The sequence below is a fragment of the Sarcophilus harrisii genome, chromosome 2 (assembly GCF_902635505.1).
Source record: "Sarcophilus harrisii chromosome 2, mSarHar1.11, whole genome shotgun sequence".
Lineage (NCBI taxonomy): Eukaryota > Metazoa > Chordata > Mammalia > Dasyuromorphia > Dasyuridae > Sarcophilus > Sarcophilus harrisii.
Window position 1 is genome coordinate 382,855,459 of NC_045427.1, and position 130,688 is coordinate 382,986,146.

The following is a 130,688-nucleotide window of genomic DNA, read 5'->3' on the forward strand; positions in this document are numbered from 1 at the left end:
ATACTGATTCATGCACAAAACAGAATCACCACAATAACACAAATGATTATCTAATCTTCAATCTATTCTCTTCCCTTTCTCACCAATAACATGCACCTTTGTAAGATTGTTGGTCAAGCTCAAAGCAAGGGAAAGAGAACAATTCGTTTATCCATTTGGGTGGCTGAGATTCAGTGCAGGCTGTTATTGGAGATCCTATGTATGACTTTTCTTTTACTTGTAACCATGCTTTAATACAGATAGATTTGTCAAATATGGCCTCAGATACTCACCAGCTGTGTCACCCTGGATATGTCACTTAGCCTGTTTACTTGAAATTTTCTTATCTGTAAAAAGGAGATAATAATAATAGTACCTCCTTCCAACGGTTGCTTTTAGGATCAAAGAGTTAATATTTATAAAAGAGCATAGCACATATCTGGCACATAGTAAGCACTATATAAATATTAGCTATTATTATCAGTAGAATGACTAATACAATAAAAGTATGGGTTCAAGTCCTAGCTCCAACTCTGTGATCTTTATATGAGCTTCAGTTACAGAACTGTATGGGGTCACACAGTATGGGCAGGTTTGGATGGGTTGTAAATTAGATTTAAGTGAGATAGAGTTGAAAGCTGTCAACTTTATTCTCTCTTTCTGAATCATCAAAGTCCAGTGGCAGGACAAAAGACAAGAGGTCTGGTGAAGGTCCATGATGCAGTAGATCAAAGACCTTGAATTCTTCTATGTCTGACCAAGCTCTAAGCATTCCACAATGTCTCTGTCAGCTGGCTTCCTGACTGATGGAACAAATTGTTCTGATCCACCCATTCTGCCAGGATAAGTTTTCATATACTTGAGGTAGACACCCCCTAACTCAACTCAGGGTTTGAGGCCTGTCATTTACCGTCACCCTGCTTTAGCCTATCTGCCAAGAAAGTTTATTTGGGAATTTTAGTTGGAGTGGGGAGGAGTTGGTGAGTGGTAATAGTGATGAGAAATAGGAGAAAAGAAAGAAAAGAGTGACAATGAAATATTTTTTAAAAAATAGAAAGGAGCAGAAAGAAATTAGAAAGGACAGAAAGAAATTCAAAAGGAGACTGAAAAGCAGGAATTTTATTCTTACTATGTTAAATTTAATATATAAACTATATAATAGTTCATACTTTCATATACAAACCTTTTTTCTTTGTATATTAAAATCTTGATGTTTTAGTTCATTATAAAGATACAAAATTTTAAAATTACTTTGCATTTACTTTGAGATACTTTACTTATGTGCACATACATCATTCCCTTTATAAAATGTAAACTTGAGTCCAAAAACTGGTTTTGAAAAAATATTATGTGTACCTCCTTTGCCTAACACAGTGCCTGGCACATGTTGGGAACTTAATACTTGTTGGTTGATTTGATTCTAAGTTTTTAAAAGAAAAATTGCAAAGTATAAATATTTGAAAACATGCTTCAAATCATTAGTGGTAAAAGAAATGTCAAATCATTTCTGAGATTTTACCTCACCTTATTACATTTGGGGGAGTCTTTTTTGCCAATCTCAGGAATGTAGAAATACTAAAAAGTTGTTGGAGCTATAAATTGGTCTAATCCTTCTGTTTATTAGTTTAGAATTATGCTAAGAAAGTAAACCATTTTTATCTTTTGGCCCACTACTCAGCATATAACTCAAAGAAATCAAAGACAAGCAAAAGTCCAAAATATAAAAAATAAGATTATAAGAAAACAGTACGCTTTGTAATAGCAAGGATTGGAAGCAAAATGGGGGCCTGTCAATTGAAGAATGACTGAAAAAAACCTTGACCATATGAAATGTAATAGAATGTTATTATACAATAAAAGCATTTAGTCTTTATAGTTTGCAAAGCATTTTACAAATATTAGCTTATTTTAGCCTTGGAATAAACCTGGGAGATAAGAGCTATTATTATCCTTATTTTGCAGATAAAGAAAATGAGGCAGTGAAATCACTTACCCAGGGTCACATAGTTAATAAGAAATGACAAGGAAAACAATATTGACAATGACTGAAACAATGTAAGTGGAAAGGCTACCCACCACAAAATAACTGAAACTAAATGTTGCAATAATATAAAGATTGGTCCCAAAGAAGAAATATCAAAAAAATAAAATAAAAATTTCCCCCACTCCTAGGGGGGAGAACTTTTGCAGAGCTTAGAATCCACAGATATATAGTATATATCTATACCTATAATGTCATATTTTAGAAATGTAGTTGATTGATGCTAATTTTTAAAATTATTCTAAGCAATAGGAAAATCATTGGAATCAATCACTCCACCCTTTATAGGCGATATAGTGAAGAAGGAAGGATTCTGAAAGAATTTAGAGAAACATGGGAAAATTTGTATAAACTGATATACTTAGAAGAAAAATGTAAGCATTGGGGCAGTAAGTAGTGCAGTGGATAGAACACCAGTCCTGACCTGAGTTCAAGTTTGATCTCAGACACTTAACGCTTTTTGGGTGACCCTGGGCAAGTCACAATTGGCAACCCCAATTGCTTCAGCAAAAAAAAAGATAAGAAAAGAAAAGAAATAAAGAAAAAAAGAAGAAAAAGAAAAAAAATGTAAGAAATGACTACAAAAATGCAAATGAAAAAATCATTAAAAGGGAGCAAAACCCCAGGTGATTACAAACCAGTGATGACCAAGATTTCATTTTTTTTTTTTTTATTTAATAGCCTTTTATTTACAGGATATATACATGGGTAACTTTACAGCATTAACAATTGCCAAACCTCTTGTTCCAATTTTTCACCTCTTACCCCCCCCCACCCCCTCCCCTAAATGGCAGGATGACCAGTAGATGTTAAATATATTAAAATATAACTTAGATACACAATAAGTATACATGACCAAAACATTATTTTGCTGTACAAAAAGAATCAGACTCTGAATTATTGTACAATTAGCTTGTGAAGGAAATCAGAAATGCATGTGTGCATAAATATAGGGATTGGGAATTTGATGTAATGGTTTTTAGTCATCTCCCATAGTTATTTTTCTGGGCATAGCTAGTTCAGTTCATTACTGCTCCATTAGAAATGATTTGGTTGATCTCGTTGCTGAGGATGGCCTGATCCATCAGAACTGGGATGACCAAGATTTCAGAGGAATATGTAAATCATCTCTTTTTCTCAGTGGGAGAGGAGAAGAGAAAGCAGGCTTTTTCTATAATAGAAAAAAAATTAACTATTATGATCCCCCAAAACAGATAATAAAACATAGCTTTGTCTTATGCATTTATTAAGTGCTTACTATTTGCCAGGTTGCAAAAGGGATAGGAAGAACTAGGACAAAATATTGGATGCAATATATTATATATTTTATATCTTCTTGGCCCTTTGAGGCTAAGATCATACCTAGTAGATCAAATGTATTCATTGTATTTAGGTGGTACAGTAGAAGTAGTGTTGAACTTATAGTGAAGAAGAGGAGTTCAAATCTTGTCTTAGATACAACTTTAGCTGCCTCAAGTTCCCTAATTATGTGCCCTGGGCTCTTAGATCCAGTCTCCTTATCTGTAAACTGGAGATAATAATAGTACTCAACTTGTGAAGATCAAATGAGATAACATGAATGTTGTTATTATTATCTGATATTTTTGCATAACTTTTTTTTTTTTTTTTTTTTTTTGTGCAATGGGAAATTTTCTTTTCCCCTCAATAATGAATGTGATGTGAAAACAAAAGGCGTTAAGAATCTCCATATTGAAGAAATCATGGATCCTTTTTTGGATCAACTGGCACAGTATACAGAACACCCAGTCTGGAGTCAGAAATACCTGAGTTCAAATTTGGCCGCAGACACTAGTTGTGTGACTGAATAAATCATCATTTATTTATTTATTTATTTATTTGCCTCAGTATGCTCATCTGTAAAATGGAGAAAATAATAGTACTACCTTCCAGGATGGTTCCCATGAATGAGACACTCTATCTTTTGGCTCCCGGCATTTTCTCTGACAATCCGCCTTGCATGGAATGTTTTCCTTCTTTATCTTGACCTGCTGTCTTCCCTAACTTCCTTTAAGTCTCAACTAAAATATTGTCTTCTGCAAGAAGCTTTTCTCAATCTCTCTTAATTATGGTGTCTTCTCTTTGTTAATTATTTCCTATTTATCCTATATATAACTTGTTGATATATATTTGTTTGTTTATCTCCTTTATTAGATTGTAAGCTCCCTGAGGGTTTGCTTTTTCTCAGAATTTCCTGGGTTTAGTATAGAGTGTGGCCTACAGCGAGCTCTTAATAAGTGTTTTTTTTTTTTGTTGTTGTTGTTGTTGTTGATTGTCAGATTGGCTATTTTGGTATTACATGCTGTTTAACTTCCCTCCCCCCCTACCATTTGTACAAATTTCTTACATGGTATGTTTATCTAAATAGAAAATGACAAAAAACCAGGAATGATAGTTTAAAATAGGATGACAGAGGTAGGATCCAAAGTGATCTGGATAGGCTAGAATAAAAGAAGGAAATAAGCATTTATCAAGCATTCACTATGTGTCAGGCACTGTCCTAAGCACTTTCATTTATTTATTAAAAATTTTTTTTCTGGTTATACATGTACATTCTTTTTTCTTTTTCTTTCTTTCTTTCTTTTTTTAAAAATGCATTTCCTTATGAATCATGTTGGGAAAGAAAAATCAGAACAAAAGCGAAAAACAACGAGAGAAAAAAACAGAAGAAACTGAATTTTGCTGTTACTATGTGCAATGTATTCCTGGTTTTGCTTGTTTTGCTAAGCAACAATTCATGCAAATCTTTCCAGGTCTTTCTAAATTTAAATTTAACATTTGTATAAACTGATATCTTAGAAGAAAGTTCTTTATTTTCTAACTAAAACTAACACTAACACTAACAAATTAAACATTTAAAACAATAATATTCCATTACTTTCACATACTATAACTTATTCAGCCATTTAGCTGCTAGAAACATTTTTGCACATGTGGGTCCTTTTCCCTCCTTTTTGATTTCTTTGGGATACAGACCCAGTAGTAACACTGCTGATTCCTAGGGTATGCCCAATTTGATAGCCCTTTGAGCATAGTTCCAAATTGTTCTCCAGAATGGTTGGATCATTTCACAACTCCACCAATAATGCATTAGTGTCCAAGTTCTTCCACATCCCCTCATTATCTTTTCCATTCATCTTATGCTAAGCACTTTTTACAGATATATCATTTGATCTTCTCAACAATCCTGAGAGATAGGTGTTAAATGATCCCCATTTTACAGTGGAGAAAACTGGAGGAGACAGAGGTGAAGTGATCTTGTCACATAGCTAGTTTAGTCTGAGGTCACATTTTAACTTCAGTTTTCCTGCTTCCAGGACCAGTAACTATCCATTACTTAACTGCAATTGAGTTGGGTTAAATTATGAAATATGCATGAATGTAGGTTTATTTTACCAGTACAACATATGAGAAACATGACTATAGAACAATTGATCTGAAAAAGACCTAGGGGTGGGGTCAGTATAGATCCACAATCTGATATAGTGGCCCACAAAACCAAAACAATCTTGGACTTCATTAGAGGAGGCTTGAAACCCAAAACTAGAGAGGAGATGCTCCTACTGTATAGTGGTCAGACTACATCTGACGTATTCTGTTCAGATAGATAATGACAAACTGAAGATCTTTCTGAGAAAGATAACCAAATAGTTGAAGGGTCTTTAGATCATGCCATAAAGTACCAAGAGAAGATAAAATAGGTGGAAGTGTGAGGTCTTAAATTTAATTCAAAAATATCAGTTTCTCAAATACAACATGGGGGAAGAGAAAACTTGAAGGGGAAATGATGCCTTTTACCAAGTATTTGAAGATCTATCATCTGGAAGATAGGAATTAGATTTCCTAAGCTCATCTCCAAAAGGCAGAATTAGGAGGAATGGGGAAAGATAATGGATTAGAGGCAAACTTCCTAACTACTAGAGTTCTCCCAAAGTGGGTAAGGCTTCAGGAAATGTGGGTTCAAATTGATTCATTTCAAAGAAATATCAAGTATGTACTTTTTGTCAGTAACTGAGGACACAAAGACAAGCTGGTCTTTTCCTTCAAGAAGTTTACATTTTAATGGGTGCCTTATAGAGATCTTCAAAGTCTGAGTGAGCACTTGCTGGATATGTTGTAGAGAGAATCCTTAAGGTATAAATTGGACTAGATGGCCTTTGAGGTCCCTTCCAATACTGACATTCTATAATTTGGTGCCTACTTTAAGAACTTATCGGTAATTTTTCTGATTAATAGAGTCAGAATCCCTTTAAAATAGTTTGTCTCTTAAGTAAGTTAAATATTTCCCTAACCTCGTTTGAACTATTAGTTCCTAGGTAGTCTTTTTCTTCTAAACCTATAATAGCATAAAGACAAACTTTAGTCCTGCCACCATTCTAATCAGCTAATGAGTAGGGTCTGAATTAATGAGGCATTACTGTATTAAGTAATAATACTAACTGCATTCCTTTTGCTTTGGGAATTCAAATAACTCATCTTTACCTTGTGAATGTCAAGAGGTAAGAGTTATACCTTAATATTAAGTCTAGAAGTCTGGAAAGGTGAGAAAAGAACAGATGGTGAAAGGCTTTGAATTCCAAGCAGATCATTTTGTATTTGTTGAAGAGAGACAAGAGGGAGTCCCTGAAGTGTATTGACTAGGGGGTGATATGGTCAGAGTGCACTTTAGGAATTTCATTTTATGAATGGAAGATGTATTGAAATAGGGAGTGACTTGAGGCAGGCAGATTCTCCAGCAGAGTCATTGCAATAGTGAAGGCAAATGGTGATGAAAGCTTACACCAGACTGGTCCCAGTGTCAGAGAAAAGGTTGATATTAAGGTGAAGTCAACAGGCCTTGGCAACTTATTAGAAGTGGAGGGTTGAGATTTTAGGAGGAATCAAGGATGACTTCTAGATTGGGAGTCTGAGAGATTGGGATGCTAGGGGTGCCCTTTACATTAATAGCGAAGGTAGGAGAGTCAGGGAAGGTTTAGACAGAAAGATAAGTTCTGTTTTAGATGTCTACTGGGCATCCATTTAAGATGTCTGAAAGGTAGTTGGAGATGTGAGATTGGAGGTCAGTGGAGAGTTTGGGGCAGGATAGACCAATTTAAGAATCATCAGTAGAGAAATGGTGATTAAAAGTGATGGAGATAAGATCACCAAGTGAAATAGTATAAAGGGAGAAAAGAAGAAGGCCCAAATCCTAAGGGACACTGTAGTTAGACAGTATCATCTGGAGAAGGATCCAGCAAAGAAAACTTAGAAGGAGCAATTAAATAAGTAGAATCAGAAGAGAATAGTGTCCTGAAAATCTACAGAGAAGAGAGTATCAAGGAAGAAAGTGTAATAAAACAGTGTGAAAGATCAAAGAAAGTCAAGGAGAATGAGGATTGAAAAAAAAAGATCATTGGATTTGGCAACTTGAGAGAGAGCAGTTTTGGTGGAATGGTCTAAGTCATTCTTTTTTTTTTTTTGTCATTCTTTTAGAGACATTTTTTTAAAGTTGCACACTGGACAGTCAAGTAACCTTGTTTTTTTTTTTTTTTTTTTTTTTTTTTTTTTTTTTATAGTAACTTTTTATTAACAGAATCCATGCCTGGGTAATTTTTTTTACAACATTATCCCTTGCACTCACTTCTGTTCCGATTTTTCCCTCCCACCCTCCCCTCCCCTAGATGGCAAGCAGTACTATATATGTTGAATATGTCCTAGTATATCCTAGATACAATGTATGTGTGCAGATCCAAACAGTTTTCTTGTTGCACAGGGAGAATTGGATTCAGAAGGTAGAAGTAACCCGGGAAGAAAAACAAAAATGCAAACAGTTTACATTCATTTCCCAGTGTTTTTTTTTTTTTCCCCTTTGGGTGTAGCTGCTTCTGTCCATCATTGATCAATTGAAATGTTTGTTTTTTTTTTAAAAAAGTCTTGCATGAATCTTGGATGTCATGACATGTCATTTATAACATTTTTGATCATTAAAAAATAGGATATTCTGAAAACATTCTTTTAATAACATGATCTAGCATTTAGCTTGGAATCAGTCAAATTGATGAGCCTCCAATTTGAACACTCCATTATCTTCTTTTTTAATTGAGATATTTGGCCTTCTTCAATTTTGTAGCTTCCTTCCTGTTCTTCAGAATTTTTTAAAAAATTACTGACAGCTTAGCAATCATGTTCCTCAGTACTTTCAGTACCCTTGGATATTTTTCTTTTGGCTTCTTTATCGTTTTTTTTTTTTCCTGTGAATTTCTGGATACCTTGCCTTCTATCTTTTCTATGTTGTTGCTGCTTGAGCACGGTGGATATACATGCACAAGCAATCTTCTTTCCCTTTCTTTTTCAGTTTAAAGTGTCCTTGCAGATAAGATAGAAGGATATGAACTGAGTGGTTACATAGTTAGATGGGTTCATAGATAGCTTAATGACTCTCCCTCCCTCCTAAAAGTGCTAATTAATTGCTGGAAATGTAGAGAGACGTTTCAGCTGGGAGCTATAGGATTCTGTGGTGACCTATTCAACATTTTTTTTTTTTTTTAATCAGGGACTGGAGAAATGATATGCTTATCAGATTTTCAGATAACAGGATCCTAGATTTAAATTTTGGAAGGGACCTTACAGGTACATTATTTAATCCAACTCTTCCCATATACCAGATGAAGAAACTGAGACAGAGAAATTAAGTGACTTGTCCAAGATCATACAGGTAGTAAATTCAATTTAATAAGCATGTATTAAACATCTATGTGCCAGTCTCTGTGCTAAGTGACAGAGATACAAAAAGAGGTAAAACAATTTCCCTGCCTTCAAGGACCTTCTAATCTAATGGGCAGCAGATTCAGAATTCAAATACAGTTGTCTAGTGACAACTCAAAATTGGGAAGGGTAATGAACACAGAAGGATGGCCGAGCTGGGATTGAAAATGATCTCAACAGACTGGAACAATAAAATGAAATTTAGAATATCGGAAATGGTAGAAACTTTGGAAGTCACAGATTCCAGCCCTTTCCTGATTTGTGGATCTCCCCGTACAATCCTTAACACTAATTGAAAGTTTATTGCATGCTGTATGGTGTTAGGCTCTTACCTACTCTGAGAGAGTGGGATCACCCATTCAATCACAGAAGGGTGAAAGTTCAAGAGACTGAATGTCATGTATCAGCTCACAACTACTTCACTGGAAAACTGATTGGAGAACTGGGCATGTTTAGTATTTATTTCTTATTCCATTTCTGAAGCACTGTCTCCAGACCGGAGAGAGGTGCCCGGAATCACACACGCATTTGGTGGAGTCTAGAACAGATTCCAGAAGCCGCCGATGCTGTGCATTTATTTTTGAGAGATGTTGCTCTGCTCTGGGCTGGGTCAGCTGCCACTCTGCTTTTCCCACCTTGGGCCAGTCCAACCGGGCTTCCTGTGAAAACCTTCCCTTTCTTTCCCTCCAGGCTTTTCCCTCGGTCTTTATATGCTAATTTCACCCTTTCTCTTGCACCTTTCCCTTGGGCTCTAACTTTCCCCTCTGCAGCCCTTCTATTTGCGGCTCCCACTCCATTTAAAAACCTTCCCTCCAACACTGGGACTAATGGTCTTTGTTCGACTTCATTCCCTGTGGATCCCCTTTCTGGCTTTTCCAGAACGGTCTTCCGCTGATAAGCTTGCTTTGACCCGAAATAACTTGTTCGTTTGCTAAAAACTCGGGTTGTCTTTTCCCGGGTCAGCGGTTACTCCGGCCCCAGCCTGTCCTTGGCCCCGGCCATCGCCCTGGTCCCACATCTGACAAGCGCCCCCCTCCCCCTTTCCCTCCCATGCTCCCCACCCCTTTACTCCCCTCCCCTCCCCAAATCCGCCCCCAGACAGGGGTCAAAGGCAGACCCGAGCATCACGTGTTCGCGCAGCACCACAAAACAGCGAAGAATCCGCCTTTGGAGTCAGAAAATCCGGTAGGAGATTCCGGAATCCTGCTGGGCCCGGGGTCGGAGCCTCCCTGCAGAATCGGGGCTGAAACCTCGGGAGACCCGCGGATCCGCCCGCGAGCCCAGAACCAGGGCGCGTTCGTGGCGAGGTAGGGGGGCTTTTCCGAGGGAAGGCGGGGAGAGTCTCCCGGCGCTCCGCGTGCGCCCCATTGTGTGTGAGAACCCCGAGGAGCTAGCCCCCCGGGACCGGCGGCCGCGGGACCCCGCCGTTCGAGCCCGGGAAAACTTCCCGGCCCCGCCAGGGGTGCCCTGCCGAGGGGCCGGGGCCGGGCACCGGGAAGGAGGAAGGAAGGAAGGAGGGCGGGCTGGAGGAGGCGGTGGCGGCGGCGCTGGCGCGGCGCTGTCGGGGAAGGGTTCCCCGCGGCGGGGGCGGGGGGCCTGGGCCCGGCCCAGGGCTCGGGCTCCAGCTGGGGTGTGCGCGGCCCCCGGCTCCTGAGGACGCGGCGCAGGGGCGCGGGGAGCAGCGGCCGCAGCTGTCTGCGTCCTCTCCCGGCGCGCCCGGAGCTCGCCACAGCAGCAGGTAAGACGCGAGCCGCAGCCGGGGGGCCCGGGTCGGGGGGCCCGGGGATCCCTCCCTTCTTCCGTTGGGCTGGAGAACCGTGCAGGCCGCGCAACCGGAGCGCCAGTCGACTCCGCCGGCCGGGAGCCCTGGGCTCCGGTGTGACCCAGCCGGGAGGGGCCCAATACCGGGCCCCGGGAGGGAGCGCCGGGCCTCGGGCGGGGAAAGGGGGAGGGGGGCTGGAGACAAAGGGGAGGGAGCCCCCCGGGAACGGAGCTCCCCCGGGAAGGGGGGGCGAGGGGGAGCGAGGTGCCGGGCCGGGGCAGCGGCAGCTGGAGGTCACAGATAATGTCACTTGCGAGGAATTTCCCCCCACCCCCCACCCCCCGGCCTCCCTCCCCTTACCCCCTCTCCGTCCCCCACTCCCACCCCCCCTTAGCCTCCTCTCCAGAACAGGGAAAACTTTTGTCTTGTGTGTCCCAGCTTCGTGGAAAGGGAATGGGCTCCTATGGCAATGCGGCCCAACCGGTTTTCCCCCCAATGGCCTTTTCCTCTTGGGAAGACAGTGTGCGTTCTGCTCCCCAATCTCCTCCTCCCTTCAGAACACTTGGGAAATGTATTCCCCTTTTATGAGAGCTGGGTTTTGTTTGCTTTTGGTTTGTTTTTTGGAAGTGAAGGTCGGGAAAGGAAAAAAGGTCCAGGCCTCATTGAACACCCTATTAGGCTTCAGTGACCCTTAACTAGGGGTCCGGGCGCCGGACTGTTTGCTCTTCGGCGTGGGGTTAAGAAGACCACTTGGAATGAATTTAGTTCAATTCCATAAGCATATATTAAGCGCCCACTAAGTGTAAAGCCTTATGTTCCTTGCTGGAGGTAAAGAGAAGAAATCAAACTTGGTCTCTGCCCCCAAGGATGAATGTTAAACTTAACAGCGTTTGACACCTTCACCATCTCCTTCTGTCTATCTCTTTCTCAGACTTTTGTGACACTGCTCTTCTTCTCCGGGTCTGACTACTCCTTTATTGGGCAGTCCTCTTCTTGTCTCCTAAGTGTGAGCACTCCTAAGGTTCTGTCCTGCAAGCCCTCCATATTTTCTCCTGTAGTGATCTCATCAGATCCCATGGATTTAAATGATCATCTCTATGCACATGACTCCTAAATTTGTATTATCCAATGGCCTTAATCTCCTTTTGCCTTGAGTTCTGCATCTCCAGCTGCTTTCTGGGTATCACCACCTGGATGCTCTGCTTGGCACATCAGTCTCAGCAAGTGGAAAACTCAACCCTTCATCATTTCCTCCTAAGGCTGCCCTAACTTCTAACATTGAGATTTATTTTGATGGCACCACCATTTTCCATTTATGGAAACTGGAAAAGCTGGTATTTCTTTGACCCTTCCTTGTCCCTCAGTCCAAATCAGTTGCCAAGTCCTTTACAGTGTTACCTTCTCCAAATCTCTTGAATTTGTCCTTTTTTTGCCACCTTTAATTAAGCTCTCATCAACTCTTTCTTGAACTATTGTAATAACTTTCTAACTGTCTCTAGTCCATCTTTTATACAATTGATAAAAATCTTTTTAATGTATAGATCTGATCTCATCATTTCTTGACTTGAACTTTCAGTGGCATCCTGTTGCCCTTAGGATAAAATATAGACTCCTTAGGTTGATACTTCAGGTCTTCCACTATCTGGTTTCAGCCTTCCTTTCCAGCCTGATTTCATGTTGCTCTCCATTACACACTCATCATTTTAGCTGAACTGGACTATTAGCTGCTCTTTGAACTTGATATGCCATCTTCTCCTCTGTATAATAATGCTGGCCATTCTCCATACCTGGAAGGTATTTCCTTAACTCTGAGAATCTGTCTCTTCCCTGAAGGCTCCATTCAAATGTCAACTCCTTTTTGAACTCTTCCTTGATTCTACTATCTCAAAGTATTTTCTTCCTCCTCAGAATTTCCTTCAGTGCTTTTCCAGAATTTTTTCTTTTAACTATTATGCCTTGCTTTGCATTATACTTTTGTCTGTAATTGGGCTGTAAGATCCTTGATGACAAGGGACTGTGTCATTTAAAAATCTTTGTAACCCCCAGGTTAGTATTGGGCTGAATCTAAGTTGGATCCAGAATAACAGTTCCCTTTGGAAGTGTTAGTAACAATTGTTCCTTTTTTGGGGGGGAAGAGGGCATTTTGCTTTTTGTCCTTATATGTATCTTATGCCAAATACTATATTCTTTCCATTTTCACATGAGGAACCTCCTCACAAACCTTATCTTCTTGTTTTATTTTGTCCCAGAGGTGACACTGAGTTCTCAAGCTCAAGCTCAGGAAATTCTACCAAGCTGGAGAGGCTCCCAGTATAGACCTGATGAAGGACTGATTTTGTCATCTGAATTAAGTTTGCATAGGATCTTCCCTGACAAGTTGACCATCATCAACCAAAATGTCTTTTGGTCCACTGTAACTCATGAAGATAGCTCTACTAAGGGCTGAGGAAATGGGGATATGGGAAGTGGAGGGAGTGCAGAGATATGTAATCTGTATCTGTGGAAAGACTATATCCTGTGGGAAACTGAGACTCTGACAATTGAGATGACTTGCTTGGGTGACTGGAACTTGTCTTTGTACTTTGAAAACAGGGTCATGTTGTTCAGAATTCCTTGTGGTGTCTCCTGTGTGGAGAAATAGCCAGGTGTCCTTTCCTACTCCTACTCCCTTCCATTATAGGAGCTTTGGCGAGGTTCAGTATATTCTTGGATCTTTGGAAAAGAGGATAAGGAAAGTATTTGAATACTTTGATTATCAGCGCAGTTAACAAAACAAACATTTGCAGAAATGTTAGGATGTAGTAAGAGTAAGTCAATCTGCATCTTCAGTGATCCAGATCCTTGGATAGCTAATGATTTTGTAAACAAGAGTTCTCCAGGTCATCTTTTTCTGAGGACACCTATCTTCCTATCTTCAGATTAGCAGCGAGCTGGAAGAGAGATATTACCTGACTCTTGGTTTGTAATTGTTACACCCATTTTGCTGCTGATAAAAGAGCCAGTTAAAGAATAGAAACTCTGCTTAGCCAAGAAAATAGATCAGCCACTTGTAGCTCAGAGACATATTCTAGCAACCTCAAACACCCCTGTTCTCTGAAGGGAGCTGCTTAAGGGGGCTGCATCCTTGTCAATGCCAATGTGAGCTCTTGGTCTATATAACAGTACCCGACCTTGGGTAAATCAGAACAAGGTGTTCTGTATTTGGGTTTCAGTTGCATGGTCTGTACAATAGATTAAATTAAATCTGCTCTTTCTAGCTTTAAAACTATATGCCAGGCTAAATGCTGTGCAAAAATTATCTCACTTGATCCTCTTGACACAAATTGGTGCTATTATTATCATCTTTATTTTATAGTTGAAGAAACTGAGGCAAGTATGCCCAGGTTCACACAGGGCTCTACCCATTGGAGTATCTATAGTTATGGGTTGGATATGGTCCTAGGATATGAATGTTCCACCTCAATTGAAAACCCATGTTTAAGGGTTGAAGTCGGCTGCTCTTTGAGGCAAAATTTTCCTTCTTAAGGTTGCTTAGCATTTAAAAGGTTGAAGATGAAGGGGGCTGAAAATGAAGGAATAAGCTCAGTTTTAAACTCACCACTAGGCTGCTAATTTAAGCCTTGATTGACACCAGCTCTCTCTGCCTCCTCTCCCCTCTGATTGGAGGGCTGGAGGGTGGAGTACTAAACTCCTCCCAATGCCTTCTTTTATAGAGTGCAGAAACTGGACTTCAGCTCCCTCCACTCGGCATCTGCTGCCCTTTCTGGTTTCTGCTGGAGCCAGATGCTCATTTCCCAGGATCTCTCCAGTGCCCCATCCTCACCCTCTTCCCTCTACCTCCTTTTGTGAGTTGTCTCCTTCTCCAGACTGTAACCTCACTGAGGACAGGGACTGGCTTTTTACTGACTGTATTTCCAGCTCTTAGCCAAGTTCCTGGCGCAGGATAGTGCTTACTAATTAAATATTGGATGGAATTGTTGGAAATCTTGTTGTAGGCTACACAGATTCTAGGTGGTCTTATGGACAGAACTCTGGACTTGAGACGTGGACTGCTCTCTGCTTCAGGTTCCTCATCGGTAAAATGAAAGTAATAATAGCACCGAGGATTGTTGGGAAGAAAAAATGAGTTACCACATGTAGAATACTTTCAGGACCTGGAAGTGCTATGTAAATGCTGGCTATTATTATTATTATTACGTTCTGGGAGGTAGAATAATTCCTTGCAGATTGTCGGTCTTTGGCCAGAGGGCCTTTTGGTATGTTCCTAGATGCCATAGGTAAAAGAAAAAGCAAAGCGAGAATAAGTGTGAGATGTCTAGTATGTCAGGTGTGGCTTTCAAGAGGCAGCATCTCAAGAGTAATAAGATCAAATGAGATAATATTTGTCAAGCACTTAGCATGGTGCTTGCCACATAGCAAATGCTTAATAAGTTCTGGTTCCCTAGTCTCCTCTGTCTCCTGCATTAGACTCTACCCTTTACACTTTTTTTTTTAAAATGAAATAAAACCTAGAATTTTCCTTCACTTTACAGATAAACAAAATGAGACCCCAGATAATAATAGTATAAAAAAAGATACATTTGAGATAGATGATATTGCAATAGAGAGAGTGCTGAGTCTGGAGTCAGGAAGACCTGAGTTCAAAATTGCCCTTAGATACTCATTAGCTCTTTGACCCTGTTAAGTCTTTGTTTGCCTCAATTTCCTCATCTGTAAAATGGGAAATATAACATCACTTACTTTATTGTGACTATCGAATGAAAAAATATTTGTAAAAGTGCTTAGTGTAGTGTATGGCATGTAATAGGTATCACATAAATGCTTACTCCTTTCCTCTTTTCCCATTTGAGACATAAAGGATCTTGCAATCAAACTTTCCCAAATGCCATCCAATCAGATGTCTCTTTCCTGTTTATAACTTGAACTGCTACTACATGTAGACAATAAGCTACTACTTTGGTCTGAGGATGAGGTATGATGGAAGGAGGTCTGGGCTTGGAATCAGAAATTAGTCACTTAGTCTTAGCTGAATTTTGGTGATTCCATGTGGAATTTTCTTGGCAAAGATATTGGAATGATTTGAATGATTTGCCATAAGGCACAAAGAGGTTAATTGACTAGTGAATCTCTAAGATTGAATTTGAACTCAGGTCTTCCTGACCTTGAGACCTAGTATTAAGCTTCTTTGGAATCAGGAAGACTTGACACACTTAAACAGAAAACCTGCATTCAAACTGATTGTCTCAATCCTACTTGAATGACCTTAGTCATGTAACTTTCCCGAATCTCAATTTCTTTATCTGTAAAATGAGGGGTTTGGATTAGATGATCCTGAAGGCTGCTCCTAGTTCTAAGTTTCAGTTCATAAGGATGAAAAAGGACATTCAGGGATACCCGAGTCTTCTCAGATCCCTTAAAATTCTAACTCTATGACCCTGTATCCTTGATAGGCTCCTCACTCCAGCATGAGCAGGGAAATATGGGTTTTTCATCCTCTCTGTTTGGAGTATAGTTGGTTAACCCTTCTTTTTTGCATTGGTTGTATTTTAGCACAGGCTCTGTAGAGTTCTAATCCTTGAGACAATTGGTCCAGTGCCGCCTGTGGTCAAGAACATTTGGAGTAGAGGTGTCAAATTTGGACCCTGCAAAACTCTAGAATGCTGCTGGAACCAGAAGAAATAGGATTGAGAAGTGTTTGACAAAGTAAAACTACAACATAAATAATGTTAATTCATGGTTTTCTAAATCTATATTGGCCTCCCCCCCCTTTTCAGTTTGACACCACTTGCAGTCAAATTGGGTAGAACGTTTTTTGCAAACATGTGGGTTGGAAAGACCTTTGTTTGCTGAAAGCCTTGTAATGTGTTTACAACAACAGTTCACATTTATATAAGTTTTAGTTTACAAGTAATTTCTTCAAGTATTTTGGGATAAGTTGTGTAAATTGTATTCTTCCCATTTTATAGATGAGGAAATTAAAGCAAGGGAGGTTAAAGAGATAATCTCCCAAGGTTCATACTGTTAGAGATGTCTGAGTCCAAGGTTTCAGATTCTGAATCTCTCTACTATATCACCGCTGTGCCCCTCATCTGACAGTGTTCATTCGTTGACCTGTAGGCCCTGTTTCTCCCCCTTAGGTTTCTCCCTCCTGGCAGATCATCTGAAAGTTATTTGTTAAATTCCTTTGTGTGCTCCCTAGGAATTGAATTGGGAAATAGAAGGCGTTATGGAAGAAGTGTTGGCTTGAGAGTTAGGAGACATGGCTTTTAGTCTTAATTGTGCCATTAATTCATTGTGTGACCTTAGGCAGCTCACTTCCTCTTTCTGGGGCTGTCTACTCATCTGTAAAATGAAAAAGGAGTGGACTGGGCACTTTCTAAGGAACTTTCCGTCTTCTTTTTTCCAGGCTCTGTTTAGCTCTGAGTTGGTCAAAATGTACATACACACACACACACACACACACACAATTTTTTTTTTTTGCTTGAATTTTTTTTTTAATTTTAATTTTTTTCACTTTACCTTTATGGGCCTCAGTCTCCTAACTTGTAAAATGAGGTTTTGACCAACTTCTAAAGCTTGCTTAAACTTTTAAATCTGTGATCTTCGCAACATGTGTCCATTCTCTTACTCAGAGATTTTAATAAAAGTGTTGTTGCTCATAGAATCAGATCCTATTCTTCCATTTGAGGGCCTCTTCGCTTGAATTCAGACCCTTTAAGGAACCCTATTACCTATGACTTATGTTTGTATATTCTACATTCCAGCCAAAGTGGGACAAATGCTTTGATTCTCCTATGCTTGATTCTCATGAAGCTCTTTCCTATCTATATTCTTTTTTTAAATAGTATTTTTTCCCCAAATACATACAAAGGTAGTTTTCAACATTCCCCTTTGCAAAACTTTGTGTTCCCAAATTTTTCTCCTTCCCTCCCTCAACTCTTCCCTTCCCAAGACAGCAAACAGTCCAATATAGATTAAACATGTGCAGCTCTTCCAAATGTACTTCCATGTTTGTCGTGCTGTGCAAGAAAAACTAGACCAAAAGGGAAAAAAGCAAGAGAAAGAAAAAAACCAAACAAACAAGAAAACAAACAACAAGGGAAAAATAAATACCATGCTTTGATCCACATTCAGTCTCCATAGTTCTTTCTCTGGATGTGGATGGCACCTTCTGTCTCAAGTCTATTGGGACTGCTTGAATCATTACATTGTTGAAAAGAGCCAAATCCATCACAGTTGCCCTGTCTATATTTCATTGTTTATATGTGGACTTTGTTCATATTTTTCAGTGTGTCCAATCCTTTGTGACCACATTTGGGGTTTTCTTGGCAAAAATACTGGAGAGTTTGCTATTTCTTTCTCCAGCTCATTTTACAGAGGAGGAAACTGAGACAGACAGGGTTAAATGACAGGCCCAACGTCACACATATAGTAGGTGTCAGAGGTCAACTTTGAACTCAGGAAGATAAGTCTTTACTCCAAGGTAAGTTCATCGCTAGTGCTATGTCTTCCATGATGACTCCCCTGATAACCCCCAATTATAAGAAATGACTCACTTAAACATATCATAGTACTGTGTTTGAATCTGCTCTTCTTTTATATATTAGAGCTGAGTATTTCTCTTATTCATATTTGTAATATTATAAGTTTCTTTTAAGAGTTTTTCATCTTTATGTCCTCATTGTCCAATATAATACATAGCATATAATAGGCATTTAATAAAATATTTGTTGTATTGAAATAAGATCTGATCTAGGTCCTGGGAACATGGAAAGGAGAAATGAAAAAGGACATTTTACAGATGGGGATGAATGTGGCTTTTTGGGAAAACACAGACTGGATTAGTTTAGATGAAGGAGAGGCTTGGTAAACACCTAGTTGTAGATGGAAATAAATTGAAACCTGACTGTGGAGAGCATCGAGTGCCAGGATAGAAAATTTTATTCTGTTGGCAGTAGGGCAGGGTTAAAGGTTTTTAAAGAAGGGAATAGCATACACAGTAATGTTAAATCAGGAGGTCTAATTCCTTTTGGTAGAGAGGCCCAGAAATATTCAATGAAATTACATAGCAAATACATGAGCGAATCTGCACTAGATTTCAAGCATCTTGTCGCTGAGGCCAGATTTCTTAGAAGAGAAAGAGAATGGAGAAGAATCTCTTGGTTGGGAGATCTTTGTGAAATGATGTTCAGTTTAGTAGCACTCTGAACAGACATCAGAAACTGATGTCGGTTCCTTTGAGATCATCCCTTAATTTTCTAGTGGAGGAGATTGAAGTCAGGAGGAAATGACTTGTCCCATTTCTGGCTTAAAGGAGAGCCAGGATTAGGACTCAGGTCTCTTGACTTCTGGTCTAATGTTTTTGTTTTTGTTTTTAATTAAAACTTTTTATTTACAAAACATGTGCATGGGTAATTTTTCTACATTGACCTTGGAAAACCTTCTGTTCCAAATTTTTCCCTCCTTCCCCTCACTCCCTCCCCCAGGTAGACCAATACATGCTAATGTTCTTTCTATGGCACTGAAAGCCACCTCTAAAAGAGACGTCCCCATTTACAATTCCCCCTTCTTTGCCCCTTTTATCCTTTTCTTGGGTCCTGGACATGTGGCTTTTAATGAGAACATGGGCTTGCTCAGTCATGGGACCCATTCAGAACTTGCCACTTGCCACTTCCAGATCAGGTGGCGTGGCCCTGCCCCGGGTGTATCTCACTTTGGGAGGAGCCCAAGTGAAAAGTGAGAGAGCCTGCTTGGTAACTTAGCCATGTTTTTTTCCTCCAGGCCCATGTGGGTTTCAGGTGTGGCATTTTTGACCCAGCAGTACCAGCTCCTCACCTGCTTAACTTGCTTCTTCTTGGACCTTGTGCCATTGGGCCCGAGGGGCCTTAGCTTGTATACACCCAGAAAATCAAGCCAGGAGCCACCTGAAGCAGCATTCCATGGCCGAGGCCCACAGCTGGCCATTTCCCAGTTCCCCTCCTGCCAGATTTTCAGGTCTCAGCCCTTGGCATCTGATCCCTCCAACCAGGTTATTTTTTTTCCTTTTAAAATTAGAGTTTGTCTTACCCTTGGTGATCTCTAAAGGCACTCTTAGCCCTGTTGCTTGTTTGTCACAGAACTGTGAGGTGCCAGGCTTCTGAGAACAGTCTACCATATAAGCCTGCAGACTGAAATCCATCCCCTTGAGTTTCCACTCTGTCTTTGGATTATTTCTTGACTTCTCCAGCCTAATGTGATTTTTCTTTTTCTGTGACATATGAGTGGCACCTAAGCTATCTCCTTTACATTTTTTTAAACATTCTTTTCAATCAATAAGCATTTGTTTTCTTACCAATCACTCCTATTGTAAATAAAAAAGAAAGAAATTCATATTGCACTGTCCAAAAAATGTACCTTCTTCTGAACCTTGAATCTGTCACCCTCTCACGTTCTCCATCACTGGTCCTCTGGAACCATGATTGGTTAGTATATTGTTCAGGGTTACCAAGTTTTTCAACATAGACTAACAGACTGTCTTCTACTGGATCATCAGTTATGGCCCTCTGATGGCATCCATTGTTGTCTTGAACTTTTCCTTGTCTTTCTATCTTGAAATAAATGATTAAGGCAATAAACCTTGATTCAGTACCCACTGTGTTCCAGGCACAGGGCTAATCTCTGTATGATGCTGTGGTTTCTTTATACAACTATAGCTTTTTAACCCAATCCTAGTCCAGAGGGCAGAGAACTTGTTTACAGGATTATTAGTCTTCTCCACAGTACCCTGGGCACAGAGTAAGTACTAAATAAAACTTTACTGGATTTGATTTGATTTGATTTGATGGATAAAGGAAGAATCTGCCCTGAGCTGGTGTCTGGGATGGTTGGGTGGGGTAAGTAATAAGGGTAGGGGGGAAAACAAATTCTAGCCTTTTTCTAAGGGTAGTTACTCCTAGAGGAGGAATAGCTGATATACCATCCTTTAAGTAATATCTGCCTAGATACAGTCATAGCTTTTGCCAGCTTCACAGAAATGAATCATGAAGGAAGAAAAAATAAGCCCTTGGCTGGAAGTCATGGGACTTGGAATCTCCTGGGATCCAGGGCCAACCTTGCTAGAAAAAAATGACTATATGACCTTTGACCAGTCACTTGAACCCTCTTTAGAGTTTTCATTTAAAAATGAAGGGACTAAATTAGATGAATCTCTGAAGACCTTTCCCGTCCCCCTCTTCCCCAGAGGTAATTGGAGTTAAGTGCCTTGGCCATAGTCATACACCTAGGAAGTATTGTCTGAGGCAGAATTTTAACACAGGGCCTGACTTCAGGGCCAGCCCTGCCCCCCCCCCCCTAAAGATTTTTCTAGGTCTAAGATTATCTTCTTTGTGTCTCAATTTTCTCTAAAATAAGGGGAGCTGGAATAAGTTATTTCTAAGGCTCATAATGTTCTATGCTCTAATAATATTTTCTAATGTTCTGTGCTCTGAGATTTTAAGACTTCCTGTGTTATGTACAAAGTTCATTAAGAATTTGAGGGCTTTGAATGTGACCTATATCAAATTGGTTGTTGAGGGGGCCAAGGAGGGGAGGGAGGGTGAGAATCTGGAGCTCAATAGTTTTAAAAAACAGATGTTAAAAATTGTTTTCACATGTAATTGAGAAAAAAACATTTTGGAAAATAGGGGGGAAAGAAGTTGACTGTTTCCTAGATACCTAGTACGTACTAAGCATTCTCAAATACCCAGAGCAATGATAAGACATGAAATTTGATGTTCTGTTAGTATGGTGGAGATGAGTCTAAAGTGATAAAATAGGACAGTATATGCTGTGAAAGTTCTGAAATGAATGGTACAGATCCTAAGTGCTATTGGAGAAGCTCAGAGAAGGGAATGAATGAGCACTGGGCTTAGAGAAAGACTTCTTGGAGGTGGGAGGGCTTCGGCTGAGCTTGGATGTACAGGCCTGGGAGCCAGGAAGGTCTGGGATCAAGGCTTGGATACATATGCACTAAATTACCCTGGGCAGGCATTGTGGTTAACATCACAGGTCCATTTCCCATTCCGGTGATTTGGAAGAAGGTTGAATGAAGTAGGTATTCTACATTGAGAGAATGCTTTGGAGCAACAATACAGAGTCGACGATGAACATAATTTGAGAGGCAGGTGAGAAAGGAGACAGGTGTGCCAGTTTGGAACAGAGAAAGTTGTTAATGAGCAGAGGAAAATAGAAAATAGCTTTCTGGAATGTTAACTTTGAAAGAAAATCATCTAGTATAATTTTTGAAAGATGGGGAAACTGAAGGAGAGTGATTTGCACAAAGTGAATTCTGAATCTTTCCCTTTTCTATGCCACTGGTCTCTGAGAAGAGAGAGACAGAGATAAAGAGACAGATAGACAGGGAGACAGAGAAAGAGGAGAGAGAGACTGAAAGAGAGAGAGGGAAAGAGACAGAGAGAAAGAAGAGAGAGGGGGGGAGAGAGAGGAAAAAGAAGAGAGAAAGCAGAGAGAGACTGAAAGAGAAAGGGAGAGAGACAGAGAGAGAAGAGACAGAGACAGAGAAAGGAGAGAGAGAAGACAGAGAGAGAAAGAAAAAGACAGAAAGGGAGAGAGAAAGAAAGAGAGAGAGAGAGAGAACGAGAGAGAGAGAGAGAGAGATTGCAAGGTTGTGTGAAGTGGGCTCATGTGGATATAAGCATGAGACTGCATTTGGTAGGACTTGACTCTTCTCTGATTTTGAGGAGTGGTCCACTATAATACTCTTAACAAGGACTGACAAGGATGGGGTGTGTGTCTGGAGACTGGGGTGCTGCTCTTCATTGTGTTAGGGAAAGGAGGAGCCTAAGTGGCTGCCAGCCAGATAAGGAAGGAGGAAAGACTGAGAAGGAGTCCAGTGCTGAAGGAAATCATGTATTTTCCGAGCTTTCTGAGGATACTGGAAACAATAGGGGAGTGGGGAGGAGGAACTATTAATGGGACCTGATAGTGGGGGGAGGGAGAAGGAAGGAGAGAGAGGGTGGGGAAGAAGGGAAACAGACTCTTGGACTTGGCTTCTGTTTCTTTGAAGGATGTTTATGTAATTTCCCTAGAACTATAGGGCATGATCTCCTGTGCCCCTGTAGGGCTATACTCACTGAACAGCTGTCCTGAGCCAGGACCTCCCCCCATTTCCCACTGAGTTCAGTTTTTCTTTGCTCAATCACTCTGCAGCCGTTGGGAGGGAAATTAATACAAGGCTAGGGAAAGCTGTCTACTTTTACAGAAGTCTGTAGAACAGAGCATGTTAAAGTAGATTGGACCTTAGAGTTCATCTAAATCCAAACTCCTCCATTTTCCAAATGGGGAAATTGAGGCCCAGAGAGATGTGATTTAAGAAATGATTTACCCAAGGTTGCTACCCAAGGTTACCCAAGGGGAGAGTTAGGAAAAGAACCCCAATATCCCAATTCCCATTCCAGTATTTTTTTTTAACCCCCTTCCCCATTAAATTAGTTCAGCAAGATGCACATGAGAGGAACTATATAGGGAAGCATTTTAAAGATGAGGTAGTGTGCTATCTCCTACACAAGACTTCTCTTGAAATTAACTTATTATTTTATCCATACTTTCTTTGTATTTACTTGTTTGCATGTTGTATCACCTCCCTCCCCCCCTTCCTCCCCCAGTGGAACATAAGCTTCTTGTGGGCAGGTGTTATTTTCCATTTGTATTTATAGCCCTGGTAACTTATTTTAAAATTGAGTGGAGAGGATATTAGAAAAGGCTTGAAAGAAATGATGAAGAACAAGCCTGGCTCAAAAGATGAGATGATAATATGTCCCCCTACCTTTTTGTAGCGGTGGAGGGTGCATTGAATTTATTTTGAGATTCTTTTGATGTTATGATCAATCATGCAGATTCCCCTCCCCCACTTTGTATTAAAAATACTCTTTGTTATGGGATGACTGTAACAAGGGGATGGAGGGGGAGATTATTAAAGGAAATTTGGTGTTTAAAAAAAACCCAAAATACATCAGTAGAAACTCATTTTTAAAAATAGGAAAGATTGGGAAGATAGAGAACAAGAGAAGAGGAGAGAGTTCAGTGACAGGCAGGCTTAGGAGATAGAGATCCTTTGGGTGGAAATTCTCCAGTGACTAGAGAGAAAGCACTTTAAATGCTGGGCTCTCCAGATCTTTTTTCAACTCCCTTCTCTGCTTCCACTTAGAAGGGTTCTGGAGGTGTCAAGTTAAGATTATGAACTCTGTGTCTTAGCCTTACCCTATTACCTAAACATTCAGTGTTAGGGAATACCACGGTTCTTTACCTGGTGCCTTATTTTTTTAAACTAAGTTTTTGTTGATATCTTTTATTTCTTAAATATTCCTCTCCCTGTATCTCCCAGAAAGCCATCCCATATTAAAAAAAAAAAAATAGTATATTTTAGAGAGAGAGAATTTGCACAATTTTAAAAAATCAATACATTAATAAATAAAATAAAATAATTTGAAAACATGTCACATCTATGGACTTTCTATTTCCAAGAAAGAGTAGGTTGGAGGGCATCTTCTCATTTCTTCGTTGGCATTTTGCTTGATCTTTATAATTTTGTTACATTTACTTTTGATTTATTGGTGTGTCATTGTTCTTCCCACTTACATTATAGTTACCGTGTTTATTGTTTTCTTGGCTTTGTTGCCTTCTGTCCACAGCAGTTGATATAGATCCCGTGTTTCTCTGTATTCATCACACACATCATTTCTTAAAGCCTAGTAATGTTCCATTTACATTCATGGGCCATAATTTGTTTAGCCATTCTTTGGTTTTGTTGAGAAGGAAATCTACCTGCCATGATTCAACTCAGGTACCACCTTTTAAAAATAATTACTATAATTGCTAGCACTTGTATAGTACTTTAAATTTTAGAAAGCACTTACTATAGGTTATCTCAATTGATCCTCACAACAGTCTTTTGAGGAAGGTGCTATTATGCTTACTGTTTTATAAATGGGGAGACTGATACTGAGCAAAGTTATATATAATTTACCAAGAGTCACATTGCTTGTTAATTGTCTGAGGCAGCATTTGAACTCAGGTCCTCCTCTCTGACACAATAGAATCCACAAGAGTTCTGTACTCTGTTCACTGTATTATCAAGCAGTCTTCTATTCGAGTTCTTCCCTGATATTCCCACTACCTTCTCCCTCAACTTTTATTTATTTTGTATATAGAGTTATTTACATGTTGTCTGCCCTGATAGGATGTAAAAGCTTTGAGGGCAGAGAAAGTTTCAGTTTCATTATTTATTCCCAGCGCTCATCACAGTACAGACTGTAGAAAATAGCCAGAGTGTTTTGTGGTATTCCATTAAATTCAGCAGCCATGTTTTAAAGTGTATAAGGGCATCCGTGTTATGTCCTGGAACCTGAAAGAGGTTCAGAGGCTAAAACCTCTCATTTTACAGATGAGGAAACTGAGACCCAGAGAGAGTCAGTGTTTTGGCCAAAGCATATAAGTAATAAGCATCAGAGGAAAGATCTGGATCTCTCTGACTTCAGGACCAATACCTTTTCCAGTGTACCCTGATGCTGCACTAGGGAGAGTAAAAAATGAGTGAGATGATCCCTGCTCTCATGGTCTTTACACCTTGAAGGGGAAATTCCATGAACTTAAGTAATTCCAGTGGTAAACAGAGCAGAATAAATGCCTCTGAATTACAAAATTCTTTGTGAAACTGGAAGACTGGCTCTGACTGTAAGAGTTGAACAGAGCTTCCTGGAGTGGAAGTGATGTTTGAGCTGGTGAAGAATGGGCACAATTAGGAGTTGCATTCCAGGTTGAGGGGCTTCTGTGAACCAAATCTCAGACATTTATGGAGCCAGTTCTAGGGAATACTATCATGAAATAAGGCTGGAAAGATAGAAGGCACGGACACTGTGGGAAGGGGTTTGGACTTGATTCAGTAAGCCAGAGAGTCATTAAAGATGTTGTAGTAGAGGAACAATGTGATGGAAGCTCTAGTTCAGTAAGATTTATCTGACACTTGGGCAGGATAGTTTGGGAAAAGGTAGGGGTGAAAGCCTGGAGTCTGTGAGACCAGTTGTAGTAGTCCAGGTGATTGGACTTTGATTTAGGGGAAAGACGGGGGAATAGAAGAAAGGGGACAGAGGTCAGAGATACTGCAAGGTGGAAATTTCCAGCCACTGTGGCCCCCCACATAGGGTTGGCAGTGGACCTACCTGTTATCATGAAAGGTTGGTTCCAGTGATGTTGTTTTAAACTCATGTGAGAGCAGTTGGGGAAGGAGGAGGGCCAGAAATGTATTTGCTTGTCCTTGTGGGAGTCCTTTGCTTTTCTGACCCCAGATGCTGAGGCTTCAGATACATTGCCTGTCATTTTCAGGGCAGCTGGGAGTTCTGAGTCACATCCAGTGGACTGGGAGAGCTGGAGCAACAGGGCTATTGTCTGTCATGAATTCCATTATTCTCTAGGTGTCTCTGCCCTCCCCCATTCCCAGTCTAGAAGAATCTGAAGAAAATAAACCAATACTAAATCATAAATCAGTGTGCATAAATAAGATGAAAGCTATTAGAATTCCTGCTTGTTGTTGTTTAGTTGTTTTTCAGTCGTCTTACACTTTGTGATCACATTTATTGTTTTCTGGGCAAAGACACTGAAGTATTTTTTCATTTTCTTCTCCAGTTCATTTTACAGTTGAGGAAACTGAGGCAAACAGGGTGAAGTGACTTGTGCAGGATTACACAGCTAGTAAGTCTCTGAGGCCAGATTTGAACTCAGGAAGGTGAGTTTTCCTGACTCCAGGACCATTAGATGCCCCACCTTTACACTTTCCAAAGTCATTTAGATGTTGTTTGATTGTCTTTTCTCTTTCCCATATCCTTCCCCAGGTTGTAGTTTGGGGAATTGGAGGCCTTTGGATATTTCTGAATTTTCACATCAGTTTGGGGGAGCAGGTCAGGGCTTGCTATCACACTTGAGGAGAAAGAAGCCTCAGGACTAATAGAGAGAGTATTAATCCTGCTCTGGGTAGGATTTTGAGTTTTGATTCTGCTGTCAAATTGCTCTATGATTCCAAGAAAGTCACTTTTTTCCTCTGGACCTCAGTTTCTTTTCCAGTGCAACAAGGAGGTTGAACTAGATGTTCTCTGTGATTCCACTTGGGCTCTGACAGCCTGTGTTCTCTGGCTGTCCTTTGAGTTATATGTCTGTGTTCTAAGATACTGTGGAACGCTGACATTTCGTGTCTTAGAGATCTTTGTAGCTCAGTTGATTTTTGATGAATCTTGGATGTGATAGGGAAGGGAGCCACATAATTTTTAAGGGCCTGAGTGCAGTCCCTTCCTGGTACTGCTTTGCAAATAGCTTTGTCACTGAAGCTTGGGTTATATAACCAGCTGATCCCGACCTGGCAGTGAGTAGAAGAAGATTTTTCTATTTCATTCTGTCTCAGGCAGTGGAGACTCCCCCAACTCTGCCTCTAAGCCTCTTTGGCAGTTGCCTTAGATAACTTGTTAGCTGGCCTTGGTGATGGAAATTGGACCCTAGCTATTCTGCTACTCGATTTGTTTAATCTCATGATTTAACAGGCCTTTCCTTGTCCTGCTGGTTTTTGTTGGAACAATGCAAAAGTATCTGCAGCCTGTGTGAGGGACAAAGATGTTTATCAGTCCCTCTGGAAAAAGCTCCCCCCACAATACACACCAAGCAGCAGGCAAGAAGCCTGTTTTGCTAACACATGACTGTCTCCCAGCCTTTCCTTCCCTGGGAGTTCCCCTGACTTATAAAGGGGTTCTTTTCTCTCTCCTGGAAGCTTAAGTATTTGACAAATCAGCCTCTATATTGAGAGTCAGGGAACCTGGGTTCTAGTCCCATTCTGCCATTGAATCCTACGTGATTTACAGTAAGTCACATCCCCACATTGATCTTTGGTCTTCTCTATAAAAGGTGATGCATATGATAACCAAGGTTTCTCCTTGATTTTTTTTTCTGCTTCATCTGTTTACAGGAGTCACCTGCTGAGGTTGAAGATTAAAACGTGAGCAGAAGGTAGAGCCAACAGTTGGAATTTTGAGGAATGGAACCAAGATACAAACAATCCTGCTCCTAGCCTGGGAGGAAGGATGAACTGAGCAGTGACTTCTCAGCACCCCTTTAAGCATCTTAATGAAATTCCAAGACAATTGTCCAGGTATGAGGTCATATTATAGACATGCTAAATTTGAATTTAACAAGGCATTTGATGAAAGTTCTCATGATATCCTCATCAGCCAAAATGCAGAGTTGTGGATAGATGGTTATACCATTAGGTAGACTGAGAACTTGTTAAAAATAACTAGTGATTTGTGATTAATGGATCAATGTCAATCCAGCAGAAGAGCTTTTGGGACCTAAGTTTAGCTTTGCTTCTATCAGTGTCTTTGAGGAAATCATAACAACATAAAATCTGTAAGTGACACAGTGATATAAAGGGATAACAAAATATTGAATAGAGAATTGTGATATCTTGGCCAAAACAAGGGGCCAAATTTTATTATATGATTTGATAGTATTCCTCTTATTTGATGAAATGTGATGGGAACAAATATAAAGTCTAACACTTGGGTTCAAAAAATCAACTACTTAAATATAAGTTTGGGAAATAGGTGTCTAGGGAGCAGCTCCTGTGATGAAGATTTGTGGGTTTTCATGTTCTGCAAGCTCAATTAATGCAGCTTAATAGCCAGAACTTCCAAGCCTTTAGGCTGTATAAATAGTTGTCTGAGGTCCAGAAGCAGTTAACATCTTGTTCTGTTCCTTCTTGGTCAGACTCTAGGTCACACCAGTTTTGGGGAGCAGGTCAGGACTTGTTATCACATTTGGTCAGTTCTAGGAGCCATAAGTGAGGAAGAACATTTATAAAAGAGGTCAAATACAATGCCATAGGATTAAGAAAGATGTTTATCCTGGAAAAGAGGACTGGGGAAAATGTTTTTTAATCATTTCATAGTTTTGGATGGAAGAAGGATGAGATTTGTTTACTTTTATCCTAGAAAACAGAACTTATAAGAAACGGGTAGAAATGCACGGGTGCTTTTCAGCTCAATGTAAGGAAAAATTTATGAGAGCTGCCCAAACTTGGAATGAACTGTCTTAGGAAGAAGTGAAATCCTTATCATTAGAGGGCTTTAACCCTAAAAGCTAGATGGATACTCTTTGGGGATGTTGCAGAGAGACAATGATGGAAAAGAGTCCTTTCTGGAGTCAGGGAATCTGAGTTCAAATCTTAACTCTGATATCAAATGATTTTATGTTCTCTTGTTCCCTTCAACTCTGAGAGTCTTTGAGTCTTTTAATGGCTTCATTATTAATTGACTCATAAGAGTAAATCTTTTTTTTAATTTATCAGGCATTTTTCTTTCTTTCTCTTCCTTTACTGGAGGAAAATAAAAAGAATGCTAACAATAGCTAACATTTACATCATGCTTACTGTGTGTTAGGTATACCACAGTTGGGGGAGTGGGTTGTTTCCAGCCCCTAGGGCACATAAGAGGATCAGTGCAGAGTGTGAGCCCAGTTTGAGGCAGCAGAAAGCACCAAGATGTGGCAGATTTCAGCTTAATGTTCTTTGAATATGTGTCTGAGTCTTTGGCTCTGGGGAAATCACAGAACTGTTAAAAATCCAGTGTTGCTTACGTCTTTTATGATATTTGGGGTCCCAGAGATCCTCTTGTTACAGTTAGCAGAAGTTATTTTAGGGGATATGAAGTGCTTGTAGGACTGGTAGCAATTTTTATTCCTCCTCGGCTCCCCCTTCTCATTCTGCCCCCCTAATTATTGAAGCAACAGGGTCTGTTGGACCATATTTTATTTCTAGTGGGAATGAATTTCTTGATTCCTGATTGAAGGTGAAGTTAGAACATATGCTTAGAGTTCATTCTGAATGAGATGGACTCTGGGCAAAGATTTGTCTGTGCAAAAGATCATAGAAGCCAGAGCAGGAAGGAGCTTCAGAAGCTGTCTAGTCCATTTTATGGCTGAGGAAACTGAGGCCTGAGGTAGTTGAGTGACTTGCCTCAAGTCACACAGGAAGTATCACTGATGTTTAGACTTTCCTGTTGCACTCTTTCGGTGTTACCATGTTGGTTGCATATATATCATTAAGGGTGTTTATAACCCAGAAGTGGATGAACCGGTCATGCAACAAAAGCAAGGAATAACAAAGCCAGAGCTACATCCACAGCTTATTAAAAGAACCAGGAAAAGCTTGTTATTACATTGATGGGTTCTCTTTGTGGAAGATTTACAGAAGGGTAAGGACAAGAGTCAGAGAAAGGATGAGGACCTAAATGGGCTGTAGTCTCTGCTGGAGAGCATAATCCCCTTGGCAGTGAAGTATCTGTGGAAGAATTGAGGTTGACTGAATGATCTTTAAGGTCTAACATTCTATGATTCTAGTTCCTTGGGGGGGTGGAGGGGAGATTGTGTGAGCAGACTGTATCCCTAGCACCCTGGAAGCCTAGGCTCTGGTGGGGTGTGTGTGTGTGTGTGTGTGTGTGTGTGTGTGTATATGCTTGTGTTTGTGTGTTTGTTTTTCTCCCTCATACTGCTGGCTGTGATGATAATTAAAGCTTAATGTGTAATCTCTCTGCTTCAGTGGCTGTCTCCTTGTGTAGCATCTCCAGGCATTGACACTAAAACCCTAGTTGTCATTTCTCAGTTTGTAGCCAAATAGATCTTGTGTGATACCTTTGTGGGCCACCTTTTTGCTTGGTGCCCTAGGAAATGTACCCTGTGCCTGAAAGTGGAGGAAGGCTCTCTCCATTTGGGGTAGAAACCTGCTTCCTTCCTGATTTTTCTAGGAGGATGAAATTTGAGTCACTAGGCTAGGGAGATTCATGTGGGACTTTCTGTGTGGGTCTTCTGAGGTCTGTGACAGTGAGTGACAAGTCTTGGATTTGGGGTTGGAAAGGACACAAGAGATTATCTAGTTAAAACTTCCTCATTTTCCACATGGGGCATGAGGACTGCTGGTGAAGGAGGAGGGGCAGTAAGTCGCACTCCCAACTCTGAAAGCTTTCCTACTGAGGACCCTGGTCTCCCGCCCTTCCCTTCATTGTCTGAGAGATCCCTCATAGCTTTGAGCTTTCTTCTCTCCCTTGGAGTCCAGTTTAGGATGAATAATTTCAGTTTCCAGGAAATGTTTGCTTCATTTTCCCTTTTCTCCTTGCTCTGATTGCTACTTGACTTGGTCAAGGTCTGTGTATGGAGGGACTTCCTATCTCAGCTGGGGTGTGTATATGTCTGTGTGCCAGAGAGAGAGACACACACACAGAGAGAGAGAAGAGAGAGAGAGAGAGAGAGAGAGAGAGAGAGAGAGAGAGAACGAGAACAGAGATAGACAGAGACAGAGACACAGAGAGAGACAGAGACAGAGAGAGACACACACAGAGAGAAAGACAGAGAGACAGACAGACAGACACACACACACACACACACACACAGAGAAAGAGAAGACGTGATGTATGTGGGGATTGTCTACTGCTCCATTCCCACTTGTACCTGGGCATGGTGGAGGATCCTCAGATTAATGATACTTGTCCTACTCTGACCTCATCACTTTTACTCTCCCTTTCCTCTTCTCCCATAAAACAGTTTCTGAGTACATTGCAATGGGATGGGACTGAATTTGGTTGTTGTGGCTTGTTTTTTGTTTTTTGCCTTGGGGAGGAGAGGTATTCTGACTGTCCTGGTTCCTGGGCTACTTCCCGAATTTTCAAGGTCGCCATAGTGTCTCCATGGACACAGGAGCATCTCATTCATTACCAGCACCTTACTGGGTACATTAGGGTCTAGGGGCACAGACCAGAGCAGTCAGGCTTACTTTACCCATTTTGTCCTTTCCCTGCTTTGCTTGGGGACTGGTGGTTGCTGTGGTTGGTATTTCACACTGAGAAGTGCCCTTGAGGCTCATGGATAGCTATTCTCTTTTCTACTTATAGAGCCCAGTCTGGATTACCTTTGGGGTAGACTGAGGCACTTAAGGGTGAAACCTTCTAACCCCAGCTGCCTCAAGACCCAATGGGATTAAAAGGCACTGACTTTCTAGTTAGTGACTTAGCCCCCTGTACCACAGGGCCTTTGGTAAGTGGGTGTGTGCAAGGCGGGCACCCTGCCCAGCCCTCTATTGGGAGCAAGCCATTTAGTGTGGGATTTGTGTGTGTGTGAGGGGGAGGGAGGCTGGGGCTGGAAAGAATCCTGCCTTCCTGGGTGGTCAAGGTTTTGTTTACAAAACAACCATGTTCCCCTACCCTCTATCCCCATTCCAGGCTTGGCTTTGCTAAAATGCGTTTCCCTCATCCTCCCTCCTGATGAGTAAGGGAAAACTTGGCATTTCTATCATTGGCAGCCCTGCCTCTCCCTCCCACATGCAATTAACCTGGAAAGAACTGACAGGATTAGACAGAAAAAGTAATCAATTAATTTTATTCTGAGAAGGTGGATGACATTAATCTTCTTTGTTGAGGAAGGGTTGCGAGGTTATTTAGTGTTAGTGGAAAGATAAGAATTGGAAATCTTGAGATCTGGTGTCTCATCCCATCTCTAGAACTAATTAATCAGTCAGTCAGTCAGTTGGCATTTATTAAGCACCTGCTGCAAACGAGGCACTGGTATAGAGGGCTAATGCTTCCTTCTCTATAGCCCTTCCCCCTCAGCTCTTGCAGACTTTGGATCTCCTTCTTTCAGTGACTGGGATGGATGATCAGGGTCCTGGGGATGAATTCCCAGGAGGGAAAGGAACATGTCTCAGGAGCTGACCTATAGAGCTTCAGTAGCAGGGCTGGTGCTGTTGGGGAAGAGGTCTAATTAGCCCTGGTGGCAGGTGACCGTGGCCGGCTGTCAGACTTATACAAAGCTTGTGGTCAGCACGGGCTCCCAGTGGCCAGTTACTTACTGGGAATGTAAGGCTGACCATGTCCAGTCAGAGAAATTATTACCTCTTGAGTGATGGAAGCTTGGAAAGCAGCCTCTCTGTACTTATAGCAAGAGTAAGTGCTTTATCTTTCTCATTCCCTCTTCACCCCCAGCTCACAGGAAATAGGAAGAGGCTAGACCTGGGTTTAGAGATCCTTGGGTTTAAATCTTGAGCTCTGATATCACCAAGTAAAAGTCATTTAAACTCTCCCTTCCCCCCCCCCCCCCCACCCCTCATACATTAGGGATAAATCACCCTTAGGCTGATTTCATTTGAATATAAGTTGTTTCAGTTGTATCTTTGATTTTCCTCAGGCTTGACACATAGTAATAATTGTACCTTACTTGGCTCATAGTAATAACACTTGCATGTACATAGAACTTTAAGGTATACAAAGTTAACATTGTTACCTTATTTAATCCTCACCAAAACACACATTCTCTCTCTCTTTCTCTCTCTCTCTCTCTCTCTCTCTCTCTCTCTCTCTCTCTCTCTCTCTCTCTCTCTCTCTCTCTGTCTCTCTTTCTCATGTATGCAGGTATTTTCCAAGGCAGCATTTAAATTCAGACTTTACCAATCCAGGACTATCAGGTGCGATCCCCTGCACCATCTACCTTTCTCAGTAAACAATAAATATTTGTTGATAGATTACTGTGGGGAAATGTACTTCATAATACTTAAAACATTTAGAAATATGAGTTGCATTTTATATCTGCCCAGTGTCCTGGCAGATTCTCAGACTCTATTTGTAGAGAAGGTTGATGGGAAGCTTGATGATACTTCTAACTTCTTTCCTTACCAGCTAGATTTCTTTGTTAATGACCATGCCTTAAATCCAAATCACTCAGGCTCTCTTTGATTGGCTAATAATAGGTCCAGTTGGTCATTTTTGTGCTCTGATTGATTCAGAGTTTAAATAGCAATTGTTTTTATTTTGGTCAGAAACTTTGAGAGTCTTTCCCTCCTAGATTTTTTTTTTTTTTTGACTAGGTAAAAGAAGCCATTCTTCACCTCAGTTCTTTCTTAATTTTAATCACTGAAAGGATGTTGCCTCAGTCAAACAGACTTGTTAAAGATCTTAGCTTAAAAAGCCCAGGTCTCCATTGAATCCAGTGCCATCTCTAGTCATCCGGATCCAGATGATTCTGAAGGAGAAAGTGAGGATGGTGACTAGATACCTCACCCTCGATTAAATCCTGGTTCACTTGCACATGATGACATCATCTTTCTGATGTCTTGGTCCTCTTCTAGAACAAAGGACAAACAACAAAAACAACAGCATAGCATGAGGGAGGCCGTGGGATGTAGGAGTTTCTGAATATTGTCTCTTCTACTTAAGCTGTGTGACCTGGGACACCTACCTCTCTGGACAGCAGTTTCCTTCTCTGTTCGAAATTCAACTATTTAATCTTTCCTAGCTTTGAATATCATGAATCCCATTCCCTTTCTCTGGGGTTGGAAATAACCTGGAGGGGAATGGGAGTTCCTTCTGATACTTCATATCATATAATGTAGTATAACACGTTCTTTTTATAGTCTCTTTAAGTTTGGAAGTATGCTTGTTGATTAAGCCCCAGAAAGATTCAGTCCTTTAAGGGACTCTTTGTCCCTTAGACAAGTCCCAGAGACTTTGGTCTCTGGTGGCGACCAAAGTGATACTGTGCCCATTTAGAAATGAGACTTAGTCTTCCCAATTAAAACAAACCAAAAGACACAAAAAATGCCGTCTATCCCTATGCAGGATCTGGGGAGGGCAGGGCCTTAATGGAGATTGAGCTGTAGGGTGAGATATTAGTATTACTCTATAAAAGGCTTGTCTTCTGAATAGCTCTGGATGTCAATCCCAGGCTCTTGAGTCTTTAATTTTCCTATACTTTCTTTAATTAGGGAAGGTCCCAGTGACATAGCTAAACTGTGCTTTTAGGGACTGATAGATTGAGATGTTTAGGGTTGGAATAAGGAGAGGCAGGCGGCTTTAGTGAACAGCTTCTCAGTAAGGTTGCTGTGTGATTGGGCTGGATTTACCCAGCGAAATGGGGAGGGCCCTTTTACTCATTCATTAAGTTAAAAGACATTGGGGGGGTTCGGCTTCTTTAAGAGGGAAATCCTGAGCATGAGACATGTAGGGAAGAAAGGGAAGGTAGTGTTATTCTTTGCCTGGTGGATGGGCAGCTGTGTGGCACCATGGAGTGCCAGACCCGAGGTCAGAAAGATGAGTCTTCTCGAGTTCAAAAGTGTCCTCAGACACTTACTGACTGTGTGACCCTGTTTGCCTCAGTTTCCTCATCTGTCCCAACTGCACTGGAGAAGGAAATAGAAAACTATTCTAGTATCTTTGCAAAGAAAACTCCAAATGGGATTATGAAGAGTTGGAAGAGACTAACAACAACAAAGCTTCCTAATTCTAAAACTGACTTTCCATCTTTCTTCTCCCTTGTGCCTTCCAAAGTGGATGTGTTCCCTTTGCCAAACTGCAACCTTTTGATCTTGATGCAGGCATGTATTCTAGGATGGATAGACTCTCAAGAACAGTATTAGATGTCAACAATTCCTCCAGGGAATATTCTTTATTCACTGGACTTAGAATGAGAATACCTGGTTTCCAGTCATACTTTTTTCCTCCAGCCATCTGTATGATCATGGGCAACTCACTTTTTCCTTTGACTCATATGTAAAATGGGTGTAATAACATATATATTGCTTCCTTAGAGCTTTGCTTTGGAAACTGTAAAATGGCATGTGGACTGTGATCCTTTTTCTTCCTCCCTGACCTATCCCTACCTGCTGCTTGGCTGCCTGGGTTCCAGATCACTAATTTGGTTACTTTTTCCCCTCCCAGAGCCGGCCTCCAGAGCCCCAGCAGGCCCACCTGGACAGCATGAAAGCCCTTCCCTGCATCAGGGTGTCCCTGGACCCCTACCCCAGCTTTCCTGGGAGGCCCTGACGCCCCTGGGCCAATTCTGCTCTGACCCCGGACTAGGAGCAGATTTGCCATGGTGACATAAAAGGGCGAGGAGGAAGGAGAACAGCCCAGTCCATGGACCACCCTCCCTGGTGGGAAGAAAAGGCATTCTCAGTCCCTACTCATCCCTGTGCACAAACAGCTTCTGTTATTAATTATTTTTAATTTATTGCTTTGGATTGAATCCTTCTTTTTCTTCCTGTGAAAAGAGTTGGGGGGGCGGGGGGTGGGGTGGGGGAAGTGGTTGCCAAGCAACATTGAGAAGCCAGGATGACCATCCCCCTGCGCCGAAGGAGGCTTTGCAGGCAGGCGTCCCCTCAGGCCGTGCTGCTCCTGCTGTTCGCCTTCTGTGTGCTCAGCGTTTTTGTCTCTGCCTATTACCTGTATGGCTGGAAGAGGAACCTGGAGCCCTCAGGTGAGGTCACTGGGCCTGACTGTAATGAGGAGCCCCAGATCACTCCATCGCGCCTGCTCCCCCTCAAGACCCTGAAGGTGTCCTCCTCATCGCGAACTGATCCCCTTGTGCTGGTGTTTGTGGAGAGCCTGTACTCCCAGCTGGGCCAGGAGATCGTGGCCATCCTGGAGTCCAGCCGATTCAAGTACCGGACGGAGATCGCCCCCGGGAAGGGGGACATGCCCACGCTCACGGACAAAGACAGGGGCCGCTTTGCACTCATCATCTATGAGAACATCCTCAAGTACGTCAACCTGGACGCCTGGAACCGGGAGCTGCTGGATAAGTACTGCGTGGAGTACGGCGTCGGGATCATTGGCTTCTTCAAGGTAACAGCCTTGTGAGGGCCGGGGGGGAAGGCCTGGAGACCGAGCCAGGACCTTGGCGTCCTGGGTGCCAGGCGGGGAGTGCCGGGGCCAGTGGGTGGGCCAGTTAGCATTTCTCTGTTTCTGCCTTTATCTTGACCTGGGATACTTAGGGGAAGGGGCGGAGATAGGAGGAGGAGGGCTTTTACCTTAAGCAGCTGTCTAACAAATACCTGCAATAAATTACTAGAGATACTGAGGGCCATCCGCCAGAGATACAGTTCAAAGCAACATCCCGTGGAGGGAGGAGTCAGTGCTATCTTTGGATACAAATGATGGGGCATTAAGTAGGAAGCCACAGTGACCCAACCTCTGGAGCCTAAGCCCTACTTAGGATCATAGGATTTATTGCTGGATGCCTCTAATGGCTTTTTCCAGGTTCAGCAAATGATTGAATCAGCAAGTTTTAGGATTAGTACAAACCTTATAGAAAGTCAGCCTGAGCACTTTAAAAGCTCTCTGGGGAAAAAAAAAAGGCTTTTATTGGTTTGTTTGTTTAGATCTTAAGTGAGGGCATGACCCATCCATTTTACAAATGAACAAACTGAGGCTCAGTAAGGTCAAGTGACTTGCTTATGGTCACACCAGGGAATCGTGTTTCTTTTGAACGTGAGTTTTGTTGAGGACCAACAAGGGGCCAGGCACTGGGGAAAGAAAAATTTTTGCTAGACTAGTGGCAGCCGTTGAAAACAAAATATCTTGTCTGGGTTAGCAAATGTGCATTTTACATGCATGAAAATACTATAGAAATGTTTGTAATTGTTATTATTGTATGAGAAGAAAGTTTATTGCTCTTCCTTGAGCCTGTTAGTGGGTCAGCATGGGAGAGATCCCAGAAGTCTTGATGTAGTCGTAAGTAACCATTATAAAGCACCTACTATGTGCCCAGTGCTGTGCTGAGCACAGAGCATACAAAGTCAGGGCTTCCAAAGAGTTAACAGTCTGGTCTGATAAGGGAGACAAAAGGCAAACAACTGTGTGCATCCAAGCTCTATATCGGACAAATGGAAGATCAACAGAGGGAAGGCACTAGAATTAAGGGGGAATCAGGAAGTTTTTTGTAGAAGGTACGATTTTAGTTGGGAATCTAAGTGAAGCTAGGGAAGTCAGCAGGTAGAGAAGAGGACAGAGAGCATTCTGGGGAAGGAGGGACAGTGGGGGGAAGAAACAAACTAATAAAAGAACTACATTAATTGTTTTGGGATGTCCTGTCTGTCCAAGGAAACACCAGTGAGCAGAAGTGCAGGAAGACAGGGTTATCTGGCTGTAAGGTAATGCAGAAAAGAAATGTGGGAATCTTAGGGGAGAAGGAAGTAGCAGTTACTATAGGAGGGACAAAATGGTCCTAGATATATAATATAACAGAGAGGAGGAAACATGTAACATACTTTGGCCATCAAGATTGTCTTAGGAGTTTATTTTGGGGTGGAGAGAGTTGGAAGGAAAGATAAGTAACTTCTATCAGTGGAAATGTTTGTGCAGAAGTTGAATGATCACTGGTCAGAGATATTCAGAAGCTAATAATTTAAAGGAGTAAAATGTAGTACGTTGTCTGACTTTTGTCCTTCCTGGACTCTGAACTATCCTCTGCAATTAGTTTAATCAGAGAGTGCCCTCTGAAAATGGGACTGGGGTTGAGACTAAAGCAGGAAAGAGAGAAACAGAGAGGGAGGGAGGGAGAGAGAGAGAGAGAGAGAGAGAGAGAGAGAGAGAGAGAGAGAGCATGCGCAAAACTAATAACCCGGAAATGAACTATTCAATAAAATGAAAATGCTGGGAGTTGCTGGGACAGGGAAAGCAGAAACTCAGGTTTGTCTGTGGCCAGGAGAGTTCTCCATCTGGAATATCACCAGTACAGAAGTACTTGGCTTGTAGTATTTGGTATGTTTGGGAACTCATGTGTGTCCCATGCTATGATTTCTCAGGGGCAAATGTTCAAAATATATTTAAAAACATGCTTAGCTGTGTAATTTTTTCTAAACAGACTAGCTAGTCTTAATAATGAACATCATATCTCAGTATTCCTCCTGCCCATGTTCCTTCTCATCTTTCACAGCTCTTCTTTATTATGAGGAGTGTAAACATCAGAAAAGTTCTGAGTTAAGTGTTAGGAGACCCCAGCCTGACTTCTACAGACAAATCAGTTTCTCACTCCGAGTCCACTAAAATGGACTTCCTTTCACAGGGTTATGGTGAGGACCAAGTGAGATATTAGATGTCTTTGTCATCATAGGGTCTCATATAAATTCCAGCCATTATTAAGGCTATTCTAAGACCCTGGCAAGTTGGGTGGCTTCTCAGAGCCTGTTTTAGGGGGTTGCCACGATGGTGCCTTTCTTTGCCCAAGTTGCTCTCTCTCTGTCTCTTGGCTTCCTTCAAGATTTAGCCCAAATCCCATCTTCCACAGGAGGGTTCCTCCTGTGCTCTGGATACCTTGTATGTACCTCCCCCTTGGACTGTAAGCTCCTCGAGGAGCTTGAATCCCTAGCTCTAAGCACAGTGCCTCATACCTAATAAATTAAAATAATCAAAGGTATTTGGTGCAAAAAGCACTGACCTTGGAAGCCAGAGGTTGGGGGTGTCGGTCCTGGCTCTGGCCTTTACCCACTGCTTCCCTGGGACAGTTTCATGAGGAAGACTCTGTAGAGACTGTACAGAGGGGCAGGTGTCCATCTTGCTGGGGGCTACCAGACTTCTCCTGATTCTGCTCGAGGCACATAAGCCAGTCCCTCACTATTCCTTCCTTCCCAATAGGCCAATGAGAACAGTCTGCTGAGCGCTCAGCTCAAAGGTTTCCCCCTCTTCCTCCATTCGAACCTGGGCCTGAAGGATTGCAGCATCAACCCCAAGTCCCCACTGCTGTATGTGACCCGGCCCAGCGAGGTGGAGAAGGGCCTCCTACCTGGGGACGACTGGACCGTCTTCCAGTCCAACCACTCCACCTACGAGCCGGTGCTGCTGGCCAAGACCAAGTCGGCCGAGTCCATCCCCCACCTGAGTGTGGGGGCCGCCTTGCACACCACGGTGGTGCAGGACCTGGGGCTGCATGACGGCATCCAGCGGGTGCTCTTCGGCAACAACCTCAATTTCTGGCTGCACAAGTTGGTCTTTGTGGACGCCGTCGCTTTCCTCACTGGCAAGCGACTTTCCTTGCCCCTGGACCGCTACATCCTGGTGGACATCGACGACATTTTTGTGGGCAAGGAGGGCACCCGGATGAAGGTGGAGGACGTGAAGGTAGGTATGGGAGGAGGGGCCGTCGCATTAATCTGTGAGAGAGGACCTCGGCAGACCTGTTACTGAATGGCCTGCGCTAAGGCACCGTTTGGGCCCTGAAGGGCCAGCAGGACCCTCTAGATTAGGGGTCCTCAAACTACGGCCCGCGGGCCAGATGCAGCAACTGAGGACAATTATCCCCCTCACCCAGGGCTATGAAGTTTCTTTATTTAAAGGCCCATAATACAAAGTTTTTGTTTTTACTATAGTCCGGCCCTCCAACAGTCTGAGGGACAGTGAACTGGACCCCTATTTAAAAAGTTTAAGGACCCCTGCTCTAGATGCATTATGTATTGGAAAGAATATTGTATTTGGAATCAGGAGGTCTGGGTTCTATGCTGGCTCTGGTACAAGCTTGTGACCTAAGACAAATAACTTCCCCTCCGGGAGCCTCAGGCTTACTCTGATCCAGAACAGGCAGGAAGGGAGCAATTGGATTTGTACTGGAGAATCTCGAAGGGATCTTTAATCCTGTGATTCAGTGAAATGTCACAACATTTCCATCACGTTGCTAGGAAGTACACCCAGCTGCCTTACGTTATCCTTCCTGCTGTACCTGAAGCCCATTCCCGCTAGTGAAGAATGGAGGTTATTGGTCCCTCCTCCAGACACCATTCAGCATGGCGGGGTGAGGAGAATTGGTTTTCACCCTTCTGTCACAGGCTTTCTGTGCATTGTCCATTCCCTTTTGAGGTCCTCATTTTCCCCACTGTTGGAAAATGGAAGGAGTAATAGAGTTTCAGTTGGAGCGATCCGTCTGGACTCTGGAAAGAACAGAAGGAAGACAGAGAGCCTGGGAGCAGGAGGGGGTGGGAGTAAGCCCTGGGAGCGAGCCCTGGGAGCAGCTGGGGGAGGGGGCAACTCTTTCATCCATTCCTTCTTCTCTGTTTTCTAGGCCCTTTTTGACACTCAGAATAAACTGCGCGCGCACATCCCAAACTTCACCTTCAACCTGGGGTACTCAGGGAAATTCTTCCACACAGGTAAGTCAGCGGGCTACAACCATGTCCTGGCCCGTGAGAACCTCCCTCACCTATGCCTTTGGCTTCCTGTCCCCGGGTGGTTGGAAACAAGTGTGACAGTGGTTCAGACACAGCCAGCACTTCACATCCCTGAGACTAATTTCGGCTCAGCATGCTAGGCGAGATGTCCAGGATGCTAAGGAGGCAGCTGTCAGCTCCTGATTTTGGCAGCCTCTCTGACTCCCCCAAACAAAAGCTCAGGAGGGATGGGGGGAGGTATCTCTTGTACGCTTCTGAGATCTGCTCAGTTCAGAGCCTTCTGTTGCCTTCTTGAGCTGAGCTCATGCCCACCCTGAGAATCTGCTTCTGTGAGTCCTGGAAGTCGTGGACTTCCAACCCGCCCTGTTGCTGCTGAGCAGGACCCAGTGTGGAGGACGCAGCCTTTTAGAGTGGGTCTGGAATTGAGGTAAAGATTGAAGCTCCTTGCTGATTCTCTTCAGGAGGGAAATCTGAGCTGGAGGAGCAGCAATATTTGACCAGGAGCCCACCTGAGCCTAGTCCTAACTCATTCTCTGGTCTTGTGCAACTCACTTCCATTCCCTAGATTCAGTTTCCCCATCTCTCAAATGAAGGTGGGAGACTCACTGGTCTTTGAGGTCCCTCTTAGCTCTAGCATTGCAAGCTCCTATTCTGGGATTCTGCATAAGAGACTCCCTGTCGGCTTTCTCATGGTTTTTTGAGGGAGCAAATAGTACCTGATTTTCCTTTCCAAGGATCTGTTTATTCAGGCTTTTGCACATCAAGCCATGTGGGCAGCAGAAAGGTACACTTTTGTGGCTTGGCTCTCTCTGGATTGTTGTCTCCCTTTTGGATGTCTTTGGATTGTAATTACTGTGTTTGCTTAAATTGAGGAAGCACTGGTCTTGTTAACTGCTTGCCAGTGGGCGTGTGTGCATGTTAGGAAGAACTGCTTCTTAGGTCACTTTAAATCTCCCTTAGAAAAAAAACAAATAACAGATTTGTGTTGTATTTTTTTATAATACTTAGATTTCCCACTGTATCCTTTCTCTATAATAAAGAGTAATACCATGATTATAAACAACAATATGAGCAAAGAATAGTAAAGGGGGAAAAAGTTCTGTAAAACTAACCAAGTAGCCAAGAAACCCTGATATACAACATTCCATACCTATTGTTCCTCCCCAACTCCCTACCAAAGACAGATTTGGAAGTAGGGATAAACCTTCCTTTCTTTCCCCAGGACTGACATGTCAGGTGGAAAGCATCTAAGGAGATGGATTTGAGTCAGTGAGACTTGGTAAACAACTAGAGGAAATCAGGAAAACTTAGGTGAAGCCCTGCCCCAGGCACATACTATGTGACTTGGGGTATCATTAAACTCTCAGTACCCCAGGCAATCTGTAGGTACAGAAACAGTGCTAATCTGTTTTGATTTGTTTTTTCATGGGGGATTTCTTATATGAATAAAATTCCAGATCTAGAACAGAACAAAAAATGTAATAGAAAAAGAGTGCAGAATGATTCTACATGTATAACCTATAGCAAATAGGGAGAAGAAAGAGAGGGAGAGAATTTTGAATGTCAAAATTTGTTTTTACATGTGATTGGGAAAAAATAAAATTTTACTCAAAAAATGTTTTTAAAATAATGAAATTAAAAAAAAGAAAAAGATAAAGAGGCAGGTCTTGGAGTCAGACAGGTCTGGATTCAAGTCTGGCTTCAGATAAGTACTGATTTTGAAACCAGAAGTCACTTGACTTCTTAGTCCCTCTATCAACTCTTGAATATAAGTTGTAAAACAGTTGCTGCTCTGTATTAGTAGAAAGTAGAATATTCTACTGATTAAATTATAGCACTCCAAAGTAGGTATTTGAATAGGAATTTTTTTGGCTGATTGTGGATTATTTGGCTGAAAGAGGGAGGGAGCAAGAAATACAGATAATGAAATAAATCATTGACACTTGGGCTGTTTCACATACCTAGAAGTGTTCCTGGGGCATATATTTGACTTCATCAATGCCTATTTTGCTGACTTCCTTTGGCAGTTTGGGTAGAAAGTTGTGATAAATGCATAGAACAGACTACTGAGAGGTGATTGGATGCACTTTACTGGGGAACCTGGGGGTAGGAGCATATTTCAGGACATAATGATGCATGCTGGGAACAATTTAGTGGCAGCAGATTACAGAAAGGGACAGGGAGAAAGGTGACCTTGAGATGACAGGAATCACTCCCTTCAGAAGAAAATTGTTGGTAAAATCATCACCTTTAAGAGGCATAGGCATGAGTCATGAGGAAGAGATTGACTTACTTGGGGATGAGGGAGAGAAAGAAGAGGTCAGAGATTGGGGTTTCTGAAGATAAAGAGGGAGACATATAGGAGGGGAGGGATAGACTATCAAAAAAAAGAAAAGAATCTTAGAGTCATAGCTAATAAGATGGAGAGGGACCCTTCATCATTTTAATCCACTCTTCTTTCCAGTGTAGGAATATTCTCTTTATTTTTTTGAATAACATTTTTTCTTAATTACATGTAAAAACAATTTTTAATATTCAATTTTTAGGAATATCCTCCTTATTGTTTTTAGGGTCATCTAGTTTATGCTAGAATCCTTGCAAGATGGACAGATCACTCACTTTCTCACAAGGCAGTGGGATGGGTTCTAATTGTTAGGAAAGTCTTCTCTTATGTTGAATTAGAGAATGTACAGAGAAGGACAGCCAGAATGGGGAAGAGTGGAAAAGACTTGAAGGATGTCTTCAGCTATTTAAAGAGCTCCCTTAAAGAATGTAACATAGAAGACAGGAATTAGAGTTGTTCTCTTTGATTCCAAAGGTTGGAACCAGGAGCAGGGAGTAAAAGTTGCAAAGTGCCAAATAAAAGCTTGAAGACAGGAGAACACTTCAACAATTAGAGCTGTCCAAAAACAGAATGGGCTACTTCATGAGGGGAGGGAGTTTTCTGTTTTTGGAGGTTTGCTGGTCTGGTCTGGTGGGGATTTTTCATAACTAAGAATGCTAGTTGGTGAGGTCCCTTCTAGCTTGAAATCCTGTGATTCTGTCGACCTGCTGCTCTCTAATTTTCACCTATTATTCCTAGTTCAATCCTCTGCCGGTAATTCAGATTAAATATAATCCCTCTAAGAGAACTCTTTGAACATTTAGCAACAGTGGCCACTTTCCCCCCTTGCCAAACATCCCTATTCCGTTCCTTTTTTGATGTACTTTCCAGCACTCTCTCCACGTGGGTCCCCATCCTGGATACATCTCAGGCTGTCAGCGTTAGCATAGGATGCCTGCATCCGAATCCAACATTCCAGTTGTGGTTTGATCAAAAGCAAAGAGCAGTGTAACAATCTATCGATTGTCTTCCTTGTCTTATAAAATATACACTAATGGTTCTTTTACTGCCTCCTGAGGTGATGTGAGCTTTTTTGTTTGTTTGTCATGTCTCACGGTCGGCTTGCAGCGCTTCCCCTACTCCACTCAGTACTCAGTTGACTTTACAATGGCTCCCTTGGGAATAGGCTAGTTCTTTAGGTCCTTAAAGCAAATGTACTTCCGGATGTTGCCCCAGGATGTGTCTGCCGTCGCCAGGTGGTAGGGAAAGGTGTTGCTCTCACATTTTTAGTCTCAGGAAGCAGGGGTTCTGGTTCACACTCGGTGAATCTCTGGGCAGGACCAAGGGGGATGTTTTTGTGCCTCAGATGGGTCTGTACGTGCTGGTGCTGTTACCTTGGCAGCAGCCTCCTGGGCATGGCAGCCCACAGGGGGTCTCCAGCGGGTGTCGGGAGCTTTTTCTGGTCCCCTGCTCTCAGTTGGGATATTTATATGTGTGTGTGTGCGGGAGGGACAGGGAAAGCAGACAATCCTATTTGCAATTTCAAGAGCAGCTAGAACCTCATGAGAAAAGTGTTGGGGGAGAAGGGAAGAGAAGAACTCTTAGATCACCTTCTCAAATCAAATAGGGATGATTTGGGAGTTTTCTTTGGTCTGGCTTTGTCTTTGGCTGTTCCCTACCCTTGGAATTAGTATGGGTTATTAAAAATAGATTCTGTTCCATAAGCACTGTTATTACCCTTCTAATCCCACCTTTATTAGCAGTGACACAGTAGCTTCAATGGAAAGAATATTTGCTTTGGAGTCAGAGGACCTGGATTCAAATCCCACTTGATGCTTGTTACATGATGTGTAACCTTGAGCAATTCTCTAATGTAGTCGTAGTAGCAGCAGCAATAATAGTAGATAATATTTATATAATGCCTACTTGCCAGGCACTGTACTAAGCACTTTGAAAATATTTTCTAATTTAAGCCTCACAACAACTCTGGGAGGTAGGCACTATTACTATCTCCATTTTATAGATGAGAAAACTGAGGCAAAGTGAGGTTAAGGGGTTTACTTGCCTGGGATTATTCACCTAGTATCTAAGTCTGTATTTGAGCCTTTGAGATCCCCTTCATCTCTGAAGCTTTAATTCTGCTTTAAGTAACAAATTTATCTTTTAAAATTATATCTTCATTTACTTGAAAAATGGCAATAACTATAGCGTGTTATATCTTAATTAGCCTTTTCCCTTATTTGTGGGATTCTGCAACTCTGCCCCTTTCTCCGTTCCCATGGTCTGAACTTGACCTTGAGGCTGACTTTGCTTGGCTTTTCCCAGTGGCCTGACATGACATGACCCCCGCAGGTACAGATGCTGAGGATGATGGCGACGACCTGCTCTTGTCCTATGTGAAGGAGTTCTGGTGGTTCCCCCACATGTGGAGTCACATGCAGCCCCACCTCTTCCACAACCAGTCTGTGCTGGCTGAGCAGATGGCCCTCAACAAGAAGTTCGCTGTCGTAAGTAAGACCCCTTGTCTGGGCCGGGGGGCATCCTGATTGCCTCCTCCCCCAGCTCCCCAGCCCTTGCCCTGCTCCCACTTGGGGTCCAAACCAGCCTTGTTGGGCTAGCCTTTCTTTAGAGTTTAGCTGAAGAGGGAAGATTCACATTGAATTGGTGAGAGACGAGTTCAAGAGATCGTACAACTAGATGTTAAAATGAATGGATAGCTGGATGAGGTCTGAAGAAGGAGAGGGAAATGTGGGGGAGGTGGGGCTTGAAAAAGGGGTAAAATGTGTTCTTTTATTTTCCTACAAGGGAGAAAGAGAAAATAGGTTTGTCTTAGATTTAATAGACTGTTCATACAAATTAAGTATACAATTATAGCTGCTTATATGTAAAATATCCAAAAGAGTTTCATTATACTTTTTGCCCCCCTGTGAGTTATATATAATTAGAGGGGGAAGAGTAGCCTGGGGGGAGGCATTTTAATTTTTCATGTGTCTCTGTCCCACACCTACCAGACACTTAAGTGGCAGGACATGAGTCACCTCCTAAGCCCAGAGAGTCACACACGTCTTTTCCCCGCTGGGGACTGGTTGGACTGAGAGCCTTGAGGGCTGACTGCGTCAGGCCCAAGGGAGCCTGGGCAGGGGTGGCAGAGGATTGGTAATTGTGCCATCCCTCCCCCTCCCCTGCTTAGGCCCTTTGCTCTTCTGCCTCATTAGCCACCCATTGAAACAGACTCTTCTGTTCTCACCCTGCTTCCAGTTTTAGATGACCAATTTAAAGTAATCCCCTGGGTTTTCACTATTGCCGAATGCTGCAGCCAGAAACCTTTTCAGTCTCCTTTGGAAGCTATTTGAGATTAGTGTTGGACAAGGAGGAAAAAACAATGGGGTTCCCTAGAAACTCTAGCTCAGAGCCAGACCTAGAGTGTTCCGGCCCAAACAGGCTTTGGGCTGGAGAGAATAAGGATGGCAGAAGATGCCCAGAGCCTGAGACAGAGGTCCTCAGCATTGGTCTCTGCTAAACTCTGTGTGTGTGTGTGTGTGTGTGTGTGTGTGTGTGTGTGTAAAAATATAAATACAAAAATAAAGAAGAGGTTTGGGATTTAGCCAGCCATCAATGATGAGATCCATAAAACATTTTAAATGGCATCGTAATCATTTGGGTGGGTGAGGAACGGTACGGATGGATTGGAAAATAGAATATCAAGGATAGATTTTTGGATGGGATGTCCCTGAACTAGGACAGAGTGGCCATTTGACTCTAGCCAGTTGAGGAATTTGGAAGCTCACAGTGAGAAATTTGATCTAGGGTTTGATTGGAACCTTTTGGGAGGAAGTGATTGAAGGAGCAGATGAGGAAGGGGACTTGAGGCCTGCTAGGAGGGGAGACCTGTATGAGGCTCTTGAGATTAGGAGCTGACCTCAATCCAGATGTGAGGTAGGATGTGGAATTTGAAGGAAGTTGTGTTTGCTTCGGATTTTACGCTAAACTGGTTTTCTAGAACCCAGGAAAAAACTTCAGAAAACATTCAGAAACATTCTTTAGGAGAGGCAGAGAGGTACATCAGAAGGACTTGTGGTTCTAGAGCCAGAGCTCTGGGATTCAAATTCTGCTTTGGATGTTTACACTTGTGTGACCAGGGACAGGGCTTTTACCTTCCCTGTTCCTCAGTTTCCTCATCTGTAAAATAAAAAAGAATGGACTAGATGGCCTTTGGTGTTCCTTTTAGCTCTAGTAGTATGAGGTTATGGCTATATTCTGTCTTCTCACCCTGGGGAGAAACCTGTCACCTTCAGTGTGCAATTCAATAAAGGGGGAAACTGAGGTCTGAGGAGAGGACGTTGCTCACCACCCTGCCTCAAACCGTCCCTGTTTTTAGGAGCATGGGATCCCCACCGACATGGGCTACGCCGTGGCCCCCCATCACTCTGGCGTGTACCCAGTCCACATGCAGCTGTATGAGGCCTGGAAGCAGGTGTGGGACATCCAGGTGACCAGCACCGAGGAGTATCCCCACCTGAAGCCTGCCCGTTACCGCCGGGGCTTCATCCACAACGGGATCATGGTAGGTGAATGGGGATTGCCCGCTGCCTTCCACTTCTAGAAGGGTCAGATGTTCCCAGGGAAAGGCGATGCACAGAGAGCCGGCAGCATCTGTTCTTCACCGGTGTCCTAGAACTCGTCGGGGAATAACGAACCCCTTAGTGGGGTAGAGACAGGGTCATCCACACTTCTTGGGGCCTTTTCCTGGAGAGGATTGCGCTGTGGCACCGGCTTCTGCCACCTTGTTCCTGGGCACTGCCAATCTGTAAGAGTAGTGTGTGTGTATGTGTATATTTGTCTGTTTATAAAACATGAGCCACACTAATTTTTTTTTGCTTTAAGGAATAATTCCATAGTCCCTGAGGTGGATAATTCCATAGTCCCTTAAGTGGATAATTCCATAGTCCCTGAGGTGGATAATTCCATAGTCCCTGCCCAGTTCAGTCGGAGAACTGCCCTGTCCATTCCCCCCAGGAAAGGGGTTGCCTCCATGGGCTTGCCCTCCCCTATGGAGAGCACTCCCTGTCCCGGTCTGGAGACCTGGGGTTTTTGGTGGAATGGAAGGCGTCTAGCTGAACCGTGTCTCGAGATCTGCCCCTGCTAACCAGATGCCAGTTCCTTTTCTCCTCTCCTTCCCTCACTTAGGTCCTCCCCCGGCAGACCTGTGGCCTCTTCACCCACACCATATTCTACAATGAGTATCCCGGAGGCTCCAGCGAACTGGACAAAATCATCAATGGGGGAGAGCTCTTCCTCACTGTGCTGCTCAATCCCGTGAGTGTCGGCCTCCTCCTTCCCGTCCGTGGGCCCAGTGTGGGATGAGCAGAGTGCTGTGAACTAGAAATGGGGAAGAGTCACTACATACCTTTCAAGGCTCGCCTTGCCTTATAAAATACTGTAACTTGTATTAATATGCTATATATATTGTATATATATTATATAATTATGCATATATGAAATATATATAACTTGTATCTAATGTGCAAAAGCGCTCATACACACAGATACACATTTCACACTGATCCTTTTCCATTTAATTTGTCCAGCTATTTTACTCATTTTAACTTTGATTGAAATATACTGTTTCAGATTCTTCTCTCATGGTAGTGTATGTGCTCATACACATTACACATATTTATATGTGTATAATTGTACATATATATAAATTCACATATGTATACGCATATTTGTACATGTAAGTAAACAGGTAATGATTAGGACATGTATATGTTTATATAAAATATATGAGCCATTCATAATATTATTTGCTTTAAGAAATAATTCCATAGGCCCTGTCCAGCTGTCTTACTCATGGGATTAGCGTTGTCTTTTCTGGTATGGTGCCTAGTACACAGTAATTGTTTAATAAGTGCATGTTGACTGACTAGTAAAAGTTAGAGCTCAATGCCAACATCTCTAAGTACCATGTTCTTTAGTTATAGACTTTTCCTATATATTCCCTATTCCCTATAAAGGGAATTTTAAGGGTATAGAATTTCAAAATCTTTCATGCCATTAGAACTTAGAATTTCAGAGCTAGAATGGATTTTGAGGTCATTGGGGTTATTTTTACTATTTCTCCATGTAAAATATTAAATATGAAATTATTTAATATCAAAATAATATGTAGTAAATTTTTTAGTGTTAAAAAATTATTGCTTTATTTTTCTTCACATTTGGTTGACTTCTAACCCTTCCTTTTATACTAGAAATATTTCCTTTTACCAGCCCTTTCCTGGTAAGCACTTAAGAATTACCTAAATATATTTGATGCCCCAAAGTGGTTATTTTTAATTAGAAAAAACTGGACCTCCATATGTTGCCCAGGCTGGAAATGCCAGATACAATCGCACTCTGATTGGCACAGGAACTTAAACCTGCTTCTTTTCCAACCTGGCCTGATTTGCCCTCCTCTTGCACCCCATCAGTGCTGGATTGACAGAGAACTCTTGATGAGGATGCCTCACTTAGGGCACCTCAGAGCTCCCAGCTCAAGAGAACATCAGCCTTAGCCTTCTGAGCAGCAAGGATTAAGGGGTGAGCCTCTAGGCCTGGCTCCAGGAATGTTCTGTGCCATTTTTAGTTTGGGAAATGTTCACTAATCCAGCATCCTGACTTTAGAATTAATGGGGAGAAGACTCCCCCAAAGTCAGCCAGCTCATCGGCTGTTTGTCTTTAATACCCTCTGGCCTGTGGGGGAGTTCCTGCTGGTTCCTGCCCCCTTGCTGAGAAACGCTTCTTTAGTCTCTTTCTTTCCCTTCCCTAGATCAGCATCTTCATGACCCACCTGTCCAACTACGGCAATGATCGCCTGGGACTGTACACCTTCAAACACTTGGTGCGCTTCCTTCACTCTTGGACCAACCTGAAGCTGCAAACGCTGCCACCAGTCCAGCTGGCTCAACGATACTTTCAGATCTTTTCTGAGGAGAAGGACCCTCTGTGGCAGGTGGGGAGTGAAGCTAGGAGCCCAGGATGGGGATTGGTACCAGTGGGAAAGTTACGGGCCCAACAAGGGGCATCCCTCCCTTCCTGCCCACTATCCCCAGATGGTGCTGGAAGCCTTAGGCTTTAGGCTCATTTACCCCTTGCCAGAATGTACATTCATTGAATGAGCAGTTTTAAAGATCGGTGTGCTGGGTTTTATACAAGATACCAAGAAAAACCAGATAGTTTTCAGTTTCCTGGTACTCACAATTGGGTATTGGGGGTGAAGGGAGGAGAAAAAGTCATTGATAACCAAGCAGAGTATGAAAGGAGTGAAACAAATTAACCGCTCAAAGTTTAGCACAGGGGTTCTTAAACTGGGATCTGTGAACTTAAAAAATATGTGTGTAAGTGTGTATAAAAATGATGTATGATATATTAATGTTTTTCAGAATGTTTTTAAAGGCATAAAATAAAAGATAATGGAAACCAATTAAATTGAGTTACATATAACATATACAGGTAAATATATATAAAATATTAATATATCATATATCATTTCCCCCCCCTGAGGCAACTGGGGTTGAGTGACTTGCCCAGGGTCACACAGCTAGGACGTATTAAGTGTTTGAGACCAGATTTGAACTCAGGTCCTCCTGACTTCAGGGCTGGTGCTCTATCCACTGCCCCTCATACATTTTTTTTAAAAACATTCTGAAAGAGACTTGTAGACTTCTTTAGAATATATAGATTTAATATATTTATTATTTTGAGTGTTTTATGTAATATAAAACTCTCAATATAATTGGTTTCCATTATTTAACCATATCAGATGGCTTGCTGTCTTGGGGAGGGCCAAGGCAAGGGAGAAAAGGAAAAATTTGGAATACAAAGTTTTACAAAAATGAATGTTGAAAACTATCTTTACATGTACTTAGAAAAACAAAATACTATTGAAAAAATTTTAAAAAGAAAACATGCTAATGTATTTTATGAACTTCATCAGACTCCTAAAGGGGGTCCATGATACACAAAAAGGTTAAAAACTCTTTATGTAGAGCAAAAGTTTTTAAACTGTGCGTTTCGACCCCCTGAATATGAGGGATAATGAAATTATGATTTATTATCAGTAAATGTTTGATTTATATATCTAGTTTATATACCTCTATCCCTGGGGTTACATAAAAATTTCTCAGACAAAAAGGAGTCTTGAGTGGAAAAAGTTTAAGAAGCTGTGGTCTACAACAGGATGATTTCAGAAAGGCCTGGAGAGACTTATATAAACTGATGCTGAGTGAAATGAGCAGGACCAGGAGATCATTATATACTTCAACAACAATACTATATGATGACCAGATCTGATGGACCTGGCCATCCTCAGCAACGAGATCAACCAAATCAGTTCCAATGGAGCAGTAATGAACTGAACCAGCTATTCCCAGGGAAAGAACTCTGGGAGATGACTAAGAACCATTACATTGAATTCCCAATCCCTATATTTATGCACACCTGCATTTTTGATTTCCTTCACAAGCTAATTGTACAATATTTCAGAGTCTGATTCTTTTTGTACAGCAAAATAACGGTTTGATCATGGATACTTATTGTGTATCTAATTTATATTTTAATATATTTAACCTCTACTTGTCATCCTGCCATCTGGGGGAGGGGGTTGGGGGAAGGAGGGGAAATATTGGAACAAGAGATTTGGCAATTGTTAATGCTGTAAAGTTACCCATACATATAATCTGTAAACAAAAGGCTATTTAAAAAAAAAAGAAGAAGAAGCTGTGGTCTATAGGAACCAGGTAGAACAAAAGACTGAGTTTTGTCCCACTCCATGTTGTTTGTCTCCTTGCCTCTAAGGATCCTTGTGAAGACAAGCGGCACAAAGACATCTGGTCAAAGGAAAAAACGTGTGACCGGTTCCCCAAACTCTTAATCATTGGACCCCAAAAAACAGGTATGCTTCCCTCTGTGCCCCTGACGCCTGGCTGGGCTGGTCTCCCTGATGCTCCCCCGCTCCTTGGGACGACCATGGTAGGATGTAGGATTTCTCTGAATCTCAGTTTGGGGAATAAATCTCCATGAGCTGCCCAACCTGAGATACGATTCAAGCCACTGTAAGCAGAGCACGGAGCTGGATGCCTGTCCTTGTGGAGATTGCCATCGTAGAGAAGAAAAAGAAACTTAAATATATATAACCTGCAATATTGCATGGCAGGTGCATCAGACAAGCACAGGCCAAGTGTTTGGGAGACCCAAGGAAAATTTTTACTGAGCAGAAAGAGCAGGAAAGGCATTCTGGAGAGAGTGGTATTTGAATTGGGCTTTAGCTAAAAAAAAAACAGCCAACCAGGCGTGTTAATTGAATCAAGCATTTTTATTTTGAAATAAAAATTTTTGTCATCCTATCTCTTATCTTCTTTATAGATTACAAAAAGAAAATGCCTTGTGTCAGTTGATGCAGCCTGGCCATTGTTGGGTTTTTAAATTCCTAGTCCTTCTAGCCTTAAGTGGGAAAAGGAAATCCCCACAGTCTGAGGCGATATGTGAGCCTAGCCCCTGAAGCAGGAAATCAATTGGCTTGTTCAGGGGACATTTTCTCTGGGCTGTAGAGTTTGGGGAGGTGAGTCATTTGAAGCCAGAATGGAAAATATAATGTGCCAGATTACTGAGACATTTGAATACCAAGGGGAGATAATTGAGTTTTACTTGGGAGACAGCTGGAACCACTGAAGATTTTTGAGACTAGATAATTGCTGGGATGTCTCCTAATTCCTGTTTCTTGGTGGTAAAAGGAAGGAACTCTGCTCTGGGACAAAACTTTTGGGGATATTTGGTGCCTTCTCTGGCTAATAGCCTGTTCTCAGTGTGCTGTTTCTTCTCAAGCTTTCCTTCCAGCATGATTCAGACCCCTCCATGTAGCCATGAGAACAAGTATATAGACATATAGTAAGAAACTAGAAGCATTTATTTAGTTGTGGGGTATTTACCCTGGGATTTGTGATCTTGTTTTTTGCTTTAAAATTTTTTTTGGATAATTATATTGCAAAACAATTGGTTTCCTTTGTAATCCTATGTAATCATACATATCCTAAAATAAAATATATAGGTTTACAAAGGAAACCAAGTGTTTTGCAATATAATTATCTATTTTAAAAAAAATTTTAGGCATTTAAAAGCATTATTTTGAGAAAGCATTCATATACTTCACCAGGTTCCCAAAGGGGTCCATGATACAAAAAACCCCAAAAGACCCATATTCTAGACTACTCTATTTGCAAGCATGAGGAAACAGATCTAGAGAGAAGTGTTTTGGTCCGTATCATACAGCTAAGTTAATGTCAGAGTGGGAACAAGAACATTAGTCCTGTAACCCCTAGAACTCTCCCTTCAGTGGGCTGTTTCTGAGGTCCCGGGACCCTCCCCCTCTCCTGTCTTGCAGGCACTACAGCCCTGTATCTGTTCCTGGGCATGCACCCGGACCTGAGCAGTAACTACCCAAGCCCAGAGACCTTTGAAGAGATTCAGTTTTTCAATGGCCAAAACTACCACAAAGGCATAGACTGGTGAGTAGGGCTTTCCATCCTTGTTGGCCAGCTTGGGGTGTGGGATCGGAAGCTCTGTGTTGGGGTCAGGAAGCATCTGGAAGCTGTTTACACACTGATGGAGTTCCTGTTGTAGAAGAAGAGGGAGCAGAGTTCAGGCAAACTGCGCAGAGACTGGGGGCCCCGTCCCCCAAAGGCCAAGGTGATGGCATCCGGCTCTCAGGAGCTGGAACCATAACAGCTAGAGAACATGATGCTTGAAACTCATTCTTGAGCCAGTGTCGTAATTAAGTGCACATTCTTTCCCCAAGTGCTTATTTCTGACGCCTTCCAAGTATTTTGTTTGGTTAGTATCTGTGGGGCAAGGAGAGGAGTGGAAACCTCCATGACAAGAGAAGTCACTTATCAGTCAGTGTTACAATTGAGAGATGACCTTGGGTCTTTTGTGTGGCTCCAGCCAGGTCTTATTGAGAGAGATTTCTTTCTTTTTTTGTTTTATTAAAGTTTTTTATTTACAAAACATGTGCACGGGTAATTTTTCAACATCGACCCTTGCAAAGACTTCTGTTCCCACTTTTCCCCTCCTTCCCCCACCCTTGAGGGAGGTTTCTTAAGTTCTTTATCATTTATTGCTTGACCTGTCTCCCAGTTGCTTTCGGACAGAGGGGTGGGTAATGTCCCATCCCTCAGGTCGGTGGTGAGAGAGCTTGAACATATAAAATTCTTAAAACCCCATCACTCCAACCTTCCCTCAAAGGAATGGTGGGAAGTGGAGGCAGGGAAGGCCACCAAGTGCCCAGCATGGGAGAAACCCGTTCTGGGGAAAGCCCTGGGGCCACCCGCCCTCACGGACCCGGTGCCTCTGGTCCTGCTCATTCTCTCTCCGGCCCTGAACAGGTACATGGAGTTCTTCCCCATCCCCTCCAACACCACCTCTGACTTCTACTTTGAGAAAAGCGCCAACTACTTCGACTCCGAGGTGGCTCCCCAGCGGGCCGCGGCCTTGCTGCCCAAGGCCAAAGTCCTCACCATTCTCATAGACCCTGCGGACCGAGCCTACTCTTGGTACCAGGTGAGCCGCTGGGGGGTCGGCTCTGTGACTGGGGGCCAGGTAGCGCTTCCCCCGAGGCGAGCTGTGGATGGGGGACGCTGCTACTTCCCCTGGCTGCGCTTGCCTCGGTTTGGGTGGGAAGGAGAACTTCCTGCCTCCTCTTCACCTTCTGGGCTTCCTCTCCCCAGAAGAAAGAAGCTCTGGCTGCGCTTGGGGTGCAGCTGGCAGGGCACTGGGGTTCTGGGGGGAGGAGTGGGCGCTGCTCACCGAGCCTCTTGCTCCCCCACAGCATCAGCGAGCCCATGATGACCCCGTTGCCCTGAAGTACACCTTCCATGAAGTGATCACGGCCGGGTCGAACGCCTCCCCGAAGCTGCGGGCACTTCAGAACCGCTGCCTAGTTCCTGGCTGGTACGCCACCCACATCGAGCACTGGCTTAGCGCTTACCACGCCAACCAGGTACCCGCCTCCCTCTCCCCCCCCCCCGGACTCCGGCACAGTAGGGGCTGGGGTTGGGTTTTACATGGGAGAAGTGATTCAGATAGAGATACCAGGACACAATTGACAATATTTCCTCTTTATGGGTCACTGTGTCTCCACCAATGGGGATTTTTATCTTTGGATCTTAAAAGCCTTTTGATTTCTTATTGAAAGGGAGCCCCAGATCACAGGGAAAAGGGGCTGATTTTGGAAGTATTTGAGCATTATTATTTTTTCCTTTGACTTTCCCAATAGACATTTGAAATTCATTGTATCCAAAACAGGATCCATTGTCTTTCCTCCTAAACCCTCCCCCTTCCCTATGCCTGTAGAGGAAAGGCAATACCATCCTCCCAAAATTTACAGTCTTGGAGTTGTTCGGGATGCACCCCGTCCTAGTCATCCTGTGGCCAAGATGTGCCGATTTTATTTTTGCAACTTGTTTTGAATCTGTCCCCTTCTCTTCTCTGATCCTGCCACCACTTTAGTGAGACCCCCTTATGACTGGATTCCTGCAATAAGGCGCTGATGGTCTGCCTGCCTCCACCCTTTCCTCTATCCAGTCTGTTCTTCATTCAGCCCCTAAAGTGATTTACCTAAAATCCAGGTCTAAGTATGGAACCCCCTCCACACAGACTCAATACAATGGCTCCCTATGATTCCCGACTAAAATCTCACCTTTAACAGGAAGTCTTTCCTCTTTTAATTATTGCTTTATCATTCCTGTATGTAGCTTATTTTATATGTTTGTTTGCATGTTGTTTCCCCTATTAGATTGTGAGCTTCTTAAGGGCAGGTGCTGTCTTTTATATCTCAGTGCCCAATACACAGTAGGCACTTAATAATTGTTTATTGATTGATAGCCCAGCATCACACTGCCCACAATGAGCTAATGGCTCTGAAGTATACACTAAGGAGGAATTACTTGCTAAGAAGTTGGCCCTTAATCGTCAGCTGAGATTATTAGGGACCAGAGCTTTATAGAATGGGCCATACTGCGAAGCACAGAATAATTCACAAGAGAGGGGGAAGGAAAGGTAAACTTCACTCTTTTGCCAATATAGCCAGCTCTACTGAGCTTTCGCTTCTTTTTGAAATGCTTATTTCTCCAATAAAGAAAGCTAGTTAGCATAGAGTTGTGGGCTGGATCTGAAGTCAGCAATATCTGAATTCAAATCCAGCCACAGATACTCCCTAACTGTGTGACCTTAATTGCAGATTTTACTATAAAACAGGGATCATTAAAACACCTACCTCCTAAGATTGCTGTGAGGATCAAATGACATAATATTTGTAAACTTCTTAGCACGGTACCTAGTACTATGTACTACATCCTACACATAGTAGGTACTTAATAAAAGCTTGTCCCTGTCACTTATTACTCTGATTTTCTTCCTTTTGTTTTCCCCAACCCCTGTATCACATTTGTACTTGTGCCAACATTTTCATTTACATGAGTGTATTTCCCTCAAAGAAGGTTGTTAGTCAGCCCTCGGGGGTGCCTCTGGTACCCTGCTAAGGTATCAGCTTCCATCAAATGTTTCATAGCTGTACATAAAAATACAAGAAGCTACCAGCTCATTGTGTGACGTTGGTTGTTCCTCTCTAAGGGACTGGACTCCTGGCTGAAAAATGTTTCTTATCCTGAACAAGCAAAGGTATGAATTCACCTGTGTCTGCTTTCCTAAAACTTCTGCAGGACACACAGCCATCTCAACTTTCTCATTAGTCTAGAATTAGAGAATCATTTTGCTTCAGAGTTGAAAAGGAAATCTAATCCAGTTTGTATCTTATCTGTAATCCCCAGGCCTAGGAGATAATGTGCTAGCCTTGGAATCAGGAATACTTGGGATGAGATCTTGCTTCAGATATTTAATAGCAAGTCAATTAACCTTAAGTTTCTCCATCTGTAAAATGAGGGGGTTGGACTTGATGGCTTCCAAAATCTCTTTCAGCTCTAAATAATAGCTAGAGCTTTTTAAGGTTTACAAAACACTCTACAAAAGTCATTTTCTTCTTAACAACCCTGGGAGATAGGTATTATTATTTCTGTTTACAGCCAAAGAAACTGAGACAAAGAGCTTAAATGATTTGTCCAGGGTCACATAGTATCTCAGGTCTTCCTGACTCCAGGCTTTGTGCTTTATCCACTGTGCCTCATTTGATATGGGCCAATGACCTTTATAGAATTTCTGTAATTTCTTTCCAAGTTGTCAAGTCTTGCCACTTAAGAAATAAGCAAAATATAGCTTAGCCCTTTTTTACGTGATAGCCCTCCCCCAGACCCCAGACATTTGGGGTTAAGTGACTTGCCCAGGGTCACACAGCTAGGAAGTGTTAAATGTCTGAGACCAGATTTGAACTCAGGTCCTCGTGACTTCAGGGCTGGTGCTCTATCCACTGCACCACCTAGCTGCCCTGCCCTCCAAATTTTTAAAGATAGCTTTTATGTTCCTCATAAGTCTTTTCTTACACCAAATATTTATTCTTTGTTCCCTCAGCTAAAACTCCAATTACATAATTGCATGGAGATCCTCTCTTATCTTGGTCTCCTTCCTCTGTGAAGTTGGGAAGGGCCCTAGTTATTTTGTTTTGTTTTTTTAATTAAAAAAAATTATTTTCAGTTCCAATTCTTTCCCCCTTTCTGCCCTCTCCTCCAGCCAATTGAGAAGGCAAGAAAGGTAATACCCATTATTCATATGAAATCATATTTCTACATTAGCTAGAATGGTCTGTTTGAAGGAGAGTCCATTTGGGGGAAAGTTAGCTGCCCCTGTCTCATTTTGAGGATTTGCAGCCAGTACCCTTTTCACTGCCACAACTGGTCACACTGGAAGATTATGGGGTAGGGAGGGAGCAGGGATGAGACTGGGCCATACAAGATTCCCCTTACTACTCTTTCAGATCCTGGTGTTGGATGGCAAACTGCTCCGAACCGAACCGGCCAAAGTGATGGACACTGTGCAGAAGTTCCTTGGGGTGACCAACATTATTGATTACCATAAAACTCTGGTGTGAGTGTTGTCCTAACCCCAAAGCCCAAGGACCTTTCTGAGCTGCCTTCCCATTTGCTGTGCTTCCATGTCAGAAGCACATCCCCAAGCTCTGAGCCGGAGTAACTGGATCCCACTGGCCTTTTTAGGATAGGCAGTGTCCCTTGTGTGCCACGATGTATAGCTGTTTCCATGGCAGGAACATCAACATTCAGAAACAAATAAACATAATGCCCTAGTGATGGATAAATCCAAAGATCCTAGCTAACAGAGTAAAAGCTCACTATTTGGCAAAGATTGCTAGGATAAATTGGAATCAGTCTGGCAGAAACTAGGTATAAGCCAACATCTCATACCATATACCAAGGGAAGCTCTTCTGTGGGAGCCTGTGAATAGAAGAAAGACTCGCATCACATCTGGTTTTATATTTTCTAGGGGTCATCTCTCCTCTTTATGTGAATTGTTGAATGTAGTAAAGCAACTTGGAGAAAACCCAGGAGTCGGAGCCAGAGAATTTGGATTTTAGTTGTACCACTGACTCGCTTTGGGACTTTTAGTCAGTTACTTCTCTCTGGGCTTCGGATTCTGTATCTGTAAAATGAGAGGACATGGGGATGTGATTCCTTCACATGTTCTTTCAGTTCTGATGTTCTTTGATCCAAGGTCTCTTCAGCTTCTTTTGAGAAAAAGTACCATTTGTTTTTATATCCCTTTTATTTCTCAATGTATCATTTCCTTTTTCCCAATGCAGAGTGCTATCTTTTTTGACAAAGATTAAAAAAGAGGTGTGGGTGTGGGTGGGGATGGGAAAAGCAGTTTAACAAAACTAACCAATTGATAAAGTCTGGTGGTCCATTCAATGTTCTACATCCATAGTCACCCCATCTCTGCAAATATCCCATCAGTTTTTAAAAAAGAAAAATCTACCTTTGTAGTTGGGTTATGGTCAATCTAAAACTTATCAGTTTTTCTTCCCTTTTTGGTGTAAATGTTCCTGTTTTCCCCTTTTAGTAATCATTATTATGGTGCACATTTGGTGCTCATTCTTTTCTATGCAGCTTTGACCCATACCTAAAGATGTTATAATTCCTAAGGCTTCCAGATACACTATTATCTTCTCGCCTAAGGCTACGATAATAGCTACTCGCATTTCAAAGTTAACAGAGGATTTCCTTACAACCCTAGGGGGTTAGTAGTACAACAGTTCCCATTTGATACATATGGAAACCAAAACCCAGAGAAGTGAAATACTTTGCCTAAGATTCATAATTAGTATGTCTCAGACCCAGAACTTGACCCCTGGCCTTTTTACTTCCAAGTCCAGCACTTATCCCATAACATCATGCACTGATCCTGGTTTGTCTCTATAGTTTTAAGTTCTTTGCCTATCTCTAAGTGACTAGGTTTGAATTGCACTCTATATAAGAAAATGTCTGTTTCATTGGGGAGATACGTTGAATGGAGCTAATTTATTCTCTGTCTCTACAGGTATGATGCAAAGAAAGGATTCTGGTGTCAGCTGCTTGAAGGAGGGAAAACCAAGTGCTTGGGCAAAAGCAAAGGCAGGAAGTACCCAGAAATGGATTTGGATGTGAGTAGCTGGAACTGCTTCTTTGTCCCAAATTGCCTGATGTGAAGAGTAGGATGGTTAGGTTAATTCAGATCCTAGGGACTTTTAGGTTTTCTGAAACAAAAAGTTTCTTGAATTTTATTGGAATTTCTTGGAGGCCAGAAATAATTATACAGAAATACATAAACTTTTTATGCCTCCAACATACCCTGTGCTCTCCTGCCTCTGGGCTTTCTGTGATGCTATTCTTCATGCCTCAGATGTCCTCCCTTTACCCCTTTGCCTTTAGAATTCTTACTCATCTGTTGAAGTCCAGTTCCTTGCTTCCTATCTCATCAACTCTTCCCTCAAGTCTTCCCTCTCCTCACCATGAGTCATTACTCATTACTTCAAGTAGAAGACTATTGTCTTCTACTTGAATTTCACATAGAAGACTTTATCCTGCACCTCTCCAACAATATTATCATGTAATAAACACATATTAAGTGCTTATTATGGGCCAGGCACTGCACTAAGCTTTGAGGATACAGATAAAAACAAATAAGAACTTGCATTCTAATAGGTGAAGAAAATACATAAAAAGGGGGTAGCAGTAAAAAGATGGGGACATGAAATTAGACATGATTTCTAGAATTAGTTGGTGATGGGGAGACCTGGTTTAAGACTAGATAAAATATAAACTCATGTGTCTAGCACAGGTTTCCAGGGCAGATCCTAATTTCTAGTGAGAAGAAGATGGGAAGCAATATGGCCAGAGTTCAGAAAATGTATGTAAAGTATTTTGTAGACCCTGAAGCACTACATATCATCTTTATCATCGTCATTGTCATCATTTGATGTTATCTTAGTTTTTTTATAGTCATTCTACTAAACTATAAGTTCTTTTGATTTTTTTTTAATTAAAGCTTTTTATTTTCAGAACATATGCATAGATAATTTTCAACATTCACCTTTGCAGAAATTTTTGTGCTCCAGAAATTTTTTCCTTCCCTTCCTCCCATCCCTTTCCCTAGATGGCAAGTAATCCAACATGTTGAACATGTGCTATTCTTCTATACATATTTTCCCAATTATTATGGTGCACAAGAAAAATCAGATAAAAAAGGAAAAAATAAGAAAATAAAATGCAAGCAAACAACAATCTAAAAGATGTGATCCACTCTCATTCCCCACGGTCCTCTCTCTGGGTGCAGATGGCTTCTTCATCACAAAATTCATTTGAGATAGACAGAAAACGAATAGAGAGCTGGTTGGTCTTGGAGTTTAAAAAAAAAAAAAAAAAAAAAAAACCTGGGTTCAGGTGCTGCCTTTTACACTGATTGTCTTTGTGATGGAGTGCAAATCACTTAAGCTCTCAGTGGCTCCAGCTAGTCTCTCAGACTGTAAATTGTAGGACAGATACTCATCAGCTTTGTGGAGAGAGTTTCCTTATTAGGAGTTTCATAGTATAGCAATGAAGTCACAGGCCCAGTGGTCCAAAAGAATCTAGTTAGGGAGCTAGGCAAAAAATATTTGTTGTTATTTAGTTGTGTCTGACTCTCTGTGACCTTATGCACTGTTCATGGGGTTTACTTGGCAAAGACACTGGAGTGGTTCACTGTTTGCTTCTCCTGGGTCACACCATTTTACAGATGAGAACTTGGGCAAATAGGAGTTTATGTTAGTTAAATAATAGCCTTGGATCCCATCAGCCACATCTGAACTCGGATCTTCCTGACTTCAGACATGGTGCTTTATCTTGAAGCTTCTTCAACGGTGGGTTGCAATAGAACCGAATGTGGGGGGTTGTGAAATTATGATTTATTATCAGCAAATGCTTGATTTTACACCCGTTTTATATTTCTGCATACTCGGGGTTGTCTAAAAATTTCTCAGGCAAAAAGGGGTCACGAGTGGGAAAGTTTAAGAAGTCCTGCTCTCTCCTCTGTAGCTGTCCCACACAGGCCAGAGGATAAGAGATGCTGATTCCACAGGAAAACACAGCCACCCTTTGAATGAAATAATGTGTTTTTAGGGCTGAGACTAGATCATGTTATGCTGAAGGGAATGGGCTCAATAAAAAAGGAACAGATGAGTTCTGAGCAGACCACTGACTGACCTTTTGGTTTCCCTCTCTTGTTATAGTCACGAGCCTTCTTAAGAGACTATTACCGGGACCATAACATCGAACTTTCTAAGCTGCTTTATAAGATGGGCCAGACTTTGCCCACTTGGCTGCGGGAGGACCTCCAGAACACTAGGTAGCTGCTGCCATCCTCATGACCAGAGTGAGCATTCATGATGGCCAGGGAGCCCCCAGCCTCACACTGAGCCACCCGGGGGTGTGGAACATGGCCCAGAACTGCCAAGCACTTCTGAGCAGAACCCCACCAAGGCCTGACCTGGGAGCGGGAAGAAGAAGCGCCCGGTGCAGCCGAAGAGAGCTCCAGAGCCTCCCCCAGCCCGGGCCTCCCACCAGGTGTGAGGCCCCCAGCACTTCCTGAGACCTGCTCGAAGCTTCCCTAGGTGTAAGGTCGCTTCCACTTAGAGCGAAGCCCCTGCCTTGTGAGAGGGGTTCTGTACTACTCCTGACTGTACCCCGCACTCCCCTTCCCCAGGCAGGGCACTCCCTCAGTATTACTCGCTGGACAGTGAGGGGGGTAGAGTGGGAGGAGGGGCCTTTTGCTAGAGAGTACAGGGGTCCGGGATACGCCCCTGTCCATTTCGGAAAAGGCCCTTCAGAGACGCGGGCCTGGTACTCGGAGCTGGTTACCAGGCTGGACTTCAGTCTGATGGCCTCCAGGGAGTCCTGGAGCCCATCTGATCAATACCTTCCCTTTTCTGTCCTTAACATGTCTTTGGTACCTGCAGTATCTACTCAGTCCCCGGGGGATCTTTCCGGGGGATGTTTTTAGCCCCCCATCCTAACATCCTGACTCCCAGGACCAGGTCCTGGGGTTGTCCCACAATACTTACCCTAACCTCTCTCCCCACCTCTTCTCCCCCCATCAGCTATGACTTACGTGGTGTTTTCTGTGGTAAAAGACTGAGGTGACCGCGGGGTCCAGCTCCCAGAACCCATTCCAGTGTACATAAAATGCTCCCTCCAGCCCCAAGCAAAGGCTACGGGCAGCGAAGGTGGTGCCTACGGCCGGTACCTCTGCCTCTGTTCCTGCTCTGAGCAGGCCGAGGCTTCCCGGAGAACCTTTTAAAACCTCTCAAATACTAAAAGCTGAAGTATTTTAATATTTTGGTTTTTTGTTTCTTGGTGCCAGAGTTTGTGCCCTGATTCCTGGGGCCACACTGTATTATTTTATATAAACTGTCTCCGTCTCTATCTCTCTCTGTCTCTCCCTCCCTCCCTCTTTTTCTGTCTGTTTCTCTCCCCCTTTCTTTTGTTGGTTTGTTGGGGTCCGGCCGCTGCTGCCATCGGGACGGTGGCGGCGGGCACCTGGTCGCCGGGTCAGAGAGGTAGCCCCTGCCACCGATGGCTGAGGGAGGGTCTCGCTTCCTCTGTCTCACCCGAGGCTGCCTGATTTTTATCTCCTGCAGGCAGCAGATAAAATCAGGGAGGCGCAGACCCCCCCTTCCCCCCCCCCCCCCCCCCGGTATCTGTCACACTGGTCCGTGATCCTGCCGTGGCACAGCTATATATGTATTAGGGAGAGAGGCCGGGCTTCGGCACTGGGACTATGGTTTTCAGGGATCTGGTGTTCCTGACTGGGGAGGTCTCGTGTGCCTGGGAAGTTGCCTGAGATCTTGGCCACAGAAAAACAAAACATGGAAGGGTTTGAGTGAGGAGGATTACCACGAGATCTGGAAACCCCCATGTTCTTGTCAGCCGTTAGTTCTAACCTATTCTTTTCGGTATGTCTGTGTTAGAGTCATACAGCCCTGGCAGGAACGCCAATGTATTGATCATCTAGAAGATTGGAAGAGGAGACACGCAAGGGACCAATGTGAATGTATAGGTGGATGGGAAGGGGAAGGTGCCACTGGATAAGCCTGTCTAACGGCATCTGTTGGCAGCAGCAGGATCCTCGGCATTGGGGATGTAGCTTATCGGGGCTTAAGTCTCTAGTTCAGCATCTCTTATCCTCTAGCCTGTGTGGGAATGGCAAAGGCAAGCCGGAGAACTGAGGTTCCCAGCATGGACATCATACTTCTAGGGCCCATGTTTTAGGTGGGGGGGCCCTGGTCACTTGGCTTATTGGTACAGTTGGCACTATCCCCGCCTCCGTGGAAGACCAGGCCAAAGTACCTTTCCTGGATCAGACTCCAGGTGAGTCTGAGAGCCCTCCCATAACCACAGGAGATCAGATTCACGAGTCACCTGGAAGGGTGCAAATGAGCGTAGGATCAAGTTCATCAGTGACTTCTGCCCTGAGAAGGGTAGTCTGAGAAGTCTTGTGTCTGGGGGATTTAGGGTAGGATATGAAGAAAGAAAACCAATGAGTCATAACTTAAATCCAGGTCTCTATCCTGGATGGAGAGAAGCCAGGAAGCAAAAAACAATGCACATGTACTTCCTCTGGGAAACACAGAGTGAGTAGACAGAATGATTAAAGTGGTCCTTAGTACAATCCAGTTCTTCAGAGAGAGAGACAGCAACAAAAATGAGTTGAAGGGGGAAAAAAAAAAAAACTTAAAAATATGAATTACTTGAGGCAAAATTCTTTTTACAAAACTTCTGGGGAAACTGGAAAAGTTTGGCAAAAATAGAGACTGGCAGCCAGCATCACATACCACAATAAGTTCTAAGTGGATAAGTGATCTAAAAAAAATGACATTAAAAAAAAGGGAGAAATGGCAGTATACTAGCCCAAGCATACTCTAAAGTCTCCATAGAGTTCCCGAGCCAAGATAAGGCAGGACGGTGCTGTCTAGTTTTCTGTTAAAGACATAGGGTGTGACCTTCCCAAGTAAAAGAGGTAGGGTCCGGAAAGGTGGGAGTGGTAACATTGGGCAAAGGAGGGGCAAAATTGCCTCAGCCAGGTGTCTTGTTCAGTTAAGCTATGGGGGCTGGAAAACTGCACTTGATGTAAGTAATTCTAACAAGGTCATTATGCTCTCACTTTGAGCCTGCCCATACACAGTAGCTGTAAGTCAACTCAGAACTGGTGTTTATTATGATTTGGCTCTGGGCTGACTGGAAAAGAATGGGGGAAATGAGACAAGGGGAGAGTTCTTCAGGAAAGAGCAACGCAACTTCTGGGGGCCTAGGTGTTTCCTTAGTGCTTTTTCCTGGTGTTCCCCTGTGTTGTGTTTGGACCACTGTAGGACCCTGTCTGTGGGTGGCTGCAGCTGACCCCTTCCCTACACTTGTGGGTGAGTCTTAGTCAGAATTCATGGGACCTTGGCACAGAATAGCTTCTATACCTGGATCTCAGTCATTCTGATCAGTGGAGGAGACATAATGGAATAGATGGAGTACATTGGATGTTTGGGAAAACATTAATGAAGGGCTCCTGGTGAGCCTTCCCTTTGCCCTTCCCTTCAAGGTACAATGTTAGATGCCAGTCTGGAAGTGGATCATCTGCAGAGTGAAGTTTTCTCCTTTCTGGAAACCTGACCGTGTGACAGGTCCATGCAGCTCAGTAGTTGGCCAAAGAAAAAAGGATATGGTGATTAGAGTAGGGTAGAACTGGGTTGCAAGGACTGATCCTGGCTCGAAGATCTGTGGAGCCAGAGTTGAGAGCCAACCCCATTCTAAAGTGCAAGATAGAATGGGATTCTCACCCAATACCAAATTGTTTGAATGATTACAGCTTTGTAGTATAGTCTGAGATCTGGTACTATTAGGCCCCTTTCTTTCCCACTTTTTTTGAAATATTTTGATATTTTTTTAGTTGATTCCCTTGACATTCTTGATCTTTTTTCTAATGGGATTCTCTAAAAAAGACCTACTTACCCCATCTTTTCCTTAACTTGGTGCTAGAGTGGGATTTGTCGAGGATCCACAATTGCTGACTTAGTGGGCAGAATGCTATAACTGACGGGTGATAGAGAAATCTTGGGTCCCCGAGTCTAGTAAAGATAATTGCCCGTCTTGCCAATAATGGGCATATTGGTATCTTTTCTAACTGGAAATCTTTGGCGGGCCATTGGGACACAGGAAGAGAGCTGACTGCCTTCTTCTTGTCCGGTTGCCCTGGGTTATCGGGGGCAAGTTTATAGATTCAACCAGTTGTCCTGTCCCAGTGTTATATATTGCTCTGAGTCAGGAAGCAAGCCCACGTGGTGGTCTCTTGCAGGCTCACTTTGGATCACAGCATCTCTAAGCTATTTACTGATTCAGGAGTCAGGAATCGCCCACCGATCCTAACCCCTCGTAAAACTGTGAAGTGACTCAGATGTGGTGTTCCCCTTACCCCCCACCCGGCCTCTACCACGGCTAGGTCCATTCCTTCTCATTGTGGCAAAAGCTGTAAGAGAGCTCCGTCTGGACATCATCACCTGCCCTCCACGTTAACTTTTTCGGTTCCCTCTCCTCCCCCTTCCTATTTGCAAAGCCAGGCCGAGAGAAGTCACTCCTTTCGGGCCGGACTCCCTGTATATCAGCTTTTGCCCCACACTTTGGATTCTGTCTTGCGCCTCTCCTCTGAAGGGCTTCCCAGTCTTGGGTTTCTGAGCCTCCTGCCACAGTTGTAATATTTTCTGGTTTTGTTAAACTCCCAATGATGTTTGAATAGAGATGAGACGGAAAGTACACTTCTAGGCCTAGCTCCTCGAGAAGATGTTCTTTAATTGTAGAGAGCTCCTGGAAGTGGGGCGGGGAACTCAAGTGTTTGGACAAAAGTAAAGGAGGAAAGTACCCAGAAATAGAACTGGCTGTGAATAGGTGGAGCTACTTCTTTTAGATGTCGCGCTAGTGGGATTTACCCTAATCCAGCTGCTCTGTATTTTGAGATGGCAGCAGAGTCCCCACAATGGTAATTTCCATTTGAGTCTGGATGCACCAGGCAGTGTGGATCTGGGAGGGGAGGAGAATTTGTTGGAGCTGCTGTTGTAGCTCTGGAAGTTGAAGGCAATTCCATCCCATTTGGATGGGAGGCTGAATGATGTAAGACCTATTACTCTGGCTTAGTTGGAACAGGCTGGAGCCGGGTCAAAATGGGCAGTAGTTAAACTAAGCCCTATTGGGATAGGGAGACAGGGGCTTAAAAACTCGGGCAGTCCTGGGGAAGACAGGTTGGCAAGGATCCTGTCTGTCTGTTGTTATTGCTGCTGCTTCCTTTTAACAGAGCTGGAGAATTCCATCCTTTTAGGAGCTGCCCTGCTAGGTCTAGAAACCTGAACCTAATGGAGTGATATCATTGTGATTAGAGTCTTAACAGTTCCTCTGCTGGTGGAAAAGGCCTAAGGGATAAAGCAGCATTCTCATAGAAATCCTTGAGAAAGAGATTTCCAATGTTCTTTTCATAGATTTCTTGCTATTTCTTCCCTTCCTCAGCCCCCATTCCCAAGTAAGGTATCCTAAGGAGATATCAACTCTTAGTGACTGGTACCATTAACTGGACTTGAGAAGACCATGACCCGGTGACAACTAATAATCAATTGAGATACTTCATTGCAGAAGACCAACATGGAAAAGATCTCAATAGGTTAGAATAATGAGAAATTATAGTAGAATTAAATGTAAAACCTTGATTAAAAAAAGTCAAACTGCACAATTGTAGAATTGGAGTTGGGGGTGTATGTGGAAAGATATTTTGATGTAGGGGAAAAAGTGATGCAGAGATGAGAACCATTCCTACCATGAGAGCTTTAAATTCATCTTGAAGAAGCCTCCAAACCTGTCAAGGGAGTATAGTTTTTATACCTCTGCCTTGGTGTAAGTGGAAGCTGACAGCTTGGAAGGAGGCTCCTTCTTCATCAATAACTTTCTACATTAGGAGTTAGGTTGGCAGAGTCAAGAGGCAATATTAATCAGCTCTTCCCCAATTGCCAGAAATCTGGACTCCAAGCTTTGGCTGCTTTTCTAAGATTGAGGGTCTTGTTGCCACCACATGGGTTAGCCAATATTATTATCTATCTGGGCTTCTGCTGGTATCAGTCCCCTTGGTGGGCAGGCATTTGTGAAGCATCTGCTCTGCACATAATCATGTACTTGGTGTAGCTTGGGAGAAAAGCATAAAACCTTATCCTCCCATAACAAAGTTATAGCCTAATAGTGGAAACAAATAAAAAAAACCCAAAACAACCACTTAAAAAATAAGTTTCTGCTTAAAGTGTCATATTAATGATCCACATAGTAAAATCTAAACTGAGGAGGGGAAAGTGATCCAGGCCAAAGGCAGTTTAGAAAAACTCCACAGAGATGGAATTTGGGGTCTTAAGGCACTCATGATGGGTAAAATTTCAGGAGGAGAAGAAGGGGAAGGCATGGAAGTAGGCCTGTGAGGGAGAAGGAAATAAATCCTCACTGAATCTTTTTGCCTTTGGTCCAAGGAACTAGGCGTACTTCTCAGAAAAGGGGATTTCCTGTTGAGCTTGAATTCTATCCACTTGTGTTGCCTTGCACTCAGGGAGAGCCTGGGAAATACTTGCTTTGTCCTTTCACCTTTGGGTTCATACTGGCTGGAATAAGGTCTGGTCTGCTCACGTGCGTAAGGAATGAGGAGTCTGACCCATGATTTCTGTATGTCCTGTCCCTCTGGGCCTTGGGTAAGAAAAATTGGCAGTGGAAACTCTAGACAAATGACTCTAAAGAGTCTGGGTGAAACGAGCTATGTATTTTCACTTGAAAATTTCCCCTATCCCACCTCCCTTCTCTCTCTGGCTCTGATTCATTGACACACACACACACATATATATATATATATCCTACAAGAGTCGGGGTAGGAAGGGAAAGGGGTGCGTGGAGAGTGGGGGAACCAAAAAGGTTATACGGAAAGTGCAAACAAAGCAAAGAAAGATTTATACAGCTCTTTGTTTTTATTATCTTCAAGACCCCCTCTCCCCTTTTGCCAATCTTTGAATAGAATCCATGTCTCTTCCTGGGGAGAGGAAACCCATAGTTGGGATGTGGGGGGAAGGGAGGAGCAGTGTTAAGGGAAAGAGAAAGAAGGATCTCTTCCCATCTTAGGAGGGATGGGGTGGGGGCAAGGTAAAGCTCAACCCCATCTCTCCTGTTTCCTAGTGCTCTTATACCAGCCTTTTGGTTTCATTGGAAAAGAGAACCTTCATCACTAATGTACAATCTTGAACTAACTGCTAATAAAATGGGATTGTTTGTATTCATTTCTCTGGGTTGTTTTTCTTTTTTTCCAAGTGATGTTTGAGAATATAATTTCTCACTGTTAGGGATTTCCCAATGAAAGTGAATAACTTTGGTTATTTGCACTTTGTAGAGGGAACTAGTCATTTGAATCTCAAGAACTAAGTTAGTAGGAACTAATACTTGCAAACTGTCCTACGTTTTCTGTACCATTTTATACCCGCGTCATGTTTCCCTACTTCTCTGCAAAGAAAGGAGAGAGCTTCTTCCTCATGTTGTTTATTTGGTACTAAGTTTGGTCTTTGTAATTTCATGGCATTCAGTTTAAGTTATTTTGTTATTCTTACAATTTATGTCCTTGTAGTTGTGTATGGTTTTCCTTCCCCTGCTTACTTCATTATAGATTAGCACCTATGTCTTCAGTTGCCTTCTTGGTATTCATCATATTTCTCATTTCCTACAGCATAATAATGTTCTTGTCCATTCACATACCACAACTTCCTAAATCATTATTACCTGATGAATTACAGATTTATAGACTATTAGGTTATTCAGTCCAATCCCTATCATGAATAATTCAAAAAGGGGATCATCTAGTATTAATTCTTGCAATGTCGCAGTGACGGGGAGCTTCACCAAGCAGCCATTCCATTGACAGGTAACCAATTGATAACAAGAAACTTCTATTAAGTTCAGATATAGTTCTTTCTGTCTTTCTATTATTGATACTAGTTCTGTTTTCCAAGGCCAAGCAGAACAAAAATATACTACGGGAAAGAACTTTGGAGAGGGCAGACATAATCAGCAATGTAAACTAAGTCTTCTTTTCAGTCTAAATATCCAAGATTCCTTTTAACTTTTGATAAGAATACAGGTTCCTGTGTCTTCCTCATCCCATATTCCAGTTCACTAGCATCTCCTAAAATGTGGATTCCAAAACTGAACACGAGACTCCACCTGGAACGTATTCAATGGGCTTTCTCCCCTAGGTTCTGGACACTATAACTTTACTGTTGACTTCATATTGTGCTTATACTAGCTGTTGTCTAGCCAGGTCTTTTCTTTTCTGAATGTGTATAGTTGATCTTTTGAATCCTGAGCTATAGGACTTTTCGTGGGTAACAAACCCATTAAAAAAAAAAAAAAAAGATGAAGAATCCTTCAACTTGTAGGCCGATGCCAAAAAGGACAGCCAGGTCATTCTATAGCATGTTCTTTGATGTCTTCTTCAGAGTCAGAATCCCGTGCTACAGGGTGTTTTTTTTTTTTTTTTTTTTTTTTTACTAAGTTTTAAATGTGATTGTAGAACATCAGATGCTCTGTGCACTCAACCAAGCAAGCCCAGTGAGAAAGATTCAGTAGACTTCTTTGACCTAGTTGGATTTCTTTGGAGAGAGAGTGTTTAAAATTCCACCCCACTGCTAGATATTTGGCCCAGGGGGATCAAAGACAAAAGATCAAAAGGAAAAAAATGGCTTATATTCCCTGAAATATTTATAGTAGCATTTTTTGTGAGAGCAAAGAAACAAAGGACAAGTTCATCAGCTGGAAAATGACCAAATAAATAGTGGTACATGAATATTAATTAGTCTGCAAATATAAGTGCTTAGTGCCACAGTACTATGCTAAATACTGGCAATGCAAAGAAAGGAAAAAATGGTCTTTGCTTTCAAGGAAACCACATTTTAGTGGGGGAAGACAGCATATAGCATATATGTAGTATACATCCAAGATATACATCCATTGAGGATGATCAGGAAAGACCTCTTGAAGAAAGCAGAATTTGGGTGGAGACTTGTAGGAGGACAGGGGAGTCAGGAGGCAGAGGTGCTGAGGAAGAGCATCCTGGGTGCGGTGCACAGCCAATGAAAAGGCACAGAATCAGGAAATGGGGGAACAGAAGGAAGGCTGGTGTCAGTGGATTGCAGAGTATATGGAGGATAGCTAAGTTTTAAAAAAACTCAGGAAGTAGGGAGGAAATAAATGGCGAAGGAAGGGCTTTAAAAGCCAACCAGAGGATTTTACGCTCCTGGCACATACTGAGAAGGCAGCATTTGTTTTAGGAAGATACTTTGGCAGTTGAGGAAAGGATATGGGAGAAAAAAGTATGAAAATAATTTTTCAAAAATACATTAATGGAGAAAAGGGTGGGGAGAAGAGGTGCCAGGAGCCTCTCTCTTATGTGAAGTATGTAAAGGAGAGTTTAATGCAAAATGTTTAGTATAATGATGTTCTTGTTGTTTGTTCCTCATTCTGGAAGAGAAGTGAGACATCAAGAAAGTGATGCATGACATGCAAGGGAGTTGGGTTTGAGTGAGAGGGCTGAACAAGGGCACCTGCCTCAGTTTCCCCTCCAGAGCACCTGGGTCCAGTGGCCAGATATAGTCAGAAGGACCGGAGATGGCCCTGGATGCAGTGGGAGACCTTTGCTTTTGTAAACTAAGGTCTTTAATAGGTCTCAGTTTGACATTGTAGTAGTACATTAAACAAGGAAACGGGAAAGGAAGAGAAAAGGAAGGAATTTAAGAGGAAGAGCAGTCAGGGAGCGAATGAATGCAAGAACAAAAAACTTCATATTCTGGAGAAAATAGAAGTGTGATCAATAGTGCATACAGAAGGGTTGGCCTTGCATGGAGAGCAGAGTGAAGGAGAAGATAGTGGGGAGAGACGTCATAATAAGGTGAAATAAATGGTTTTCACTCACAAAACAGCAGAGGATGGTAGAACTGATTAGAAAGAAAAATTTAAAAATGTCATTTTCCATAAGGATACTTGAAATACATTCGCAGTTAAACATGAAGAGCTGGAGCAAAATTTATTATGCTTGAGGTGAACTAGAAAAAACAGGTATTATCTGAGACAAGGCAATGATAAAAGTAGACATAGTTAAAGGGATAAATAGAGAATTACCTTATGCTTGAAGGCATAATAGACAATGAAATAATATCAATACTTACCAGTTATCCTCCACTATATAGCATCTAAGTGTTTGATGGAAAAGTTAATTGAATTACTGGGAGAAATATGTAGCAAACCATAACAGTTAGAGACCTTGAGGTACAGTTTAAGAACTAGTTGGTTGGTTGTTCTGTTCTTGAAGAGGATCAAAGGATTATGTTAGAGTCAAGTTTGTGTCTGACTGGCTGTCAGAACAGTATAAGATTGGAACTTTCTGTCATATGTTGGACACAAATAGTCATAATGAACATTTGGGGTAGATAAATCTAATAAAAAATTTAAAGGAGAGATTAAGAACTTAAATAGAAGTTTAGGGAAGATATGATAGATCTCTGGTTATAATGAATAGGAATATAAAGGAGTGTATATATAAAAGGAGAATTTATAAAGGTACATGAACCCTTAATAAAAGTTGACCATGGACTTGAAGGTGGATCAAAGAACAAATCAGAAACAATGAAGAATTTCATGTAAGAAAATAACAGCAATGAGAACATATCAAATCTTTTGGAATACAAGCAAAACAATCCTAAAACATAAATTGATTTTTAAAATACTTTCAATAACAAAAGAGAAAAAAAGAGATCAATGAATTGAATATATAATTTAAAAAGATAAAACAAAAGTGACAACCCCCCCAACTAAAGATGAAAATAGAAATTCTGAAAATCTAGGATGAGATTAACAAAATTAGACAAATTTACCATTGAATTGATAAATAAAATTTGAAGTTGTTTAAAAACTAATATAATATATAAAAATTAATTTCATTCAAAAAGGACAGAGGAAATTCAAATTACCAATATAAAAACAGAAAAGTACTCATGACAAATGGAAGAGAATAACGGAAAAAAATAGAAACTATTTGACCAGCTATATGTTAAAAAATAAATAACTGAAACCATTTGCAACAATTTAATATACCTAGAATAGTGCAAGACTTCATAATTTACAGGAGGACCTGAGTTCAAATGTGGCTTCAGATATTTAACACTTTCTAGCTGAGTGACCCTGGGAAAGTCACAACCTCAACTGCCTCAGCAAAAAAAAAAAAATAATAATAATTCATAATTTATGTAACTCAAAGTTGAACAATCCAAACAAATTAGTTAAATTTGTAAATTATCAAAGGAAAAAATCCAGGCTTGAATGGAGTTACAAATGAAAAATATGATAGTTAATCCCGATTCTCATACACTATTTACAAAAATAGAAAAAAAAAGAGATGCTACTGAACTAATTTTATGACACAAATATTTTCTTGATACTAAACCAGAGAGAAATAAAGTACAGAAAGAAGACTTCAAGTCAATATTCCTAATGAATATTGATGCTAAATATTTAATAAAATCTTACCAAGGCACATTTTAAAAGATATAGGCTGCATATAATATGTTTTTTAAAATATATATTGATTGGTTTTGCTGAATTTTATTCTTTTAAAAAGTTCTTTTTAAAGGCTTGCTTTCTGAGAAGAGCTGGGAGAGGGAGATAAGGAGAAATCTCAGTTATTTAAAATGAAACATCAATAAGGTCTTTTTTTTTTATAATATTAGTCAAGAGAATAGGAAATTGACAAAGAAATTGAGATGATGAATAGCTTCAGCAAAATTACAGGCTACAAAATAAAACCTCAAAAATCAATAACATTTCTATATAATTATCACAAAATCCAAGAAGTAATAATAGGTAGGGTAATCCCATTTCAAATAATTACCAAATATAAAATATTGATTTGTCAAAGCACACAAAAACTTAAGTGCTTTCAAATACAATGTGTGCTTTAAGGAAATAAGTAGCTAAATGAATATTTAGTGTTCATGAATAAGCTGTGCCAATATATTTTAAATTTGATTATATTTTTAAAAATTGTTGTATTTTTTTCTAGTTAGACATATATATTAACCTTTTAAATATACATTTCTTTGTGAATCATGTTGGGAGAGAAAAATCAGAATAAAAGGGAAAAACCATGGGAGAGGGAAAAAAAACAGAACAAAAAGTGGACATAGCATGTGTTGATTTACATTCAATCTCCATAGCTCTTTTTCTGGATGCAGATGGCATTTTCTGTCCAACGTCTATTGAGATTGCCTTGGATCACTGAACCACTGAGAAGAACCAAGTCTTTCATAGTTGATCATCACATAATCTTACTGTATATAATGTGTTCCTGGTTCTGCTTGTTTCACTCAGCATCAGTTCATGTAAATCTTTTCAGGCCTTTTAAAAATCAGCTTGTTCATCATTTTTTATAGAACAATAATATACCTTTACTTTATGGAGGTATACCATAATTTATTCAGTCTCAAATTGAGGGGCATCTACTCATTTTTCAATTCTTTGTCAACCACAAAAAGAGTTGCTCTAAATGTTTTTGCACCTGTGGGTCCTTTTTTCCTCCTTTTTGATTTCCAGTAATAGCATTGCTGGGTCAAAGGGTATGCAGTTTATAGTGACAATATAATAAAAATGATAATATGACCAAAATTTATTTACACTATTAGTGTTATGCCAGTAAAATTACCAAGAGAATAGTTTTTGGAACTTGACAAAAATAATAGAATTCATTTGGAAAAACATAAGATCTAGAATCAAGGGAAATGATGAAAAGAAGGAGGGATGAAGTGAGGGAATGACAAACCTCATAGTATATTATAAAGTAGTAGTCATTAAAAACTAAATGGAATAAACTAGACAAGAAAGAAAGATAGAAATGATGCAATTCAATAACTCAGTATCTGATAAAATGGGAAACAAAATCCCTAGGGGGAAAAAATCCTTATTTGATCAAAAAACTGCTGGGAAAACTGCAAAGCAAACTGACAGAAATTAGGCTTAGACTAGCACCTTATACCACAATCCGTAGTACCTCTAAATGGATATGCAACCTTTATAATGAAGATCATACTATAGAAAAGTTAGAAGAGAAGCAGAATCATACTTTTCACAGCCATAGGTAGGAAATGCATTCTTTTTTTTTTAAAGTATATATTAAAATTTTTTTATTAGCAACAAAATTGCCCAATATGTTTATTTTCTTGACTATACTTTTTTTTTTTTTAAATAACTTTTTTTTTGACAGAACCTATGCCAGGGTAGTTTTTTACAACATTATCCCTTGCACTCACTTCTGTTCCGATTTTTCCCCTCCCTCCCTCCACCCTCTCCCCCAGATGGCAAGCAGTCCTATACATGTTAAATAGGTTACAGTAGATCTTGGATACAATATATGTGTGCAGAACCGAACAGTTTTCTTGTTGCTCAGGGAGAATTGGATTTAGAAGGTATAAATAACCTGGGAAGAAGAACAAAAATGCAAGCAGTTTACATTCATTTCCTAGTGTTCTTTCTTTGGGTATAGCTGCTTCTGTCCATCCTTGATCAATTGAAACTCAGTTAGATCTTGTCTTTGTTGAAGAAATCCACTTCCATCAGAATACATCCTCATACAGTATCGCTGTTGAGGTATATAATGATTTCCTGGTTCTGCTCATTTCGCTCAGCATCAGTTCATGTAAGTCTCGCCAGTCCTCTCTGTATTCGTCCTGTTGGTCATTTCTTACAGAACAATAATAAGGAAATGCATTCTTAACCAAATAAGGTTAAGCTAATCTTGTGTGTGTGTGTGCATGTGTGCGTGTGTGTATGTATATTTTATATACATATGAAGAGCATCTGCACAGACATATTAATGTGTCTAGGATAAGATGGAAAGCAGTCAGATGGGAAAATTTTTTCTTGTTTCAAACTTCTCTGATAAAAGTTTAGAATCAAAAACATAAACAATATCTATCTGTCTCTGATAGCTATTCTCTGTAGTCAAGGACATGAACAAACAGTTCTCAATGGAAGAATTGCAAAGTATTCACAACCACATGAAAGAATGCTCCAAATTGCTACTAATAAGAGAAATTTAAATTTAAAAAATCTTGAGGATTCATTTCATACACTGAAAATTGAAAAAGACAAAAAATGGCAATAATTCATGTCGGGAGGTTTATGAAATGACAGACATATTGTTGGTGAAGCTATGAAATGGTACAGCCATTTTAGAAAGGAATTTGGAATTATGCAAATAAAATGACTAATATGTCTATACCCTTTGAACTAGAGATTCTGTTACTGGGATTATATCCCAAGGCCCTAATAAAAAGAAAAGTCCCTTTATATACCAAAATTGAACAGCATTTTTTTGTGTGTGAGAACAAAGAACTGGAAACAAAGTAGATGTCCATCATTTGGGAAATGACTAAACAAATTGTGGAATATTAATGTATTGGGATATTATTGTGCTATGAGTAATGATGTATGTAATGAATACAGAGAAGTATGGAAAGATCTATATAATGCAGAATGAAGTAAGCACCAAGAAAGCATTTACACAATAACTACATCAATGTAAATGGAAAGAACAACCACATACCAAAAGTAATAGTAATAATAATAAATTACTATGATAAATTATTCAAGCCATACTTGCAAGATTGATATGAGAGAACACCTCCAACCTACCCCTTTGTGGAGGTAAGAGGTCCACATGTGTTACATATTACACATGTTTTTGAACTTTTATAATAGATTGATTAGTTGTGCTGGTTTTTTTCCTTCTCTTTTCCCATATGAAATATTTGGGTGTTTACCTACCAAGACATACATTGGAATTATAGGAATACAACTACAAAACATTCTTTAGAAAAACAATTAATTTAGAAAAGTAAATAATTAGTATTCATTACTCATGGTTGAACTGGACCAATATGTTAAAAGGGCAGAGTTAAAATTATTTTACTTATTCAAATAAACTCTCAGAAAAGCTACTTCATAAAGCTAAAAAAAATAATCTGGAAGAATAAAAGATCAAGACTCTCAAGGGTAATAATGAAAAAAATATTGAAGGAAGGGATCTTGGCAGTACCATACCTCAAACTACACTACAAAGCAATAATATTGAAACTCTTGAGTACTAATTTAAAAATAGAAAAATTGACCAATGGAATAAATCAGGTACACAAGAGCTAGGAACAAATGAACAGCATAAATTTTGCTAACACCTTTTCCTCCTTCCAGATTCCAGTTATTAATAAAGATTCACTATTCATAAACTTCTAGGAAAATTGCAAAGTAGTCTGGCAGAAATTAGATTTTTATATGAACATATTATACCATATATTGTGATGTTTCAAATGGATACAAGACTTAGACATAAAAGATGATATTGTAAACAAAATTTAAAATAGCAAGGAGATACTTTTTATTGGTCAAAAGAAGATAGATTCACAGGAGATAAAAGACAATTTTATTTGTAAAATTGAAAAAATGTTTTTTCATAAACAAAATCAATGTAGTTAAAATCAGGGGGAAAACAGTTAACTGGGGGAAAAAATCTCTGCAACAACTTTTTCTGATAAAGTTTTATCCAATAAATATATAAAAATTGATTAAAATATGTAAGAACAAGTACCATAGGGCCCCCCCCCCAATCAAAGGATATAGACAGATAATTCTCAAAGAAGAAAAACAAAGTATAAACAACCATATAAAAATCCTTCAAATTCTTAATAATTAGAGATACACAAATTAAAACAACTCTGAGACACCATTTCATACTCTTTAGATTGTCTAAGATAATAGAAAAGGAAAATGGCAAATGCTGGAGATTTGGGAAAACACATCTACATTGTTGGTGGAATTGTGAATTGGTTCTAGAGAGTTTCTAGAGAGAAATTTGAAACTATGTCCAAAAGGCATAAAACTCTGAATACTCTTTGATCCCAGCATTATCACAACTAGGTTTATGCTCATGGAGATCAAAGGAAAAGGAAAAGGATCTGTATGTACAAAAATATTTATAACAGTTCTTTTAGTAGTAATAAAAAATTTAAATCTGAGGGAAGCCCATCAATTGGGGAATGGCTGAACAAGGTATGATATATTGTTGTAATGGAATATTATTGTGCTGTAAGAAATTATGAAGGGGATGATTTCAGAAAAATCTGGGAAAACATGGATTGATGCAAAATAAAGTGAACATAAGTAGGAGAACAATGTATATATTAGTAACAACAATATTGTAAAGATGATCAAATGTGAAAGATAGTAATTGATCAGTACAAAGGAAGATTTAAAATAGTGTTCTCTTTAGGGACAAAAATTGCGGAGGGACCTAGTAATAGTGATGCAAAAAGAAAATACAAAAAGATATCATAAAAGAGAGAAAATGACCCATATGTGCAAAAACTGTTTCTAGCAGCTCTTTTTGTAGTGTCAAGGAATTGAATGGATGCACATCAATTGGGGAATGGCTAAATATATTGTGATATTTGAATGTAATGGAATATTATCGTTCCATAAGAAATGATGAGCAGGCTGATTTCAGAAAAACCTGGAAAAACTTTTAATGAACTGATGCTAAGTGAAGTGAGCAGAACCAAGAGAACATTGGCCACAGCAACAAGATTATGTGATGATCAACTGTGATGGACTTGGTTCTAGTGTGATGATGAACTTTGACAGACTTAGCTCTTCTCAGAAATATGGGTCCAAGATAATTTTAATAGACTTGGGATGGCAAATGGTATCCTTATCTAGAGAAAGAGTTGTGGAGACTGAATGTGGATTGAAACATATTATTTTCACTTTTTTTTCTCACAATTTTTCCTTTTTGTTTTGGTTTTTCTTGACTAATATGGAAATATGTTTAAAATGATTGTACATATGTACCCCATATCAGATAAGGATATCAGGAAGGAGGGAGAAAAGACATTTTGGAATTCCAAATTTTACAAAAATGAATGCTATTGACTAACACTTAACACTGTATCAAAAGATAGAGTCGAAATTTGTTTATGATTTAGACATAAAGAGTGATACTATAAGCAAATTAGAACAAAGGAATTCTACCTCTCAGATATGTGGAGAAGAAAGGAATTTATGGCCAAAGAAGAACTAGAGTACATTATGAAATGTACAAATAAAACCAATGCAGACAAGATTAGAAGGGAAACAGAAAACTGGGGAAAATTTTTTACCCAGAGTTCTGATAAAGGTCTCATTTCTAGAATATGTAGAGAAATGACTCAAATTTATAAGAATCTAAGTAATTCTCCAACTGATAAATGGTCAAAGGATAGGGAACAGAATTTTCAGATGAAAAAATTAAAACCATTTCTAGTCATATGAAAAAATGCTATAAATCACTATTGATCAGAGAAATGCAAATTAAGACAACTCTTAGATACTACTACACACCTCTCAGATTGGCTAAGATGACAAGAAAAGATAATGCTGCGTAATAGATGCTGGAGAGAATATGAAAAAACTGGGAAACTAATACATTATTGGTGGAGTTGTGAAATGATCCAACCATTCTGGAGAGCAATTTGGAACTATGTCCAAAAGGCTATCACACTTTGACCCAGCAGTGTTTCTACTGGATTTATATCCAAAGAGATCATGCTGCACAAGATTTTAAAGAAGGGAAAGGGACCTGTATGTGCACGAATGTTTGTGGCAGCCCTGTTTGTAGTGGCAAGAAGCTGGAAACTGAATGGATGCCCATCAGTTGGAGAATGGCTGAATAAATTGTGGTATAGGAATGTTATGGAATATTATTGTTATGTAAGAAATTACCAGCAGGATGATTTCAGAAAGGCCTGGAGAGACTTACACGAACTGATGCTGAGTGAAATGAGCAGAACCAGGAGATCATTGTATGTGGTAACATCAATAGTATACAACGATCAATTCTGATGGACGTGGTTCTCTTCAACAGCGAGGTGATTCAGGCCAGTTCCAATGATGTTGTGCTGAAGAGAGTCCTCTCTCTGCACCCAGAGAGAGCACTGTGGGGAGTGAGTGTGGATCACAACATAGCATTTTCAATTTTTTTGTTGTTTGTTTGCTTTTCTTTCTCATTCCTTTTTCTTTTTGATCTGATGTTTCTTGTGCAGCATGATAAATGTGGAAATAGGTATAGAAGAATTGCACATTTAACATGTACTGAATTACTTGCTGTCTCAGGGAGGGAAGAGAGGGAGAAAAAAATTTGGAATATAAGGTTTTGCAAGGATGAATGTTGAAAACTATCTTTGCATATATTTTAAAAATAAAAAGCTATTATTTTAAAAAAGAAAAAAGTGAAGGCTAAAAATTGTATTTAGAAGTAATTGGGGAAAATTACTATTAAGTGGAAAAAAAGGAAAAGAAAAATTATATTAATAATATTTTTAAATGCCTAGAAAAAACCCCAAAGGTTCTTCAGGGGGAAATGGACAAACAGATCAATTTTGGAACCAATGGATTGGGTTGATTATAAGCTTTAAAATTTTTTTTACCAATGTTAATCAGTATAGATGTTCTTTCTTTCTTTTGCAATCAGGATTAAATGACTTGCCCATGATCACATTATTAGTAAGTGAATGAGGTCATATTTGAACTCAGGTCCTCCTGACTCCAGGGCCAAACTGCTATCTGTCCACCACATTACCTAATTGCTCCTAGATGTTTGTTTTTTTAATTCAATTTTATTCTATTTTCAGTTCTGAATTCAGTTCAGTTTTCTCTCTCTCCAGTTCCTCTCTCCAATGATAAAAACAAATCTCATTACAAATACATACATTAGTAAAAAATAAATTCCTGCTTTGGCCATGCTCACAAAAAAAAAAAAAAAAAAAAAGAAAGAAAGAAAGAAAGAAAAGAAAGGGAAGAAAATATACTTTAATCTTTAGTGAGTTCATCAACTTTCTATCTGGAGATAAATAACATGTTTCATCATAAGTGCTTTGGAACTGTGGTCAATCACTCAGTCACTAAGTTGTCCAGCTATTCCCCCAATTGATGAGCATCCTCTCAATTTCCAATTTCTTGCCAAAACAAAAAGAAATACCTTGAATATTTTTGTACATATTGGTGCTTTTTCTTTTTCCTTGATCTTTTTAGAGGTTTAGTCTAGTAGTATTAGTGGGTGAAATGATTGAGTTGATAGCTCTTTAAGCATAGTTCCAAATTGCTTTCCAAAATGATTAGATTAGTTTACAATTCCACTAACAGTGGACGTGTTTTCCTACAGCCCTTCCAGAATTATTATTTTCCTTTTTAAAAATCACCTTAGTTAATCTGATGAGCGAGAGACGATACCTCAAAATTATTTTATTTTATTTTTCACTTTTAAATTTATTTTAAAGACACACTGCTTTTTGAATCATGTTGGGAGAAAAAAATCAAAGCAAAAGGGAAAAACCATGGTAAAGGGGGGTGGGGGAAAAGAAAAAAAGAAGTAAACACAGCTTGTGCTGATTTATATTCAATCTTCATAGTTCTTTTTCTGGATGCAGACAGCAATTTCTGTCCAATGTCTATTGGGATTGCTTTGAACCACTGAGAAGAACCAAGTCTTTCACAGTTGATCATTGTACAATCTTGCTGTTTCTGTGTACAATGTATGCCTGGTTCTACTTGTTTTACTCAGCATTAATTCATGTAAATCTTTTCAGGTCTTTCTAAAATCAACTTGTTCATCATTTTGAAATTATTTTAATTTGCATTTCTCTATTAGTGATTTTTAAGAGTATGATTATTGATTGATTGAATTTCTTTTTTTCTGAAAACTGCCTATTCTTATCTTTTGACTATTTCTTAATTGGGGGATGGCGTTTTTTTTTCTAGTAAAATTTTTTTCTCATATATTTGAGAAATGAGATCTTTATAAGAGAAACTTGCTGAAAAGATTCTTCTACACTTAAGTTTCCTTCTTTCCTTTTATTTTTAGCTGCATTTTAATGTTTAAATGCTTTAAAGTAATCAAAAATTTCCATCTCGCCTCCTGTGAACCTTATCTCATTTAGTCATGAATGCTTCTCTTATAGATCTAAAACAATTTCTTCCATGCTCCATTAATTTGCTGATAATGCTACCTTTTATGTGTATGTCACTCATTTTATACTTATATTGGCATACAGTGTGAGATATTAGTATATACTTAGCTTCTTTGAGACCATTTTCTACTTTTCTCACCTATTTTTGTTGAATAATGAGTTCTTGCTCAATAGCTAAGATCTTTGGGTTTATCCAACACCAGGTTACTATGCTCATTTGCTACTCTATATTGTGTATCTACTCTGTTCCACTGATCAATTTCTATTTCTTTTCCAGTTGTTCAGTCATGTCTGACTCTTCATGACCCCATTTGGGGTTTGATTGGCAAAGATACTGGAATAGCTTTCTATTTCCTTCTCCATTTCTATTTCTTACCCAATACCAAATTGTTTTGACAATTAGAACTTTGTAGTATAGATCCTTTCCTTTCATTTTTTTCAGCTCCCTTGATTTTCTTGATCTTTCATTCTTTCCAGATGAATTATACTATTTTTTCCTAGCTCTGAGGTAATTATTTGGTAGTTTAATTTGTATAACATTGACTAAATAAATTTAGATAACATTGTCATTATTATATTGACTAGTCAAGAAAAATTCAATATTCTCCAATTATTTAGAACTGTCTTTGTGTGTAGTGTATTTTGTAATTGTATTCAGATTTCTTGTGTGAGTAGACTCTCACATTTTATACTGTCTTTAATTATTATAAATGTAATTTTTCTTTCCATCTCTTCCTACTGGATTTTGTGAGTAATATACAGAAATGCTAATTGTATGAGTTTGTTTTATATTTTGCAACTTCGCTGAAGTTGTTAATTATTTCACTTAGTTTATTTAGTTGACTCCCTAGGGTTCTCTTAGTAAACCATCATATTTTCTGCAAAACCTAAGTTTTTTATTTCCTTCTGCCTATGTTTCTTCAATTTATTTTTCTTATTTCTATAGTTAGAATTTTTAGCACAACATTAACTAGTAATAGTGATAATAGTCATCCTTGCTTTACCTCTGATCTTACTGAAAAGATTTCTAGTTTATCTCCACTATAGGTAACACTTGCTCTTGGTAGATATTAATTGACATTTTAAGAAAAGCTTTTTTTTTTTTACTCTAATACTTACCAGTGTGTTTTTTTTTTTTTTAAACAGGAATGGATTTTATATTTTGTCAAAAGTTTTTTTTTTTACATTTAAATAATCATATAATTTTTATTGATTTTATTATTAATACAGTCAATTATATTTATAGTTTTCCTAATATTAAACCAAACCCTGCACTTTTTGTATAGGTCATAGTATATGGTCTTTGTACTATAATTGCTATAGTTTCTTTGCTAATATTTTATTTAAAAATTTTGCAGTGATTTTTATCAGAGCAATTGATCTAAAGTTTTCCTTATCAGTTTTGACTCTCCCTGGTTTAGGCATCAAGATCATATTTTTGTCATAGAAAGAATTTGATAGGATTTCTTTTATTTTTCCAAATAATTTGTGTACTATTGGAATAAATTGTTCTTTAAATGCAGAAATCACTTAAGTTTTGAGTTTTTCCATTTTTGACCTGTTCAATTTCTTTTTTTAAGAAGTTATTTAAATATTCTGTTTTCCATTCTGTTAACCTAAAGAATTTATATTTTTGTAAATATTTGATCATTTCATTTAGACTGTCAATTCTAATGGAATTTAATTGAACATGTCACATCTTTAATAACAGCAACAACATAACAACCAAGTTCTATGGAATGGAGATTTTTGGAATCATATGTAATTTTAAAATTCTTTTTTTGTACATAGAAATCTTCATTTTTGACATTTATCAAGTGCAGAAGAGCAAAAAACTTAAAATTAAAGGAATCCCTGTCAAAATTGTTTAATTGTCTTCTACAAGTCATCTTTAGCCAGTCTTTAAGCAAGAATTCTCTCCCTCAATATAGTTATTGAAGATACCTCCTATGCTTTCTCTTCTAATATTTTTCATGACATGAGCTTTTATATTTTACCCATATATGTTCTTGAGAGATCTTGTATCACTTTTTCTGACCATCTTGTGATCTCTTGCTATATGTGAGTTCTCCATAAAATAATCTTTTTGGCAAACATACATTTGGCATTTGAACAATGTAGCCAGCCCAGTAGAGTTTTGCTCTCTAGTAGAGTTGGTTGGCAGTTTAATTTGAAAAAAGGATCTTAATGTATCTGATATCTTATCCTGCCAGGTGATATTCAAAATCTTCCTAAGATAATTCAAATGGAAGTGTTGTGGCCAGCACAACACAAATGGCTTAGTGGTAGTTGAAAATAAGGAGATGGGGCTGCTGATAATTCAAGTGAGCCATGTATTAAGAGATCATGCTGCTTATATATCTTAAAATCCTGTTATTATGAAAAGCATTGTTCTGTGACCAATCCTGATTTTTTTTTATTTTATTAAAGCTTTTTATTTACAAAACATATGCATGGGTAATTTTTCAACATTGATCCTTGCAAAACTTTGTTCCAAATTTTCCCCTCCTTCCCCAACCCCCTTCCCTAGATGGCAGGTAGTCCAATACATGTTAAATATGTTAAAATATATGTTAACTGTATAAATATGTATGCATATATTGGATTTATCTTGCTGCACAAGAAAAATCAGATCAAGAAGGAAAAAAAAAAACCTGAGAAAGAAAACAAAAATGCAAGCAAACAACAACAGAATGAGAATGTTATGTTGTGTTCCACACTCAGTTCCCATAGTTCTCTCTCTGGGAGTAGATGGCTCTCTTCATCACTGAACAATTGGAATTGGTTTGAATCATCTCATTGTTGAAGAGAGCCATGTCCACCAGAATTGATTGCCATATAGTCTTGTTGAAGGATACAATGCTCTGTACATTGTACATGGTTCTGGTGTACACGTGTACAATATTCTGCTCATTTCACTCAGCATCAGTTCATGTAGGTCTTCCTAGGCTTTTCTGAAATCATCCTGCTGGTCATTTGTTACAGAACAATAATATTCCATAACATTCATATACCATAACTTATTCAGCTATTCTCCAATTAATGGGCATCCACTCAGTTTCCAGTTTCTAACCACTACAAACAGGGCTGTCACAAACATTCGTGCACATACAGGTCCCTTTCCCTTCTTTATAATCTCTTTGGGATATAATCCCAGTAGTAACACTGCTGGATCTAAGGGTATGCACAGTTTGATAACTTTTTGAGCATAGTTCCAAACTGCTCTCCAGAATGGCTGGATCAGTTCATAATTCCACCAACAATGTATCAGTGTCCCAGTTTTCCTGCATCCTCTCCAACATTCATCATTATCTTTTCCTATCATTTTAGCCAATCTGTGTACAGTGGTATCTCAGAGTTGTCTTAATTTGTATTTCTCTGATCAATAGTGATTTGGAGCACCTTTTCATATGAATAGAAATAGTCTCAATTTCTTCATCTGAAAATTGTCTATTCATATCTTTTGACCATTTATCTATTGGAGAATGGCTTGAGTTCTTATAAATTTGAGTTAATTCTCTATATATTTTTAGAAATGAGGCCTTTATCAGAACCTTTGAATGTAAAAATATTTTCCCAGTTTACTGTTCCTTTCTAATCTTGTCTGCATTAGTTTTGTTTGTACAAAAACTTTTAAACTTAATATAATAGGATTTATCTATCTTGTGATCAATAATGATCTCTAGTTCCTTAATCACAAATTCCTTCCTCCTCCACAGATTTCTGTTTTCTATGATCTAACTCTCCGAAGCATGTTGTTAGTTTCTAGGAACTCAATTTTGTGTAAAGTTCACAATGCCCCAGTAATTGTGCAGGATCTTATGTTTTCTCATGATTTGAAGCTTTAATGCAGCTTTGATTAATCTTAGGAGGAGGGGGAACATCCCAGTTACTGAAGTTTCTAGCTTCCTGGGAGTTCTCTACATGGAAGCAATTCAGCTTCTTGGCAGGGCTACACTGTTCAGATTACAACAATGAGCTCTGTAGACCTTCAGTTTGGTGGTCTCTCCTCTCCCACACTTTCCTCCGGAGCCTCCCAAACACTGAGCTAGCTCTGGCAAGGCATGTGTCAATCTCATAAATATGGAAATTTATGCTAAGGTAAGAGAACTTATCCAGAGCATTCAAAACTTCTCCATGGGAGACCCTGGCCATTATAACTCACATAGCTAACAATAGAAATAAACCAGGACCTTGAACTAAGAGCCTTGGGAATAGAACCGCTTCCAGCCAGCTTTCCTCAGACGTCATCCTGGGAGATGCAGCCCGAGGACTGCTCCTGCAGCGGCTCCAGCTCCATCGGGGAAAACCCAGGAGAGTTCCTGACACTGACCTGGGTGTAACACTAGGTGGCAGAGTGAACTGAGCACCAGCCCGGCTCCAAAGGACCCGAGATACTTGACAGTAGCTAAGTGACCCCAGGCAAGTCACTTAAACCCAACTGCCTTGAAAAAAAGAAACTAATTCCATTTTGTTAGTGGAAATGACATAAAAGGAGGTATTACCTTCTACTTTGCTGCAATATCCTAATGGGACCTTTTCATTTGATTTGCACCTGAAATCTTCCATGTGTAATGTCTTCTTCATTAGAATGGGATCTCCTTTACAGCAATGTCTGATTTACTTTTCCATTGGTATCCCCAAAGTTTTGCATGTATTAAGTACTTAAAATGCTTTATAAATTTATTTATTCATTAATATAGCATGAAGTATAAAACTAATTTTTGACAGACTGCTTTATAGTTTTCCTACAAGTTTTTTTTTAACCCTATAGAGACATTTTATTCCCAAAATTAGTATACTTCAGTTTATGTTACTATATACAACTATGTTAGATTACTTCTGACTCTCCTTTACCTAATCTGTTCTATTGGTCAGCTTTTCTATTTTTTTAATCCATCGTCAATTTGTTTTGGTGACACTTGATAGCATGATTTGAGATCTAGTACTGCTGAGCACTATCTACTACTACTGTTTCTACTTAAAAAAAAAAAAAAAAAACAGTTCTTTTGAGATTCTTGATCTTATATTCCTTCAGATGAATTCTGTTATTTTGTTTAGATCAATAAAATAATCACTTGATATTTTGATTGGTGTAGCAGAAAATTAGTTTTAGTATAACAGAAAAAAAAAAAAACCAAAACACCAAAATAGGCAATATCACCATTTTTAAAAAATTGGCATGATCCAATCATGGACAATTAATATTTCTCCAATATTTAAATATTCTATTATTATTGTATGACCCTGGGTTTCCAGCCAAATCTGGAGCATTTTGTATGAGACTATCCTAATTGATTGTGGAAAGGTAGACTTTGGAAACAGCAAACATGTAGGGAAAGTCAGTTCCTCATGTCCCTAATTTTCAGATTCCTTCCCTAAAGACTGAAAAATTTCCTTTTTTTTTTTTAATTTCTAATATGTTTTATTTTTCCAAATACCTGTAAAGGTAGTTTTCAACATTCATTTTTGTAAGACTGTGTTCCACTAGGCATGCAACTAAAAAAGCTAGAAAAAGAACAAATTCAAACTCCCAATTAAATACCAAATTAGAAATTTTGAAAATAAAGAGATTAATAAAATTGAAAGTAAGAAAACTATTGAACTAAAACAAAACTAAGAATTGTTTTTGTGAAAAAAGTCAACAAAATAGATAAACTTTTAGTTAATTTGATTAGAAAAAGGAAAGAAAAAAACCAGATTACAAGTATCAAAAATGAAAAGGGTGAACTTATCACCAATAAAGATGAAATTGAAGCAATAATTAGGAAATATTTTGCCCAAGTATATGCCAATAAATCTAATAATTTAAGTGAAATGATGAAAATATACAGAAATATAGATTGCCTAGGTAAACAGAGGAGGAAATAATCTATAGGGCCAGATAGATTTACAAGTGCATTCCACCATACATTTAAAGAACAATTAATTTCAATACTATATAAATTATTTGGAAAAACAGGGGAAAAAGGACTCCTACCAAATTCTTATTATGACACAGATATGGTGCTGGTACCTAAATCAGAAAGGGCCAAAACAGAGAAAGAAATTTCTCTAATGACTAATGATTCAAAAATCTTAAATAAAATATTAGCAAAAAGATTACAGCAACATATCACCAGGATAATATACTATGACCCAGTAAGATTTATAGCAGGAATGTAGGACTGGTTCAATATCAGGAAAACTATTAGCATAACTGACTATATCAATAACCAAACTAACAGAAATCATATGATTATATCAATAGATGCAAAAACCCCAAAACATTTAACAAAATACAACATCTATTCCCTTTAAAAACACTAGAGAGCATAGGAATAAATGGAGTTTTCTTTAAAATGATAAGTAGCATCTATCAGTATAACTTCCCCATCAGAGATCACTAACTGCCAGTTTTATCTAATTCCAGATCTTCAGATGTCTCTGGCCACTACCTCGCCGAGCAGTGTTTCTATGTTCAACAGAACACCTGGACATTGGGGCTTGTGAGCTCAAGTCTTTATTCTATGCAATCACATCCTGCACTCCTCCCTCTTCCTGGTACCCACTACTTATCTTGGGTCTGTGAAGACCTCCTCTTGTGAGAGGATGATACAAGGAGACTGAAAGGCAGTTGCTGTTCCCTGACCTCTCTGAGAGACCGTTGTGTTATCTGACCTCTCTACTCTTCCCTCTGCCTCCAATTTATCTCATTCCCAATCCACAACACCTGTGTCAGCAAAGGTTGCTCTGCAACTCTTTCAGATGCTGTGATCCACAGCTGTGGAGGCTCTCTGGGAATTGACTTAACAAAAAATAATTGTAGATAATAAGATTTTGTGTCCCAAATTCTTCTTCCTTCCTGCCTTCCCCAAAAGAGCAAGTAATCTGATATAGGTTAAATATGTGCAATTCTTTTCATCTTATTTCCATATTTATTAAGTTGTGCAAGAAAAATCAGGCCAAAGGGCAGCTAGGTGGTGGGGTGGATAGAAGAAGCACCAGCCCTTAAGTCAAGAGGACTTGAGTTCAAATTTGACCTCAGACACTTAACACTTCCTAGCTATGTGACCCTGGGCCCGTCACTTAATCCTAATTGCCTCAGGGAAAAAAAAAAATAAAAAAGAAATAAAAAAAGAAAAATCAGGCCAAAAGGGGGAAAAAAAAAAAAAAACCATGAAAAAGAAAACAAACAACAACAAAAAAGGTGAAAATGCTATGCTTTGATTCTTTTTTTTTTTTTTTTTTTTTTGCTGAGGCAATTGGAGTTAAGTGACTTGCCCAGGGTTTATGCTTTGATTCATATTCAGTCTCCAGTTTTATCTCTGGATATGGATGGGATTTTCCATCCCCAAATCTATTGGAATTGCCTTGAATCATAACATTTTTGAGAAGAGCCAAGGCCATAACAGTTGATCATCACATAACCATGTTATTGTGTACAATATTCTCTTGGTGCTGCTTGCTTCATAAAGCATCAGTTCATATAAGTCTTTCCAGGCTTTTCTGAAATCAGCCTGCTCATTATAAGAATTTTTCTTTTTAATAATATTGGAGTCTCTTTCTTGGTTTGAGTTCAGATATTTTGCTCTCAACAAGAGAGCTTATTCACTTTTTATATATTTTGGTACAATTTATCTGATTTATATTCGCTATTATTTTAGATAAATGAGTTTACTTGCAAGTCATTATTTTGTAATGGTCTTTTGTAAAACTGGTATTTAGTGGGAAGGAGTAACTAATATGTGGAAGCTATGAAACTAGGAAAGTGGCTTTTTATTTTGAATCAAAATTGTGCTCCAAGACCAGAAATATTTATGGGGACAGAAAGTTATAATTCTGATTTAGCACCCCTTTTAAAGACTGAAAAAGAGCCCACCCAACCTCATAGTCCTTCTATTCCCCTCAAGGCAGGAATTAGTCTCCCTTGGAGAGTGATGGCAACTTTCTAGAGACATCTATCAATACCTTCTACCAGTCACGTTTAGAGAACCCATGTGAACATATATATTTTACAGGAGCACACACTCCCCTTATATCTGTAAGAAGTGTTTTGTAATTGTAATTATATATATCCTTTATATGCCTTAGTAGATAAATAGACTCTGGATATTTTATACACATTTTAGTTACTTTCTTTTCTCCCCTCCCCCCCTTTCAGATAGACTTTTATTTTTTTCAAATTACATATAAAAACCATTTTTAATCTTTTAAAAAATTTTTTTATTTTTTGCTGAGGCATTTGGGTTAAGTGACTTGCCTAGGGTCATACAGCTAAGAAGTATTAAGTGTCTGAGATCAAATTTGAACTCAGGTCCTCCTGATTTCAGAGATGGTGCTCTATCTACTGTTCCACCTAGCTGCTTCTAAACATTTATTTTTAATAACATTTTGAATTCCAAATTTTGTCCCTTCTTCCTTTCCTTCTCTCTTCCCTAAGATGGTAAACAATTTTGTATAGATTATATATTTGAAATCATGTAAAACATTTCCATATTAATTATACTGTGAAAGAAGAAACAGAATTGAAGGACAAAACCATGAAAAAAAAAAGTAAAAATAACATGCCTTGATTTTCATTCAGATTCCATCAGTTCTTTCTCTGGATGTAGAGAGCATTTTCCATCATAGGTTTTTTGGAATTGTATTGGATCATTGTATGACTGAGAAGAGTTGTCAGTCACACAATGTTGCTTTTACTATGTATTTTTTCCTGGTTCTGCTGACTTTACTTCTCTGAAAATGAATCACCAAAGAGTCATAGCAGTTATATAATCTTAAACTCTGAAAAATACCAAAGAGCTCACAAAGGTAATACCCCAACGGTAAAATTTGTAAAATAAAATAAAACCAAACCAAAGAATTAATAGGAAAATGGCATTCTTTATTGTGTTGGAAGAAGGAAACTATACACACACAAGGTAGGATCTCATCTAGGAGGAAACCCACTGCCATAAAGCTCAGCTTTGATAGATATGGTAGTGACTGGACCAAAAATACAGGCAGTGAACTGCAGCTATGGCAATAAGGGGGTAGCAACAACAATGAGTTTGATTTATAGTAGAGCTTCATGACCTGAATGTATTTCTTGCAGGTGTTTATCTGAGCTAAAGGACCACCTTGGGCTCCAGTGGAAACAATTCTGGGATTTGGCTCCTGCAGAGCTCATTCAGAGGGTGAACACAAAGGATTGTTGTTATATCAAGCTTAAGGCAGTTCACTCTCTGGGCTTTTATATCTGGAAAACAGAGTAATTCCTAAGAGTAAAAAAAAAAGATTGAAAAAAGAGGGAAGGTCTGAGCATGGGGATCCTGACACTTGTATCAGTTCATGTAAGTCTTTCCAGGTTTTTCTGAAATCTGCCTGCTCATCATTTCTTATACCACAATAGTATTCTATTATATTCATATACCACAGTTTGTTTAGCCATTACCCAAATGATGGGCACTCAGTTTCCAATTCTTTGCCACTACAACAGGAGTTGCTATAAATATTGTTGAACATATAGGTGCTTTTCCTTTTTTTTTTTTTAATCTCTCTGAGTTATAGACATAGTAATGGAAGGAGATGCACAGTTTAAAAAAATTTTTTTTAATAGTATTTTATTTTTCCAAATGCATGCAGAGGTGTAAGTTTTCAACATTCACCCTAGTAAAATCTTGTGTTCCAAATTTTTCTTCTTCTCTGCACTCCTCTCCTCAAGATGGCAAGCAATCCAATATAGGTTAAACATATGGAATTATTATTATCATTGTTTTTGCTGAGTCAATTGGGGTTGGGTGACTTGCCCAGAGTCACACAGCTAGGAAGTGTTAAGTGTCTGAGGCCAGATTTGAACTCAGGTCCTCCTAACTTGAGGGTTGGTGCTCTAACCACTGTACCACCTAGCTGCCCCAACATATGTAATTCTTCTAAACATATTTCCATATTAGTCATGCTGTGCAAAAACAACAACAACAACAACAACAAAAACAAATCAAAAGGGAAAAAAACTCAAAGAAAAAAAACCCAAGCAAACAAACAATAACAAAAAGGTGAAAATACTATGCTGTGATCCACATTCAGTCCCACAGTCCTCTCTCTGGATGAAGATGGCTCTATCACAAGTCTACTGGAATTGCTTTGAATCACCTCATTATTGAAAAGAGCCAAGTCCATCACAATTAATCACCACATAATCTTGTCACTATGTACAATGTGCTCTTGGTTCTGCTCACTTCACTCAGCATCAGTTCATGTAAGTCTCTCCAGACCTCTCTGAAATCATCCTGCTGGTTGTTTCTTACAGAACAATAATATTCCATAATATTCATATACTACGATTTATTCAGCCATTCTCCAACTTATGGGCATCCACTCAGTTTCCACTATAAAAAGGGCTGCCGCAAACAGTTTTACACATGTGGGTCCCTTTCCCTTCTTTAATATCTTTTTGGGATACAGGTCCAGTAGAGACACTTCTGGATCAAAGAGGTATGCATACTTTGATAGCCCTTTGAGTATAGTTCCAAATTGCTCTCCAAAATGGTTGAATCAGTTCACAACTCCACCAATAATGCATCAGTGTCCCAGTTTTCCAACATCCCCCCTAGCATTTATTATTACCTTTTCCTCATCTTAGCCAATCTGAGAAATGTGAAGGGGCACCTCACAGTTGTTTTAATTTGAATTTCTCTAGTCAATAGCGATTTAGAGCATTTTTTTTTCATATGACTGAAATGGTTTTAATTTCATCATCTGAAAGTTGTTCATATCCTTTGACCATTTATCAATTGGGGAATTATATATGGGGTATACATTTGAGTCAACTCTATTTGTTAGGAATGAGGCCTTTATTAGAAACACTGGCTGTAAAGATTTTTTCTAGCTTTCTGTGAAAGGGAATGTTTTGTATCTTAATATGTAAAATTGGAACCCATTGTCCTCAAGGACTAAGTATATTCAAAGAGAGCACCCTAAATTTGGGAAAAAATATTTTTGTAACTTCTCTTGCTATATCTTTTTTAAATATCCCTTTGTTAAAAACCAATCAATATTAATTGGTTTACTACGCTAGTGGAGTCAGGGAAACTCCCCCACTTAGCTTAATGTCTTACATGGACAGATAGGGAGTTGACCTGATTTTACTGATATGAATTTCCAAATTAGAAACTCCCAAGTCTAAAGTAGATCAGTATGAGATTAAACAATTTCCTTAAGGTCAGAGTTAGTATATGTCAGAGTTTGGATTTAAACTGAAGTCTTCCTGGGTCTAAGGCTGTTCCATCCACTATCTACTTCATGTTGCCTCTGGAAAATTGGAGATGCTTAATGAGGGTTATAACTGGGTAGTATAGAGGATAGAACTCTGTACCTGGAGTCAGGAAAATATGAATCCAAATTCAATCTCAGCCACTAGCTATGAGATCCTAATCAGGTCATTTAACCTTCATTTATCTCAGTTTTGTCATGTATAAAATGAGAGTGATAATGCCAGTTACTTCACAGGGTTGTTATGAAGATAAAATGAGAGACTATCAGTAAAGTGCTTTACAAATCTTAAATATACAAATGCTAGCTAATATTAATAAATAATTATTGATTGAATGTTTAGTGTTTCTTATCAACAACAAAATTATTAATAGTATATAACCATGTTTTATAATGAATGATGTGTTTTGAATAGAAAAGGTGCTTAATAAATGGTTGTCAAATGACGAAATGAATCCATCAGTTCTGATGAGATTCTAAGGAAGCATTGTAGTCTCTTTTTATTAATCTCAAGCATCAATAACTAGTTTATTCAGGAACCTTTTTGCAAACCATTATTTAGGTCAGGACTTCTTAAACTTTTACCACTTGAGACCTCTTTTAGCCCAAGAAATTTTTACATGACCTTGGGTATAAGTATATAAAATAGGTATACAAATCAAATATTTATTGATAATAAATTACAATTCCGTGACCCCATATGGAGTTGACACTCATGGTTTAAAAAGCTGGGCTTTAGGGTACATGATTTATGTATCTGGCCTGTCATATCTAGATAGGTGCCATAGTGGATAGATTGCAGGGTGTGGGGCCTGGAAGATTTGTCTTCCTGAGTTCAAATTTGGCCTCAGACACTTACACCTGTGTGATCCTGGGCAAGTCACTTAATCCTATTTGCTTTATTTTCTCATTTGTCAAATGAGCTGGAGAAAAAACTGGCAACCATTCCAGTATTTTTACCAAGACCCCAAAAGGGGTCATGAAGAATGGATCGCAACTTAACAAAAACAATAACAATTATATATCTTAATTTGATTTTTGAATAACTTCAAAATGTCAGAGCTGGAAGGAATCTTACAAAATGGAATGTTAGAACCAAGGAATCTTAGGATGGAGAATGTTTTAAAAGGGACAGCACAGGCTGAATTTACAGACTGAACCACTTCCTTTCCCTTCACTCTCTTCTCAACTCTCTATAATTTGGATTCATACTTCAACATTCAATCAAAACTACTTTCTTCAAAATTATTTTTAATTTCTTCAAAACTGCCAAATTATTAAATATTAAATACCAAATCCAAAGGTCTTTTCTCAGTCCTCATCTTTTTTTGACCTAAGTCCTTTGACATGGTTGATCATCCTCTTCTTTTACTTCTTCTAGGTTTTTGTGGCTTTCCTTTTTTCTTGTTTTCCTTCTACCCAACTGCTCCTTTTCAATCTCCTTGGCTGAATCCTTATCTAGGTTGTGACCACTAACTGGGAGTGTCCCCCAATGCTCTGCCTTGGTCCTTTTCTTCTTGTTATATATCAGTAATATGCTGGTAAATATTTAATAACTAGTTCTCTGAGAAAAAAATGAAAACACAACACACTTTTTCAAAAGTTTGATCTGCATTATTAATATCACTTTCTTGAGCCTAGACAATCAAGGAAACAATAAATTAAGCCTTGATTTGTGGTGTCCATTTTTCACACTGAAAATTTAACTGGACTGTGAGCTGGTATAAGCTAGCCTGCCCCTGCTCTCTACTATTTCACTAGGTGGTCTCATCAGTCCTCACAGATTCAATTTAGCACCTCGGTGCTGATGATTCTCATCTCAACCCTACCCTTCCTCCTGATCTTCAGAGACTCGCAGACATTTTATTTTAAATCTGATATGTTCAAAATAGAATTCATCCAAGCTCTCACCTTTCTAATATTTCCTATTCCTGTTGAAGATACCATATCCTTCCAGTCATCCAAGCTCACAAGCTATCTTTTTAAACTTCTTTCTCCCTCTGCCGGCCCTCCCTCCCTCCCACATTCAATCTCTTGCCAAACCCTAGCAATTCTCTCTTATCAGCCACCTCTGACACCACCGCCATCTTGCTGCAGGCCTTTATCACCAGGCGCCTGGACTGCTGCTACAGCCTGCCAGTTGAACTCCTTGCCTCAAGTCTCTTCCCGCTCCAGTCTAATCTCCAATCAGCTTTCAAATTGATCTTCCTAAAACAAACATCTGACCAAGCTTTCCTATTACCCTCAGGATCAAATGCAAAATCCTCTACTTGTTATTCAAGGTCCTTCATAACCAGGCTCCTTCCCACCCTCCAGTCCAGCAACTTTGGTCTTCTTGCTATTCCTAACACAAGACAATCCTGACTTGGTGCATTTTCACCATGCCTAGAATTCTCTTCCTCCTCATTGCTTTTCATAGCTTCCCTAAGTCCCAGCTGAAATCCTACTTCTACAAGAAGCTTTTCCTAATCCCCTTTAATGCTACTGCTGCCTCTACATTATTTGCAATTGGTCTGCCCACATTTTGCTTGTACCTGATTGTTTTCATGTTGTCTTCCCTATTAGACTGTGAACTCTTTGAGAGGAGCGACTGTTTTTGTTTTGCTTTTCTTTGTATCTTTAGTGCTTGGAACAGGGCCTAGCCCATAGTAGATGCTTAACTAAAGGACTTAAAATATAGACGTAATGCCAGAGTAGCCAAGCTGGCTTCTTCATTTTGCAGAAAAGGAAATGAAAACTTAAGCAAGGAAGTTGCTTTAGAGTTAAGAGCAAAGCTGGGACTAGAAGGCATAAGAAATTCACCCAGTGGAAACACTTTAAATTTGTTGAAAGAGCTACTTTCTTTTTCCTTTTTATGTTTTTAAAAAAAAACATTTTATATTAAAAAAAAAAAAGAATAGAAAAAAGAAAACCAAAACAGAACATTGTCATGTGTCCAGCATAACATTAGGGAGGATTTAAATATACAACAATAAATTACCACTTCAAGAAAGGATATGTAATAATACAAGAAATTATATTCATGAGTGTCCATCTTTAATTTGCTTCCTTGTGGATTTTTCTTTTCTCTGCTGTGCACTTTTTTTACTTTTTTTTCCCCTCCCCCCTCAAGAAGTTATAGTTAAGCACAGAGATATATACATACATATGCAGATATGTACATACATACACACATACCCCCTGCCTACAGACACACATATACACATATATACATATTTATACCCCCAACAGACACACACATATGCATACATATCTACATATACTCAAATGTATATATATATACACATTTACCCATATGTATCTAATACAATATTAGTATGGCTGATATATAATATAAATTTCTCTCTTGATTGAATCTTTTTTTTTAATCATAGGTTTTGATTTTTCAAAATACATGCAAAGATTTTCAACATCCACCTTTGCAAAACCTTGTGTTCCAAATTTTTCTCCTGCCCTTCCCATTTTCTTCTTCTCCTAAACAGCAAATAATCCACTATAGGTTATACATGTACAATTCTTCTAAATGTATTTCCACATATATCATGCTACACAAGAAAAATCAGATCAAAAGGGGAAAAAAATGAGAAAGAAAAAAAATGCAACAAACAACAAAAACAAAGATGAAAATATTATGTTGTGATCCACATTCAGTCTTCATAGTCCTCTGGATGTAGATCACAGGTCTATTGGAATTGGCCTGAATCGCCTCATTGTTGAAACGAGCCAAGTCCATCACAGCTGATCATCACATAACCTTGTTGCTATGTACAATATTCTCTTGATTCTTCTCACTTCACTTAGCATTACTTATATACGTCTTTCCAGGCTTTTCTGAAATCAACTTGCTCATCATTTCTTATAGAACAATAATATTCCTGTATATTAATATATCCTAGCTTATTCAGCCATTTATGTAGGTTCTTTCCCCTTTTTTACGATCTCGTTGGGATACAGACCCAGTATAGACACTGTTGGATCAGAGGGTATGCAGTTTTATAGTCTTTGGGTATAGTTCCAGAATGGTGGAATGCTCCACCAACAATGCACTAGTGTTCTACTTTTCCCACATCCCCTCTAACATTTATCATTATCTTTCCCTGTCATTTTATCTGATCTCAGAGATGTGAGGTGGTATCTCAGAGTTGTTTTAATTTGCATTTCTCTAATCAATAGTAATTTAGAGCATTTTTTCATGACTAGAAATGGTTTTTCTTCATCTGAAAATTGTCTATTCTTTGACCATTTTGAATCTTTTGACTTTGTCTAAAATCAATTATTACTAGCTGTATTTTTTTTTCTAATAAATTCTACTCCTGATCCTTGTTATAGTGCTTGTCTACATCTTGTTCTTTCCTATCCCTGCTAAGTCTTCTGCTTTAATTCTGCTTCTTAAGTTACCTTGCTAGTATTTAACCTCCCCCCCACCCACTCAGCCATGGATCCCTCCTTTATCTCCCCCCATCCTTTGCTTTCTTCTCTGCCCATCCCTTCTCCCTTATTTCTTTATAGATTTTAGAGGGTGCTATATCCTGTATAGTATATATGTAGAATTACCTATTTAATCCATTCCTGATGTGAGTAGGTTTTCAGAACTATGAGTCCTCTTCCTATTTAATACCTGTGTCTATTCTTCCTCTTCACCTTATTTATATAACATAATTACTATTTTTTCCTTTTCCTAGGTGGTTTTGGTTTTTAAAGTCAGATCACACTCAAATGTCCCAAACTTTCTTTTGAGCTACCCAATTACTGATCTTATATATGGTATACATTTCCATGTAAAAAACAAAACAAAACAACATAAAATTAAATTTGTCCATGTTAAGTTCCTTGAAATTGACCTTTGATTTTATATGTTAAATTTACTATTGAGTTTGGATTTGGCTGAAACAAAGTTCTGAAAATCTGCAAGCTCATTGAATGTTAATTTTTTTCATTCAATTTCATTCATGCATTCAATTTTTATTCAATTATTTTGCTGGAATTATGGATATTCATTCAATTTTATAGATAACTTTTGGACACAGGCCTAGTGTTTTTGTCAGTATATATGATTCCAGTGGCTATTGCTAAGTCTTGTGTAATTATAATTGTAGCTCAGAAATATCTGAACTGGTTTTTTTCACTTGTTTCTTGCAAATTTTCTCTTTGATCTGGGCATTTTAAAATTTGGCTGTAATATTCCTATTGGTTTTCTACAAAGGTTCTCTTTGAGGTGGTGCTCAATGGATTTTTTTCTATTTGTACTTTCCCCTCATGTTTTATTACTCTAGGACAATTTTCTTGGATTATTTCTTGCATTATTTTGTCAAAATTCTTTTTTTTGGTCACAGCTTTCAGATATTCCAATTACTTATATTTTCTCTTCTTGATCTCTTCTCCAGATCTGTTGTTTTTTCTTATGTTTCACATTCTGTTGTATTTTTTCTTTCTTTATATTATTTTGCTACTTCTTGATCTCTTATAGCTTCATTGACTTCCCCTTGCCAAATTCTAATTTTCAAAGAGTTTAGTCTTTTAAGATTCTATTTTCTTTTCTAGTGGCTAACTTTTTTTTTTTTCATAATCTTGTTTTTCTTGGTTTTTATTTTTATTTTAAAATTTTTTCCTCAATGTCTCTCATTTGGTTTTTAGATTTTTTTTTTTTATTTCTTCAATAAATTTTTTCTAGGTGGAGAGCTATTTACAGTTACTCTTTGGGAGAGAAGCAGCTTTTTAAAAATTTTAGTGTCCTCCTGTGAAGATGAATCATGGTCTTCTATTGTTGGGTTCTTCTTTGCTAGTTCTGTGTGTGTGTGTGTGTGTGTGTGTGTATGGGAAGTATTAATGTAAGCACCTCTAATCATGAGGTGGGGGGATAGTTCCCTTCAGCTTTCCCCTCTGATCTGGAACCCCAAACAAAAAGCTCCCTCCTTCTGCAAGTGCCTGCAGCCAGCAGCTTCCCTGCCCCACTGCCTCTGCACTCACAGGTGTGCTAGTTCCTTCTCACCTCTGGCTGCAGCTCAGCAGCTCAGCAGGCCAGCTGGGCCTGGCATTCCTAATCAACCAAGATTCACTCAGTCTTCCAGAACTCAGACCCAGGACTCCTCACAGTCTGGGAGGTAAAAGTTTCTGTGGTCTTACCAGAGCCAAACCCAGCTTGCCCCAGGGGTCCCCATTTAGTGTTTTTGTGGAGCTAGTCTAGAGGAGTTTGCACTTCACACTGGTTATTCCCCTGCCTGGGGTCTTTATTCCAGTCTTTTTGGGGTGTGCCAGTGGTACCCCTGTTCTGTCCATTTTCACCAGTCTATGTTGGCTCTGAGACACAAATTTGTTTTAGGAGGAAATCTGGAGAATTTGAAATTTACCAACCTACTCCTCCATCTTTCCAGAATCCTCCCTCTTTTTAATGTTTAAAACAAAATTTTATTGATATCTTTTGTTTTTACATCACTTGTATTCTCCTCCTCTGACCACCTTTCCAGGAATCATTATTTATAACAAAATGTAACAATACTGGAGGGGTAACCTCAAACTCTAATGGATCCCTACATTTTGAGATCATGCTCATGGACCAAGTTCAGTCCTAGGAAAGCCTAGGCTTAAAAAGAGGGTCAATAACTTTTTTTCTCCTCAGGGAATGACACTAAAAGCTTAGGTTTGCTTCATGGTTAGGTTGCCCTAAAAGGAATTGGGAAAGAAAGATACTCAGTGTACACTGTAGATCAGATATACGATAGTTATTTCCTCCATACAAAAGAAATGATAAACATATAAATGCCTCACAAGCACAAACTTACAAAAATTTAAGCATGAAGAGGTTAACATAATTACTAGTATGCTCTGCCAGGAGATTAATACTTAAAACAGGAGACATTTTGTGACACTGGGAATTTATATTTCATCTAATTTTTGATTCTGCACTATATTTACTTCTCTTCAAGGTCTTTGTCTATCAGTGAAGCACAACAATATTTGTCTTCCAAGAAGCATTGTAATAGATACAGGATACTTCCAATAGGGCAAGAAGAACCACATAAGGGGTGTAGTCATATCTAACTTATTAAACTCACTATGCTGCCTTCAAAGCTTTAAATATTCTATCTGAAGATCACCATTTGTCACCTATACTTCTTCAGGGTACCCTGCATTATCATATAGTATCAAATTCTTTTAGCACTTAGCTCATGCATTCAGAAATGGTCAGGATGCAACTATAGGAAGTGTCCCAGCCAGAGCACATCATTAGAAATAGCCAGGGCCTCGGCCTATATCCATTCATTCTCCATGATACACCAAGAATAAAAAAAGGTGGGGGAGGAGAATAATTCAGCAGTTAATCAACCTACAAAAAAAGAATCTAACATTATACATAATGTTCCATATCCATGGTTCCCCACCTCTGCAAAGAAGGGAAGAGATGTCTTCTATCTCTTCTCTGTTTGGTTATTATTGTTTAGCAGCATTCATTTTCAATTGCTTATTGTTACTCCCTAAATCCAAATTAGATTGTTGTAGTCCAGTTGAGATGCCCAAGAATTTCTTATCCTGAAACATTTTCCTGACTCTCCAGACTCCATAACTCAATTACTTTCTCATCATAGAGAATCCCTCAAAGTTTGACACTTTTTTGACCTGGAACATCCCTCCAGCAGGCTGGTCTCAGGCTCTGTCTGAATTCCTTCTATTGGACTTCATTTTGGAAACTGGTTGAGGGCAACAATGCTTTATGCCCCTTCCTGACACTGTGCTTCTGACCTTCTGGATTCACCACATGTGATTCCCCATTATGCTTCTTCCTAATATGTTTGTTGTCTTCTCTCCTTAAAATATAAGCTCCTTGAAGACAGGGGCTGTCTTTATTTTTACAAGTATTTGTATCCCAGCATTTCACACAATACTTGGCAAATAGTAATAAATGCTTATTATTGCCTTGCCTTATGTATATCATTTTCCTTTTTTTACTAAAATACAAGGAAGCATGGACATTTATACAAAATGATGCAAAGTAAAATTAGTATTTTTTTTTAAACAGCACAGTAACATTTTAAATCCATATAGTATAACTTATTTACCCATTTTCTAGTCAATGGATATATTAATTTGTTGCCAATTCTTTGCTACTACAAAAAGCATTTTTGGGTGTATATAGGATCTTTTGTTTTTAACATCGACTTCCTTGGGATTTGTGCTTAATGAATGTAGAATTATTGGATCAAAAGGTCTAGATTTGGTTCATTATTCCAAATTGCTTTCCAGAAGCTGTTTTGATGCACAGTGCATCAATAAGCTTATTTTTTTCACAACTCCAACATTAACTACTCTCCTTTTTTTGGTCATTTTTGCTAATTTTGTGAAATGAAACATCAGAATTGTTTTGGCTTGCATTTCTTTCAATAGTGATTTAGAGCACTTTTTGAAATAGTTGTCAATATCTAATTCTTCTGGATGTGTTAATATCCTTTGAACACTTATCTATTAGGAAATGGAATGCGTTTTGTATTTCTTGTCAGTTGCCTATATAGACCCTTATCAGAGATTTCTGATACGAAAATTTTTTTTGTTCCTATTCCACTACTTCTTACTATCCTAGATATATTAATTTGATTTATACAAAAGTCTTTTAATCTCACATATTCAAAATTATTTACTACTTTGTAATCACTTCTTATCACTTGCTTGGGAAAGCATTCACTCCCTAGCCATAGTTTTGAAAGTTAACTGATTTGGTAATATTGTAATTTTTTAGTGATAATAATTTTTAATATTCAACTTATACTGTCATTTTGAGTTTGTGGTTTATGATGTAAAATGTTGATCTGAGCCTAATTTTTATCAGACTCTTCCTTTTCTCCAGCAATTCTTGGCAAATGAGTTCTTTCCTAAGTAACTAATATTTCCAGGGTTACTGAGCAATAAGAAATTGCATAATTTCTTATATTCCTTATCCAGTCAATTCAACTGATAGTTTTTTTCTTTTTTAAAAAAATCGGTACCAAATAACTGGCAATTGTTGCTTTATGATATAGTCTGAGGTCTTCAAGTGTTATTCTATGTGGCCTTGGACAAGGAATTTGTCTTCAAGTTTCTTCTCTGCAAGATAAGATTTATGTAACCTTGGACAAGAAACTGGGCTTCAGCTTCCTCCTCTGCAAAATAAACACGTTACAGTGATTAAATCATCTCTAAAGATCTCTGCCTGTTTTAATATTCTTGAGCCTAAAATTATAATTTAACTATAATAAATGTGAACATACTAAGGGTACAAAGTATTTTAGATAAGGTAATCACAGGTACATGGAATAATTACAGAATCAAGTTTGAAAGAAAAGAGTTGCTGGTTTCCCTTGTCTAGATAGTTCCTCCCAATACTAACAAGCCTTGCTTATCCTTTGGTGCCAGGTCACTAGGCCTGCCTTCCTAATCAATTGGTACTCTTCTTCCTCTGAACTGAGCTTCCTCCCCGTAGGAAAAAAAAAATATTACTACATTTCTGCGGGATTTAAGAATTTGATAAAGAGATCTGATGCAGACATAATTAAAATTAAAATTAAGTATAATTGTTACTCAAGCCCTATACTACTCTATTTTATTCTTTCTGGCCACCTATATTGCTATTGGTTCTTTATCTTTCCAGGTCTAATTTACATGACCTCACCCTGATTTGATCAAAACCCAATAAAATTGGCTCCTCCCACCACTTAGGGATTCTATAAGGGCCATGATTAACAAAAATTTAGCAAAGCTCCAGATATCTCTCTTGCTAGGTTCAGACTGAGTCCCTGACTCATAATTTCCCTTCAGGGAAATTTTTACTTGGTCTCTCTAGCTTACAATATGTCAGATGTGTTTTTTAGCTCTGACATTCTATCTCCTAAGCCTCCTTCTGCTTTAAAATTCTATGAATATGGAGGATCCCTAAATCTCCTCTAAAATCTCTGTCCCAAAATTGTGGTTGATCCAGAAGATTCATTAGAAACTGGGCTTGGTTTGTGCTTATTCCAAGGCCCAATATTAGGTTGAACTGGGAAGGACCAGGCAAAGAAAGAACCTATGGGACTCTTCTCCCACCCTCAATACAGAACTCTACCATAATTCAGGAGAATGATAATATGGCCAAAGCAACTAATTATTGCTAAAGGCTGGGAATTCAAATAAAATATCTTCATTGGTTGAAAATGAGTGGCTCTTAAAGCATGCTAAATTTTAATTTGTCCTGCAGGGCCTGGGACTAGTCTTTCTCTGTTCTTATTTACAGGAGCTCCTGATCCTTTGTCCTCGAACTTTACGCAGTCTACAGTATATCCACTAGGGGGCATCAACATCCCGGTAATGGCTGCACTGGGCTCTGGGAAGAGAGCAGGCAGGAAGAGCAGGAGGAGAATCTACAGCTTCTGCTTTTCTGGCAGCCCCAGTTGGTGGGTAGATCAATCACTATAGCAGCTAAAGGTTTTGGAAAGAAAAGATGCTTTGAGATTCTCCATATATGCAGACTTTTAGAGTGGAAGAACATTTAGAGCAAAAAACACCATAGCAGGACTGGAAAGCACCTTAGAAGCCATCTAATCCAATCCTTTTATTTTACAAACAAGGAAAATGAGGCTCCTAGAAGCAAGATGCCCATCCTGTCATGGCTGATGTAGGCAAGTGGGCTTCTAAGTGTCCTGAGAGTACAACAGGAAGCAGGATTGAGGAGCATTCTCTTATTTTCCCTACTCTGACCCTTTACGCCCCAGACTTGTTTCTGGCTGAATTTGGGATAGGTAATGTGGAGTCCTTGTAGCCATTTATTCTACAAGAGGTATCTGAAGTACTTCTTAAGGAGCAGCCCTCTTGTGGCTATTAAAAGGACTGAGAAGAATGGCTCTGTGTTTTCAAGTGAATGCTATGTTTAAGACTCCTAGAGGCAGGCCTAGCAGTAGATTGATCCTAGGTCTGCAATCACTAGCACCTTTGCTCAAATTCAGTCTGACTCTTTGGGTATGACCCTGGGCAAGTCACATGACTCCTGACTGCCTCAGTTTCCTTAACTGTAAAATAGGAATAATACTAGCATCTACTGACTACCTCTCAGAGTTGTTGTGAGGATCAAATGAGATTTAGCACAGTGCATGCTTGTGATAGGTGTTTTCATACAGATAAAGTCTTTTGTTGTTTTAAGTTCTTTGGGATATATACATAACAGTGGGATTACTTAAAGTATATGAGCACTTCTTTTTGGATAAGGAATAAGTATGATGGATAATACCACATGGACATATCAATTAAACATTTAAGTGCCAACTGTGTTAAGGAATAGGAACTCAAATTTAAAACAAACAAAATCAATAAGAGTCCCTGCTTTCAAGGAGCTTGGTCTAATGGATAGAAAACACATACAGATATGTACAGACAAGACATATACAGGATAAACTGGATATAATCAATTCTGAACAGGACCTGAAGATAGCCAGGGAAGTTAAAAGTCGGAAATGAAGAAGCAGAGAATTCCAGGCATGAGGAACAGCTGGTAGAAATTGACAGACTTGTTAGACTCAATAGATATATTAAAAAGTTTTGCTAAATTGCTTTTTCTCCTCTCTTTTTCTTTGTTTTATGGAATAGTTCTTTAGGTAAGGGAGAAGGAATATTGGGAAATGGAGGAGATATAAAAGCAAAATAGTAATAAAATTAATTTTTAAAACAATTATGAAAAATTTTGTAAATGGCATTACATATTTCCAAATTTTTTCAAAATATTTTGAATGATTTATAGCTTCACCAAGAGTGAATGTGTTTTCCTATCTACCCATCAGTAGTAAATTTTTTACTTTTACTAGTTTTTGTAATTTGACAGGTATGAGGGAATAATAGCACTATTTTAATTTATAATTATCTGATTACTAATAACTTTGAGCACCATTTTTGTAGATGATTGTGGTTTATTTGTATTTCATTTTTTTGAGATCTGTTTAAATTCTTTGATAGGAGTCATGACCTCTAATTTTACATATTTGTGTCAAAATTCTGTATTTTAGATACCAGACTTTTATCAAAGCTATTTTATACAAAGATTTCCCCCATTTTGCTTCTTTGCTTTTTATTCTAGATATTATTTTATTTGTGCAATGGTTTTTTATTAATATAACTGAGAGACAGAATAGCATAGTGGATTGAGAGCTGGCCAGGAAGATTTGTGTTCAAGTCCCATCTCTGACATACTGCATGACACTAAGAGCAAGTCTCCTTAACCTTTTTAGGCCACATGCTAATACTATAATTTGGAGAGAAGGTGCTGATCTATTTTGATAGCGGGAGTTTCCTTACTTAAGAGTTTCCAATATCAGTGAAATCCAGTACTTATCTCCATCTATTACAAAAATTCTACAATTCTATATATCAATATTTAGTATATATACATTTTTATCACTGAATTCTATGGGATATGCCAAATAATCTCTAGATCATAAAATATACATTTTTATCACTTTCTTCTCCTAATTCCAAATTGCTTTCCAGAATGGTTGGATCTGTAAAGGTTTTCTGGAGGCAGCCTTAGTCTCAGTTGAAATAAATAATTACTCCAAAATCGCAGCCAGTTGGTAAAAATGCAAACGTTTATTTCTCCTTCCAAATTAGCCTGGTTAGTTCAGAGACCTCTCTCTCTGCTTGAGCTCTTGCAGCTTTGTCCTTGGCTTCTGCCTCTGCTTTCTTCGGCCTCCAGACAGCACCAAGTTGGAAGATACAATGAATCTCTCTTGCCTTGAAGATAGGGCTTGTAGGCTTTCTTCCAGAGTCTCTCTCTCCTAAGTCCCACAAGAAGAACTAAGCCCAAGCTTCAAAAGCTCCCTATATATGTGATCTCTCAAAGGTTAACTCCGCCTTCTGGAGGGAGAGGGATTCTGGGTTATCTCCCAGAGTGCTCTCTGGCCATAAGGGAGGTGTGAATTCAGACTAAGCCCTACACGTGTGAACTCCATTGAGTACTTAGATACTTATGAGCTCTCTAAAGGTGTGAACACAGCATTGTTCAATCAGTTCCACTTAGTACCTTGTTTCAAGTTCTGGCCCAAAATAACTCTAAGATTAAATTAACTCCAATGGCTTAACAGTTTGTAAAAGATTCCAACAGGATCAATTCACACCTTCACTAGTAATGTGCTAATGAGTACACTTATCTTTTAAAACCCCTTCAAAATTGACTATTCTTATTTTTTGCAAGTTTGCTAGGTACAGGGTGAAATCTTAAGAGTTGTTTTGCATTTTTCTTATCATGAGTGACTTGGAAATTTCTTTCAAGATGTTGATAGTTCATCATTTTATTGGAGAACTGTTCATTTTCTTTTATCACTTATCTATTGGGAAACTGTCTTATCTATTTGTTTATTTTGTTATCAGAAATATTTGATACAAAGATTCCTCCTCTCCACCATTACCACTACTTTATTCCTCCTCTCCACCATTACCACCACTTTAATGTAACACATTTAATCATTTCCCTATTGTTAAACATGTAAGTTATTTTTAGTTTTTTTTGCAATTATGTCTAATCCTACTATGAAAATCTATGAAATCTTTAAAAAATGTTCTTTTTTTCTTAATATATATTTTTATTTATTAAATATTTCCCAATTCCATATTGGGTTTTTAAAAATAATATTAAAGCTGGGTTTTATTTTCTAACTCATTATTTAGTTCAGTTTCTTTTAAATTAATGAATTCATTTCATTAGCATTTAAGGAGAGCATCAGTTGAGAAATAGTTGAACCAACTATGGAGTCACTGGAATTTTTTTGTGCTTTTGGAAATGACAAATTAAGAATTCTATCTAGAAGACTTGAACTTTATATATAAACTGAAGTAAGCAGAACTTGAAGAATAATTTACATGATAACCACAATAATGTAAATGAAAACAATATTGAAAGACTTCTAATCATATGATGCAACAGCCCTCTTTCTTCTTAGAAAGGAGATGGGTGATCTATAGGTACAGAAAGAATTCTACATTTTCTAACTTGACTAATGTATTTGTTTTGCTTGACTTAACTTATTCTTTATGAGGGAATGAGGCTTATGGAGGAGAGGCTCAGGAAGTGATGCTGATGTAAAAAAAAAGAAAATATCCATAAATTTTTTTTTAAAAAAATTAAAGAGATGGACTATTGTAGGGAAGAGGATCAGTCAAGAAGACCTGTTCTAAAAACCTGTGACCAACCTATGCTGTGTGACCATACACTTAATCTAGATATAGTTTCTAATCTGTATCAATAGGAGGAATTTCTACATCAGATATCCCTACACTGATGAATCACTGATGATCCTTCCCAAAAAAGTCCACAAAACATTCTGAAAATTATAAACACTAAGATTGGATTTCTCTCCATTGGAACTATTAATTTTTCCTTTTTCTCAGTGTAACGGATTATGCTTCCTGTTATATTTTTAACAACCCAACCTCATTCCCTGCTGCCCACACCAAATACAGATAAGGCTTATCTAATTTGTAACAGTACAATCTTAATTACATCCTACTCCTTTCTTTGCTCACATCAGAGATCCTGGAATTCCACTTTTAAGGATATAATCTCTTAAAAATTATCTTTGTTTATTCGATCTTTTCTGAGATCCTAAATATGTGCTTTGGAAAGCTTTGTCTTCCAACTCTGTCCCTTCCCCACCTCTTTAATCTTTACTTTCGTTATTCATGTATTTTAATCCATGTTCTGCTTTCTTTTCTAAATTATTAGATTTTATCCATATTTTTGAAGTTATTATATTCACTTATGATGTAATGCCCACTTTTAAGAAATATTTCATTTCTTCAACCCCTTTCAGTCAATCCTCCAGACGATCTAATTCTGCTCAAACTCTTTTCAAGAAATTGTTTCCTCAAATTCCCAGCCTTTGCTTTTCAGAGACTCATACCAATTGTGATTTAAGAACTACAATTGACATTATCTCCTTATTGTATATTAACATTGAATTCTATTTTACTCTTTAATTGCACTCAATTCTAAATTACCTTCTTCAATTTGCATTTTCTTGATCAATTTACATTTTTAAAACCCTGTATAATTTTAGATTTCTCATCAAGAAGCAAAATTTCTGACCTCATTAAAGAGCCACTTTTCCCAGGATGGAGTATTCTCAGTGTTTCAGAATAGGTAATTTTGAGATGCAAGCCAATTCCCCCTTTCTTTTTAGCACATCACATTTCAGCATGTTCTTTCATTCTTGTCTTTAAATGTAATATTCCTAATTCAGCAGTGTCCTATTCTACTCCTAGACTGGATTTAGAAAGTTACTGGTTTAAGGTACTCTTTGGGTCTAATACTCCTAAAATGTATATACTTCAGGAGATTCCATAAGCTCGTTATCTTTATAATAGTTATCCAGGGGATATAATTAGGTCAAAACAAAGGGAAGAAAGGTGGGAAAAAATAGGCATTTATATATAAGGCCTAGTATGAGCCAAGGATTTTGCTAAGTGTTTTGTAAATATTATCTCTTTTGATGGAACAATCCTTGAGTGTTGTGATACGGGAGCCACCTGCCAGTGGCTGCTGGAAGTCTAACTCAGACCTGTAGAATGGATCTCTTCATGTGAGAAGATGACAAGAAGACTGAAGAGTTGCTTTATCTGACCTCTCTCCTCTTCCCTCTTGCCTCCAATTTATTTCCCAATCCACAAGGAACACCTGCATCAGCATAGGCTGCCCTGCAACTCCCCTCAAGTGTCACAATCCACAGCTGTGGAGGTTCTCAGAAAATTGACCTGCCCCTTCACCCAGGCATGGTCCTTAACCCTTGAGAGTTAAATATTATCTGGTTTCCATTTGAGGAAATGGAGGCAAAAAACTTAAATAACTTTCCCAAGGTCACCCAGTTAAATAAAGGTCTGAGGCAAGATTTTAAGTCAGAACTTTCTGAGTGCTGGACCCAGCATTCTTTGGCCTGTGCCATATACTGAAATGGCATCATAAGGGGAAAAAAAAGCTATAAAACATTTCTCTAGTGTGCCAAAGTGGGGATTCTCCTACATCTCTATCTGGTATTAATGGGAAGAATATATTCTTACGTGTATTTACATATGTATGTATAGTTTCCACTACACACACAAGAATAGAACATATCTTCAGCTCCACTAGGCCCCGATGTACTTTTCCATTATAAGCAATGTGTCTGGTGAGCAGATTACTCAGCTGGACTTACTAAACTTGTGTTTCTGTATCTCATTTTACTGTTCTGGCTCAAAAAGCTCTATTTTTTTTATGCCTTTGTTGAGAATAGCATCTCCTAAATAAATATCTCATATTGTAGGATGTCATGATCAGTGAATGAATAGGGGAAAAAACAAATTCCTCCTGCCTTAGGGGAGGAACAGTTCTCTCCCATGGGTTGGGTCCTTCAGCTAGTTAATACAGGGTTACCAGGGGCAGGGCTGATCCTTGGACTAACCAATAACTAGCTCTATATCCATCAAATTTGATCACAAAACTTCTGTATACCTTATAGTTAACGAATTTCTCAAGACCTTAATATCTGAGAGTTTTTTATGTTCTGGAATTTAATTAATAATAAAGGTTAAGAGAGAAGTCAACAAACCAGGCAGACCAGGTCTTTTCTGAACAACTTCCATCCATTCCTACTTAAAATATATATATTTTTTTCAGTGTTAAATCATTAGGATATCAAACTTTTATCCTTTGTTTGGCTTTTAAAACCCTTTACAACCTTGCTCCTTTTTACCTTCCCAGTCTTTTTACATTTTACTCTCCTCCCAATACTCTAGGCATTGTGTTCTTTTTACATAAAACAATTCTTTTCATGGGCTATTTCCTATGCCTGGAATGCTTGTTCTCTTCACTTTAAACCTCCTGGTTTCTCTGGACTCTTTCAAAATTCACCTTAAATATACCTCTTCTTAACAGAAGCCTTTCCCCAGATTCCTACTGCTAGGGCCTTCCCTCAGAGATTTCCTCTGTCAACATATCTTATATGGACATAGATATTTGCACAGCTGTTTTCCCCACTAGAATGTGAGCTTCTAGAGGACAGGAACCATTTCTTTGCTTTTCTTTGTATTCCCAGAGCTTAGTATGTAAGAAGCACTTAATGTTTTAAGTGCTGTTGACTGACTTGAGTGCAGGGATCTTAGCTTTTTATATACACTTAATAAATTCTTTGTTCATAATACATGGTTGCTGATTAACTAATTAATCTTGAAAGTAGTAGAGTTAAGAGTGCAATAGTTAGATGGTTGGGATTCCCTGCCTCAAGTCTCTTCCCACTCCAATCTATCCTTCACTCAGCTATTAATCTTCCTAAATCCCAGGTCTAAGTATGTCACCCTCTTCTCATGCCTATTTCACAAACTCCAGTGGTTACTTATCTTCAGGATCAAATATAAAACTCTGGCATTCAAAGCTCTTTACAACCTGTATTCTACCTCCCAGTCTTATACTTTACTCCCTACCATATACTCTGTAATCTAATGCCACTGGTCTTTTTGCTACTCCTTGAACAAGACACTCCATTCCCTAACTTCACTTTTTTCACTGTCTCCTATGTCTGAAACCTCTCCATCTCCTGGTTTTCCTGGCTTCCTTTAAGTCCCAGGTAAAACTCTGTCTTCTACAAGTAGCCTTTCCTGACTGTTTCTTAATGCTAGTGCTTTCCTTAGTTGATTATCTTCAATTTTTCTTTTACATATATTATTTATATATAGTTATTTTGATGTTGGTAGATTGTGTGCTCCCTGAAAACAGAGACTGTTTTTTTTCTTTTTATCCCCAGCATTTAACATAATGCTCAGCATATAAATGCATTCAATAAGTTGCCTGACTGGAGGAGGGCAGGAAGCATTCCAGGGAAGAGAGATTGCCAGTGCAAAGGCAAGGAGTGAAGATATGGTCTATGTCAGCAACAGGGAAAAGGATAATTTTGCTATAATATAAATGCGGGAGGGAGGGAAGTAATGTATAAGGAAAGATTGGTTATTGCTAGGTTAAGTGTTTTAAAAACCAAGCAGAGGAGTTTGTATTTTTTCCTACAGGCAATTGGAAGTCACTGGAATTTAATGAGTAGATAACTGTCATATTTGAGTTTAAGTACATTTACTTTGGCAGCTATATGGAAGATGGAATAGAATTTGATTGGAAAGATTTGAGGCAAGGAGATCAATTTGGAATTCACTTCAATAGTCTAGGTGAGAAGTGATGAAGGCCTTACTAAGATGGTGGCTGTGAGTGATATTGTAGCTGTGAGAGATATTGTGGAGATTAAAATGACAAGGTTTGGCAACTGTCTAGATATGTGGAATAATGGCGAGTAAAGTTTCAATAATATCAAAGTTAGGAACCTGGAAGAATGGAAAAACACTGACAAACTTAATAGAACTGGATAAATTTAGTAGAGTGGAGGTCTTTAGAAGAAAGGGAATATTATTCTGCTTGATAACTTGAGTTTGAGGTGTCTCAGATTTTCTATCTAGTTTGAAATGTCCTCTAGGCAACTGGTGACTTAAGGTGAGAGAATAAAGGGGTAAGTATAGCTCTGTGATTTACCTACATAGAAATGATAATTAAAACCAGAATTGATAAAATTCTTAAGGAAAATGTAGAGAAAGAAAAGAGAGCTTCCATATAGTTATGAGGTATACCATATTTAGGGGTTGTAATAAAGCTCAATGATGTCATATTCAAATAGAAAAGGGACCACTAACCACACATAAAGATCCCAGCAGGTACATATTGACTTAGAAAACTACATAATAACATCATCTATGTTCTATTGTAATTTATTAACTTTATTAAATATTTCCCAATTACATTTTTATGTGGTTCAGTATTGCAGCCTGAACTTTCATGTTGGGCTGAGTGTTTGACACTTTTGATAAGAGATGATAAGTCAGTAAAGATTACTAAGAAGCAATAAGAAAGATGGGAGAACCAAGGGATTAATAGAGTCTTACAAAGTATTGGAGGAAATGCAGGAATGAATGCAAGAAAGAAGTAAATGTTGGCAGGGAGTCTTGTTACTCTTCCTTTTGGAAGACCCCACCATATGACTCATAGCATTAGTGAAGGGGTAGAGCTGGGTTGCTACTCCATCATGGTGTAGCCAATGGAATAGAGGTTTGGATTTAGTCAGTTAAAAGCAGATTCAAATCCTACTTCTGACATTTAATAACTGAGTAACCAAATCAATTAACCACTCTAAGTCTGTTTCTTCATCTCTATAAAATAGGGGTCTCTTTAATGTGGACCTTGGTTTAATTGATGCTCATAGTTCTGTTAGGTTCAATTATCTACTTGGCATACATTTGAGTTCCCCATTTATAATGACTTTCACAAGACCAAACCAGAAGATATACAAATTCAAAGCAAAATTATTTAATGAAGCAAATACTTGATTGTCACAAGTTTTTCCCTAAAGACTCCAAAAATCAATGTGTAAGTCCAGTCTACCACTAAAAACCAATGTCTCTCAAAACACTGTGGGAAAGTGACACAGGCAGTTTATTTAATTCATGCACTGATGATGCAATATGGAATGTGAAATGAGCTGTGCTGTATAATTAACTCTACTCCTTGGCAGGATAGAGTTCTGCTGGCCAGGCCCTGAAATGCTAACACCATCATAACTGATCTTTTCCATCATAACTGATTCTTTTTGGTTGTCTGCAAATGCCAGAGCTCAGGACATGGCTGTCATTCTTTATCAGCTATCCAGCCCTAACTCTACTGAGGGACATTAACTCCTGGGACACTTTCTTCTCTTTAAATTATATGTGCTAAGTTAAAGCTCTCATAATCAAAGAATATAAGGAACAAATTCACATTTATAAGAATAAATTGATTTCTAAATTCATAAATAGTCAAAGCACACATCTAGGCAGTTTTCAAGGGAAGAAATGCAATTAATCAACAATCATTTGAAAAAATACTCCAAATCTCTAGAATAAGAGAAATGCAAATTAAAATGACCCTAAAGTTCTACTTCAGATCTATCAGATGGGAAAAGATGACAAAATAAGGAAAATGACAAATAGTGGAAGGGGTAATGAAAAATAAGACACATAATGCATTACTAGAGCTGTGAATTGGTCCAGCTAGAACTTTTAGAACTATTCTTTAAAAAAAGTTGCTAAAGTTGCATGCCCTTTGACTCAGTTATTCTATTATTGGGAAGACTGATAAGAGTGAATAGAATTAGGAGAACAATTTATACAATGACAACGTTATAAAGACAACTTTTGAAAGATGTTAAGAGTTCTGATCAATCCAATGATCAACCACAAAGCCAGAAGACTGAAGATGATATATTTTATGTTTGCTACCAGAAAAATGGTAGACAAAATACAGAATGAGATGCCCATTTTTGGACATCTAAGAATTTGTTTTGCTGGACTATATATATATATTTTTTCTTTTCTCAGAGTGGAGTGGGAGGGAGAGTTAATGTATGCTTTTAAAGATTAAAAAACAAAACAAACTGCATTCTAGAAGGGCATCTACTTAATTATGCTAAGTTAAGCCATGAAACCAAGCTCCCACACTGCCTTCTGAGAAGTCATATCCAAACAGACCAAGGGGTCTGTATATTGATCTGACCCTCCTTCACAGTGCAATATAAGTCCCAGCTATTATTATTTCCAACTCAGGATATGCAGATGGTGTAGCATACACATCTTTTTCTTAAAAGAGCCTGGGAATCTTGTCCTCCCTTCTTTCTCCAAAGACTATGACTCTTCTATATGATTATTTAAAGAGCTAAAACCCTTTTTTTTATTATAGCTTTTTGTTGACAAAACATATGCATGAGTAAAACTTCTGTTCCAGCTTTCCCCCTCCTTCCCTTCACCCCCTCCCCTTGATGGCAAATAGTTCCATACATATTATGTTAAGTATAAATTAAATACAAAATATGTATACATATTTATACAGTTGCTAAGACCCTTCTTAATCTGAGGACAGCTCCTTCCCTCCTCAGAGGAACAAGTGAATAAACTAGACTTCCTTCAGATGTTAGCATATTTGTCCCTGCAATGGTTTATTTCTTACTTACCATCTCTATCTCTAACAGGCATAGTAGCTCAACAGAATATATAGACTGGTTCTCTAAAGAGCTTGCAAGAATAGTTCTCTAAAGATGTTGCAAGAATGTATCATACTCTACAAGGAACTAAACCCTTCTTGTATCATAAGTCTCTGTGTGAATCTGAGCTTTCTTTCAAGACAGGTTTTGAGATGTGAACTAAGCCATGAACTTGAATTTGAGAACAAAGGCCTTATCAGTGGGGACTGAGAGACTATGGCAGGAATTCTCACCTTCAATAGAAAATTTATATCTTGTCAAAGAAGAAAAGGGGGAAAGGGGTTAGGAAAGGGACACATGAACTATTCTTAGGGCATGTCAACTATGTAATTAAGACTTTATTCATTTCTTACTGCTTTTATCTAATTATTTGGTAGTTTCTACATAGCCAAGACTGAAACACCACCTTGGAAATTGGGGTCTAGTTTTATATTTTTGAGTATTTCTCTAGGGAGTCTTGCAGATATGTGATTATAAAAATTAGCAAAATACTGGTCAGTCCTGTCTCCCTGATCACGGGAAGTTTAAAAGTCCATAGATGAAAGGCACTGTTTTTTTGTTTTTTACTTTAGAATCTAATATATATCAGAGGGCTTTAGAACTATTAGACACAGGGAAGAAAGATTAGGAAATGTTGGAGGGAAACAAGAGGAACAGAAAAGAAGTATTTTGGGGACAGAGAAATCATGAGTAGTATTGACTACATTTAGGAAGAGATGTTAGAAAGATAGCAACACAGCACAGTGAGTACTGGCTATATCCTTAATCTGGTCTGAATGTCTTTTTCTTTTCCATCCCTAATGCTACCACTTCAGTCTCAAGGCTTCATCAGATTTCATGGAGATTAACTTCCAAACAGGTCCCTTCCTTTAAACTTCTTTCCTCATCCATATAAACTACACATACTGCTGGATTAATTAATTTTTATAAAGTTCTGTTTTAAACACATTATTTTTCTATTTGAAAACATCCAGAGGTTAACCTTTGAATATTCAGCACATTTCAGACTCCTTAACCTAACATTCAAGATAAAAACTAAATCCTGACATATATTCTCCTTGTTCTGGCAAAGATGGGGATTATCACCCAAGTATTTTATTTATGTGTCACCTTAACCTTGTTTAGGGAACTTTCACCAAATATTCTTTTCCTTCTGTCATTGAGTCCAATCTTAACATCATTCAATGTGCAACTCTAATTCTACCTCTTGTCTATAGGAAATTGTCCTTGAAGTTTTATAGCACCTATCTGTACCTCTCATTTAGTAGAATCTGAAGTATCTTAGTTTAAAAAAAAAAAAAAACTTTTTATCTTTTGTTGTGAACTTGATAAACACTAACAAATATTTCTACAAAAAACTCAGGAGGCTACATATGAAGCTATATATTTCTCTTATGAATAACTTTTTTTTAAAACAAACAGAAATTCAACAATTTCTTTGTTCTCCTCTCTGCATTTTTAAATGCCTCAATCACTCTCTATTATTTTTTTTTGCTTCAATATCACTCTTTTTTCCCCCTTAAATCAGTACCTGTAAACAAATCACTATACTTAAATACACATGTTGGCCATCTCCAAAAATATTTCAAATCTGCTTCTCAACTCCATTATTCCTGTCAGAAGATGGACCATATTTTATTCATCCCTGGATTTTCCTAAGACATAGGCTCTTAGAAAATCTGTTGAATAGGAAAGAGAGTAGCAATGGATAGGAAGAAGTTGGGAAATATGGAGCAAGCAAAGTGACAAACTGGGCACTGGAGGACTGAATTTCACTAACTTGATGGGTAATCATAGGCAAATTATTTAAAGGGAATTAGAGATGATTTTTCTACTTTGATCTTTTCTGAGATTATAAAATCCTCTGGAGTAGGGAGTTATTTGTGTTCCTGTTTCTATCTAAGAAATTTAATGCTCTGTGCACTTTGGTCACTATTTAATTTTTGGACTAAATAAGCAATGGGTGGATATGATAGAATTATTTATTGGCAACATCAATAAGTTTTAATCTTAGGGATTTGCCTCAGTTTCTTCATCCAGAAACTGAGATGGAGAAGAAAATGGCAAACCACTCCAGTATTTCTGCCAAGAAAATCTCAGGTGAAGTCACTTGGGATCAGATAGGTCTGAAACAACAGAACTTAGCTCTCCTAATAACTAGTTGTATTACCTTGAGTAAATTATGTGCTTCTTGTATCTGGACCTGCTTCCTTCTTAAAGTGAATCATTATTTATAAAGCTTCCTCTAGCTTTAAAATTCTATGCCATTTCCTTTTTTAAAAATCCATCTTAATAGCCTATTACTTTAATAATGGCTTCTCAATCAAATATGATAGGCTCAACATAGCAGCAAGTAATAAAGGAAATTGTTAATAGCCACACAAGTAACATATTTTCTATGAATTTTTTTCTAATTATTCCAGTTCATGTTGATTCCCTATTCCACTTACTCTTCCATTTTCAACTTATTGAATATTGTCTCATTATTTTTCTTTACATAGCAATATAGTACTTTATTAAAATGGTATTACATTTCCATGGACTTGTGATCTCATTTCTTTGTGTATTTACTCTAGCTACTCATTGGTGATTCTAGTCTATGTCTCTCCATAAATGTCAAAGATTTAGCTACCCAATAATACTGAAGGTCATATTCTTGACTTCATTCTTTTAGAGATTCATTTGTCTAGTGGAGCTTTTGAGATGTACCTCTGTTATCTCTTTCTCTGTGGTAATACAATAGTATAAAACTTCACTATATATAAGTATAGTTTTTCATTAATAGTGAACCTTGAATGGAGTCTAATTTTGATCTCAACATTTTTAACAACGAAAATACCTTTTAAAATGAAACTAATATTTCCAAACTTTTTTTTTTTTTTTTTTTTTTTTTCTGAAGTAATTGGGTTTAAGTAAATTGCCCAGGGCACACAGCTAGGAAGTGTTAAGTGTCTGAGGTCCCATTTGAACTCAGGTCCTCCTGACTCAGGGCTGGTGCTCTATCCAGTGGGCCACCTAGATGCCCCTTATATACATTTTTAAGAGAAAATGGAATTGTGAAGCACAAGTTTTAAGGAAAAGAAAAAAAAATTGGTAGCACAAGACAGTGTTAACAATCCTGTACAAATTCATATGTCATCTAGACATCTCACTCTATATAATCAATTTACATTGTCTTGTTGATATGTTAATGAATTATTTGATAGTTGATCATTTGTATTTCTGTTCCTACCTAAGACTACCTTGTATTTTGTACACTTTTAGCACTCAGTTTAATCACTGGAATAAAAAACAAACTGTGTGGGTATGATTGAAAATACATTTGAAACACGAAAACTAAGTTTCTTTTCTCAAATCTACACTGTTTTTGTAAAATGGTGACTCAGCTGCAATGGTTTTAATTATCATTTTCAAGCAGATGATTCCAAGATCTATCTATGCCCAGCGTCTCTCTGGAGCATCAGTCACACATCGCTGACTGCCCATTGGGGAATCTCAAACTGGAGACATCTCTAACAGAACATGAGACTTTCCTATTTTCTATCCAAGGCACTAACAGATCTTATAAGAATCCCTGCAGCTTTTAAAGAGCTGGCCTAGAACCCACAAGACTTAAATTCAAGTCCTGAATGCAGGTCTTATCCTCTCAGTGTCCTGGGCAATTTTCTAAGAACACAAATTATAGAGAAGATCCTAATTTGCACTGACAAGATTTTCCTCATCTAGGAGATCTTTACACCAATAAAATCACAAGTGCAGTCACTATCTCAATGGAGAATAGTCAACAAACACTTTTTAAGCCTCTACCCGTCCCACGCATAAGGCTGAGCATCCAGATAATTGTAAGGGAATACAAAGGCTGCTTGTGGCTTCAACACCCAACAGCTGTTTAACTTTACAATATTTAGTTTTCTTCATTCTCCAAAATCCTAAAGCCTGCCAGCCACTGCTCTGACACTTAATCCCGCACTTTCTTTTACTTCACTTTTCTGTGTGGATGGCATGCCTATGACCTAAGCTTTCTGAGGGCAGGGAATACTTCTTTCTCCTCCTCACGTTATTCTAGTACTGAACTTTCCGGATAGCAGGCGCTCAAAAAAATGCTCCAGGACGCCCCAAACTCAAGAGAAATAGGATTCCCTACCGTTTCTGAAGGAGCTCACCAGCAGCTCCCAAGCCCGGTGCCAAGGGAACACGACCCGGAGCAGGGGATTTGGTGAGGCTCCGTGAAGAGAGGGCGGGGGTACCCCCTCTTCTCATCGGGGCCTCTCCAGCAGGGGTATTCCGTGTACCCCCAAACCAACATTTATTAAGCGCCTACAGAGGGCCAAGCGCGGGGGCCACAAGGACAACAAGCTCTGGCGCTGCCCTCGAGGAGGTTCCGTGCTCCCGCGTTTAGGCCTTAGGGCCCGCAGGTTTCCCGGACCCGGGAGCCTCCGCGGAGAAGCCCCCTCTCGGGGGCGGCGGCCCCGGCGAGACCGGTAGAGATAGTAGTGAAGGCCCAGCGCGTGCCCGAAGAGGTCGCGGATAGAGGGGGCGCTAAAGCCTAATCTTTGCAAGGCCCTGATGTTTGCGACAGGCCGGAACTCGAGACATTTCAAAGACCCCGGCTCTCTTTCCTTACCGGACAAGGAGTTTAACCCTATCTGGGAAGAAGGCCCACCCACTGAGAGCGGGAGCCACTAACACTACAGACTAAAGGCCGCCACCCTAGGCCCTTCATAATTTGCCCCTCCCCCACCTTGGCGGGCCTGAGAAGCGAATCATCAGCAAGTTGGCGCATGCGCAACAGGCAAGATAGTAAGCGGATGGGCACGAAGTTCAATATTCGCGGTAAAGCGCAAGCGCAGAAAGGGCGTGGGGGGTCTTAGTGGGGGAAGGGTTGGGAAGGACTGTGGCCAAAGCGCAGGCGCGCGAGATTCCTGTGGCGGGAGGAGGTTGGCGCTCGTGGAACTACGCTTGCGCACAAGCGTTGTGTGACGCAAGGGGGCGGAGACTGGAGCTCTTCTGCGCGTGCGCAGAGCGTGCTCAAAGGGGTTTATCTAGGATGCGCAGGCGCTCAGCGGTCATTTCTTCGTAGCCACGCCGAAGTCAAGTATCGAGGTGAGCACCGGTCGGCTCTCACCCAACCTCCGTCGCCCGCGGGAACGGCACTTCTCTCTGGACCTCTCTCGGCCTGGTCCCCGTCGGCACTCTGGGGGGAGCGCGGCGCGTTGTGGGCTGCGGTTCGGGTCGGCCGGAGCTTGTCGGCGCCTCCGAGGCCTGCGGGCCGAGGCGACTCCATTGTGTGCGGAGCAGGAGGAGGCGGAGCGGAAGCAGCCGCCGCCATTTCCTCGGCCGCCCGCCCGCCGGAGAGAGGCTCGGCCGGCGCGGCCCCGGAGGCGCGGGCGACCGGTTTTGGGGGCGCGGCGGATGGTTGGGGTGGTTGGTATAGTGGGGACGAAGGACGGGTTACCGGTTGTGAATCCCCGCTTGGCGCGGGGGCGCGAACGGCTGGGAACGCGGGTGAGGGGGGGGTGAGGGGCGGGGCGAGGGCCTACCCGGGAGGCGGGGGGAGGAACCCTTTCCTCACCCTCGGCCCTCGCTTCGCAGCCGCCGCCACTGACTGAACAAGATGATGCTGAGCACCGAAGGCGGAGAAGGCTTCGTGGTGAAGGTCCGGGGCTTGCCCTGGTCCTGTTCGGCCGATGAAGTCCAACGCTTCTTCTCAGGTAAGCGGGCGGGGGTGGGGCGGGGTGTAAGATGGGGGGGGAAAGTGAGAGCGCGCCTTTGGGCGGCGGCGGCCGCGCGCGTTGGCCTCGCGTCCGCGTAGGCCTCGTGCCCGCGTAGGCAGCAGGTCGACGGGCGGGGGAGGGGGGCCGCGTGGTCCTAGGCAGTCGCGCGCTCCTGGCGGCCCCCTGGCGGGGGAGCGGCCGCTTGCTGCAAGTCTCGCGCTGCTGCTTGGGGGGAGGGGGTGGAAGTTGGTTTCGCTTTGCGTCATTACACAATGGAAATTGCGAAACGACCGCAGCTTGCTTACGGGAAGTGGATTGGAGAGGCCGGGTTTGCATTAGCAAAAGGCTTCCTCCCCCTCCCTCCTTGGATCCTTATGGTTCTTATCGTTCTGCTAAAGGAGGGCTGCTTGGAAATGCATCTAATGCTTTGACGAGAATTGAATGTCTCCTGATAAACATTTGACTGTCTCCTACATAGCAAAAGTATCGTGGAAAGGCTGGTATGATTTTTTGTTTAGGACAGATGAAAGCCGTGCATTTTTCCTTTGGAAAGTAACCTATGATTCAAAGTTAGAAACTTGGAAATGTTGAGATGGATATTTAACAAAAAACGAATAATAGGAAAGCTGTGAAAGGAGTCGATTTGGAAATAGATTTGGTTCTTTAAGTTGTCAGTGGCTTATTACTTGGTATTAGTAAAATCCTGGAGAAATATGGGAAGATGAAGCTTTTATATGGCCTGTTCAATGAAGCTGTTATGGATACATAAAAATAAGCTGTTTAGCAATTTATAAGGTGGGTCAATAATTTCATGCTTGTACTGTTACTATATGAAGCCATAGTATTCCTGCTGCTTGATGTACTGAGAATGGTAAGTCAAGAATGTTTCACTTGGTATCTTATCTTGGTAAAGAGGAATAAGTATTTAACCTTTCCCCCCAAAACAAAATTAATTTGAGGCTGGGTGGTGTTGTTGGCATGCAGTCATAAGGCTGATTTTTTTTTTTTATTTTTATATATTTTTAGTAATAGAGATAGAATGTAAAGGTCTGAAGTTGTAAAAATTTGTTAAGGATTTTAAAACCCCCTAAAACTTGAGATTTAACTATTCTGGTATCTTTCACTTCGAAAACTTAAAATTATAAACTGTCATAATGTTGTATTCAGAATAATTTTGCTTCCAGTAACAATACGGGCATCTAATACAAAGTTTTAAAAATCATAGTTGTAGGGAGCAGCCAGGACCTAACCAAATGGTTAGATATATTAACTGTCAGTAACAATTGGTTTCTTCACAGAATGCAAAATTCAAAATGGGGCATCAGGCATTCGCTTCATCTATACCCGAGAAGGCAGACCAAGCGGAGAAGCATTTGTTGAACTTGAATCAGAAGATGAAGTCAAATTGGCACTGAAAAAAGACAGAGAAACAATGGGACACAGATATGTTGAAGGTTTGATTTATGTTGACATAGTAAAAAGTGTTAAGTGTGTAGATTTTACCCCCCCTTTCTGAATTTTAGGTAATTGACCGCATGGAAATGGTCATCTAAGTGAGTTTTTGGCACCTCCTAGTATACCTAAAAATAAGGAAATCTTTCTCATTCTAACATTCCGAAATTGACTAATTCTAAGCACCTCTTGCAGTATTCAAGTCAAACAACGTTGAAATGGATTGGGTGTTGAAGCATACTGGTCCAAATAGTCCTGATACTGCCAATGATGGCTTTGTACGCCTTAGAGGACTCCCATTTGGCTGTAGCAAGGAAGAAATTGTTCAGTTTTTTTCAGGTATGTAGTAGTGCTTGTCATTGGGCAGTGCATTCTGGCTAGTTCAAGTAATTGGAGTTATTTAGATGTACTTGTTTGGACAAGTTGAAATTTTTAAACACTGAATGCTCTTCTCTCTGGTTTAGAAGTTCAGGGACTTTCAAATAATTTAAGCCCATAAATTAGACTACCTTAAAGCTGGAAAACAACTTGGATTCTAAATATCACTAAATTTTTAATTTTTTTTATACTTGGTGTTGTAGTTTAAAGTAGATATTTAGATGCTAGAGGATTGTCCTCAACAGCTTAACTTCTTTCTACACATTTGCTGTTCAGCATAGTACCTCAAGTTTATAAGGTAAGATGCACTTATCACCATGACTAGACTGATGTACTTTAATTTTAACTAACACTCTTCCTGCTGTTATTCATTATTGTAAAATGACACTGCCGGTGTCATGGGATCAAAGTTAAACTCCTTTATGTTCTCTGGAGCAATACTATGGAGCCTCTTCCAAGGAAAACCTGATTATAGCCTGGTAATTGTAGGCTACTAGCATTGCAAGTTGCCTGTCTTAAGTAAGATTGCAGAGGAATAATTTGCAGGTACTGTTTTAAATTCTATTGCTGATTTTTGAAAAATGCTGTCCCTGTTTACTTAAGATAGGGAAATGCTCACTGAGGTAATGTTTTGGGCCTAAACTAATTGAATGTCTAACACAATTCTGATGTGATTTGCATGAGTATTTTTCTCATTGAAAAGTTTGTAATAGAAATGTTTTTTAAGTTTTTGAAAAATTTGACTAGTTGTTTCTAGGTCTAGAATGCAATATTAAAGATGGAGGGCTTTTGTGGTTTAATAGTTTATAAGTATTAATTTCAATCATTTAATAGCATATTTGATAACAATATTTGAATCCTAGTCATTGTTTTTGACTAATGTTCAAATATCTTATTAGAATGAAAATTTGAATGCCATTTGTCACTTAATGTAATTTCATATCTTACTCCTAGGAAAGTGTTTTTTAAGACTTTTTGTAATCTTGGAAATGTATCCACGAACTGGAAATTCCATCTTTGAAAACGTTTTAAGTGTTATCTTACAATTAAGAACATAAAAATTGCATGATTGTCTTAGATCAGTTGTGTTTTAAAAGTCAGGTTATTTGATCAGTTTTGTGATCTTAGCAATGTTTTTATTTCATCATTGTATGTGTACCTAAATATGCAAAAATTGTCTTGAAAACTGAAGTTCCACTTAGCTTTATTTGTAATATTTAATTTAAAGGAAAGAAGACATGTTGGCAAAACTTGTTAGTGTGTGAAACTTGATTAGTTTACTGTGTCATTCTATCTTGTGTAATTCTCAGCAATGAGAATGTGTTGAAAATATATAAACTGTTGTCAGTTTTAATACATCCCCTATCAGCAAGTAAACTGTATATTTGTTTGCTCATTTTTGTGCCACAGGGTGTTTTAACAATAGTAAACTTATATGGAACTTCATGTCAGTGCATATTTGAGTACTTAAAGTTAAAAGCATACCATTCGCCTAAAATATTTACAATTCTGGTGTATTTAAAGCTATAAGAAGAATCATTTCTGGGCTTGTGATGTTAATATTGCCCCCCTACTGGGGTTATTTGTCCTTGGGTTGAAGGGTTGGAAATCGTGCCAAATGGGATAACATTGCCGGTGGACTTCCAGGGGAGGAGTACGGGGGAGGCCTTCGTGCAGTTTGCTTCACAGGAAATAGCTGAAAAGGCTCTAAAGAAACACAAGGAAAGAATAGGGCACAGGTGGGGATGGATGGTTGGTTGGATACGTCACTTTTCTTATGGTAAATGATAATTAAATCCATATTCTCTCTGCTTGAAAGGAAATGTATCTATTTCCTAGTCCTAGTTAATAATTAAAATATTAAAACTTAAGTTACTATCAGATGCTAAAGTTACATGCAAAAACTTTCCAATGCCATATATTATAGACACAAAAGCTTAAGGTTAAATTATTCCCATTCAGTTAAGATGCATTTGCCAATTAAGGTTCTTAATTTCTATAAGTAACCATAAGTCCATGGAGTCGAGAGACTATGGCTTTAAAAAAAATTTAGTGTAAACAATGGCTTTAGCTCAATATCTAGTAAATTAATATTACCATAAGAAAATGTGATAACTTTCTGAACTTGTTTTATAAAGTTGAAATGCCACAAACTTTTCTTGCTGTATATAAACTTGCATTGTAACGTTAAGCATAGCTTTCAAGAAATTGTCACAAAAGGTTTTATTCAATTTTGCTTGTGACTATTTTTCATTGAAGCATGCGCTTACCTATGCTGATTCTTACTAAGAAGCATAGGATATGTGGGGTACTTGTTAAAGGCAAAGTAACTGTAGCATTGAGCTAGAATGTTGGTGAAGGCTGGCTTTTTAGCTCACTTGTTACACATTGCCAGTTAATTCAAATGTTGAAATGTTGATAGTTGAGTGGAATTCATTCCCTCCTAAAACATTTTACTTTTATATAAATACTCCTCTCCCACCCTTAAGGTTGGGCAACAGTAGTTTTGTTTTTTTTGTTTTTTGTTTTTTTTGTTTTTAAAGGAGGAGTTTAATTTTCCCCTCTAAAAATGACGTTTTTATAGTCAAGAGTAAAATCTGGTCATTGCCTATGCAAATGTAAAGAAATCTGGCTTTTTAAAGTATTTTGTCAGTTTCATGGCTATGACTAGAAATATTGTCTTGTGTAATTATACCTGTGCATGAGATGAAGGACTCACTAGTTTTCTATATGAACAATGTTGTAGGTATATTGAAATCTTCAAGAGCAGCCGGGCAGAAGTTCGCACTCATTATGATCCTCCTCGAAAGCTAATGGCTATGCAGCGGCCAGGTCCTTATGACAGACCTGGGGCTGGCAGAGGCTATAACAGCATTGGTAGAGGAGCTGGGTTTGAAAGAATGAGGCGAGGTGCTTATGGTGGAGGTATGTGTACCTAAGAAATAAGATATCCCATTTAAAAAAAAAAGCTTCCTGTTAAATAATGACTCTTCCCCATTAACCATTTCAGGGTATGGAGGCTATGATGACTACAATGGATATAATGATGGATATGGCTTTGGGTCGGATAGATTTGGAAGAGGTAAGGTAAGAATTGTACTTCAAAGCTGGAGGATACTTACACTTTTTTAAATCTAGACCTAAATTACTGTTTTTCAGGAATGTCTGATCATAGATATGGAGATGGTGGGTCCACTTTCCAGAGTACAACAGGCCATTGTGTGCACATGAGAGGATTACCTTACAGAGCTACTGAAAATGATATTTACAATGTAAGTTTTTCAGATAAATATGATAAATAAAAATATGACTTTAAAGAACTAAAGGCTTTTTATAGAAGGTAATCTTAAAATGAGAGCATAACCTGATTCTTTTTATGCCCAGTTTTTCTCACCACTCAATCCTGTTCGAGTACACATTGAAATTGGACCTGATGGCAGAGTGACTGGAGAAGCGGATGTTGAGTTTGCTACTCATGAAGATGCTGTGGCAGCTATGTCAAAAGACAAAGCAAATATGCGTGAGTCTATTGGACTTTTTGTATCCCAGGAAATTTATAGCATGCACAGCAAAAATCATTTGCCTTGTGATCATTAGTTAAAGTATGAGAGGTTTTTGTCATCTTGATTTCTATTAACTTGGCTTGGTGTACACAGGGTAGTTTCAAATAGTTTTTAGGGAATTGAACAGTAATTATAAATTGTAATAGAAAGAGTATAAGTTTTAGCATTAATAAAAAGCAGGAGGGTTAATTTAGGCTGCTTATTTATATTTAATACTAAAATTTAAGAATAACTTGCATAGTAAGTAATCTTTCAAACCTTTTTCTCATTTCAGAGCACAGATATGTAGAACTCTTCTTGAATTCTACAGCAGGAGCAAGCGGTGGTGCTTACGGTAGCCAAATGCTAGGAGGCATGGGTTTGTGTAAATATCACTTTAGTGTCTTTTTTTTAAGCTAACCTTGTATGCCTTTTCTCTCATTTCAGAACACAGATATGTAGAACTCTTCTTGAATTCTACAGCAGGAGCAAGCGGTGGTGCTTATGGTAGCCAAATGATGGGAGGCATGGGCTTGTGTAAATATCGCTAGTTTTTTTAAAAAACAAAACATTTATATTTAAGTCAATTATATTTAAGCTAAGTTATTTATGTTTAGTATATATTTAACTGAGTTTAGTGTAATCTTGAGTCAGGTCCTTTGGAAGGCTATTCCTTCCATTCAGATGGAAGTTATTTATATTAAGACTTAAAAGTTTTTAGTGAAGTAATAAAATTTACAGATTGGAGAATAGATTGTTGTTTGTTTGGGGGGGGAGGGAATTGTAAATAACAATTACTTAAAGAGCCTAGTCTTGCCTAATGTCAGTAAAAAAGGACCTGGCAATACAATATGAAATGAAGTACCTTGTTAAATAATTGAGGGGGATGAGTGGTGTCCAATTTTACCTCAAGTGAAGGATGTCATTTCATTATTTGCATCCATTAAATTTAATATAAAAAGAATCTAAGAAAAGCAGCTTTGTAATAATGCCTCTACTTTATTGAGTCCTGTGGATCTATTACACTGTACATATAGTGGAGGAATAAAATGCTGTTTAAAAATAGCTTTAAGAATTACTCTAGAACAGGATTGGTGATAGGACCAAGAGGTCAACTCTGGAAGGTCATGTAGATTTAGAAGTGCAAGCCAGGTACCACCAGGTACCATATGGCCTTGGAAACAAGAACCTAATGTTTTCTTAACTTAACAGCAAACCAGTCCAGTTACGGTGGTCCAGCTAGCCAGCAGCTGAGTGGGGGTTATGGAGGAGGCTACGGTGGTCAAAGCAGCATGAGCGGATATGGTAAGCATGTTTTAATTGTGGTTTAAATTTTTTAAGGCAGGCATGTTTATAGACGGGGGGAAGGGAAATATATATGCAGGTTCCTTTTTGAAATTGGGCATATATGATAGCGGGGTGGTTGTTTGCTTTGGTAGTGGTGGGACAATGGTGGTGGGAGGAATAAATGCTAAGCATAATTGCTTTATTAAAATTTTGAGAAATGAGCATTGGGGGAAGTGTTTCATAAATGGCACCTAGTAGTAATTGATCATAACTTGCTGTCGAGCCAGAAAATGTTATCTGCCTCCATTAAGAATAAAAATTGTGCCTTTTGTGTTTTTTTTTTTTTTTTAATTTTAAGTTTTTAAACTTTTTTTTATTAGTAACTTAACTATTCTAGATGGGATAATTAAATGGTAGACTGGCGGTTGGGTTTAAGATCATATTTTCTAGACAGTTAAAACTAGGATTGGTTTTGGTTTATTTTCAATTGGTCTAAAGAATGGTGATTTTGGTATTATAGTCTTACCCTACAAAATCCTTTTGCAGACCAAGTTTTACAGGAAAACTCCAGTGATTTTCAATCAAACATTGCATAGGTAAATATTTTCTCGAAAAATCTAATTTAAATTCCCAATAGCAAATATTTTTTTTTTTATCTGTTGTAATAACACTTTCTATAGCAGTCAATGGCTCTGACTTTAACTCCATGGAGGCTGCCATTTTGGGCACAGTGAGTTGCCATTAGACCAACTGTAGTCTCACTTCCTGCCCACCATGAATAGGAAAAGCAAGAGACTTCCCCCTGTGCTCCCTATTCATATGCCATTCAATTAACATTGTGAATGTTTTATGTTAAATTTTTTAAATGCCTGTTTAGCTTTAAAATCATTGTGAAAGTAATTTTGCAATTTTTGAAAAACACTAGTTTTCCTTTAAACTTAAATTTTTAATCCTTAAAGATCCATTAAAATGGTAGCACAGGAGTATGGCAAGTTGGTACAGCAGTGAAGGGGTTAACGGAGGCCTGTTTGGAGTAAGGGTCCCCCTATCCCAAACATGTTTCTCTCTCCACATAAAACAGCAGCCATTGTGCACTAAAAACAAATTTTATTTATTTTTGTGATTACTGTTTAACGTGGCTGGTACTTTGAAATGGCTATTAACTTTTTCCCACGTATATCTCTTTTCAGGGAGCCAAGGAGCGATGAACAGCAGCTACTACAGTAGTGGGAGCCGTGCATCTATGGGAGTGAACGGAATGGGAGGGATGTCTGGCATGTCCAGTATGAGTGGTGGATGGGGAATGTAATCCTGATCACTGACTCTTGGTCAACTTTTTTTTTTAAAGAAAAAACAAACAAAAACGAAGTTTAACAGTTTTGCAATACAAGCTTGTGATTTATGCTTACTGTAAGTGAAATCAGGATTGTTTTAAAAACTTCAGGTTCAGTATTTTTGAACACAGAAAAACATTCATCTAGGATGTAATAACCAAGTTGAGTAAAGACTATAACTGTTAAACAATTTCAGCTTTTCTCAAGGTAGTTATGTTGTAGGAGTGTACTTAAGCAGTAAGCGTATTTAGGTTAAAGCAGTTTCAATTATGTTAAATGTTGCTCTTATACCACATTACATGGAACACTGTTTGAGATGCATGTTGGGAGACATGCTTTTTTGTAAAACAAATATAGGAGCTGTGTCTGCGATTCAAAAGTGAAACATTTGGCATGTTTGTTCTAGTTTATTTCGTTTACTATCCTGTAAGGCACGTACGTTTTAAGCTTTTTTTTTTTTTTTAAGTTAATGGGGACAATTTTGAGACGCAATACGGATACTTTAGGATTTGGTCTTGGTGTTTGTATTAAATTCTGAGGCCTTGATTTAAATCTTTCATTGTATTGTGATTTCCTTTTAGGTGTATTGCGCTAAGTGAAACTTGTTAAATAAATCTTCCTTTCAAAAACTGGAATACATATTGTCCTTAATTTTAACAGTGTCATTATTTGGCACTGTTTCTTAAGCAACAACTGTTAAATGTGCATGCTAGGTTTCCTCACCATTCCCTGTTGAAGTGATTGAGTGACCTTTATTAGTATATGAATTCCCTATTTAAGAGAAAAGCACAGATTACCTTCAGAACCCTGAAAAACTACCTAGTATTTGGAGTTATTTGCTTAAGAATTTGGGACTGTGTCACCAAAGTATCTGGGTACCTAGTAATGTCCTTGTGGGGAAAAGACAGGATATGAGTGCCAAAAGTCAAATGGCCATCCTTTGGCAATCTACCTGCAGAGAGAAGTGAGACTGAAACTGCCTGGTTAGTCAATAGAGCTGTTTCAGTCTGGGGCAATGGTAACTTGGGGTGTGTACTTATGCGCCTTTGAATATGCATATATCAGATTTTCTAGATCATTTTATGGCAGATCCTAACTTTACATCATTTTTTTCAACTACAAAGGAAGAAGAGGGGTTTTGCTTTAACTAGCAACAAATTTCTGTATAATTTGTGCCTTTCAAAGCTCATAAGGAACAATTGTAGTGAAAGATAGCAAAAGCTTAGTGTCTCGAGCATGTTGCAGATAGCATTCCAGTTGCGCTTATGGTTTAAAACTTGGGTCTTAGAAAATCTTTTTCCAAGATTTTCCAGATTTTTGGTGTTAAATTAGATGTGCTTTGTCTGGCTAATTAAGGAAAAGGGCTTTCTTAAACAGTAAATGCTCAAGGTGGGGGAATTTATAGCTATGACTCCTCCAGGTTCCTAAAGTCCCAAGGATGGATCTTTATTTTTGAATGAGTCAAAGAAGCTTTATTTTTAGTTGGCATCAACATTGATGAAATAAAGACAAATACCACTTCACTTCTAAATGTTAACATCTACCTGCCAGTTTCTTCCTTACATAAGAATGTTTCTAGTTAACTGCTAAATCCAGTGATATTTTTTCTTGTCATTTTATTTAGACCTAGCTTTTGACATGTGACCACCACTTCCTGGATGTGAAACTGCTCTTGGTCCTTGTCTGATGGTTACTTCTCTCTTTGCTTTGCTAAGGTATACTGGCTGATAACTGTATTTTGTTTCAAAACTTTACTACATCTGCAATTTCTTACTTTTGTCTCAGAATCCCTTTGTTTCTTTAAGCAGCATAGCTTTACTTGTCCTCTAATCCTTCGGAGGCCTTGTGTTATTAGCTCTTGAATAAAAATCAAAAGTAAAAATGAAAGATGATCCTCCAAGTCTAATCCACATCTATGGTTAACCTTGTTTATGATGATCTCAAGACACATAGTAGCCTATTTTAGTTTTTGGGCTGCTCAATTATAAATGATAGTTTTGAGACTTGCCCACTTGGCCCTTTGGGACCAAGAAAGATCATTACCTCTTATAGACAAATGCATGTTGGACAAATGGCTTTCTCCCCCTCCCCACCCCTGTTGTTTCTATAGTGCTTTCTAAGTTAAATAGTCCATATATAAATATACACTTTTAGGATAGATTTAATTAGGAGTGAATACATTAATAGTACACAATTGGTGTTGCTTTTCTTGATTTTATCCTTAGTGCCAATATTTTTGCAGATGATTTTGACATGTCTGAAATGGAAGACAAATACTCTTTTCCCAACCTACTTAGTAAATTCCAAGTTTTTATCAGCATCGCTGACTTATAATAACTTTCCCTTCTCCCCATTTTAAAATTTTCCCTCCCAAATGTCTAACCATGTTGCTCCTGTTTCTATCTAGACTTCTCTGGGTCTTAAACTTGGCTGTTTCCACTGTACCCCCACCATTAAATGACACCTCAAGTTGTATCCCACTGCCTTCAGAATAAAATGCAAACTCCCTTTCTAACACATGATCCTGTCTACTCGGGCTTCTCCTAGAGGGCAGGGATTTCTATATTCTCCATCTGCATAGTGCCTAATTCTTTGCCTACGATCCTGTTTTAGTCCTTTCGTTTCCTACTGAACTCATTCTCATTTGGAGTTTTAGCCATTTTTTCACCTCATTTCTCAATGATAGTGAGGCAAACTGGGTTAAGTGACTTACCAAGTGATTATACCCTCTTCCAGACTCCAGGTCCACCACCCTTATCCACTGGTCTAACTACTTATTTTGCATGTATTTGGGTGCTAATAAAAGTTGAAATGAACCAAAAACTTGCTGATCCCCAGTATTTAGAAACCAAAGGTCAATTTATATTTTCTGTGCTAGCTGGGAGATACCAAGATGAAATAAAGCTGACATTTATTGTCTACCACCTTTTCAGCATATCCTTTCTATGATCTACCATTTTTTTGTAAGTTTCAGATCATCCCCAACCAGTTGTATTTCTAAATTTACTTTTGAATGAGTCTCCCAAGTTTGGGTCACAGTGGAGAAATGGGTGACAAGCCAGAAAATAGGCAGGCTTTGGAAAAGGCTAAGTTCAGTCTCAACAATTTTGAGTTTGGCTAGGTAAGGTTAACAGATTTCAGATAGATGGCACACTTTTTTTGGGAGTCTTAATAAAATCAGAATGAAGA

General features: G+C 39.3%; 2 protein-coding genes across 10 annotated transcripts; both read left to right on the forward strand.

Moving 5' to 3' along the window:
• The first annotated feature begins 9,871 nt into the window (after positions 1-9,871).
• On the forward strand, positions 9,872-68,691 carry NDST1 (N-deacetylase and N-sulfotransferase 1). 5 transcript variants are annotated; one of them, XM_031953527.1, is made up of 17 exons: positions 9,872-10,089; positions 27,526-27,708; positions 35,312-36,217; positions 39,008-39,490; positions 40,425-40,512; positions 45,206-45,360; positions 47,232-47,417; positions 48,041-48,169; positions 49,662-49,844; positions 51,689-51,785; positions 53,271-53,394; positions 54,271-54,445; positions 54,714-54,884; positions 56,516-56,563; positions 57,810-57,919; positions 59,388-59,490; positions 61,594-68,691. In XM_031953527.1, exons 3-17 carry the CDS (start codon positions 35,705-35,707, stop codon positions 61,711-61,713), a joined length of 2,685 nt encoding a protein of 894 aa, XP_031809387.1. In that variant the 5' UTR covers positions 9,872-10,089; positions 27,526-27,708; positions 35,312-35,704; the 3' UTR covers positions 61,714-68,691. The 5 variants fall into 5 exon arrangements, with proteins under 5 accessions (XP_031809387.1, XP_031809391.1, XP_031809388.1 ...); XM_031953528.1 differs by lacking the exon at positions 9,872-10,089 and adding an exon at positions 10,355-10,520; XM_031953529.1 differs by lacking the exon at positions 9,872-10,089 and adding an exon at positions 26,273-26,301.
• A 50,064-nt stretch (positions 68,692-118,755) lies between these two features.
• Positions 118,756-128,134, forward strand: LOC100919292 (heterogeneous nuclear ribonucleoprotein H1). 5 transcript variants are annotated; one of them, XM_031953536.1, is made up of 14 exons: positions 118,756-118,895; positions 119,385-119,503; positions 120,805-120,960; positions 121,154-121,297; positions 122,937-123,075; positions 124,083-124,261; positions 124,347-124,418; positions 124,475-124,608; positions 124,721-124,856; positions 125,174-125,233; positions 125,326-125,415; positions 126,091-126,183; positions 126,712-126,761; positions 127,356-128,134. In XM_031953536.1, the coding sequence occupies exons 2-13, from the start codon at positions 119,407-119,409 to the stop codon at positions 126,759-126,761; spliced, it is 1,350 nt and encodes a 449-aa protein (XP_031809396.1). In that variant the 5' UTR covers positions 118,756-118,895; positions 119,385-119,406; the 3' UTR covers positions 127,356-128,134. The 5 variants fall into 5 exon arrangements, with proteins under 5 accessions (XP_031809396.1, XP_031809397.1, XP_031809394.1 ...); XM_031953537.1 differs by lacking the exon at positions 125,326-125,415 and having other exon boundaries at positions 125,174-125,263; XM_031953534.1 differs by lacking the exon at positions 126,712-126,761.
• The last annotated feature ends 2,554 nt before the right edge of the window (positions 128,135-130,688 follow it).

What these genes read in the sequence shown, in the direction of transcription:
- NDST1 (XM_031953527.1), top strand. Translation starts at nt 35,705, where the DNA reads ATGACCATCCCCCTGCGCCGAAGGAGGCTTTGCAGGCAGGCGTCCCCT. An exon ending in TGAAGGTGGAGGACGTGAAG is followed by an intron (nt 39,491 to 40,424) that starts GTAGGTATGGGA and finishes TCTGTTTTCTAG; the next exon opens with GCCCTTTTTGACACTCAGAA. An exon ending in TACCACAAAGGCATAGACTG is followed by an intron (nt 53,395 to 54,270) that starts GTGAGTAGGGCT and finishes GGCCCTGAACAG; the next exon opens with GTACATGGAGTTCTTCCCCA.
- LOC100919292 (XM_031953534.1), top strand. Translation starts at nt 119,407, where the DNA reads ATGATGCTGAGCACCGAAGGCGGAGAAGGCTTCGTGGTGAAGGTCCGG. An exon ending in AGTCCAACGCTTCTTCTCAG is followed by an intron (nt 119,504 to 120,804) that starts GTAAGCGGGCGG and finishes GTTTCTTCACAG; the next exon opens with AATGCAAAATTCAAAATGGG. An exon ending in AATTGTTCAGTTTTTTTCAG is followed by an intron (nt 121,298 to 122,936) that starts GTATGTAGTAGT and finishes CTTGGGTTGAAG; the next exon opens with GGTTGGAAATCGTGCCAAAT.